The following is a 127,715-nucleotide window of genomic DNA, read 5'->3' on the forward strand; positions in this document are numbered from 1 at the left end:
TCGTGTGATTGTTTTCTTCCAAAACATAGCTCAGTGCTTCTCTCTTATCACCCCCCCCCCAACACTACTCCTAAAAAGAGTCACACAAGAGATTTTAATGACAAGCCTTTTGTCAAAGTGTGGGCAGGAGCCCCGGAGTGGTGCACAGGGTTCAGCACTTGGCTAGTAATGGAACCCCAGCAATGGCAGCTCTCTGGAGTCGCTCTGACTTGGAATCGACTTGATAACTAGTAGACAGGGAAAAGAAACTGACCTAGAGAGGATGCAGCCCTAGAAGCAAGCAATCAACGAGGAACAGTCGGAACACAAGCAGAGCAAGAACTGGGCCAAGGAAGAAAATTGGACAGAGAGGGAGTGATAGATAGTACATTGATCCTTCAGTTGTTGAATGGCTCTGGTTTCAAACTTTGTACTACGTGAACAACAAAATTAAAAATAAAATTCTCCTCAGTGTTGGTAACTTTGCTCGATGGTGGAATGGAAATTTCGATTTGGAAAACCCCCTCCAGGCAGAGAAGGTGTCATGCACACATCACGTCCTGCCTTGGACACACAGGGGGAGCTGCAATCTCAGTGCCGATCATGCTCAGACAACACATAGTGCTTGTGTTCGTGTGTTAAAACATTCGTCATTGTGCATTCTTTTGCACTTTTCTGTTTAAAATATCATAATCATGGCTCCAAAGAAAGTTAGTGATACCAGCAGTAAAGCTAAGAAGAAAATGTGAGGACCAAGATAGAGTTAAAAAAAGAAATCATTGAGACATTTGAATCAGGTCACCACATGTCTCATCTGGTGACTGAATATAACACGGTTAAGCCGACATTACCAACATTTTTGAAGAAAAAAAGTGAGTAAAGCGACTAATATAGTGAAATGTGTGAAATCGTTGGCCACGAAACAAAGAACCCAGATCATCAAAGAAGTTGAAAAGTTATGATTAATTTGAATAAATCAGAAACAATTTGATGGTGATAACATATCTGAGACAGTGATATGCGAGAAGGCTAAACCCCTCTATAATGAATTTATAAGTGTAATTTGTGGAGCTCAGAACAAGTTTGATCTAGCCTTATTTCTTATGAGAAAAATATTTTCAGTTCTAAGACTTTTTGGTCAGTGTTTGAGCATGAATTTGGAACAATTTGAGTTCGACAAGTGAAGTATCACTGTATTTGGCCTCTCCTTCTACGGGCTGAAGAAAAACACAAACTAGCAAGGTCAACCTTCAGGGAAAAAAATAGAAATGTATGAATCGCCATTTTATAGATGATAGTTATAACATGAATTTTGAGCAATAACAATTAGAGGCTGGGTCATAATTTTAAGATAATAATAAATTGCTTGCCCCAAAACTCAAACCAAACACACACAGTGATCCCATAATAATTGTTTTCAGGATCAGAAAAAATGAAAATTATACCACCAGGAAATTAGAAATAAAGATAGATAAGATTCATCTATTATCAAAAAAGTAGATAGTATTCCTTTACCATGAACTGTTACACCTATTATACAAAGAGATGTTATGAGTCAGAACTGATTTGTCAGTAACAACATTCTAAGCACTTTTCATACTTTATCTTATTCTTTACATGAATGGAGGGCGAGAGAGATCCAGCCATAGACATTGAGGGAGAAATTTGCAGAAAATCAAGATGTAGGCTGTGTCAGAAATCAGAGCAGGAGATTGTCCTAGGAAAGAGGATCACGGACTTTTGGATATTGCTGAAAGGCTAAATAAGACACCAAGGGCTCAGTAGAAATTAAGTGTTTAGAAATGAATGAAGGCAACATATGTACAAACATGCCTGATGCAATCAATGTATGGATTGTAACAAGAGTTATAAGATTCCCCAATAATAAAATGATCTTTTAATAATAATAAAAGATAAAGACAGAAGAGTTTTATTTTCTAACAGGGAAGTTGGCTGCCTTGACAAGAACAGTTTCAGCAGAGCACAGCATCTAAAAGACATCTTGCAATGGATTGATGGAAGAGACAATGTAAGTACCGTACATACTCGAATATAAGCCAACCCCAGTATAAGCCGAGGTACCTAATTATTACCTGGGAAACCAGAAAAACTGATTGAGTCGAGTATAAGCCTAGGGTGGAAAATGCAGAAGCTATTGGTGAGTTTCAATAATCAAAACAAATGAAAATAAAATTACTAAAAATTGAGACATCAGTGGGGTAAAGTATTTAAATATTTATTTTAAATAAAAACATAAATAAAAGGACAAGAAGTCATCTAACATTAGTAAACCAGCACAGTAAGTGGAAAATAGGTTCAACAAAAACAATAAGGTATCAACAATGATACCTTAAGAGTACTATTCCCTGAGCTCAATCAGCAGCCAAGCTAAAATGTAAAGAGTTAAAATCCTTCAAAACTGGATTCATCATCATCATCCGTATCCCAATGCAGAGCTTCAGCAGGTGTGAGGTCATCATAGACGCTGTCCTCGCTGAGATCGCCGTCATCACCATCACTGCTGTCATTTTCATACAAAGCACAGTCTTCACTGCCATCCATAGCATTACTAACACTACATTTCCGGAAGGCACATCACACCTTGTCTTCTGGAATGTCTTCCCATGCATCTCAAACCCACTTTACTATTAACTCTATGTCAGACTTCATGAGATTTCCTCCTTTTGTTAGTTGGACTTGACCAGATGACATCCATTCATGCCACTGACCCGTGTATAAGCCGAACCCCAGTTTTTCAGCACATTTTTTTTTTTTGCTGAAAAACTCGGCTTATACACGAGTATATATGGTAGGTGATTCTCTGTAAATGGTGGGCTGTGGACTGGAAAAGGGGGTATTAGATGGAAAGGACTTTAGAGTCAAGGGAGGGATATGCATATTTCTAGTGCTGCAGCCACACTGCCCTCACACGAATCTCCCAGGCTCAGCCTTGTCCATGCTGGTCTTTCCACATACAAAGTCTACCCCAATTCCATCCAACAAGATCTTATTCATCGTTTAAGGCCCATCTCAAGCTTCACTAACAATCAAGGTAAATAAACATGTCCTATACTGTGTCCCTTGGGATCATGCAGCTGCATACTTCTAATCTGGAACGCAACTAGATTGTGATTGTTTTGTTTGTTACTTGTCTCCTCTACTGGACTAAGCCTTCCTCCAGGGAAGAGGCCAGGCCTTACTCATTTGTACTCACTGCCTTGTCAAAACTTCCCCATTGGAAATGGATGATAGTCACACATATTGATTTATGTGTGAAAATTCAACAAGCAGTATACATATACTCGACAAAAAGTTATTTTAAAATATAAAAAATAAAAGATACTTCCCTAAGTCATGATCTTTGGGTTAAATTACATTTACTGAGCTTCTTTATTTCCCACAGTGTGCTAGTTCCTTAGATTATATACCAGCAAGTACCTTGTTCCGCCCTGTGCCTATCTAGCTCTCGTCTTGGCTGACTGGAGTGTAGAAAGGTAATAAACATGTCTCACATAGGTCACATGAACTTTAGTCCTTGTCTGGCTCGGTATTATACTCACAAAGGATTCAAAAATGCTGGATAAATAAATAGATGAATTTGTATATCTTTTGGATTGCATGCTAGACCTTTGTTAATACATTTCTGGAAATAGCAAAATCATTTGCACTAATAGAATCCCTGGTGGCACTGTTTCGTAAACATTGAACTACTAGTCACAAAGTTGGCAGTGCAAACTCACTAGCCACTCCTCGAGAGAAAGATGAGCCTGTGTGATTGTGTAGTCATTAGGCGTTGAGCTGTGATCTCCATCGTCAGCAGTTTGAAAATGCCAGCAGCTCCACGCGAGAAAAGTGGGTTTTCTACTCCCATACACAGCTACAGGCCAGAGCAACCCACAGAGGCTCACTATGAGTCCGCATTGACTGGATGGCAGTGATCTGGGTTTTAGTTTGGTCTGTACCTGTGAAGATTTGCAACCTCGGAAACATTCTACAGTGGTTCTCAACCTGTGGGTCGTGACCCCTTTAGGGGTCGAATGACCCTTTCCCAGGGGTTGCCAGATTCTTAACAGTAGCAACAAAAATAATGTTATGGTTGGGGGTCACCACAACATGAGGAACTGTATTAAAGGGTTGCAGCATTAGGAAGGTTGAGAACCACTGCTATACTGCGTGACTATAAGTCAAAATCAAATTGATTGCAGTGGGCTGGGTGGGATTTTTGTAATGATCTTTTCATATTTCACTTGATGTTTGTGAACTATAAACTGTATACTCCTATTTGGTCTTGTAATGAACCAAGAACCAGTACATTTTGAGAAACCGACCTCTGGACCAATATGATGGGATGTTCTAACTACATTTTAACATAGTTAATGCTTCAATTATTAAATATTTACACTATTATCAATTGTTTGATCTCAATTTAAAGTTTTTCTTTCATTTTGATCAATCCATCTCATCAAGTCATCATTTGAAATAAGAATATTTCCTGAATTGCTTTGCTTCTTTACACTTTCAATGTTGTTCCTTTTCAAATCTACCTACATTGCTTAAGGTTCAAAAAATTTTTTTGTAAGTTTTCCTTTCCCCTCAGCAAATGATTTTTTTCATTTACAGTGTTGGAAAGTATTGCTGCCACTTAATCTGTGTTTTGCAATGTGAAATGACTGGAATTCCTGGACCCCTTTCATATATCCGGACTTCAATTGAGTGAGGAACATACTGCAACAGTAGCAAATGTGTAAGCACAAAACATTTAACCCATGTTCACCTATTAGAATCTGAATGTGGTTTATGCCATGTTTGAGGTTTGAAGACTAGCCCAGGCTAAATGTCCAACATCAGCTAAATTGCTCAACTTCTCGCACTCAATCTTCTGAAATGAACTTTAAGATCAGTAAAGAGAAGGATTATGCAAACAATTGCAGGGCTTTTTGTCAATTACCCATGTGAAGCACTTCATCTGAAGGAATTATGATAATATTGTTCTCTGGTTACAAAATCTCCTTACGTGTTCTTAGATGTTGCTGACTCACAGCGACCCTGTGTCCAACAGAATGAGGCACCTCTCAATCCTGCGCCATCCTCACAATTGTTTGAATGCTTGAGCTCATGGTTGCACCCACTGTGCCAATTCAGCTTGTCAAGGATATTCCTCTTTTTCATTGCCCCTGTATCTCTTTACCAAGTATGAGGTCCTTCTCCAGGGACTGCTCTCTCGTGAAAACATGTCCAAAGTACATGAGAAAGTCACACCATCCTTGCCTCTAAGGAGTACGCTGGCTGTACTTCTTTCAAGATCTGTTGGTCCTTTTAGCAGTCCATGGTACTTTCAATATTCTTGTCCAGCCTCTCAATCCAAAGGCATTGACTCTTCTTCGGTCTTCCAGATTCAATGTCCAACTTTCACATGCATATGAAACAATGGAGAAGACCATGGCTTGGGTCAGGCACACCTCAGTCCTCCAAAGTAACATCCTTGCTTTCAATACTCTAAAGAGGTCTTGGGCAGACGAATGACCCAATGCAGTGTGTTGTTTGATCACTTGACTGCTGCTTTCATGAGCATTGATTGTGGAGACAAGCAAGGCAAAATCCTTGACAGCTTCCATCTTTTCCCCATTTAACATGATGCTCCCTATTGATCCAGTCATGGGGATTTGGGTTTTCTTTGCATTGAGTTGTAATCCATCCCGATGGCTGCAATCTTTGATTTTTATCAGCAACTGTTCCAAGTCGTCCTCATAGTCAACAAGTCAGGTTGTGTCATCTGCATACTGCAGGTTGTTAATAAACTTTCCTGTAATCCTAATGCCTAATTCTTCTTTGCATAATCTAGCTTCTCTGATGATTTGCTCAGCATACAGATTGAATAAGTATGGTGAGAGGATACAACCCTTACACACATGTTTCTTGATTTTAAGCCATATAGGATTCCCTTTTTCTGTTTGCACAACTACCACAGGTTCCACATGAGCACAATGAAGTGTTCTGGCATTTCCATTTTTCTTAAGGTTATGTAGAGTTTGTTGGAATCCACAGAGTCAAATGCCTTTGCACAGTGAAAAAAAACACAAGCAAACATCTTTTTGGTATTCTCTCCTTTAAGCTAAGAGCCATCTGATATCAGCAATGATATGCCTCGTTCCACATTCTCTTCAGGATCTGGCTGGAACCTCTGGCAGCTCATTGTCAATGTTGCAGTAGCTGCAATCGTTGTTGGATAATCTTTAGCATAATTTTACTTGCATGTGATAGTAATGATATTCTATAATTTGAGCATTCTGTGGAATCATCTTTCTTTGGAATGGATACAAATATGGATCTCTTCTAGTCAATTGCCCAGGGAGCTGTCTTCCAAGTTTCCTGGCATAGATGTGTTAGTGCTTTCAGTGCCTCATCAGCTTGTTGAAATATTTCAATTGGTATTCCATCATTTCCTGAAGACTTATTTTTTGCTTTCAGTATATCTTGCATTACCCCCCTTCAGTATCATTGGTTCTTGCTCAGATAGTACCTAGTGAAATAGCTGAGGTCGACTAGTTCTTTTTGGTACATTGACTCTGTGTTGTTTTGGGTCTTCTGATGCCTGATACCTGATCCTTGTAGACAACCCGTGGTCACACAGGCTGGTGTGCTTCTTCCATGTGGGCTTTGTTGCTTCTCAGCTAGATGGCCACTTGTTTATTTTTAAGACCCCAGAAGCTATATCTTTTGATAGCCGGGCAACATCAGCTTTCTTCACCACATTTACTTATGCACCCATTTTGTCTTCAGAGAGCATGTCAAGAAGGTGAGCATCACAGAATGCCAGGTTATTAGAACAAAGTGTTCTTGCATTGAGGGAGTACTTGAGTCGAGGCCCAATGTCTATCTGCTACCTTAATACTTACCATATAAATATATGTACATAGATCTATGTTCCTATCGCAATATATTAATATCTTTACATATGTACCTGTCAGTATTTATACCTCTATAAATGTCTTTTGCCTCCTAGTTCTTTCCTCTATTTCCTTTTACTTTCCTCTTGTCCTACTATCATGTTCAACCTTCATTTGGCTCTCAGTAATGCCTCTCAGCTACATTGCACTTGATCAAACCCTATCAGGCATGCTACACCCTCCTCGCTATTGATTTTAGATCACTCGTTCCCTTGTCCCTGGGTTTGTTAACTACTGACTTCCTTTCCCTCACCTCCCCCTGTCTCATGTCCCCCCAGAACTCTTGGTCCCATTGGTTTCTCCTCGGGATTGTTTATCCTCCCTATCTTATATAGATATATGTGGTGGGCAGCCTATAAATAGTTCCAGGTCTGTCTGTTGACCTTTATGAATGTTTTAGGATCTAATCGGATGAGGTGCCAAGCCCTGCCCCCAAATCTATTTTGGGGATTCCTTGGGGACTTTACTGCTTTGCTCCTGTTGCTGTTCTTTCTGTTGCACTCCCTTCATATTTAATACCGGTGGGGAGGGGGGAATGGGGTCAGACTGGGCACAATTCCCAAACTATGTCTCCAGCGTTGTCCCCATAGCACTATGGGTCAGTGAGGGGACACCATGTCTCGTGGTGGGGCCGCACCTATGATCCTCTATGTGCATTGACTGTTCTGAGTAGAAATATCATCCTTGGGGCTTGGTGGGCCAGGATGCGGTCCACTCTTTCTCACTCCTTTCCTCAGTTCGCTCCCCTGTGTTCTAAGCAGACCCATCCCTCTCCCTGAGCTGTATCTTCAGTGCTGTCCTCTATAGTGCATTCTTCTGAGGAGGGGGTCCACGTAGACCCAACCCAGGGATACACATGGCAGCCAGCTAAAAAGGAGGGGGAAAGCAAAAAAAGGCATAGGTAGGAGGGGGCAACAGGACACTCACCCACCATGGGGAGGGTAATGTTTATGTTTCCACAGGAAAGGGAGAGAGACCAGACCTCAAACTGGTGCACCAAGCCTTGAAGGCAACATACCGGCATGAAGCAGTGAACCAACAGAGAAGTCTGCAGGGCTGGTCCCCAACCCAGCTATGTCGAACCCCTCCACTACAGGATCTTTCAGTTTTGCATTTCAAAGTTTGAATTTTTTCTTGAGTTCTTTCAATTTAAGATATGGTGAGTGTGTTCTTTTTTGCTTTCCTAACTTTCGGTCTTTGCACATTTATAATAATGTTTTACTTTGTCTTCTCAAGCTGCCCTTTGAAACTTTCTGTTCAGCTTTTTGTCTTAATCATTGCTTCCATATGATTAAGAGCAAGTTTCAGAATCTCTTCTGACATCCAGTTTGAACTTGCTTTTTCTTCCTGTGTGTTGAATGACCTTTTGCTTTCTCTAATATGATCTTGATATCATCCCACAGCTGTTCATGTCTTCTGACATTAGTGTTCAGTGCATCAAATCTCTTCTTGATATGTTCTCAGAATCAGTTGGGATATACTCAAGGTCGTATTTTTTTAAATCATTTTATTGGGGGCCCTTACAGCTCTTATAACAATCCATACATCAATTGTTTCTATCACATTTGTGCATATGTTGCCATCATTTTCAACGCATTTTATTCCTCCTTGGCCTGTAGTATCAGCTCCTCTTTTTTCCCACACTCCCAATCCTCATGACCTCTTGATAATTTATTATTATTTTCATATCCTACACCATCTGCTGTCTCCCTTCACCCATGTTTCTGTTGTTCATCCGGGGGCTTATACATCCATCACTTTTCCCCTTTTTCCCCTTTTCCCCCCTACTTCTCCCACTTTCCCCCTACCCTCATGGTATCACTGCTCCCATTACTTTTCCTGAGGGGTTTATCTGTCCTGGATTCCGTGTTTCAAGAGATCTTATCTGTACCAATGTACATGCTCCTGTCTAGCCAGATTTGTAAGGTAGAACTGGGGTCATGCTAGTGGGAGGTTCAGAAACATTAAAGAATAGAGGAATGTGTGTGTTTCGTTGGTGCTATACTGTACTCCGGTTGACTTGTCCCTTCTCAAGGTTGTATTTTGTCCCATGGGGACATATTGGAATTTTCTTCAACTTCAGCTTGAACTTACATATAAGCAACTGTTGGTCTGTCCCATAGTTTGTCCATGGCTTGGCTTAGCTTCTGGTAGTTTGCTTTTCCATTTTCCTTTCCCACAATGTAGTCAATTGATTTCTGTGCATTCCATTTGGAGAAGTCCATGTATATTATAAATATTTGTGTTATTGAAAAGGGGTATTTGCAATGAAAAAGTCGGTATTGAAAAATCTTATCATAAGATCTCTAGCTTCATTTCTATTGCCATGACCTTATTACCCCACTGTTGTTCCTTCCTCTTGTTTCCAACTCTTGCATTCCAATTGCCAATAATTACCAATACATCTTGATTGTATGTCTGATAAATTTCATTTGTAAGATATTGATGGAATTCTTCAATTTCTTCATTACTAGCTATAATACTTGGTGAATAAATTTAAATAATAGTTGTGTTGACTGATTTTCCTTGTATGCAGTTAGATATTATCCTATCACAGACAGCATTGTACATCAAGATAGATCTTGAAATATTCTTTTCGACAATGAATATGCCATTCCTCTTGAAGTTGTCATTCCTAGCATAGTAAATCAAATTATTTTCTGATTCAAAATGGCCAATACCAATCCATTTCAGATCACTAGTGACTAGAGTAACAATCTTTATGCATTCTATTTCATTTTTGACAACCTCTAATTTTCCTAGATAACACTTGAAACATTCTAAGTTTCCATTACTAAATGATGTTTGCATCGGTTTCTTCTCATTTTGAGGCATGCCCTATCAGCAAATAAAGGTCCCCAAAGCTTTACTCCATCCACGTCATTATGGTCAAACTTCCTTGGTCATAGTTTGAGTGCTTTGGGATCTGAAGGGTTCATCTTCTGGTGCTATTGCTGACAATGTTCTAAGGTATGCATGTTTCAATGCTATATCCAAAAAGTTTTCAGTGGTTAACTCCTCAGAAAGGGACAGCCTATTCCTTCTTTGTAGTCCGTTCTTAGTCTGAAACATGTTCGCTTTGGGTGACCCTGCTGGCATTGGAAATATCAGTGACATAGTTTCCAGCATCACAGCAACATACAAGCCACCACAGTATGACACACTGACAGACAAATGGTGAATGTTAGCTCTGTTAGGCATACTCTCTTCAAAGGCTCTAGAGTCTAGGGGAAGAGCCTTCCTTGTTTTTTTTTTTTTTTCAGCTTCTAAAAGCCCCAGGCATTCCTTGGCTTTCCACAGGGTAACTTAAGTCTGCCTAGGTCCTCAAATGAAATGTTTCCTATGTGCCGGCCCTGTGTTTCTACTCCTCTTCTTAGAAAGGACATTCGTTCACTAATCATAAAGGGATTAAGGCCCAAACTAAGAGCTTCATCTGAATTTACTGAATGACATCTGCAAGAGCCTCTTTCCAAATAAAGTCACATATCCAACCACCAGGGTTTATGCCTTCAAGATGTCTTCTTTGGGGGGACACAACTGAACAGTCACCATTTGGCCTCCAAAATCCATGTTATTTCCACATACAAAAGTTTTTCCATCCCAACACCTGCAAAATTCTTAACCAGTTCCAGAATCTAAGGCCAAAATCTCATCATCCAAATATATTTTCAGAAACAAAACAAAGCAATGCTTCCCTGACAATTATAAATTTTTTAACTATAGCCCCTACTCGAGGATAAAGTGTAGATATCTGCTTTTTAAGCCCTTCTGGTCCATTGCAGCGCCCCTCGGGGGAGCAGTATTGCCCAAACAGGGAATACTATTATATGCAAATAATAGGATAAACGAGAGGATGCTACATACCACTTGTGGAACGCCTAACCCTGTGCCAGGCAAGAAGCAGCCACTCAGCAAATGTGGGATTCCATCTCCATCTTTCCATATTGACATTCACATTTACACTTAAGTATGATGTATGTGAAAATCAATAAGAGTGGGTTGAAAATCTAACTCAGGGTTTTTTTCCCCTCTCGTCTATTATTTTAAAACTTTCAGACTTTTTAAAAGGAAAAAAATAATAAGAATACTGTAAAAAACACTTATATTCTCATCACCTAGAATTAACAGCTGTTAACATTTGATCCTTGCTTTAAGTTCTATTTGGGGAAAGTAAAATAATTAAACATTATAGATAAATCCGTAATATTAGCCATGTCTCTATTCCTACCCACTTTTCTCTCTCAAGTTGACTGTTTCACACTAGTTTTGTTTTATTATATCATGTTTAATATACCTTATTTCTGCAACTTATTTTTGCCTGTTTGATTCAATGTTATATTTATTTTTGTCCCTAGTCTCTCCCTATTTATTTCACATTGAATTTATATACCTAGAATCTAAATGTAATTGGTATCTCTATTCTCCTCCCAAACAAGACAATTCCTCCCATTGCTAAATCTGATGTTAATGTTGTCTTCAATGTTATTTCTAGTTTTATTCTTTGTTAATTGAGGTTAGTTCACTTTCCGTTAAATTCACCATTTAAAAATGCATAGTTCAGGGGATTTAGATTATTTCCCAAATTGCGTAGTCATTACCACTTCTAATTCTTCTTTCATAACACTTTTACTGGCATATAATTCATATATCACACAATTCAATAGGTCAATGATATCAGGACGAGCTGTACCATCATCATCACAATCAATTTTAGAACACTGTCTTCTTACTTGTACTCGTTATTATTAGCTCCTCATTTTCCAGAAACCTCCCCTAACACAAGCCCATGAAACCATTAATCCAGTGACAATCTTTATAGATTTGCTTATCCTGGATTTCATACACAGAAAAAATATACTTCAACAAAAACCCAAAAGCTAACAACAGTAACAAAATACAACAGAGATAAACCTCAATCAAAAAGAAAGCAGAACATTTTAAAAACTAGGATAAATTTAGAAGGGGTCAAAAGGGAGATCGGATGATAAGGTGTTAAATTGAAACCTAACTGCATCTGCAATCATCCATTTTCCAATGCACTCTGCCTGCTGGCAGGGCTACTCACAGCCCTGGGCAGCGGTCAGAGGGGATTCATTACAGGTTTAATCCACATGTACTTCCCCTTCACTTTTGACAAAGCCTGAAATGACTTTAAAATGTTTCAAACGGGAGATCAAATGATAACTGATTACATAACCACTTCACTACATCTTTGCTAATCGAATTTACAATGCCCTCCATATGTTAACAAGGCTATTTCATATCTCTAGACAATGGTCAGAAGGGATTCACCGGAGACTTAATTCATGTGTGGACTATGCAAATAGGTTTGGGGTTTCCGCTGTCATCCATAGACTTCTGAAAACCACGTGTTCACAATCTAAGCTCTGATACCATTCCCTCCTTTGGATTTGGGTTTTATTTTATTTTATTTTACATTTTATTAGGGACTCATACAACTCTTATCACAATCCATACATATACATACATCAATTGTATAAAGCACATCCATACATTCCCTGCCCCAATCATTCTCAAAGCATTTGCTCTCCACTTAAGGGATTGGGTTTTATTATTTACAATCCTTAGATCACACAGGTTGGATTTAATTTGAACCAAAGCGTTTGATTGTGTGGATCACAACAAACTATGGATAACTTTGAGAAGAATGAAAACTTCAGAACACATCACTGCTCAGGCACAACTTGTGCATGGATCAATAGGCAATTGTCTGAAGAGAACAAGGGAATACTGCATGATTTCTAAATCAGGAAAGGGGTGAGTCAGAGTTGCCTCTTCTTGCTATACTTATTCAATGAAGAGAAGCTGGATAATATGAAGAAAATTAGGCATCAGGATTGGAGGAAGTCTTATTAACAACCCATGATATGCAGCTGACACAACCCGGCTTGCTGAAAGTGAGGAAGACTTGAAGCACTGCTGACAAAGATCGAGGATTGCAGCCTTCAGAATGGATTACAACTCAATATAAAGACTAAAATCTTCACAGCTCGACCAATAGGTAAAATCATGATCAATGGAGAAAAGATTGAAGTTGTCAAGAATTTTTGTCTTGCTTGGATCCACAATCAATGCTCATGGAAGCAGCAGTTAAGAGACCAAACAACGCATTGAATTGGGTAAACCTTCTGCACAAGATCTCTTTAGAGAGTTGAAAGCAAGGATGTCGCTTTCAGGATTAAGGTGTCCCTGACCCAAGTCATGGCATTCTCCATGGTCTCATATGGATGTGAGAGTTGCACATTCAATAAGGAAGACTGAAGAAGAATTGATTATTTTGAATTACAGTGACAGTGAAGAATATTGAAAATACCGTGGATTGCTCCAAGGGCAAACAGATCTTGGAAGAAGTACAGCCAGCGTGCTCCTGAGAAGCAAGGTTGGCTTCGCTGTATATGCATTGGACATGGTGTTAGGAGAGACCACTCCTGGGAGAGGACATCATCTTTTAAAGTGGCGCGCAGAGAGAGAGAGGCAGGCCCTCAAGGAGACGGATTGACACTGTGACTGCAGCAATGGGCTCAGGCAGAGGAACAATTGTGTGGACAGTGCAGGACTGGACAGCATTTTGTTCTGTTGTGGATCAGGTCCTTGTGGATCGGAACCTACTCAATGGCCTCTGACAACAAACATAGGAATGGAATTGCCGAGTCATGCAGTAATTGGATATTTCACTTTTTGAGGTGCCACCAAACTATTTTTCTAAAGTCGCTGCACCATTTTACATTCTCATCAGCAACACAAGAGGGTTTCCATTCTTCCACATCCTCATCAACATTTATTATTTTTTGGTTGTATTCATAAATTCTTTTTAAAATTTTATTTATTTTTTTAACATTTTATTAGGGGCTCATACAACTCTTATCACAATCCATACATATATCAATTGTGTAAAGCACATCTGTACATTCTTTGCCCTCATCAATTTCAGAACATTTGCTCTCAGCAACATTTATTATTTTCTGTTTCTTTGATAATAGAATGGTTTATCATTGTGGTTTTCATTTGCATTTCCCTGATGACTAATGACATTGATCAAATTTTCATATGCTTGTGGGCCATTGTAGATTTTCTTTGGAGAAATGCCTCCTCAAGGCCACTTTTAAATGGGGCTGTTTGTCTTTTTGTTGCGGAGTTGTAGGAGTTCTTTGTACATTCTTGATATTAAGCCCTAATCCGATATATAGTTATCAAATATTTTCTTGTAGATTGTTTCTTCACTTGATAAAGTCCTTTGATGCACACAGGTTATTAATTTTCATGAGGTCCCACTGATCTATTTTATTCTTTTGCTGATCATATTTTTGGTGTTATGTAATATTGTCTTTTTATTGTAGCCATTCTTGTGGATCTGAAATGGTATGTCATTGTGATTTTTTATTTCCATTTACCTGATGATGTTGAGCATCTTTTCAGGTACTGATTGGCCATTTGTGGCCATTTCTTTGGAGAAATGTATATTCAAACCTTTGTGCATTTTAATTAAGCTTTAGTCTTTTTATTGGTGAGTTTCAAGAGTTATTCATGCATTCTGGATGCAATATTTTCTCAGATATATGATTTACAAATATTTCATACTCTGTGAGCTCTCTTTCCACTTTCTTGATGTTATCCTTTTCAGCATGAAACGTTTTAAATTGATCAGGATTCATGAAAAGTTTACTACCTTTTCTTTCATTGCTTGTACCTTTGGTGTTATATCCAAGAAGGCTTTGCCTAATTGGTGGGAAAGTTTCAGCTCTTTTATTTCGGACTTAAATTCAATTTGTCTTAACTTACACGAATGGTGTGAGGAAGAGGTCCAATTTCATCCATGTGCAAATAGATATCTAATTGCCCCAGTAGCATTTGGTGAAAGGTCTATTCTTTTCCCATAGTCTTAGTACCCTTGTCAAAAATCAATTGGCCATATGATGGGAAATTTGGCATCTGTTATGGATGATGGTCGCACATCATCACTACTGTAACTTATACCACTAAATTGTACACCTTAAACTGGTGAGACCCAAAGTCCATCTGCAGATAATGGGACATTCCCTCTCAGAGGGGTTACAGGGAAGGGCTGAGTCAATCAGGATGCAGTAAAGCACCGATGAAACTCACAATACTCCTCTGGTTCCTTGAAGCTTCCTCACCCTCCCACTATCATGACGCCAGTGCTACCTTTCACTGCGGGCTAGACTAGAGCATGTGCACAGGTACAGATAAGACATACAGTTTGAAACCACCAGCAACTCCGTCATAAAAAATCAGGCTTTCTACTCCTATAAAAAGTTACAATTTCAGAAACTCACAGGGGCAGTTCTACCCTGGCCTCTAAGGTTGCTACGAGTCAGAATCAACGTGGTGGCAATGAAACTGGTTTTGGTTTGACCCATAAACACAAATGTCTTTTCATTTGTTTATGTATGCTTTAATTGCTTAAGAAATGTTTTATAGTTTTCAGAATATAAATTTAGCATTATCTTGTTAGCTTTATTCCTAAGTACCTTGTTTTTTGATGCTATTGTCAATGGAATTTATTTTTCCCATTTTCATTGATAGTGTGTGGACATACACAATCTTTCTGAGCTGTGTATTAATTCTAATAACTGTGTGTGGATCTGCATGTGAACTCGGTAGCATTTCCCAAATACAAGATCATGCCATCTGCAAATAGAGATAGTTTTACCCTTTGCTTCCCAATCTGAATCAGGTTTCTCTCTCCTTCCTTCCTTCCTTCCTTCCTTCCTTCCTTCCTTCCTTCCTTCCTTCCTTCCTTCCTTCCTTCCTTCCTTCCTTCTTTCTGTGCCTGATTACACTGAATAGAACTTCCATTAAATGTTGACAGAAGAAGTGAGGATGGATGTACTTGTTTGATTGCTGATCTTAGTAAGGTGGCTTTCACTTTTTCCGCATCTGACAGGACGTTGAACTGGGGACTTTTCATTAATGCCCTTTATCAGGTTGAGCAAGTTCCCTTCTATTCCAAGTTTGTTGAGTGGTTTTCTCATGAGGCAATTTTGTATTCTGTTCAATGCTTTTTTTTCTGAGTGTATTGAGATGATCCTGTCATTTTTCCTTTTACTTCTACTTATGCAATTATCAATTGATGTTAGACACCATTGTAAGTGTACCCTTTCTCCTTTTAATTAATCAGTAGCCTCAACATGCTTTCACCTGCCAGCTTTAACTTTAAACTTTATTGGCAATTTTTGCCTGAATCAGTTATTATTATGGTGATTATAAAATGGCAATTCCCTACTTCAGCCTTTCCTTCCACATATATTAGTTGGAATTCTTCTATAAAGAAGCGCTTTTTTTCCCCCTCCATTTTTAAACCCATGGATTCCTTATATGTTATTCTTCATTACATGAAATTACATCCCTCCTCTTGTTCATTCTGATGCTACAATCATTCCAAATTTAGCTAACTGGCCCCTGATGCCAGTCAGAAAGTATGGTCTTTAGGTCCTGGTTTCAGAAAGCCTGGTTCCAGTTCTGCAATACATACTGGACCCGTTTGGCTCCACTTCTTCCTGGACCTCACGGTTTGCACTTTCTGATGTCCTTTTCTCTCTTTGCTTTGGTTTGGGATGAGTTTCATTCCACAGTTGATGGGTAGGAGCTTCCAAATCTATTTTCTTAAAGACTTTTGAGGCCATTGCTATGGATTTAAAATCTAATCTTGGAAAATAATGTTGATACTGCTCAATTTCTCAGGTGGGAAATACCTCCATTCTTGGCTTCACACGAGAAAGAAACTTACACTGAAGCCTGGTTTGTGCTCCAAGTGAGTTTTTATAAAGGATAGAAGTTTCAGGTTTTACAGTTAAATGAACACAGGACTGCACCCACACACACATGGCGACCTGAGGCCTGAGACAGAGAGAGAGAGAGAGAGAAAGAGAGAGAGAGAGAGAGAGAGAGAGAGAGAGAGAGAGAGAGAGAGAGCAAGGCATAGCTCAGGGAAGGCAGAGGAGCAGCAGGAAAGAGAGCAGGTGGTCTCTAGGTTCTGGCTTTTAGGGGGCCCTGAAGTCGGTGCATGCCCTTTAGCCTTTATGGGCTTCCAACCTCTTGTAGGGGGCCCTAGGCATGGAGAGGAGCAACACCCTATCTTGCTACCTAATATTATTATGAAACAGGAATAGGCCAGACTGTTTACCATTTGGATGATTGGTCAACTGAAACAGGAAAAATGATGGGTAGAAGCTTTGGAAGGAGTGGGGGGGGGGAGATGTGGGACAGACATAATGAGCTCTTTTGGGAACCTGAGGCATGTTATTGCCACTCCAGAGCCACACACATTCCAGGTGGGAAGGAAGGTTGCCATCTTTGAAGTGGTGCTTGCATCGTATGTAAATTTGCCCTCACTTTGAAGACAATGACCCAACTCCTTAAAAAAAGCAAAAGCAAACAAAAACCCACTGCCCTCCAGTCCCTTGTAACTGCTAGCAATCTCATTGGACAGAGTAGAACTGCCTGGCAGGACTTCGAAGGCTGCACATCTTCCGGAATGCAGCTGCTCCTTCTTCTCTCTGTTTTCTGGCCCTGACCTTGCAATTAGCAACCGAATCCACCGCTACCGGCCACAAATTTATCAACACAGTCCCCTTCACTTGTGGTGCACGCCGCTTTGAAATCCTTGAAAAGCCTAGGAGCCTTTCCCTGCACTCAAATCAGGCTAAATAAGACCCATATATACCTGCTCCAAGTTAGCTGTCCATTCTTGTTAACGACACAATTAGGAACAGTTCTTGTTCAGAACCTGGAGACGCCTGATATACACTCTCCAAAGAAACAACTCTTTCCTGTAGAAAAGAAAATCCCAGCCCCAGTAGAAAGGTTTTCGTTGATTGCCTTAATCCTTCTCTTCAATTGCATTGATGATCCCTCGAGTTTGTAAATGCCAACGGGAGCCCCGTGAAACTGCTTCTAGAAAGAAAGGGGGAAAAAAATCCTTCCACCCATTCAATACTCAGTATTATTCCCTAAAACCTCTTCTCGTGTAGATGGGAGTCCTGGATTTTTAAAATGCTAAATAATGTCTGAGGTCTCTTGGGATGATTAACGCTCTCTGCCTGGCGGCCTCTCACTTGTCCTCAACACCCCCGCCCCCAACAGTTTTCCTCTGATGAATGTGGACCTAGGCCGTTCGTGACATTTTTCCTGATTGTTGTGGCTCCCATCTTTTTAGGCTCCTCTGGACATGCTAAAACAAGATCCATTTTCGCTCTCTGCTTCAGCGCTGAGACGAAAGGCCTCCTCTGCTCTTTGCTATTTAACAGGCTGATGTGCTGACTAATTTTGCAGCAGCTTCCACTATTAATTCAGCTGCTAAATATAGCCACGGACAGGGGTTCTGATAAAAGCAAGTTCATTAAACATTTCTATTCATCCATTAATGTTTCGTTTGCTCACTGTTTAAACACAAACAGTAGTGCTACAGAAAAAGCAATTCAACATAAAAGCACATAGCTTTCTAGAATTTTTCGATGTAACAGTCAACGCCACCCCTTCCCTTAGAACTGAAAGCCACCGATAATTGCACAACTCCTCCCCCTTAAAAACTAAAAAAGGCAGGCACACACATCCTAGGCTAATGTTCCCTTTTAGATTGATGGGGACTGAAGGAGGTCAGCGAGACCAATTGAGGAAGAGCGAAGGCTTTGGATGTTTGTTCTGTTTGACGTCAACTCATGGTAGTGTGATTATTTCCTCCATCCAGAAAGATTACCACATTCAGACTTCTACCATATATGCTCATGGGACAAATATGCTCAGTCCCCTTAGTCTGGGTTTAAGTTGTGCTTGGAGCCAGTGGAATATTAACAGCAATCAAATTCTGGAGAGCTAGATAATCTGTTATTATTTGTCACTTAATGGTTTGGGCAAAATGGAACAAAAATAGAGGCAAATGAATCCTTTTCTTGGTTTCCAGATTGGAGTGATTCAGAATGAGAGTCATCTTTGGTAAAGAGCACTGAAAATTCAGCCTATATTTGGGAATTGAGCAAGAAGTGTTTTTCTCTTGAGCTCCATAGGAAGGCAGCCATGAAGCAAAAGATGGTGATTGAAAGTATAATCACTAAGCCCCCAATAAAAAGATTTGTTCATTAAAAATAAATGAGAGCATTTAAGAAAATATAAAAAAATAAAATCTCATCAGTTTAAGGCGTCACGTTTCCTTTCCCACCCTCCCCTCTCCCCTTAAATTTACTAAATCTCTGTTGTTTACGTGTTGTTGTTGGTAGGTGCCATTGATTCAGTTTCAACTCCTAGCAACAGAACCAAGTGCAATCAGGTCCTGTGCCATCCTCACAATTGTTATGTTTGACATACAACTTTCCTCTAGTTCCTAAATGCTTCCTCCCCTCCCCCTTCCCCCTCCCCCACTGTCATGATCCCACTTCTACCTTACAAGTCTGGCTGGACCAGAGGATATACACTGGTACAGATAGGAACTAGAAACACAGGGAATCCAGGGCAGATGATCCCTTCAGGACCAGTGGTGAGAGTGGCGATACCTGGAGGGTGGACAGAGGGTGGGTTGGAAAGGGGGAACCGATTACAAGGATCTACATGTGACCTCCTTCCTAGGGGGACGGACAACAGAAAAGTGCGTGAAGGGAGATGGCAAGATATGACAAAATAATAAGTTATAAATTATCCAGGATTCATAAGGGAGAGGGGAGCGGGGAGAGACCAGGAAAATGAGGAACTGATGCTAAGGACTTAAGTGTAGAGCAAATGCTTTGAGAATGATGAGGGAAATGAATGCACAAATGTGTTTTAAACAATTTATGTACATATGGATTGTGATAAGAGTTGTATGAGCCCCAATAAAATGATTGATTTTTTAAAAATTTTAATTGCTATGTTTGAATCTAAAGTTGTAGCCACTGCGTCAATCTATTTCCTTGAGGGCCTTCCTCTTTTTCGCTTCCCCTCCACTTTTCCAAGCATGTCCTCCTCCAAGGACTGATCTCTCTTAACCACATGTCCAAAGTACGTGAGGCAAAATCTTGCCATCCTTGCCTCAAAGGACCAGTCTAGCTGAACTTCTTCCAAGACAGATCTGTTTGTTCTTTGGACAGTCCATGGTACTGTCAATATTCTTCACCAACACCATAGTTCAAATGCATCAATTTTCCATTGGTCTCCTTGAACACGATACAAATGTAAACTACCTAAATTGTGGGTGCTTTTTGCTAAGGCTAGACTAAAGAAATACACAACAAAAGTGTGTTGCCCACAACATGTTGGCATTAAAAACAGTTTTATTGAGATATAATTCACATATCATACACTTCCATAGTTCAGTCATATTAAAGAGTTGTGTACTCATCAATACAATAAGTTTGAGAACATTTTCTTCCCTCTTGTACTCATTATTAGCTCCCCATTTCTCTCTAACCTCCTCTCCCATATCCCAAGCAAGCCATTATTCCAATTGCTGTCTCTACAGATTTATCTATCCTGGATTTCATATACTGGAAAATATACCAAGAAAAGATCAACAACAATATCAAAATAAAACAGAGGGGAAAATCTCATTTAAGAAAAAAACAGCAGGAAATATTAAAAATTAGAACAAATTTAAAATGGGGTCAAAAGGGAGATCGAATGATTTGGTACTACATTTTAACCTAATTAAATCTGCCATAAATGAGTTTACAACACTCCTTGTCTGATAGAAAGGTTATTCATAGCCCTCTACTATGGTCAGAGGGGATTTATCAGAGGCTTCATCCATGTGTTGACTATTTGACTATGCAAATGGGTTGGGGGTTCTCATTGTCATCCATAGCCTGCTGCAAATCGAATGTTCACAATTTAAGCTCTGATAGCATTCCCTGCTTTGGATTTGGATTTTATTATTTATCATCTTTGGATGACACAGGGTGTTGTGCTTCTTCCATCTGGACTTAGTTGACGCCTCACTTAGGTGGCAGCTTCTTGGAAAACAAACCGTTAAGACCCCCAGACTCTATTCTTTTGGGTAGCCAGGCACTATCTGCTTTATTCACCACACTTTGCTCTTGCACCCATCTCTTCAATGATCTCTCCAGGAGGGTGAGCATCAAGGAGGGCCATGTGGTAAGAACTAATTGTTCATAGACTGGACAAGAATTAAGTGCAAACCTCAAATCCACTCATCTATAGTAAATCTCTGGCTCACTTTAGAGGCCTCATTATCATTTTATCCTCACATGGTTTTAAGTGCTTTGCATACATAATCCTTATGTAATCCTATGGTAACTCGATAAAGGCAGTAAGGAGCCTAGAGGTGCAAATGGTTATGCAATGGGCTGCAGACCCAGAGGTCAGTGATTGGCACTCACCAGCTACTCCCAGGAGCCTGGACCTGGTGATCTGGTCGCATAAGCATGACAGCGTAGGAAACCCTAAAGGGTAGTTCTCCCCTGTCGTCCGTGGTTGTTATGAGTCAGAATAAGCTCAGTGGCACACAGAGTATAGATGAGGAAACAAAATGCTCAAAGAAGTCAAGCAACGGACCAAAGGTCATACAATTTCTAAATGGAGTAGCTGGTACTCACCTCTAGGTACTCTGCTTCCATTAGGCTGGAATAGACAGATATCTTTTCATATATGTGTCCCTGATCATTGTATGTAAACATTTTTTTGTTTAAGAAACATTGGACCATAATGTACCATTGACTTACACAAATACTTAGGGGATTTTTTCTTAACCAGCCATCAGCAAGAGTTCCTTCTCCCTTCCACTTTTTAATAAGTTATCAAACTGGAAGGTTCATAATTCTAAGAGAGATTACGGTCAGAGAGGGTCCTTCAGTGGATAGAGTTAGCGACCATCAGCTGTGATCTGCTCTGGTTTCTCTAGCCTCTAGTAGTCGGTTTCTGCCTTAGGTGGCAAACGATTTCAAAGATCGGAGCAGCTCTCTGTGGCCCATTTTCTCCCCACCCTTCACTTTCACCACCCGCCATCTTGCAAGGGTTTGTCCAAAGCCAAACACGGCAGCACTGGATGCTTTCTATCTTTTATAACCTGGAGGATAACATCGATGGCATTCCATCACAACTTTTCCTTTCTCAGGGGAGGTACTGATCGGCAGTCTTGCTCTCTTTCCCACACAGTTCCATGGAAGTCTGCAGAATTCTCATGATACCGTGCAAGATGTAGAAACTTTCTTCCATTTCCTTTGGTTCTTTCTGAGGGTGATTCTCTCTTGCAAATGGAATGCTCCTAAGTCCAGCCACACCAGGCCCTCTTAGTAATAGCCTTGTTCCAAGAGTGTTGTCTTGGCTCTCCAAGCCAACAGTTTGGTAAATATGTATTCAGTTATTGTGGTATGTCTTGAGGCTCTGAGTGGTCCGAATGAGTCTCTAAGGCAGTGGTTCTCAAACTTCCTAATGCCGTGACCCTTTCATACCATTCCTCATGTGGTGGTGACCCCCAACCATAAAATTATTTTCATTGCTATTTCATCACTGTCATTTTACTACTGTTATGAATTGGACAACCCCTATGAAAAGGTCATTTGACACCCAAAGGAGTCGCAACCCAAAGATTGAGAACCGCTGCTCTAAGGGAAAGGTTGGCGACCTCAACCAGAGGAACCTCAGAACGGCCTGGTTATCTTCCTAAAGGTCACAGCCATGAAAACCCTGTGAAGTGAGTTCTATTCTACACCAGATAGATGGGATCACCGTAAGGTGGAACCAACTCAAAGGCAATTGATTTATTAGTTTTACTATTTGCCTAAAACAAAGACCAGACCAACCCCTAAATCCCACCTCGTTTCCATCAGGTTGATTCTGACTCATAATGACCCTGTAGGATAAAACCGAACCCATGGGTTTTTGAAAGCAGTGAGCCTTATTTTTTTACCTCATAGCAGCTGGTGGGTTTGAACTGCTGATCCTATGTGTCGACGCTCAAGGTATAAAACCACCACATCACTAGGGTTCCTTCAGCCTAATACTATGAACCTTGGGCCTATTATCAGGAAAGACTCTTCCCTGGAAAAGGACATCATGCTTGGTCAGTGAGAAAGAGACTTTCAACAATATGGTTTGACACAGTGCCTACAATGGGCCCAAACAAAATGATGGTGAAGCCCTGGGCAGTGTTTCATTTTGTTGTGCATTCGATCGCTATGAGTCAGAACTGGCTGCTGTTCAGTGTCATCAAGTCACTTCAAACTCATAGAGACTCTATGTACAATTGACCAGACAGCAAGCACCTGTAACAACGACAGTTCCCTGAGGTCTGCTGTGGAAGACTCCGACCCAAATGCACTGCTATCGACTCGATTCTTACTCAACAGGACCCTATCACAGAGTAGAATTGTCCGTGGGTTAAGCACACTGTACATCTTCACTGGAGTAGAAAACCTTATCTTTCTTCCTCGGAGCAGCAGGTGATTTAGAACTGCTGACCTTGCAGCTAGCAATGCAGCATGTAACCTACTAAGCTACCAGAGCTCAGGAGGAGTATAAACCATGACTAATAGTATAGGTAACCCTCCGGTGGTTTCTAAAGCAGAATAAGATCTCAGACTCTTCTACATTCTGGGTGATCTGGTCCCTGCCTTCCTTTGCCTGTTCAGCACCTACCAGTGCCCCCTTCTTTCCCTGTGCTCTGGCCAGACCGGGTGCCCTTCCTTGAACACATTAAGCTTGCTTACACACCAGTCAAGAAGATGTGTTCATATTTCCTTCTCTCTGGAACAGTCTGATTCCTTGACATCAAGCCTTCTCCACCTCCACGTACTCTATCTAAAAGAGAGTGACATCATCCTGGCCCAGTGACATCATCCAATTTTTATCCTGCCTGTAACCATAAAAAAAATGAGAAGCTGATACCAAGGGCTCAAGTAGAAAAAAAAAGTTTTGAGAATGATGATGGCAACAAATGTACAAATGTGCTGACACAATGGATGGATGGATGGATTGTGATAAGAGTTGGATAAGCCCCCAATAAAATGAAGAGAGAGAGAGAGAGAGAGAGAATGAGAGAGAGAGAGAGAGAGAGAGAGAGAGAGAGAGAGAGAGAGAGAGAGAGAGAGAGAGAGAGAGAGAGAGAGAGGAGCTCTGTGGGGGGCTAGGCGTTTGGCTACAAGGTCAGAGGAGGTTCAAACCCCTCAGCCACTTGGTGGAAGAGGAAGCTGGTAGTTCCCATTAAGATGGGAAATCGTGAGAGCAGTTCTCCTCTGCTCTATAAGGTGTCTATGAGTCCGAACTGACTGCCTGGCAGCAGGTTGCATTTGTAGTTCTCTAACCGTCAGAATTGTTCTTATTTATTGCCTTCTTTCTCTTTCACCCTAGAAGGTAAACTGCAGAAGGCAAGGCATATCTTTTTGATTCCCTGTGCTATCCCAAGTGCCTAGAATAGCATTTGACTTTTAATGGGTGCGCAAGTAAATATTTACTGATGAATGAATGATTAAGCAGTAACTTGCATGTTCACTGGGCATAGAAGCAAGTCATAGGAGTTCAGAGGAAGAGGAGAGAAGGGGAGTCATGTTTTATAAAGGAGGCCAGAACAGAATTAGGGTATAGACAAATAAGAAAAAGGAATTTCAGAAAACTTTTTTTTCTTTCAGAACACATTTTTATGGTTTTTATATGGAATCTTTCTCTAGCGCAGTGGTTTTCAACTTTCCTAACACCGAGTCCCTTTCATACAGTTCCTCATGTTGTGGTGACCCCCAACCATACAATTATTTTCGTTGCTACTTCATCAGTGTCATTTTGCTACTGTGAGGAATCCTCATGTAAATATCTGATAGGCAGCATGTGTTTTCATTGTGACAAATTGAACATCATTAAAGAATAGTGATTAATCACAAAACAATATGTAATTGTATATTGTGAAATATTTCTAATTACAAATAAATGAAATTTTGTCGTGAAGCATGGTATAGCATGGGTCACAGCCTTCACGCCAGGTACTCGTGTGTGGGCGTATCTGCATGTGGGCGGTCCTGCCTGGGGACGGATAGAGCAGCGGTGACTCGGTTCCTAAGACCATCGGAAATATGTTTTCCAATGGTGTTATGCAACCTCTGTGAAAGGGTCGTTCGACCTTCAAAGGGGTCTGGACCCACAGGTTGAGAACTGCTGCTCTAGGAAGCTCCTTGAAACCTTCCAGTAGTTCCTCTATATAAAAAGCCTAATTCACCTATGGGAATGTCATTCAATCAAGATAATCTCATTAAAATAAAACAAGGAACAATTAGCCATTTTCTAAAGTTATCTGGTAAATAATACTCTAGGCCTTTATGATGAAAGAAATGTAGACGTTGATGGTTAATTAGCTGTTGACTTATTTGGGTAGAAATGATTTTGCCAAACCTCAGTCTGAAAACCTTGGGAAGTTATAAAATGAGCTCAAAAGTAACAGACTCGAAGGCCTCCTGGGAGCAGACAGGTCAGGTATCTAAAGGAAGGAACCCAGGGAATGGATGGCGTTGGCAAACCAGGGTGTGCATGCCCCCTATATGGGCCATACAGCAAGGTTGGCCTCACATAGTCAGCTTTACCCAGTTCTTCAAGAAAAGCCAGAAATCCAGATTTTATGTGAAACCGCCTTGTTTTTTTTTTTTCATGTTGGCAACTGATTTAAATATTTTTAAAGTACTGCAGAGGCCAAACAAAACATGTCTACAGGCTGAACTTGGCTCCAAGACCCTTGCCCTGGCTTTCTAAGGTCTCCTCCAACTTCTCAAATGCCCGAGTCCATGAAATTTCTTTTAAAAACTTGACACAGAATCTAGGTAAACATGTCAAAACCCTAATTAGCATAGAAACCCCCTTTTAAGGCCAAAACAAAATATTGTTTGAAGGAAAATAAATGAATACTCCCTGTGTTTTTGAGTTCTGGCCAACATGATAAATGTTTTGAATGACTTGTTCACTATTTAATTAAGCATAGAGAAAGAGAACCAGGAGTCTATGGGAGCAGTTGTCTTGGTTTTAATACCAATATGGTATTCCCTTTAGGTGAGGGAATTGGTGTTTAGTGCCCCAAACAAAATCAATCCAGAACATTCAAAGTAGATTCCTACTCTTGATGTTTAACAAACAATCTAATCTCATTGGATAAAATGCTCACCAGCAGGACATTAATCCCAGCACCCAGGGACTCCGTGTCTTTTTGAAAAATAACTACAATGATAAAAGTACTCATTCAAGAAGCATATAAAATACTTTAATTATTTTCTTAGACACTTCCAGAACAAAGCAAGTAGTTTCATGTTAACTTTGCTCAGATAGGGTGGGGAATTTTTAATGATAATGTTAAGTCCATTAGCAAAGTCAATTGTTTCCACATGACCAAAATATATTAATAGGATAGTGTAGTAGTTACATAATTTCATTCCAAATTGATAAATAAGTGTAAGGGTGAAGTCTAACCTGTCAATCAGGTCACGGCTTGATGATGCCTCCTTGTGGGCTTGGATTTCCAATAAGGATTTTGGGAACTCCCTCTCTTTCTCCCCAGGAGACGGGATGCACTCTCACCCTGCTTCACCTTCCTGTTGACAAGCCACATGGGGCCATGCTGAGGGCAGCCAGAGCCCTAGAGATGTGTCCAACACCACTGGATCCACAAGACTTTGCACCCACTGGCCTGCGATCTTCCTGCATTTTTCCTCATTGCCTGAGACTGTGTGAGTCTGAAGAGAGATTTATGGACTGGTATTGACTTAAGAACTTGATCTGGACTGGGCTGGGATGCTTTCTTAATATACAATTAGTCTTGGATATAAAGTCCTTCCTTATATGAGTGTCACTGGATTTGTTTCTCTTGTCAACCTGGTCTAACACAGCTAGCTTTAAGGTTTAATTATTGTGCAGGTCATTGTAAAATATTGTGACTCCTGAAAAAACCAACTTAAGAATATTTTTTACAACCTTTGATTTTAAACTCAGATTGATCCCAGTCAACTGTTATGTCTTATTAAAAATATCATGGAAGCAATGTGAAAATGAAAATAAGACAACAGTCTTAAAAAGAATAAAATATTTAGAAATATATCTAATAAAATTAATTTAAAAACTTGTTTGACAAATGACAAAAATTATTGAAAGAGAGGGGGAAGAGGAATCAAAACTGATTGTGATGATGTATATCCAACTTTTTTAAAAAGCAATTTAACTATGGGAATGTATGAAATGTGAATATTATATCAAGACAACTACAAAGAAAAAAAAGACACCAAAATTTGACCAATGGTTACAATGAGTGCAGGAGGAAGAGCTTTAGCTGAGGGGCATTGAGTTTCTGTCCATGGTGATGGAACAATGGTTGTACAACACGAAGAGGATAATCAGTGGCACACACAGAAGTTGTTGAAATGGAGAATGTTTTATTATGTATATTTTGCCATAATTAAAAAAAAAGAAGCCCTGGTGGCGCTGTTGGGTAAACATTGGACTGCTGATCTCAAGTTTGGAGGTTTGAACCTCCTGTGGGAGAACAGTGAAGCTGGATGCTCCTTTAAAGATTTAGCCCCTTTTACCTTGCAGGTCTGGATAGGGCAGAGGTTGTACACTGGTGCATATAGGAGCTGGAGGCTCAGGGAATCCAGGGTGGATGATACCTTCAGGACCAGGGGTGTGAGGGGCGATACTGGGAGGGTAGAGGGTGAGTGGGCTGGAAAGAGCAAACCGATTACACGGATCTACATGTGACCTCCTCCCTGGGGGACGGACAACAGAAAAGAGGTTGAAGGGAGACGCCAGACAGGGCAAGATATGACAAAATAATAATTTATAAATTATCAAGGGCTCACGAAGGAAGGGGGGCGGGGAGGGAGGGGAAAAAGAGGACTTGATGCAAAGGGCTTAAGTGGAATGTACAGATGTGCTTTATACAATTGATGTATGTATAGATTGTGATAAGAGTTGTATGAGTCCCTAATAAAATGTTTTTTAAAAAAAGATTTAGCCTTAGAAAACCTACATAGCGTTGCTATGAGTTGGAATCTACTAGATGGCAATGAGTTTGATTTGGGACTTTTATGGGGTAGTTCTACTCTTACCTAGGGTTGCCATGAATCAGAATCAAGGTAAGGGCACACAGCAGCAAGCGTCTCAAAGAGTTTATAGTGAAGTGCATGTGCATCAGTGACCACAATACAAGAGAAGGAGTGAAGATTGCTCCCAAGGAGGAACCAATTGTTATGATGAGGGAGATATGAATTCTTAATGGAAGAGATGCTTTTGGAGCTTGGAAGGGCTATGGGATTTGGAAAGGTATTTTCCATGAGCAAGTCACTCCAGCAATGTGTGGGTGTGAGGGCAGAGATGGGGGTAGAACACACTGAATGACATGGCCATGAACAATGGCTTGGATGTGAAAAGTACTCTTGTGGTTCAGGCCTACCAAGTACTCCAATTGCCTTGGAAGGAGAAATTGTGTCTAAGACAAGACAGGTAGGTGAGAACAAATTCTTGAAGGCATTGAACACCACGCTGAGGAGTTTGAACTTTCCTCTCTAGGCAAGAGAGACCCCTGAAGGTTTTTAATCAGGGGTTACTCCATCAGAGCTATGTTCTTGCCCCTCTACCCTCCCTTCACCCCAATCCCACCCTGTGCCACACTGCCGACTACCCAGTTCCTCCTCAAGTTAGAGGTGCCCAGAGGCTTATGATCTCAAGACAGGTGCCAGGCACACCTAGTGCTGAAATGTCTGAACAACAGAGATTCAGAGATGTCCTGAAAGTTTCCAGAAAGTCACTCCCACATAATGCACAAAGAGGGATCCAGACAATAGCAGGCTCTCAAGCCCAGCAGTTGATACTAGAAGATTACTGATTGAGGCCATAAAAATTACACGAGAGAGAAAATTTCCAGCCAGAATTATCTTCCCAGTTAAAATATGACTTAAATGGGAGGCTAAAGACCTTTTCAGACAGTTTCTCTCTCGTGCAATTTTTTCTTTGACAGCTACTGAAGAATGCGCTCTAACCACCTGAGAAGGTAAAACAAGGTTGGAATTCAGGAAATGGGATCCAATCTGGGAGAGTGGCCCGCAGACAGCTCAGGGTGAGAGTTGTGCAGCAGGTCTGCCGAAGAACGTTGTTGGATCAGGGAGATGACAGGCTCGGGGAAGGAGGCCTATGAGACATGAGGGGAGACGTAATAAAGAATTGAGGAGACAGGAGGATGCTAGATAAGGCATGGGCAAACAAAATAAAACAACTGGTAGTTAGACATTCCAAGAAAAGTACATCGTAGAGAAGGAAAAACAATCATAGTGTATTGCTAGACTCCACAGTAAACAGTGGTTGTTTGTCGTGATAAGATTTTTTTATAAGGAAATCTTGGTTTCTAATAATATTAATGTATTGCTTTTGTTTGTTTGTTGAAAACTAGCTTGTGTGTAACAAAAGAATTTAACTTTGTTTCAATTTTATTTTTCCTCCTTTTATAACCACTCAAACCAGTGTTTAGGTCTGATGGGTAAGGAATCTAGAGGGTTATTTTCAAAGGCTGTGACCTTTCTTAGTTTATCATGCTGATACGTATTTTAATTCCACAATTATAAGAATGAAATCTAATTCTGAGTGTGCTCTGACAGTTGACCTGGAGAGAGTAGAAACAATTAGAAGGATAGTGTGATCGTTATATCAAGAGGCAAGGAGGGTTTGAACTAAGCTGCTTAGGTTTTCTTTGAAACATTGCTAACCAGGATGGTATTTAACTGTTTTATTACTTAACAGATAGACCATAAATTATCGAACGAATATCCAAGCAGATATATTCAATTCATATTTATGGAGGTATCTGTCTGTTAGGAATCTCATCCAAATGCAAACTCCTGAGTAGAAGCCTTATCTATTTTGTTACTGCTATCAATACCCTGGACCTAACATAGCGCCTGGGATCCAGTAGAAGCTTGATAAATATTAATCGAGTGAATGAATTTGTGCAATGCCAAATTGTTTTCTTCCTTACTCCTAAAATGCTTCTTATTTGTAAAATGAGCCCTTCCTTAGATGGCAACAAACCCATAGCTACATCACTCTGGACTCTCCTTTCTTGAAAAAGACAGAATAGAGGGAGACTCATTAAATCTTATGAGAAGCAGGGCAATCTTTCTTCAGGGGTACAGAAAATAGCTGCATTGTTAATGAGCATGTTAGATAAAGGGCTGGGGTGGGTCGGGTGGGCTTGTTTTATTTGGACTTAAGAGTTTTTGGGGTTTCAAGATTCCACTCTCATTATCTTTAGGAAATAAACCCCGATCAAACACATAGTTGAAAATCACCATCTGAATATTTCCCAAACAAGGTGTTTTAACATCACAATTTTGTGCAGTCACCATAGGCTTCGTTGGAACTTGAGAAGGCTCAATTGTTCAAAGGGGTAAGTGCTCTACAGTGCTGTTAAGTTATACATCTGTCTACAGGTAGCGTCAAAGAAGTGCCGCAACAACATAGTAGAAATCGAGAAAGCAGTGTGGGTTACCCACTAGATGAAAACAACCGAGCACATATTTAGTCTGCAATTCCATTTCCAGCATCCTCTTGGAACTCAGAAGACGGATCATTTAAGAGAATGCTTCAGGGATCAAGGACACCAGGCAGCCAGGCTAGGTTCTATGTAACCCCCACCAGTTCAGAAACTGCTATGTGGGTAATAGACAAAATCAATGCCTCTATAGGTAGTCGTTGCATCTCCTAGACATTTAAGTGTATGGTCTGACTACTTTAATAAGGCATGATACTATAGCAAAAAGGAAAAATATCTAAGAACTGCATGAAGACACTTGCTGCATGAAGGCTTACCAACAACCTATGATGTGCACGTAGCACAACCTGGCTTGCTGAAAGTGAGGAGGACTTGAAGCACTTGCTGATGAAAATCAAGGACTGTAGCCTTCCATATGCATTACAGATTAATGTGAGGACCAAAATCCTCACAACTGGACCAATAGGCGACATCATAATAAATGGAGAAAAGATTGACGTTGTCAAGGATTTTCTCTTGCTTGGATCCACAATCAGTGCTCACGGAGGCACCAGTCAAGAGCTCAAAGGGCATAGTGCTGTTGGGCAATCTGCTGCACAGGACCTCTTTAGAATGTTGAAAAGCAGGGAGATTACTTTAGAACTACGTTACGCTTGACCCAACCCATGGTATTTATCCATTGCCTCATATACCTTTGACAGACATTGAATAAAGAAGACCGTAGAGGAACTGATACATTTGAATTGTGATGCTGGAGAAGAATATTGGAGATGCCACGTGCTGCTAAAAGGACAAATCAATCTGTGTTGGAAGAAGTAAGGCCAGAGTGCCCCTTAGAGCCAAGGATGGCTAGACTTCATCTTACAAACTTCGCACACATTGTCAGGAGAAATCAGTTCCTGTAGAAGGACTTTGTGCTTAATAAAGCTGAGGGGCAGCGAGGGAGGGGAAAGCACTCAGCGAGATGGATTGACACAGTGAGTGGCTGCATCAATGGGCACGGCCTAGGAGCAAGAGTGAGGATGGGGCAGGACCAGGTAGTGTTTCTTTCTGTTGTGCACAGGGTCGCGATGGGTTGGGGCTGACTCGCAGGCACCTAACAATAACAACAGCATGAAGACACTTGACCAAGGCAAGAAACCAAACACAGGGGAAGTTGATAAATATTGCATTCCTAATTCCTGGTCTCCACTCACCTGGAGTAAAAGAGAAAGCAACCAAAGACTCCAAGAAGAAACTAGGCCGCTGCACAAATGAACTCACTGCCATCCTGTCAACTGTGACTCCTAGCAATGGCACATCCTGTGGGGTTCTGAGACTGTAACTCTTTACGGGAGTAGAAAGTCTCAAAACCACCGGGTGGCCAGTGGTTTTGAACTACTGATTTGGAGGTTAGCACCATGACACTTAACCTATGACACCACCTGGGCTCCTACTACAGGGCACATAGTACTGCACAAGCCACACCTCATCTTCCCTGAGAGCAGAACTGAATGGTGCCTGACTCCAACAACTGACTGTCCTCATCAGGGCTACAGTAGATGGCCTATGAGAGAATGGGACCGGAATATGGAACAGAAACAAGCAAATACCCAGACTTTCTCGACTGGTTGCGACTGGTGAGCTCCCCTAGCCCCGTGGTTCTCAACCTGTGGGTTGCGACTCCTTTGGGGGTGTCTGATTCATAAAAGTAGTAAAATCACAGTGATGAAGTAGCAACGAAAATAACTCTGGTTTGGGGGTCACCACAACATGAGAGACTGTATGAAAGGGTCACAGCTGAGGAAGGTTGAGAACCACTGCCCTACACTGTTGCCCCAGGACACCCCTCAAGCCTTAAATCCAAACTAATCCCTGAGCCCACTCTGGAGCCAAATAACAAATTGGCTAAAAAAAAAAAAAAAAAGATGACTATCACTTGTCAGTTCTGTGCTCCTTTAAAGAGTCAAGAATGGCTTTAAAACAAAGGAGGCAGGGAAATGAGATGGCTGGAAATGGAATGCCCTGGATGAAAATCATGAGAATCTGCACACACTGTAAATAACGTCACCAATATCACCCAACACCTTGGGTCCAAATTGTCAACTGGACGCCTAAACTGCTATGCAAACCTTCACTGAAGACGCACTACAGTGCTATTTTTAAAAAGAAGAAGCATCACATTAGTGAAAGGGAGTGTAATGTGGACCTGGGACTTGGTCCCTATCTCACCGCATCCCCACATGAGACTTACTTACCTCAATTTCTCAGCATCCCCAGTCAGGCCTGGATCGCCACAACCTTCCGCAGCTGCTCCACCTAAAACAGTAGTGCCTTCAAAATTCAGGACCTTCCCAGTTTGCTCCAATTAGTAGCTATTACCCCTGTTAACTCCTGGAATTTCTAAGCTGGTCAATTTAATTTGTACAAATGTAGTCTTGTTGCTACTTTTATAATATGTAAAAGTTACTTTTTTAAACTAATAATTGGAAGAATACAGACATGGGAGAGGCCATTGGAGTGCTCAACCCAAATAGAAAGAGCAAAATGTTTCTCCACACCGTATCGTCTAAGGAAGACAAATAGTTTTCCAATATTCTCAGTATTTACAGGTGTACTTCTGCATTCCTGTGATACCATGCAAAAGTTGTGCTTACCCCCTCCATGATTTAACTGGCTTCAGTGGATACCGACATAACTTTACATTGATTTTCCTCTGGAGTCTGTAGCCAATGCCATGAAGATTCTAGATTAGGCACTCCAAATTGCAGTGTATACTCACGACGAGATGACCATGGAATCTTGTTCTAATCCTAAAGCTATGTCATTCCTCAGGTGGCTACAGAAATTAACCCAAAAGACTTGTGCCCTGTCCCTCATGGAGCTCGCAATCCAGTAAAGAGAACTAAGTGCTAACCAAGGGGAGAAATAAAGAACATTCCCAGTTGTGATCAGTGCCAGAAAGGATACCAACAGGGTGGTATGGTGAGAAGGACTTGGAAAGACAATAAAGAGCTGGAACATTGCCCATATGAATGAGACACCCTAGCCTTGAAAGTTTTCAATCTACTGAGAAGAGTGACTAAAAACCAGTAGATAAAATATCACCCTAATTGATTGGCCCGAGAAGGTCTCTGTAGGCAGTGCTATGTCAGCAGACACCTCTTGGGTGAGAAAGAACCACCCCAGTCCAGAACTAAGGAAAGAAAATACCAACCAGTGGGAATATCAAATCTGAGATGGGGGAACGCTGGTCATTTCCAGAAAGAAGGCCAGTGTGACCTAGTGAGGAGAAGAGAGTGTGGAAGGACATAAAGAGTGGTGAGACAGAAAAAGGCCTGCCATGCCTTCCAGCCTATATGAGGAGTAGGATTCTCATTCTAAGTGAATTAAGAAAATGAAAAGGTTATGTACAATGGACTTCCTTGGCCTTCTGTTCCAGACCTGCTCTTTCTCTGTAAGCTCTCATAGGGCAGGTGCATACAGACTATCAGTGAGAATTATATCAGAGCATAATACTTTAGCTCATCTTTAACCATTCCAAAGATAGCCACTTGAATGTTTGGATGCAGTGTTTATAGGCAGGCTGATTCATATAGATCATTATGGTTCAGTAACCTCATGAGTCAAATGGATCTTTAGTCCATTCCCCTTCAGTTTCTCTACAATGACTAGTAGCAATGGTCTTTCTAAGATGATGTGGTATTTGCTACATCCACATTGTCTGCCTCTGTTCATTAAATATGTGGTTTCAGCAGTGGTTTGGCCAGTTCTGGTCGCATAAAACCAGGTAATAGAGGAAGATTGAAAACAATCCATAGATTATTTCTTAGAATCATGCCAAGGGAAAATATGGGAAGGAAAAGAAAATGAAACTGGAAGATGATTTAAAACTGTAGGCTGAAATGCTCCCAGGAGATAACAGACCTTGCTCTGGATTTCCTAATAGCCAAAGAGAAGAAGGTCAAGTGCATACCATCCATAAAATGAAACATAGTTTTCATCAGGATTTTTTTTCAAAAGACAAGGGTAGCCAGGGAACAGGGCACTAACTCACCCAAGGGAAAGGTATTGTTTATATCTCCACAGGGAAAGAGAGACCAGACTTCAACCTGATGCTCCCAGACACAAATGCAACATACCAGCATGAAGCAATGAACCAATACAGCTGTCTGAGGGGCCAGCCCCAATCCCAAGTACGTGGACAGCCCCTCCTCCCTGCAGAAAAATTCACTTCAGAGGATAGCACTGAAGCTAAAGTTCAAGGAGAGGGATATGTCTGATCAGAGAACACAGGAGCCAATGAGGGGGGAGGAAGCGAGAATGGAGCACATCCTTGCCCACCAAGTCCTGAGGACAATATTCCCACTCAGAGCAGCCGAAGCACAGAGAGGATCAGAGGGCAGGCCCCACTATGAGACACGACATCCCTCACTGACCCATAGCACTACTGGGGACAACACTGGAGACACAGTGCAGGAATTGCGCCTGATCTGACCCCACCACACTGAGAAAAAACACTAAGAGTGTGCAACAGAACAGCATGGGGAACAGAGCAACAAAGTCCCCAGGGAATACCACAAATAGACTTTGGGGTCAGGGCATGGCACCCCATCAGACTCAACCGGAAGACACTCCTAAAGGTCAACAAACAGACCTTGAACTATTTACAGGCTTCCCCCCCCCCCCCCCCCGGCTTTGTTGTTTTGTTTTGTTGCTTTGTTTTCCTCTGTCTTACTTTTGTGCATATTATTCTCTCTACAGGTCTATCTAGATAAGATAGTCGGGATAAACAAGCTGGAGGAGAAAACAATGGACCAATGGTTCTGGGGGGGTGGGGAACACGGGAGAGAGGGAAGCAGAAAGGGAAGTGGGTGTTAACAAACCCAGGGACAAGTGATCCAAAATCAATGGTGATCAGGGTGTAGGAGGCCTGGTAGGGCTTGATCAAGGGCAATGTAAACGAGAGGAATTACTGAAACCCAAGTGAAGGCTCAACATGATAGTGGGACAGGAGGAAAGTCAAAGGAAACAGAGGAAAGAACTAGGAGGCAAAGGGCATTTATAGAAGCATGTGCACATGCAAATATATTTATATATATGATGATGGGGAAATAGAATGATGCACATATATTTATAGGTTTAGTATTAAGGTAGCTGATGGACATTGGGCAAGTACTCCCTCATGCAAGAAGACTTTGTTCTATTAAACTGGCGTTCCATGATGTTCACCTTCCTGACATGATAGCTGAAGACAAAGTGAGTGCATAAGTAAATGTGGTGAAGAAAACTGATGGTACCCAGCTATCAAAAGATATAGTGTCTGGGGTGTTAAAGCTTGAAGATAAACAAGCCACCATCTAGCTGAGAAGCAACAAAGCCCACGTAGATGAAGCACACCACCCTGTGTAATCACGAGATGTTGATAGGATCAGGTATTAGGCATCAAAGAACAAAAAATCATATCATTGTGAATGATGGGGAGTGCAGAGTGGAGACACAAAACCCTTTTGTAGGCAACTGGACATCCCCTTACAGAAGGGTCGCAGGAAGGAGACGAGCCACTCAGGGTGCAGTATAGCACCGAAGAAATTTTCCCCTAGTTCTTTAATGCTTCCTCCCCACCACTATCATGATCCCAATTCTACCTTACAAATCTGGCTAGACCAGAGGATGTACACTGGTACAGATAAGAGCTGGAAACACAGGGAATCCAGGACAGATAAACTCCTCAGGACCAATAATGTGTGTAGCAATACCAGGAGGGCAAGGGGAAGGTGGGGGAGGAAGGGAGAACTAATCACATTGATCTACATATAACCCCCTCCCTGGGGGACAGACAACAGAAAAGTGGGTGAAGGGAGACATTGGACAGTGTAACACATGAAAAAATAATAACAATTCATAAATTATCAAGGGTGAGTGAGGGTGGGAGAGGGAGGGGGGAAATAAGGAGCTGATACCAAGGACTCAAGTAAAAAGAAAATGTTTTGAGAATGATGATGGCAACAAACGTACAAATGTGCTTGACACAATGGATGGATAGATGGATTGTGATAAGAGTTGTATGAGCCCCCAATAAAATGATTTTTTTTAAAAAGAAGATTTTTTTTCCTGGCATACAAGGCTCAGAAAAATATTTCTCATGGGTTCTTTTAGAATGTGGACATTTTGCTTAAGCTGATACATGTCTTTTTTGAAGGACAGCTCTTTTGAGATTATTTACATATTATCACCTCTTTGGAGTATACAATTTCTCATGCTTTTAAAAAGATTTATATCAAAGAAGAGCTTTCAGTATAGATTGCAGCTCAATGCAAAGAAAACCAAAATCCTCACAACTGTACCAATAGGTAACCTCATGTTAAATGAAGAAAAGATTGGCACATGAAGGATTTCACCTTGCTTGAAACCACAATCAGCGCTCATAAAAGCAGCAGGCAAGAGAACAAACAATGCAGTGCATTGGATAAATGTGCTACAAAGGCCTCTTTCAAAGTGTTGAAAGGCAAAGATGTTACTTCGAAGACTAAGGTGGACCAACCTACGCCATGGTATTTTCAGTCTGTGAAAGTTAGACAGTGAAGAAGGAAAACTGAAGAACTGATGCATTTGAATGGTGGTGCTGGTGAAGAAACTTGAAAGTCCCATGGACCTCCAAAAGAACAAACTAATCTATCATGGAAAAAGTATCATCAGAATAGTCCTTAGACAAAGGGCATTTATAGAGGTCTAGACAAAGACATGTACATGCAAATATATATATATATATGAGGATGGGGAAATAGATCTATGTGTCTATATTTATAGGTTTAGTATTTAGGTGGCAGAAGGACCTTAGGCCTCTACTCAAGCACTCCCTCAATGCATGAATACTTTCTTCTATTAAATTGGCATTCCATGATGCTCACCCTCCCGACACAACTGCTGAAGCCAAAGCGGGTGAACAAGTAAATGTGGTGAAGATAGCTGATGGTGCCCGGCTATCAAAAAAGATAGTGTCTGGGATCTTAAAGGCTTGAAGATAAACAAGCAGTCATCTAGCTCAGAAGCAACAAAGCCCACATGGAAGAACACACCAGCCTGTGTGATCACATGGTTCTGAAGGGATCAGTTATCAGGCATCATCCACACAAAAAAATACCATAGTGAATGAAGTGTGGAGACCCAAAGCCCATTTGTCGGCCACTGGAGATCTCCTCACAGGGGGGTCTAGGGGAGGAGATGAGTCAGTTAGGGTGCGATGTAGCACTGATGAAGAATACAGCTTTCTCCCAGACCTGATGCTTCCTCTCCCCTCAACTACCATGATCTGAATTCTACCTTGCAGGGCTGGATAGGGCAGAGGTTGTACACTGGTGCATCTAGGAGCTGGAGGCTCAGGGAATCCAGGGTGGATGATACCTTCAGGACCAGGGGTGTGAGGGGTGATGCTGGGAGAGTAGAGGGTGAATGGGTTGGAAAGTGGGAACCGATTACAAGGATCTACATGTGACCTCCTTCCTGGGGGACGGACAACAGAGAAGGAGGTGAAGGGAGACACCGGATAGGGCAAGATATGACAAAATAGTAATCTATAAATTATCAAGGGCTCATGAGGGAGGGGGGAGCGGGGAGGGAGGGGGAAAAAAGAGGACCTGATGCAAAGGGCTTAAGTGGAGAGCAAATGCTTTGAGAATGATTGGGGCAGGGAATGTGCGGATGTGCTTTATACAATTGATGTATGTATATATATATGTATGGATTGTGATAAGAGTTGTATGAGCCCCTAATAAAATGTAAAAAAAGAAAAGGAAAAAAAGAAAATGATTAGGGCAAAGAATGTACAGATGTGCTTTATACAAGTGATGTATGTATATGTATGGATTGTGATAAGAGTTGTATGAGCCCCTAATAAAATGCTTTTTTTAAAAAAAGAATAGTCCTTAGAGACAAGGATGGTAAGAGTTGGTCTCATGTACTTCAGACATGTTGTCAGGAGAGACCAGTCCCTGGAGAAGAACGTCATGCTTGGTAAAATAGAGGCACATTGAAAAGGAAGGAAGTCTCCCAAAGAGATGGATTTACACAGTGGCTGCAACAATGGGCACAAACATAAGAATAATTGTGGGGATGGCACAGGACCGGGCAGTGTTTGGGTCTGCTGTACAAGGGGGCACTATGAGGCAGAATTGATTCAACAGCAAACTTTAAGTGAGACAATTAGATTGTGCTTATATTTAAAGCATTAAAGGGCACTAAAGTGGCACACTGAAGACAGGCTGATCATTGCAAGATCATCAGTTCAAGGTTACCATCTTCTCTGGGGGAGGAAGATGAGGCTGTCTGCTCCTATAAATATGTAGGTTCAGAATCCCTATGGAGCAGTTCTACTCGGTCCTGTGAGCACAAATCAACTCAATGGCAGTGAGTTGTTGGTTTTTTGTTTTTCTTCCAGTTTTAGATTAAAAGAAGAAAAACCACTTATTTTTTTACCACAGTTAGAAATGAATTATTTTAGTCTATTTATTTTCTTTCACTTTTTAATCCTGAAAGCATTAGTGAAATTTAACACGTTCCTATGTTTGGAATTGGGGCACCCACTTATCTTTTATCCATTTTGCTTCCTCTGCCTTGCAAAGTGGAGCATTATGTTTTCATGACTATGAGGTTCAAAGCCAAGGAGCTCACGGGTTAGGAGACAGCCAGGGCTGGCGTTGAGTACAGATGAGGGAGGGAAATGTGAGAGATCTGGCAGTGGGTCTTACATTTCGGGGGAGCATCACCAATGTCTTCAGAAGGGAGAAAGGGTGCAGGACACGGAAGGAGCCAAGAAGGGAGTTAAGGAACGGAGGAAGCATGGTGTTTGAGACCAGGCCACTGCCTTCATGAGTAAAATGAAATAATCCGTGACCATTTCAGCCCTTTCTCCGGTGATCATGATGTTGTCTACGAGTCCAGTTGTGAGGATTTCTGTTTTCGTGACAGTGGGTTGCAATCCATACTGAAGGCAGCAGTCTTTGATCTTTATCAGCAAGTGCTTCAAGTGCTCTCCACTTTCAACTGGCAAGGTTGTGTCATTTGCATATCGCTAATCTTGTCATTGAATCGTCTGCCAATCTTGCTGCCAATGCTACTTCTTCTTCATAGAGTCTAGCTTCTAAAATTCGTTGTGCGGCCCAAAGATTGAATAAGGTTAGTGAACGGAAACAATCCTGACACACATCTTTCTTGATTTTGAACCATTTACTAACCCCTTGTTCTGCCTGTATTCTGGACAAAGGAATGGGGAAGACCAGAGAAAATTCAATGCCTTTGAATTATAGTGTTAGTGAAGAATATGGAACGCGCCATGGACGACTTGCCAGAAGAGTACACAAATCTATCTTGATTGAAGTACAGCCAGGATCCTTCTAAGAAGTGAGGATGGCTCGATTTCATCTTACATACTTAGGATATGTTATCAGGAAGGACCTGTTCCTGGATGAAAACATCATGCTTCATGCTTGGAGAAGTAGAGGGGCAACAGAAAAGAAGAAGGCCCGTGACGAGATGGATTGACATGGTGGCTGCAACAATGGGCTCAAACACAAGCATGATGAGGGTGGAACTGGACCAAGCAGTGTTCTGTTCTGTTTGACGTGGGGCTGTTATGAACTGGGACATACTCTATGGCCTCTAATATCATGCCGATAGTCGTCTTGACTAAACAACCACTGCATAGTTCTGTACAACATAGGGAAACCAAACCCAAACCCAAGGCCATCAAGTTGATTCTGACTCACAGTGACCCTACAGGATAGAAGAAAATTGCCCTGGTAGGTTTCTGAGACTAAATCTTTACGGGAAGTAGAAACCTCGTCTTTCTCTTGCAGAGCGGCTGGTGGTTTAACACTGCTGATCTCGCAGTTAGCAGCCCAACACGCTGCTCACTATTTCATCAGCACAGGAGACACCATATTGGATTCTATTTGATCTGTCCTACTGGCCGCCCTCTCCCATCCCTAATATGATTAACATCTGCCTCCCTTGTCTTCCTTAGAGAGGAGAACATTCTTCCTCTGACCGAAGGCCAGTCCTCGACACGGAATTGAATCTCATTGCGCCTTGCCATGACACACTTGTTCTCTTTTTATGCACTTCATGCATCTCCAATCCCTTTCTGTGGATTTTTTTTCTAACTTGTTGGCACACACACTGGAATTCAAGTGCAAGAAGAGCAACTTCATGTGTTCCCAGTTGCCCTGCAAGTTCCACTCCACATCTGGTCCGCTTTCAAATGAAATGTCTCAAAGACAATTGTCTGCCTTACACAATCTCTCCTACCTCAATTCAACCCCGCTCTACCAAACTCACCCACTTCCACACACTGCCTCCATCCTAAGCTAAATCCCCATTAATTCGGTGTAGACAATTGTGGAAACCTTTCTAAATAGTCTCCCTATTTAAATGCTTAATCCTTTTTGCGCCCTTCTTCACACATTAGGCAAGGTAACCTAAAAAAATTATATATGGAATATTACTCAGCAAGAAACAGATTCAAGCATACAGCCAAGAACTCAGAGCGATTTCAAGGGAATGAGGCTGAATGAAAAAAGCCAATGGGAAAAGGTTACACATTCTATGATTCCATTTATATAACAATTTTGAAATGATAAAATTATAGAAATCAAGGACAGATTTAGCGGTTGTCAAAGGCTAAGGACTGGGAAGGGAGCAAGGACGATGATTGTCAGCAACAAAAGGCAATAGGAGGAGTCTGTGTAACGATTTTTGTTTCTTGAATACTGGTAGGTATAGGAACTTACATGTGATAAAACTGCATAGAAGTAAACACACGCACCAATGAATATAAATAAAACTGGCACCATCGGGAGGAAATAGGTGGACTGTAGTAAAGCCAGTATCCTGGTAGTAGCCTTGTACAATAGTTTTGCAATGTGGGAAATTGGGCAAAGGACACATAGGGTCCCTCATTATTTCTTATAAATGAATGTGAATCGAAAGGATTATTATATATATTATATATATAATCAGATCGTGCTGCATCCCTTTGTACACTCAAGGGCTTCCCATGGAGTTTGGAATAAAATGGAACCCCCAGCCTATGGGCAATGATGCAGTCCTGGAGCTGTTTCCTGTCAACCTGTGCACTCTCACCAGCTCTCCTGATGCCAATCACAATTTCCACCCAGGCTTCCCCCCTGCTCTTCACATGGTTGCTTCTCTCATAATTATCTGGGGTCCCTTCAAATAGCCATGTCTTCCGACCAGAGTAATTTGCACCCCTCTTTCTTTGCTGGTGGGGCTTTGGGTTGGGCTTTGAGCTGATAACTAAAAGTTCGCGGTTCAGACCCACCAACCGCTTCTCAGGAGAAAGATGAGGCTGTGTGCTCCTGCAGAGACTTACAGTGTCAACATCCCTTAATAGGGTCGCTATAAATCTGAATCAACTTGATAGCAGTGGGTTCCCTGGCCTGCAAAGGGTCCTTCTGAAATTTACCTCCTTCCTCCCTTATTGTGTTTTCCCCCTAGTTTGCAAGCTCCTAGGGTACAGCGGACAGCGATGGGGTGACATGGCGATTTACCCTCCATACCTGGCGCCATGCTCGGCACCTGGCCAGAGTTGTCCATTGAATGCCAAAGGTATGAGTGAGTTGTCTCATGTCATTTTGCCAATCCGTGCTTTCTGGATAAGGTACACTCGTCTGGATGGTGGCATTAGCTTAAGGCAGGGGTTCCCTTTTCCATCTCTCCAGCTGGTGACTCAAAAGAGGGTCGTTGGCAGCTGAGTAGTTGGGACTGGGGACAGCAGGCATCGGGCCTGAGGCCAGGCCTGGAGTGCGCAGGTGAGTGGCGGCCCCTGCGGAGCTGAGCTGCCACCTCCGGTGGCTCACCTCCCTTTGTTGCTCCCACCTCCGGGCCCTGGCCACCACGGCCTGCAGGGCCTCATGACTCTAGGCCCCTGGAAGGCCTGTGGCTGCTGGAGGCGCGAGGGCGGGGCTCGGCCCGCCCCCACCTGGCGCCCCCACCTGGCGCCCCCACACGCCCCGCGTGGGGCAGCGCTCGTGCCAACCCCCTGCCCCGTACCCCCGCACCCACTCCCTCAAACAGCTACCCCAACTTCCTGGCCCGGCACGTGGCCGCGTGGGGTGCGCAGCGGCCCCGCCCCCGCCCCCGGCCGGCTGGGCCCGCGCCCCGCCCCCGGCCCGCGCCCCGCCCCCGCCGCCCCCGCGCGCGCGCCGCCTCTGCGCCCCTCCCGCGCACACCACCAGCGCGGCCGAGGGGCTCAGTCCGCAGCAGCCGCCGCCGCCACCGCCGCCGCCGCCGCCGCCACCTCGGCTGGAGTGCAGGCAGCGGTCGCCGCCAGCCCGCGGGCGAGCATCACAGGCAGTAAGCCCTCTCACGCGCGCGTGTGCGTGCGGGCCGCCCCTCGCCCCCCACGCCCCACGCCTCCCGCGGGAGCCGGCGACCCAGCTGGCCCTGGCTCCCGCCGCCCGCCTCCAGGCTGGCTACCTGGGGCCTCGGGCCTAGACGGCCTGGCTGGGCGCCAGGGGCGCCCCGTGGCTGCAGGCTGGGGGCTTGTGTGGCCCCCTCCCCCTCGTGCTGCCTCAGCTTCCCTGGGGCTTTCTCCACTGCGGTGGCGGCGCTGGGGATGGGGCGGCCGGGGTGGAGCTAGGGGGTGGGAGGGAAAATAGGGACCCTGTGTGGGAGTGAAAATGGTGGGGGCGTGAGGTGGGGGGGACCAGTAGTTTTCTCCACCCGGATGGCGGGTAGGGATGGGGTGGGGCGAGGTGATGGCGGGGGATTTCTTGCTGGTCTCAGGCAGGATGGTGGAGGTTGGGGAGGGGGAAAGGGGGGGCTCTTTGGGGTTCTCTTCAGGAGGGTACTGGGGATGTGGCGGGAGGGGGCGCAGACAGAATGAGCACCCCCCCCCCCATCCTCCACATGGCTCTTCTAAGGGGGTGGCAAGGCTCTGGCGAGGGGAGGTGGGGAGAGTGGGTGTTTCTGCCCCAGCCTGGACCTAGGGAAGCAAGAAGGATCTCTTAGGAGGGTTGAGGAAATCCCTAGACCGTGGATTTCCAAAACTGCTGGGTGTGACCTTTCCGTCTGAAAAAACCTGTGAAATGCCGAGAGGGTGCCGTCTGTTCTGGGCTCTAGGCAAGAGGTTTCTGCTTTCGAAGTTTCTCTTTCTCGTCCATTTCTTGTCAGCCTCTTCTGAGCCGTCCACGATTCGGGAGAGGTTTGAAAATCGACAGGGCTGAGGGAGAGGCTCTGGGGTGGTTTTGCTCACCGCTATTATTTCCTGCGTTTCAAAGTGTGCCCGTTTCCTCAGGTGTGCTTCCAGTGCCCTTTACCATAAAAACCGAGTGCCAAGGAGACCCCCTTGGGAAAAGAAGCGAACAAGGTTTTATTCAGCGGACTCCAGGGTTGGTTTTTGAATTCCCTGAAGGGCCAGAGACACGTCGTCGCTATGGCCATTTTGCATGGCTTTCGGAAGCTTAGAAATAGTAGAGGAACCTTGTGTCTTGTTGGAAGTCCCCAGGTCCCCTATACGCATTTAAATTTTTCCCTGGGGATGAGCTGAGCCCCCTTTGATTTTGAATTTGGAATAAATCCAGTTTTGCTAATTGGAACCTTCATTTGTAATTGCCTGTAATTCTTCTCTGGGTTATCAAATCGATGGCAAGCTTATAGAACAGCAGAAATCTTTTTTTTTTTACTAGCTTGATCAAGACCGTTTTAATGTAGTGCATTTTATGTTATACCTTGGAAATAAGAATATCTGCAGAATTTCACAAGTGTAAGCCGTGGGTATCTTGAAATTGTGCAAAACCTTTCAACCCCAGCTCATCTTTTACAGACAGGGAATCCGACTGTTCTTTATACTGAGCCTTGCCTTTGGAAACTCATGCGCATATTTGCTTAAGGAGCCTACACACTAAGACGGCATCCGCCTTTAATGTGGTGAAGATAATACATGCCTTCCCATTGTGGTCACATAAGGTTCTAATCTAGTCTTTACCTTCACTCTTTAAAAATGCTTATTTAACATTTTTAAGAGCAAATAAAATCTTTCTGCCACAGGAAATGGGTCAGATTGTTCAGTCATGATTTGTGAAAAACACCTCACCATACATACATCTAAGATAACCATATAGAACCTGCCCCATCATAGATTCCTTTTAAAATTCTAAGTGACCATTTCTTTAGTGATTTTTTTTTGGAAAAGGAACATATGCTTTGTTTGTTTTTCCAACCCAGTCTAGATTTCTGAGCAAAATTCTGAACAGTGTTTGCATGAAGATTTCAATTGGTGAAATTCCTGGGATGCTTTCATTTATATTACACGAAGGGATCACTGAATTACAAGAATAACTTGCTTTCTGGAAATGTTTAAGTGGAAATGGAGGTGTTCACGCTCAGATTGACAAGTGTGTAATTATTTCCACTCTTTTATGTCCCAATCTGAGTGTTAATATGCTACACATTTTGTACATGGGCATTTAAAACACTAAGAAATGTGTGTGTGTGTGTGTGTGTGTGTGTGTGTGTACAAGGCATGGAGGGGGAGAAAAGTGTTATGCGGTGATAGAGGTTGAAGTTTCTCACGAGGAAAAAAAAAGCAGATGGAGGGTCTTTGAGAACCTGCGGTTTGCCTTGGGGGGACTAGAAAGGAAAACAGGATAAAGAAAAGTAAAAAATGATTCAGCGTAAGATAAAATAGTGTTCTAAATATCCAAGATTGCTGGTGGCCATCTGAAGCCATTTGCAAATCCAGCTTTCTCTTAAGAAAGTTTTATTATATATATTTTAAATTCTAATATGCACACAACCACATACAACATTTTGTCACTATGTGGGCCCCTCTATAAAGTTTTGCTATCAAAAACAATTCTTGAAGGATTAGAAAGGACCCCAGTGACGCAGTGTCTTAGTACTTCACTGATAACCGGTAGGTCAGGTGATTCAAACCCACCAACTGCTCTGAGGAAGAAAGATGTGGGAGTCTGCTTCCAGAATCTTCGATAGCCCTGGGAGCTCTGTGGGGCAGTTCTGCTCTGCCCTGTAGGGTCTGTGCAGTGAATCAATTAGATGGCTGTGGGCTTTGAAGGAGGGGAAGCTCATTGTCTGGGACTGAGCTCTGGTTTCCAGCTAGATTCTATCCCTCATTTTAATTCCTCTCCCATGGCAGCCACTTAGGCTTTTATCACCCGGCACAAGTTGAACAAATGCTTGCACTTGTTTGAACCTTAGGTTGTACCTACTTGGCTGGCTGCCTTCCCCAACTTTTGCCTATACAATTTTGGGGTTAATTGAACTGTCTAATTGTATGGATTTGGGATAAAAGAATGTCAGTCACAATTAGTTTCTCAGAAAAGATCTTTTCTTTCAGCTCCTATTAGATAAGACCTTAGAAAAGTGCTTTGTTTGGGTCGGTGGAGTACTTAATTCACCAGAATGTATAACCGTCCATTGACTCAACAAATATGTGCTGCGTTACCTCCTCTGTTGGAGACTGCGAGGTGTGGGCTGCACAAATAAGAAATGCCTTTGGCAATAGATGTATAAGTATGCCTGACACAATGGATGGTTGGATGGATGGATGGATGGATGGATGGATGGATGGATTGTGATAAGAGTTGTATGAGCCCCCAATAAAATGATTTTAAAAAAAGAAAAGAAAACCCAAGGAGCAGTTATACTAAGACACACCCTGAGGGCCCAAGAGTTGGAATTGGCTCAGCAATTGGTTTTTAAGAAAGCTTACCTTTGGGTATGTTTTAATAAGTGATTCTAACTTCTGCCTGTGTAATTAATGTTTTCCAAAAAGCATGTCACATTGTAATAATAAAAAGGGGGGTTGCTGTTAATTTTAAGTGAACATTTAAATAAAATTTTAATGAAAAAATATTTTTAAGTATAAAAAAGAAATGCCTTTGGGATACAACTATTAAAATGAACACTAGGCAGTGCATTTGTTGTGGAAATCAGAAGTTGTTATACCTTTTGGACATTGATATTAGGAGCCCTGATGATGTGGTTATGCATTGGGCTGCAAGCTACAAAGTCTGCAGTTCAAAAACACCAGGCGCTCCATGGGAGGAAGCCGTGACTTTGTATTTCTGTAAAGAGTTACAGCCTCTAAAAACCACAGGCTGTTCTACTCTGTCCTATAGGGTCGTGATGAGTCGGCATCGATTCGATGGCAGTGGGTTGGGTTTGGTTTTTAGTCGCACTGTTCATACCTTAAAGAAGCCCTGGTGACGGAGTGGTTACGCACTCGGCTGCTAAATGAAAGATTGTAAGTGTGCATATATATACCATTGAGAGTAATGAAGCCTCAGAAGGTTGCATTTGATTTTACTGGAGAAAGTAGAGAGGGGTCCAGGAACCACCATTGATTGAACGTCAACTACAGGTCCAGCCATTGTCTAATGTGATCCTCCCAGCACCACTGCAATGCTGTCTTTCTGGGGCATATCGTACAGACAGATAGGATTGAGAGAGGTTGGTTCAGTCACTTGGATTTGAACTTAGGTTCAATGCTAAACCACCGTCCTCCATGCTTACTCTAGAGGCTGAGGGTTGGGGTGGGTGGAAGTGGGTGAGCTGATGCTGGAGAGAAGAAAGATATAGGTTCTGGTGACAAGTCATTTCAGAGATAATGTGTTCTACAAGTCCCAAAGGGAGCAGTGAATTGCAGTATCTTCCTCAACTGGTGAGAGTGGAATTGGTCAGGGGGAGCTACTCAAGTTGAGATGGTGATCGTCAGTTTGGGTAACTCCCTTTGCTCTCATCCTAGTTTTTCCGTGTTTTGATAACCATGGCATTGGAAATTACCCGAATGTGTTTATGTCCTTGTAGCAATTGCCTTTCTACCTGTCTGAGGGCTGCCCGAGAGAACTTAGTAATTCCACTGTTTGGTTTGATCTTCTTCTAATGCAATTTAATCATTTGTGTGTGTCTGAAAGATGTTTTCGTCATGAATGGTATAAAATTCATACTTGCGTTTTCCATATGGGGGTGTGTTTTGTTTTGACAGTGAAATATTTATTTTAACTTTTTGGCGTGTTGTTTTTGAGAACATAAAGAAGGGGAGGGGCACACCAAAACAGCCCATTTACAATCCTGTTTTGTCTGGCGTGCTTTTTTTTTTCTTTGTGGGCAAAAAAGAACGGCCTCGTGTTTCATTTCATGTACTTTAAAGTGGAAAGGAATTTTAACCATGATTCTCAAGGGCCAGGGTTCTGGGGTGGGAGGGGTGCGGGGGGAATGTCCTGTAGACAAAGTGCATGTTTTGATTTCCACAGAGGCCTGTGAGCCACAGATTCTGATGATGATGATAATAATAATAAAGTCTTGATTCTGACGCCAGCAATCAGCGACTCGGCAATCAGCCACTGTGCATATGAGCTGATTGGCTCTCCCTCTCCTTGATTTCAGAGTAGACTTGAGAGATCTGATAAAACTCAAAAGAATGCAATCACCTATTCCCATACCTAACTTTTAAAGAAAAGGGGCCCTTTTCATTTCCATGTTGGAAAATTTACACCATACCAAAACGCTGATGGGGGAAAATCCAAGCCCATTTATAATCCTTCAGCTGGAAATGAGGGAACATATTCGGTTTGGTTCTTTAAAAATGGAGTAGATTTTTAATGGTGGGTTCAAGCCCATTGTAAAATTCTCCAGCTTATAAATATAGTATACCTTCCTTTTTTTTCCCTCTTCTAACTTAACCATGGTCCATCCCCCCCCCCATATTTTGATGAATGATTTGCTGGCATTTTACATAGAAACTTTGGCCAAACAGAGTGAAATGGGAAAGTTGCTGGGGAGTTAGAGACATGCCTTCCAGTTTCCTAATGAGAGCCAATGAGCTCAAGGCGTGCTGCTTAAAGCGTCTCCTCCAACTGCAAGACTAGGATCTCAAGACAAGAAGAAACAATCCGAACCTATGTATCTCCCTTCATTTCATCGATGAGGAAATGGAGGCTCAGAGAGGCTGAGCACGTGGTCCAAAAGTAGACTATGCATTCGTGTTAGAGTTGCAGCTTGTAGGTGTTCTTCCTTCAGAGGTGAGTGGTAAAAATTTCCTGATGAAAACTGTCACAACCAAGAACAACTTTTTGCTGCCCTATACCATAAAAGAACACACTTGTATGGTGGAACTGTATTAACTGGACTCTAAAGCCTACTAAAGAAGGGGCTCTGGTCATGTGTTTAAGCGCTCAGCTGCCATCCGAAATATTGGCAGTCGATCTGAGGGAGAACAATGGGGCAGTCTAGTTTCATAAAGTTTACATCACCTTGGAACACCTATGAGACAAGCTTGTTCTGTCCTCTATGTTTACTGTGGTTCAGAATTGGCTTGATGGCAAGGGGTACGCTAAAAAGCAAAGTATTGGCGAATTTAAAAAAATGCTCAAGACAGGATAACTCTGAAATTTATTCTGTATTATTGGCTTTATTGAAAATGAACATTAGAAGTGGGAGACCTCTTCCTAACGTAGCTAATCCTCAGTGTGATTTCCCATGGCCTATGGGGAAAGCAGAGTACCTAGATGGCTGCTAACGGAAAGGCTGGAGGGTTGTGTCCACCCAGAGGTGCTGCGGAAGAAAGGCCTGACAATCTGTGTCTGAGAACCCAACGATTGAAAAGCCTATCAAGCACAGTTCTACTCTGACAGGCATGTGTCACTAGGGATCAACACAGCAGCAACTGACTGTGGAACATGTACCACAGGTGATATAGCGTGTCTGTCTTAAGCAACAAAAGCGAAAAGGGGCTTGACTAAAGTTATCTTTTGAGATATTAGTCTGTAAGACCACAAGCAGAGGTCTCTTGCTTCATAAGCGGTTTTTCCTCATCATCAAAATTAGATTATATCTGTTGAAATTGTGGGGAAGGGACTTTGAAGATGACCTCTGCTTCTAGACAGAAGTAAAAAATTCAAAGTAAATTCTAGGCAGCACCGTCAACGTGCCTTCATGTAACTACACACAATTCAGTAAGGCTTGCTGATGTAATCTGGTGCTATTAAAAATTGAGCTGAGCACACCAGCCTGTACGGTCATGAGGTATTGGTGGGATCAGGTAACAGGCATCAGAAGACCCAAAACAAACAGACAAAAAAGCATATTATTGAGAACGATGGGCGTTGAAGCAAAGACCCAAAACCCATCTGTAGATAGTAGGACATTCCCTCACTGAAGGGTCACAAGGAAGGGATGAGTGAACCAGAGCACAGTACAGCATGGATGAAACACACAATATTCCTCTGGTTCCTTGAGGCTCTCTCACCCCTACCCCCACTACTATCATGACCCCAAAGGGGAAACCGATCACAATGCTTGATGCGTACCCTGTCCCCACAGGGGGACGAACAACAGAAATGTGGGTGAAGGGAGACAACAGCCGGTGTAAGATATAAAAATAATAATCATTTATAATTTATTAAGGAGTTATGAGGGAGGGAAAAAAAGAGGAGCAGATACCAAGGGCTCAAGTAGAAAGAAAATGCTTAGAAAGAGATGTTGGCAACACATGTACAAATATGTTTGATATAATTGATGTATGGATTGTTATAAGAGCTGTAAGAACCCCCAATAAAATGATCTTTAAAAAATATATTAATGAAATAATATTATGACACAAAAATAAAACTCTTATTTAAGATAATAAAAATTTATCTGGGACACTTTTCTCCCTTTCTTTCTCCATCGCGTTCCTCTTTATTTCTTTTGGTGGCTGTGGGGTTCACTCTGTCTTTGGGTTTCCTTTGAGTGTTTTTCACTAATATGTGAGCTAACCTCAAGGACAGCAGTTCAAAACCGCCCGCTGCTCTTCAGGAGAAAGGTGAGGCTTTCTACTCTCATGAAGAGTTTCAGTCTTGGAAACCCACAGAGGCAATTCTACCTTGTCCTATAGGGTTGATGTGAGTCAGAAACAACTCGATGACCATGAGCATGACACTCATCAGCCACTGGCAGTATTACCTTTAACCCCATCTAGACTGGGCAAGGCTTAGGATGAGTAGGGAAGTTAACGGCTAGAGCAGTGGCTTTTCAACCTTCCTAATGCTGCGACCCTTTAATACCATTCCTCATGTGGTGACCCTCCCAACCATAAGATTATTTTTGTTACTACTTCATAACTGATTTTGCTACTGTTATGAATCGGGCGACCCCTGGGAAAGGGGCATTCGACCCCCAAAGGGATTGAGAACCGCAGCTCTGGAGCAAGTGTGGGATGGAAAATGCAGGTGTTACTCTATACAGAAGTGTCACTGACAAAGTACGATAAAAATATATGCCAAGGGGACAAAGCCTACCTATACTGGTACATGTAAATCTGTGACGCTAAACATGTCCCACTGAATAGTCAGGTGCTGGGGAATGCGAAAACTCTGGGAATTAATGAATGTGAGCATAGATTGCCAAGGGCTTACTAGTAGAACAAATGAGAAAATTGTAGCCTTTGCCTAGGGATGTGTTTTTAAGTCGTTTTATCTTCTGTTCCTCCTGATTGCCTGATAATGAATATATGCACTGTCAGGTAAGCAGGCAGCTCTTCACAGCTCCCTGCAGTTATATTTCTCTGTTAAAAGTACCTTCCTCTCTGTATTTAAATAACTGAGATGTGTGTGCCCCTCGTATTTTAACTACATAGAAAATGATGAGAGAGATGATGCCTGTATATATATTTGTATGCAGTGAAGCCTTAGCCAAAGGAAAGGATTAACGGAGTTTTTATTGTCAGCCTGTGGCTACATTGGAATTGATATTTACTTTATGTGCATTCCACTTTCTCGATGGCCTGCATATTCCAAGACATAGACTGTTGCACAGACATTTGAGTCCCGAGAATACCCACTGCCCACCAGTTTCCAAGGTTCTTTGTGAAGACGGAGAGTCAAGGCTCTTTTGACGAGGGTGGCATAACACTGCATTTTTCAAGTGGCTTAATCAATAACTTTTCTCCCTCCTGTTCCGTTTTAAAGGGCGGCTAAGGCTGCTTTACTCTTGTCAAATTGGAAACGTGTGATTGGTGAGGAAACCATTAAGGATTGGTTTGGTAGCGACTTCCTGCCAGGTCATCATTTACACATCATTCCTGCTTGTCAGCCTCATTCGCCACCACGTGGCAACGAACATAATCAGTCCTGGTGGCCAGGTGAAATGAAGCAACGTGTTTCTCTGAACCGAAAGAGCACACACACACACACAATGGTTCAAACTGGTGATCTTGCAGTTAGCAGCTCAATGCTCCGCCTGTGGTATGAGTTGGAAGTGAAGGGGTAATAGTGGGGTTCTCGCTGTTGTTTTGAAAGCCCCAGGTGCTCTTTAGGAGACAGGAGTAGTGGTCAGCCTCTGTAAAGACCCCAGGTTTTAGAAGTCCGTGAGATGGGGAAGGGGTCCACTTTCCCACACATTTGCTGTGAATCGGAATCAATTCCATGGCAAGAGGGTTTTCAGCTAGAGCAGTAGACTTAAACAGTTCAAAGAAACAAAACCCATTTCCCCCACTAGTTTCAAATTCCTTAAAACCCTCTTACCAATCGCTCCTGGAAGATAAATGGCAGTTTAGGTTCCTTGTCAAAGATTCGACAGTTTCCGGTGCCGGGGTCAACTCAACCATTTCAACCCTAGGCCCATTGCCTGCCAGGCAACACGACGCTCCACCTCTTTTTAAGAAGAGATTGAGTACTCTAGCATTAGAAGCGTAGTTAAGGATAGAACCAAGCAGCTAAACTCAAAGGAGGTGACAGTTCATACTTCTATCTGTAAATAAAGCCAGCTAGCCTTTAGTACAAGCTGCTTTTTTCTTGCCCAGTTTTATTGAGTCTACTTTTGACACCAAGACTTACCTGTTTAAAGTGTACAATTTGACGAGTTTGGGCAGATGTAGCTCCCCACGAAACCACCACCACAATCAGGATGTAGAATATATTTATTACACCCCCCCCAAAAAAAAAACCCATCCTGATACTCCTTTGCCATACAGTCTTCGCCCTGGCTCTGTCTGAGTCAACCACTGATCTGCTTTTGTGAGAGTTGTTTACTACCCTGACATGGGGAAGACCAGATTTATATCTGACTCACAGTTAGTTTCCTTCTGCATTTCTAAGATAAAATGCCCTTGTAGAGAGGGTGAAGGTATTGATTTACTCGATCCTTTTCCTGAATGCCTAAAGAAAGAGAAGTACTTAAGAATTTTGCCTGCAGATAAACTATAGCATTTGTTGGAAATAGTCTCATATGCTAGGATTGGAGGGAAATTACAACTGCAAGAAAAACAAACACTGATAAGATGTAAAAAGCAGTGTTGATTCTTCAGAAGCAGTTACAGTAGGATGTCAAATTCCCCATGGATAAAAAACTAACAATTTGGATTTTGCTTCACAGTTATTCACTAAACATTCATTCTTTCACACACACATACGCACACACATACCCACTTCCAGATGGTGTATATATATGTTCACGCACGCATGCACACACATACACACACACCTACCTGCAGAATATATATATATATATATATTCAATTTTCTTTGGCCAAATTTTAGAACCAGATAACCAGATTATACTTCTCAGTCTGTCTTACCCTGGAATCTCTGTTGAAACTTGTCCCCCAAGGATAAGCCTGCTGGTACAGTAGTTGAAATACCTGTGGCATAACTTCCAGGATCATAGTAACTCATGAGTCACAACAGAACAACAAACTGACCAATAGATGCCATACGCATATAGGATTCTTATATAGTAATAATTTTGTTCTCTGAGCCACTGGGAGATTTGAACCAGGTTTCAGGGAGAATTTTCTGAACCTAGAAGATGTACTATCATTGGTCACTTACCCTACAAAACAAGCTTTCTGCTAAGTACGACTTTCTCATTGCTATATCCAATTGAACAAATAATTATTAGTCAGTTGAAAGTCTATAGTATTGGACTGAAGTTTGTCCCCTACTTGCTGACTCCTCCAAAAATTCACTTCCCTGCTCACTTATGTTTGTAGCTTGGCTCCATTCCACTGCTATCTCTCTGTTCTACAACTAGTGTCCGTCACTCTTTGCTTCTATGGCTTCTGCCTTCTCTGGCTCCCTTCACTGATTGTCTTTCTCCTTGTCTTTGCTGTTCCTTATTGCTGCTTGTTTTGTTTTTAACAGTTTTCTCACGTCAAAGCTGCTTTTTATAAATATCTCCAGACAGAGTAGTCATAGTCTAATTAATTAGTCATTGACTAATTTTACCATGCCCACTATCATCTCAGGGGCTGCATTTCTTTCTTCTTTTTTTTCCAAATCTTTTTTTTCCAGGTTCCTTTCCCGTTTGGAGCTAAACTGGAGGCTTGAGAGTTGCGAAAAGGTTGGTTTTCAGATCAAAGCTGAATATATTTGCTGGGCTGGGTTATGACAATCTTTAAACCCACTGATCATTAAAAATGATGTATGTGCAAGTGTCCATATGACATTTCCTTTTATGATGCTAAGGCAGTTAAAATTATCTTGAGGTAAGGTGCTTTTATTGCTCCTCAGAATGTACTCGAAGAGGTGTGTGTGTGTGTGTGTGTGTGTGTGTGTTTTTAAACACCACATATTTGAGTTTTAGAAATACAAAGAGTATATCAGGCACTCTTTACCAACTTGTAGATTAAAGACCAATGTGTGGTTTTGAATACAAATAAAATAGGGAAAGTGGTGTCTCTGACATGTTGTTCATTGCATTTGGGTGATCCTGCCTCGGGGCCAGCCCAGGGGTGCAGGGTGGAGCTGCTACGTAGGATTTTCAAGGTTGTGGTCTTCCAAAAGCAAATTACCAGGCCCATGTTCCAAGGCGCTTTGAGGTGGGTTTTCAACTGCTAGTCTTTGACCCAGCCGTCAGATCTGTCACTGTCTATGCTACCCACTGATCCTTTAGCTTTTCATAACAACAACAGCAACCCCCCACCCACTGCCATCGAGTCAATCCTGATTTATAGTGACCATACACAGGGTTTCTGAGCCTGTACATTTTTCTGGGAACAGGATAGCCTCCTCTTTCTCTGGAGAAGAAGCTGATATATTAGAATCACTGGCCTGACCTTGCAGTAAGTTGTTCAATGCTTACACGACTGTACCACCATCAAACCCCTGAAAAGTGAAAGCCTGAGCTCTCCAGAGCACTGAATAGTACTGCTAAACCATGTCTGGTGGCAACTTAGTTGTCGAAGGACCGCTCAGAGTGGTTATTGGCTGGGACATCCCACGTTAGGTTATCATGCCAGACTTGAGAAATTTCTTGCCTTACAACCAGCCATTTGTAGTGCCATTAGAACAGTGTGTTCGTGAATCCAAGCCAGCTATCAATGTTTGGTGGCGTTAGGGAAAAGGTCATTTAAATAGACCGAACGCCAAGAGCCTCCATGCAAGTACTCATTGCGGCTGACTCAACAGTCAACTTGTATGAAAAGATTCAATTTTTTTCAAGGTATTGGAAATCGTTTCTATATGTTGGGACCAAGTAACTTTGATGAGCGACTGTAAGTATGTATTACAATCCCGAGTTAGCTGTGTAAACAGAACAGTCGGTAGTGGGAAGCTTGGAGGCAGGGATAAAGTCTGAGAGGAACATCGAAATGAGAAGGGAAACAAACTCATGGTGTGGTGACGGGAGCCTTTAAAGCCACTGGAAAAGAAAAACGGACAAAACCAAACTCGCTGCCGACAAACTCTAATCACTTCAGGTCGTTGTGTCACACACTCTGGTAATTGTCACAATATGTCACGCTTCTTCATGAGGCTGTTGCCCAGTTCATACGCTGCAGTGTAGTGTAAACAACTTTTATATGCGCTCCCCAGAAACCCAAACTCACTGCCACTGAGTCAGTGCCGACTCATAGAGACCCTATAGGACAGACAGAGTAGAACTGGCCCTGTGAGTTCTGCGACTGTAACTCTTCACGGGAGTAGACGGTCTCATGGTCCTCGAAGCGGCTGGTGGTTTCAAACTGGTAACCACCATGCCACTAGAGCTCCTTAAAACCCGGCAAGGCATTGTGAATAAGAACATAAATAAGGGTGATCCCCCTGAGGGGATGGTTATCTGGAGGATGAGGGTGTTCACGGAAGATTTGTCCATTGGGTGCTGATAAGGCCTAGGGTGAAAAGCTTCATAAGAAGCTCTTTGAAAAAAAAAAACCCAAGTTGACCTAATTAGCTTATAATCTCTTTTGTAAATCGGGCATCATTTGTTAAATGTATGGATCTGTTAGGTATAATTACTATTATATTTGCGAATAGACAACCCCCATTGTCAAGCCAATGCGTTGATAGAGAAAAACTGGCTCATATTTTCTGGACTCTACTGCCTCGTCGGATTAACTGGCTCTGCATCCATTGGTAGTTAGCACCTCTGCTAGAAGGAGCAGCTTTTTAATAGGGCAAAGGAGGAAGAGCGAGAGGCCTGCAACCACCGCTTCCTCCGCACACATTCCAAGGTGAACGCTAGGGGTTCCAGTTCAGTTGTCAAGGTAGTGAAGCTTGGGGCCAGTGGTGAACAAAATGGTGACATGGCCACTTCCTGCCTCTTGGTCACCTTCACGATTGATCCCAGGTTCTGCTGACTTGGTGTTCTAGAAAGTTCTCCCGCTGGGCCAGATGAACGGTCTTACGGAATCATAATATATGTGCTTCATGTATAGAGCCAGGCTAAACCAGTCGAGAGGCCAAGCCTAGGAATTCCAAGCTGGAAAAATGCCAGGACAGGGCGATAACTGTAGTGGCGATGGCAAGTTTGTGACAGCACACCAGGTGTGTGACAGCATCTTCTCTTTCCCTGTAGCGCACCCAACTGCTTCTCTGTCTAGAAATTCCCAGAGCAATGCACTTCACAGGTCTCCTAAGGGCCAGATTTTTACTAGTGCAGTGGTTGGCTGGGTAGAAAAGGAGACTTGGGGCACTTAGGAAATGTTTTTTGGCCTATAATTTGAAAGCGGAGTTTTCTCTCCTTAGAAACATAGTATCCCTGCTGACTTTTAAAGCCCCCATAATTTGCCTTTATATCGCCATTATTGTCCCTGTGGCATTGTTGTGTGTATGCCCGTGTGAAATATTTACTTGGTGGCTAATTGATTGGGGCGGAGGAGCTACCCAATTGCCAAAGCACAGGAAAACAGTTCCCAGAGAGCCAAGGCAGCTTATAAAAGGAGAAAAGGAGGGGCCTCGGGGCTCTGAGGCCAGCTCTGACTAGTCCCACTTGGAGTCTGTGGCAGGACCCACTTGTGCGCCTCACCCCCCCCCCCACACACACACACACCCTGGATTTGGACTTGGGTCTGAATGTGGAAGAACTTCTTTTTTCTTTGTTTCTTCTTCTTTTTTTTATTTCTCATGCTTCGGAGGTACCAGACTTTACATGACTTTTGATTTGAGGCGGGGAAAGTAGAAGGCTGAGAACGGTACTTCACCAAAGAAACCCAGCAGTTGTTCAGGGCTTGCTCACTGTATGGCCAAGGCACCTTGACCAGGCTTGCTCAGAGCTAGAAGGGACATTAGAGTAAACAGGGCGACCTTCTCAAACAAGGAGCGTCCATTCTCATCGTGGAACCTGCTAGAGGGGGAAAAGCTGGCTAATTAATAAATGGCAACTTTTTTTCCTGTGAGCGGATTATGACTGCGCTGAGCTTGGAGATCAGGAGTTTTGAGTTCTAGCCTGAGTTCTGCGCCTCCTGGGCCAATCAATCACTTCCCCTCTCAGACTCTTCGTTTATACGCAGGGACTTGAGCTCTATTATCTCTAGGGCATTCTGTGGATCCTTTCGTTAACAAGCATGTAGAAAGCTTGCACAGTTCAAGGCAATCGTAGGTTTCTTAAGATGCCACATGTTCTCTTTCCAAATGAATTGTGCGTGTAAGAAACGCTGTGTGTGTGTGTGTGTGTTATCTATCTTGATGCTGTAGCTACAGTCAATAATATTCATTGCCACTACAGACCAGTGCTTCTCAGCAGCACCCTCACCTAGGAACTTGTGAGACATCCAAATTCCTGGGGCCCAGAAATCAGCATTTTCACAAAGGCCCTCCTGGGAGTTTTGAACTTTGAGAACATGACTGGATCATAGGATCTGTGGCAAGGCTCCTCCCCCTGGACTGCACAGTTCTATCTGGGGGAACTTTTAAATATCTGAAAGCCTATGCTGTCTGCTCCTATAAAGATGTATAGATCCACATGGAAGAAGCACATCAACCTGTGTGATCACTAGCTGTCAACAGGATAAGGTATCAGGGATCAAAGAATAAAAAAATCATATCATAGTGAATGAGGTGAGTGGTGTGAATTGGATACCCAAAGCCCATTTGTAGGCAACTGGACATCCCCTTACAGAAGGGTCGCAGGGAGGGGACGAACCACTCAGGGTGCAGTATAGCACCGATGAAACATACAACTTTCCTCTAGTTTTTTAATGCTTCCTTGCCGCCACGGCCCCGCCCCTCTATCATAATCCCAATTCTACTTTACAAGTCTGGCTAGACCAGAGGATATACACTGGTACAGATAGGAACAGGAAACACAGGGAATCCCGGACAGATGATCCCGTCAGGACCAGTGGTGAGAGTGGCAATACCAGGAGGCTAAGAGGAAGGCGGAGGAGAAAGGGGGAACTGATCACAATGATCTACATATAACCCCCTCCCTGGGGGATGGACAACAGAAAAGTGGGTGAAGGGAGACATCAGATAGTATAAGACATGAAAAAATAATTTGTAAATTTTCAAGGGTTCAGGAGGGGGGAGGGAATGAGCTGATACTAAGGGCTCAAGTAGAAAAATGTTTTGAGAATGATGATGGCAACAAATGTATATATGTGCTTGACACAATGGATGTATGTATAGATTGTGATAGGGGTTGTATGAACCCTCAATAAGATAATAAAAAAAAGATTTATAGATCCAGGAACCCTATATAGAGATGCTGTGGGTTTGAATTGACTCGATGGCAGTGGGTCTGGGTTGATTTTGGCTTAGAACAGCAGTTCTCAACCTGTGGGTTGCGACCCCTTTGGGGGTCGAACGACCCTTTCACAGGGGTCGCTTAAGACCATTGGAAAACACATATTTCACAATATATATTACATATTGTTTGTGATTAATCACTATGCTTTAATTATGTTTAATTATGTTCACTTTGTAACAATCAAAATACATCCTGCATATCAGATATTTACATTATAATTCATAACAGTAGCAAAAGGACAGTAATGAAGTAGCAACAAAAATAGTTTTATGGTTGGGGGTCACAACCACATGAGGATCTGTATTAAAGGGTCACAGCATTAGGAAGGTTGAGAACCACTAGCTTAGAATTTCCTCCCGTCCTCTAAACCAATAGTTCTCAAGGTTGGCAGCACTTGGGGAAGGCCAGCACCTAGTGATGCTTGGGAGCCACACCCATCCATACACAACAACGAGCGATTCTGGTGGGATTGTTTATGAGACCAGACCTAGACTTCCAGAGGTTTAAAAGTTCCTCCAGGTGAATCTGCTGCATAGTTAGCTCCGGCCTTGGCTGACTCCCTGAGAATAGTTGGTGCGTTGGAAACCCTGACCTTGAGGTAAGCACACTGCTCATCCCACAGCACAAACAATAGCACCAGTCATTCTTCAGTGGGGGTGAACCTCGGACAGGGAGTCAGCCTAGGCCAGAGTTGGGGGGAGGTGAGAAGTGAGTTAGATTTTCATTGTATGGCCTTGAATTTCATGCCAGGACATACATTTGACATTTTAGATTGCATATATATATATATATATATATATATATATATATATATATATATATATATATATATATATATATATATTACATCTTTGGGGGAATTTTTTATTAAATACTTTTATTGGGGACTCTTATAGCTCTTATCATAATCCATACATTCAGCCATTGTGTCAAGCACATTTGTACATATGTTGCCATCATCGTTTTCAAAGCATTTTCTTTCTCGAGTCCTTGATATCAGCTCCTCATTTTTCCCACCTTCCCCCCTCCCTCCCTCATGAACCCTTGATAGTTTAGAAAGTGTTATTTTCATATCTTACATCGTCTGCTGTCTCCCTTCACCCACTTTTCTGTTGTTCATCCTCCTTATATATTACACCTTATTGTTAGTTATATGTATTACGTACATTATCGTAGCTAGTTCTTTTCCGATGTTATTCTCACGTCCACCCACAAAGACAAAGATCAGAATTATAAAACTACTGGTAGAAAAAGGCCTAAACTAATGCAAACTCAAAGAAAGTGAGACATTTGACATATGTCAGAACTGCTGTACAACAGAGACACCAGAAAGGAGCCCCGTTGTAATTTGGGGACTACTTACAATGGAAGATGGTTTGGGGGAAAGGGTGTAATATATGTGAGGCCCAAAGATTATCTTGGCAGATGTTTGAGGAAGGGAGCTGGCCCATAGCTACCAAGTCTGATGAAGGAATGAGGGTGTGCAATAAAAGGATTGGGGCTGTAGAAATGTGACAACAAGGAAGAAAAAGCACCTTCTTCTGGTAGCCTCAGAGCCCCATCTCTCTATTGGTGACCAATTGGCAAAAAGATCAAGCACAGGAAAATCCAGCCTTCCTCCCCACCCCACCTCCACTCCCAGCCCTGCTTGTCCTTTCCCTGGATCCCCTCACGCCCAACCAGGGCCAGGCTGAACCCTGGGACATGGGAGAAATAGCAACCAAACCAACGGTGTGGGGCGGTAGGTGGGTCAGAATGGCCAGGCTTGGCTGGCTGACTGTGTGTATGATGACAGTGTGAAAATGTCCTTTTGGTTGTGTGTTCATGTTTTATTGACATGCTACTCATCTCTTGACCCTCATTGCTTAGGGTTTGGAGTTAATCTGTACGTACTCCCTGCCATTAAGTAGAATTTGGACACACAGCGACTCTATAGGACAGGGTAGAATACTGCTGTGGGTTTCTGACACTAACCTTTTATGGGAATAGAAAGCCTCATCTGTATCCTGTGAACTGGCCGGTGGATTTGTACTACTGCCTGTGTGGTTAGCAGCTCCGTGTGTAGCTCACTACGCCACCAGGGCGCCTGTTATTTCAAGAGTTGTAGAAAAATATAGAAATGTAGTCACTTAGAAAGCTACCCAGAGTCGGCATGGCAGAAGGAAAATTCTATTTTTCTTACCAACAACAAAATGATTGGAGTTATGGGAAACTCGTAAACTTGGCAATGACAAATTCAAGCCTCTCAGTCAGTTAAGTGCCTTTTTATTTTATCATTTGTTTTATTTGGGAGCTGCTGCAAATCGTCACTGAGAAGACATCAGTCTCCATTTTTAAAAAAAAAAACAAACAGAAAATACCATTGAACATTAGGGCAAAGGACAAGAATTTCAAGATTTTACCTTTTGACTTTATCAAATAATTGCCACTCCAATTTGGAGGCTAGAGTCCACCATTTGACCTGAGTTTTTGTTTTGTGCTTGGTCCCCTTTCCTTCTTAATGCCTGTTCATTTTCACTTCCCCGGATCCATTTTTGATGCCTATTCATTCATAAGCGTTTCTTAACATTTCAATAATCCAGGCAAAATACACAAGGTATTTTTTTTAGCTTTTTATATGACCCATTTTGAAAATTTACATCCAGAAAAGGCATATTATCAAAGGAGCTCCTTGGCATTTCCTAGGGGCCTGGTAGGGAGGCTGACTACTAATTCTTCCCCCTTGTGTTAGTTTACAGGTTGTAAAAGAGGGAGTCCTGGTGGTGTGGTGTAGTGGGTTACATGTTGGGGTGCTAACCACAAGGTCAGCAGTTCAAACTCACCATCTGCTCCATGGAAGAAAAATGAGGCTTTTTGCTCTCATAATCATTTGCAGTCTCAGAGACCCACAGAGGCAATTTTTCCTCTGTCCTTGCAGCACTGAAAATTGATGACAATGAAATGTATTTCTTTCAAATAAATAAATCTCACTTATTATATCACATAAAACCCAGCGATGGATTAGGCTATGTCTAGAAGGGAAAATACCTTTTATTTAACTTGTTTTATAGGTTTGAAAAACTATAGATTCAATATTTTTAAAGGGTTACACATATTCAAATTAGAAGTTTAAAGTAGCATGATACTCAACTTTGGTCAAAAAAAAGCAGCAGACTATCAAAATCTGTACGTTTATGCTTAGTATTCTGAAGGAGCTGTAACAAGTTGGGGGAGATCTAGACTACTTGCAACTTTAAATCTGTAGTGAATCCAGTCTTTCCCCAAATTGGGCAACAATAAAGCCTGTCTCCGTCCATATTGGGAAGAACATGATTATATCACATAAAACCAGCCGAGGCAGTGAATTATTTATGATGGCTCTTCTAGCCAATGTCTCTAGCTGCCACCAAAGGACCGTCCCCTGCATGGGTCTGGTTAAGAAGGTAGAGGAAGATCCTGATAGGATTCACCTGTGATTCAAAACCGTCTTCCTGAGAGCTCCATCCTTGCTATGTCCTCTGAGAAGCAGGAGGAGGGACTTCATCATCACCAAGAGTCAGGAGGGGAGTGTGCCCTCTGAGCCCTGTGCAATGAGCTTCCTGGATCCGGAAGACAGCTAGGCCATCAGAGGAGCAGCAGCAGAACCAGGCATCAAGAGTATGGAGCAGAGTGCAGGAGGCTGGCTTGTGGAGTGCGGTCCCTCTGCACTTAATTGGGGAAGCTGGGCTTGCTGGCCTATGAAATTGGGACTGAGTGTATTCAAGCTGATGTTTAGGGTACCACTGGAGTTGGGCACTTAATTCAGGGAGCTGGATTTACTAACCCATAGAGCTTGCGCTTCATGCCTTTGGGGTAAGGCATACAGTGGAATGGTAGCCCCTTTGGGCATATATTAGTACACCTGAAGGAATTTGCAACATGTCCTGATAAACACATATCCTGAACATGTCTTGTTGGCATTACAACTTGTTAATTTCCTTAATAATCACTTTAATTATGATTTTTTGTGAGTTCTGTGTAGCCATTTTGTCTGTGTAGCCATTGAAATGGCTATTAGAACCTAGAGATAGAATGGAGAACACTAGGACAACACAATTCTCCCACCTCAGCCACCCCAAGGGAGAAAGGCGAGGCTTTCTGCTCTGTCCCATGAAGATTTACAGCCCCGTAAACCCCAGGAGCAGCTCTACTTTGCCCTTTGAGGTTAGTATGAATTGGAATCAACTCGATGGCAGTGGGTTTGGGGGCAGGGGTGCATGGAAGATACTGTCTTCCTGACCTACCTTCAGTAGATACACTTGCAGTCCCTGCATTACAAATGAGATTCATTCTTAAATGTGTGTCTATAAGTGGAATTTTTCGGGGGGATCTAACAAGTATATACATTTTTTATTTAGCGTGACTTCCTTGCTAAACAGCTTCCGAAAAAGTGCCAGGCCTTTTCAGCTATCTAAAGGCCACATGTGCAACAAGTGCAGGTGAGTGCGATGAAGAATTTGTTGCAAGTCAAGGTCGGTTCAGCAGCCCTGGGAGCATAGTGGTTACCAGCTGGGCCGCTAACTACAAGGTCAGCTGTTTAAAATCAGCAGCTGCTCTTTGGGAGAAAAATAGGGCTTTCTACTTCCATAAAGAGTTAGTCTTAGAAATCCACAGGGGCAGTTCTGCCCTATCCTATTATCTTAGTGGTTCTCAACTTGTGGGTTGCGACCCCTTTGGGGATCGAAAGACCCTTTCATAGGGGTCGCCTGTTTCATCACAGCAAAATGAGTGATGAAGTATCAATGAAAATCATTTGATGGTTGGGGGGTCACCACCACATGAGAAACTGTATGAAAGGGTCACGGCATTAGGAAGCTGGCATCAAGTTGATAGCAGTGAGTTTGGCTTGGTTTTGGAGGGGTTGGTTCAATCATTTCAGAGTGGGGAAAGTTTATAAAGGACAAGTAGGCATTGTCTGTACTTTGCTCCCTTTTTACCCAATGTGTCGGGCTGCTATTTTTTCTCTAGTCTTTGATTTGTGCAATATTGTCAACACAACTTCTATTATGAATGCTTAGCCACAGCTATACACTGCAAATTTAAAATAGTATTTTAATTTAATATGTGTCCCTCAACTTCACCGTCACAACTCTAGCTAACGTTTATTGTCAGATGAACTAGTAAAGTGATACAGTGAAACAGATGCCAAAGCAGTTAAAATCCTCATGGTTAAATGGAGTAGGTTTTCTGTGGAGTATTTTTGACAGTGAAACCATGGACTACGGAATAGATGGCTACTCTGGCGGTAACCTCTGTGGAAGCCAAATATGAAAGCTTTGTCTGTTCAGCCTTTGGGCTTTTCTCACTTCTGCCCTCTAGAGGTGTAGGGGAACTTGAAATGGAAGACCTTTGAATAGGATGAGCCAGAGTCTTGGTCCTGGGACAAGTCCTCTGCCCCATCTCTCTTTGTCGTCCCTCCAAACCTGAACTTGCAGAGAGGGAGAGAAAGTGGGCAAGGTATTGGCAGTATAGGGGTTTCACAAAGGAAACTCTTGTGGTTCTTCCCATGGAGGCCAGTACATATATCCATTTCCAGGAAACCGAATTTCAGACAAGTGACTGAAATGAAACAGCATGTTAAGGCTAGATTCAGGGTATAGGTTAAGTTGGTACCAGGCATTTGACACTGCATATGAGGGGGTTTCCAAAAATTTGGGGGAGGACTGGAAGTGAGAGAATGGAATTTGCCACCAATGTTTTCAAGCCCCCTCATATCAAGTCATAATTCTAAGTTTAAATACATGCTGTAATAGTGATCATTACATATTTAACCAACAGCGAATTACTTCAACGGGCTAACAAACTTTTGAGACAGAAGAGCTAATCCTGTCCCTCACCAGCATTTAAAAATTACTCAAGAGCCTTAAATACTTTTTACAAAATAGTGAAATCACCATGCTCTGAATAATATCCTTTAAATGTTTTCAGTTTTACTTCAGAATCCCATGTGCAAAGCTAAAGAGCCCAAGATGGCTCAGGAATTGCATTTTTCCTGGCCCTGGCAAGACATAGCTCATTGCTTCCCATACTGTTTGCCTGCTTGATACATTGCCACGGCAACTCGATGAGGTCACACCATTATGATGTTCACAGAGGGCTATGTAGCTGATAAAAGCTGCAGCCAACATTTGAACCCAGGCAGTGGCCTCTGGCAGCCAAGCTGTTGACAACGGTGGTATACATCCACCTTACCACAGGTGCCTGTAGGAGTGACACCATCTAGAAACAGTGAGTGCCTTGTAAATGAGGTGTGGGCGGTGGGAGAGGGGACTCATGAAGCCCTTCTGTATGGACACACCAGGCTGAAAGGCTGACAGATAGAATTTAAGAGACTTTGTCTCCGCCACTAAGAGACAACCTCCTTTGGACAAACACATGCACACACACACAAACTGTATATGTTCCTAGAATGTGAAAATCCTTGCCACTTCAGTATGGGCACAGAGGGGGCTAGGAGGTGTGTCTTTGAATGTAATCCCTTTCAGCTACTGAAATTTTCCGTCCTCTGAGCCTGGCTGGCAAGAGCTCTGCTCCTATAGGCAACAGATTTGTCTATTTTGAGTGGGAGATGTTCTCAATGATTAAGACCTTTAGGCCAGGGTACAGTAAATCACTGATGAAATACACAATATTCCTCTGGTTCCTTGAGGCTTCCTAACACACACACACCCCACTAACATGACCCCAGTCCTACCTTTTACAGGGGGCTAGACCCGAGCATGTGCATGAGATAAGAACTTGGGACACACTGAATCCAGGAATAGGAATGGTAGTAGTGAAGCCAGAAGGGTAAGGGGAAGGTGGGGAGTGAAGGGTAGGAAGGGGCAACCTATGGCAATGAGCGACACATAACCACACTCCCCCTCCAGGAGGATGAGCAACAGACACTGTGGGGGAAGGGAGACATTGGTCGTTATAATATATGAAAATAATTTATAATTTATCAGGGAGTCAGGAGGTAGGGGCAACTGATTGTAAGGGTTCCATAGAAAGTAAATGTCTAGAAAATGATGGCAAAATATGTACAAATATGCCTGATACAATTGATGTATGGATTGTTATACGAGTTGCAAAAGCCCCCAATAAAATGATCTTTTAATTAAAAAAGAAAGAGAAAAAAAGACCTGTAAGCCATGAAAACTATTAGAGAGCTACTCATTTCCAGGATTCTTTTGATCTCAAACCACCAGTTGTGTGATGATTGGTCTGAGAGCAATTGTCCCCAGTGGGGTACAACTTGGTCACATCCCAAGTGGTTTGTGCCCCGATAACCCATGGTTATTTCCTTAGAGCCTCATGGGTGTCAGGACCCATTCTGGGTGTGGGGCCGGAGCAGCTACTATCAGCAAAGGGGCCTGTTCTTAGGGAGTTTTCTTTTCCTCAGAGTTCATTGGCTTGTGCCTAAGTGCCTAGATGTAAACTCTGTAGGGTATCACATGTACGAGGTCACACCACTATGATGTTCACAGAGACCTATGTAGCTGATAAAAGTTGCAGCCAACATTTGAACCCAGGCAGTGGCCTCGGCAGCCAAACTGTTGACAACGGTGGTATACATCCACCTTACCACAGGTGCCTGTAGGAGTGACACCATCTAGAAACAGTGAGTGCCTTGTAAATGAGGTGTGGGCGGTGGGAGAGGGGACTCATGAAACCCTTCTGTATGGACACACCAGGCTGAAAGGCTGGCAGATAGAATTTAAGAGACTTTGTCTCCGCCACTAAGAGACAACCTCCTTTGGACAAACACATGCACACACACACAAACTGTATATGTTCCTAGAATGTGAAAATCCTTGCCACTTCAGTATGGGCACAGAGGGGGCTAGGAGGTGTGTCTTTGAATGTAATCCCTTTCAGCTACTGAAATTTTCCGTCCTCTGAGCCTGGCTGGCAAGAGCTCTGCTCCTATAGGCAACAGATTTGTCTAATTTGAGTGGGAGAAGATTTTCTTCAATGACTAAGACTTGTAAGCAGGGTACAGTAAATCACTGATGAAATACACAATATTCCTCTGGTTCCTTGAGGCTTCCTCACCACCAGCAGCACCCACTGTCTTGACTCCAGTCCTGCCTTTCACAGGGGGCTAGACCCGAGCATGTGCACAGGAACAGATAAGAGCGAATAGCTATGCTCGCCATTCCTCTCTCCTGAACTCCAGCTCGTTCTTTTGCAGTAACTGGGGTGGGAGTGTTGCCGTGGTGGTCGGGCTATGGGGAGGCCACGTGAGGGAAGCATAGCATGTGACAGTCTGATTTGTGTGCGTGATGGGAAAACACAGAGCGCACCTGTTTCCTAGTGATGCTGAACCATCTGCACTGGGTGAGGTCTCGCTAGCCTGCATCCTAATCCTGTTGGTGATTGGAGATAACTTCAGTGGTCAGCAGGCACCTTGTCTCCATGGCAACCCCTCCAAATATGCCTACGGTGACTTGCATTCTACATTCTGTCTGGATCTGAGCCCTCCTGTGGCAAAATATTCTAAAGATGTTAAAACAGGAAAGAAAGCGGAGGGAGGGGGGGGGCGAGAAACTCAACTAATAAATCTATTCTAAAAGACTGAGTCATTTGTTTTGATTACCCGGGCGATTGCCAAATGTTAATTTGAAACCGAAATAGGCCATGAGCTCAGTCCTCTAACAATGCTGAGTGTTTGAGCTAATCCTGCCTGATAATGAGGGAGCCAGCTCCACTGCTGGTGCTCATGTTATATGATAAACACACATGTGGAGAAATAGGCAGCCCATCTTGGCAGTTTCCCTTCCCTTGAAGGGGGTGTCAATACAAGGGTGAATGTGTTACGTGAGCCCTTTCAAAGACAGGTTATCTTTTTCTTGGGGGATCTCCAACTTTTCTTCGGAAAAGGTAACTTTGCCTCTTGATTCTCATTTTCTCTTAACTTAGACACATTGGAACTAATTCTCAACAACAACTGCATCCAGCCCTCGCTGATTCCACCCCATTTTCCACTCATCTCGTGTGCGGTAAGTTTGACGAATTGCCCCAGATTCCTCAGCTGTTCTCCAGCCTTCCAGTGGGAGAGGACCTTGTAGGAAGAGCTGAAGTCGTCCATCAGCTTTCAGAGGATGCATTTTTCATGGACTCAACTGTTACTGTGGCTTACCCTACGTGTTAGCTTTCTGGGGAGTGCCTTGTGCAGAGAGTACCTCACAGGTTTTCAACTTGGGGGCATGCAAAGTGATGATGTCCAAACTCATAGGGCCACTTTAAACACAGATTGGTTTATGCCCCAGTGTGGACAGTAGGGTGCAGGAAAGCTGCATGGAGCACATGCTGGACAGAGAGGCAGGCAAGACCTGCTGACAACTGGGAGGAGATTGAGTTGTGTCCTTTTTTGGGAATCTTTATGTCATGGGGTTCAAGGAGCTGAAGGGAGGGACCCCCACAGCAAAATCTAGTCGCAGGAATGCCAAAGAATTGTGTTTCAGTGTCATGGGCCTGCAAATTTTTTCAAATGTGTACTGAGGTTTAGAGCAGTACCACTACACTGGTGTGCGCAGCCAGCTTAACCAAACCTTTCTGTGCACGTCCATGGGCTAGGCATCCTCTCTGTCCTCTTCCTTCACCTGTGGTGCCACAGATGATCTGGGGCCTCTGTGCGAGAGCTGGGACATTCACCTTTGAAAAGAATGAAACAAGGACAGGTTTGTTTAAGACTGTTAGGAATGGCTCCTACTTTTAATAATCCCTATGTGTTTACAAGGGAACTCTAGTTGCCAGCTCTCACCTGTTGCCTTCTTGTTGATTCTAACTCCTAGGAGCCCTGAGGGTGTTATGGGTTAGGCATAGAGGCTGTGAGCCTCAAAGTCAACAGTTCTAACCCATCAGCAACATGAAGGAGAACAATGCAGCTGTCTGCTCCCATAAAGGTCTACAGTCAGAAGAAACCAAAGGATACCGTTCTGTTCTGTCCTGTAGGGTTTCTATGAATTAAAATGGACTCGGTGGCAGGCAATTTGTTTGTGTGACCCTGTAGGATAGGTTTGAACAGCTCCCGGAGACTTTCCAAAGCTGGAATCTGTACAGAAGCAGCCTTTCCTATCTTTTTTTTTTCTCAAAGCAGCTGGTGGATTTCAACCACTGACATTTCAATCAGATTCTCAATGTTTAACCACGGCACCACCAGGCTCCTTGTCAGCATAATACCAGTCAAGATTTCCAGCTTTGTCCATCAAAAGGTGTCTTTTATTTTGCTTTTATTTTCACTCTGCACCACACCCCCGCCAATCACATTCAGACAGGTTATTTGCTGTTCAGTTTGCTTTGCCTCCTGGCAACCCCACATATACAACAAAGGAAAACACAGGCCAGGCTTCTGCCATCTTCCCAGTCGTTTGGGTGTTTGCATCCATTGTTGCAGCCACTGTGTATTTGGAGTGCCTTCCAAACTCTAGAGGACCTCGCATGCAGTCGATTGGACGAGTTTGCATTCAGTCTACCCACAGCACAGCCATCGAGTGGATTCTGACTCATAGCCACCCTAGAGGACAGAATCGAATTGCCCTGTAGAGTTTCCAAGCCTGTGACCTTTATGGGAGCAGACTGCCTCATCTTTCTCCCAAGGAACAACTGGGGAGTTCATGCTGCCGACTTTTTGGATTAGCAGCTGAGCGCCACCAGGATACCTGCTTTCAGTTTAGGTCGTGGTTCCCAAAGTAGGCAATACCGCCCCTGGGGGACACGAACAATCCAGGGAGGATACAAAAGCAGATGCCTACACTTTATCTTGGATTATGGGTATGGTACCAGAACTTCTCATTGCCATGGAGGGGTGTGGCAGGGTGCTGAGTCTTTTTTTTTTCTTCCTGAAAAGGGGGTGGTAGACCAAATCGATTTGGAAACCTGTGGCTTAAGTATTTCCATTTCCATTAGAGTTCCTGGTCGCTGAGTGCATTGTTGCCTTTGTAACATATACTTTTGTAGCCTTTGCCACTGATCCTAAAACATATATGAGTATATTCAAAGAGCTACATATTTTAAGCCTTAAAGAGTAAAAAGAACAGGATACATTTTTTAGGATTATTTTGTCTGAATGGTATCAGTTTCATCAATTATAGAGGTAGAAGCTCTTTCCAAGGTCTAGAGGGGGATGGGTGTTAAACTAGTCTGGCAGGAAAAGCTTTAGCTGCCAGAGATGAGCTCATCCTTTTTGGATCTAGACCCCGTCATAGTGATCATTCACAGCCTTTAACAAAAACTTCAGACTGTTTTAACGCTTGAAACTTACCTTGACATGAAAACTTTGGTCCGACCCTGATAAACAGAACCGAAGCAGAACTGTTGATGCTCAATTGGGAGGCTGTGACTGTGTAGTTGCCCTCCTCTGAGGAGCCCCAAGGCAGTTTGAAAGCACAGCCAGGTGTAGTCTCCAGGGGAAGAATGTCCCAACTTAGAGACCACTCTTACTTGCCCCTGCATGCTATGGAAATTGACCCACACTGTAAAACTATTGAACCAGCACGTACCTAACCTACCTACCAACCAACCCTCACTACCTTCAAGTCGATTCCCACTCATAGCAACCCTGGAGAGCAGATAGAGCTTCCCCATAGCATTGCCAAGGTTGTCAATCTTTGTCAAAGTGGACTGCCTCATCTGTCTTCACAGAGCAGCTGGCAGGTTTGAACTACCAAAACACCTCACCTTTTGGTTAGAAGTCCTGTGCTTAGTACACTGTGCCACCAGGGCTCCTTGAACCAACTCCTAGGCTCAACAACTTCATCACGATTGTCTACCTTTTCTAGCATTAAAATAAGGCTAAATAAGAGCCATATGCACCTGTTCTGACTTAACTGAATCTTTTTTGTTGTATCTTTTTTTCTTTTTTAACTGTTTATTGTGAATTGTGGAGGGGGTTTACTTATGAGATCATCATCATTGCATTCAACAACCAAAACAACAACTTTCCCTATGGCTTGTCCTATTTCTGCCCCTTCTTTTTCTCCATCTCTCTTTTTTTAGAATATTGTCTTTCCTCTTCCAACCATTTTTTAAAACCACTTCTTAAGAGGTGCAGGAATGGATCACATTTATCACTGAAGGGCCTCCTTTATCACCTAGAAACCTCCTTAATGTATCGGAATTTTCTATTTCACTCTGCCCTTTCAGAGATAGTCTTGTGATTTTTCCAGTCACAGATTAAAAGGAGATAAAAAGAAGGGTGAAACATCCTTCCATCCATGTAGCTGGAAATACAGGCAGTTTATTGTTTGCCCTTTGTAATTCCACAGCAACCTGCAACTTTAACAAACTTCATCTGAAGAAAGTTCATTAGAAACTGTGAGTACAAGGCTCTGTGCTTAAAATGGGATATTTAAGTGGAAATTTTCCAAACACAAAGTGGTTTTATGGTATCAATGATACCTCAATAACATCTTTCTTTTTCTTTTTTTACATCTTTCATTTGACCAACACGTAGTGACTTCCGGATTTTCTCTTAGAACAAATGAGTTCCTCAGGTGAGTAAATCGAAACAGAATCTGATGGAGTTATAGAAACTGCCTCAACAGTAAATAGGTAGTTGTACCTTGCGATCTATTACTTATTCTTTTAGCCCTACGAGGTATCAGGTTGGGAACAGGGTAGTAAGCAAGACAGAAGGAATGATGTGCTCATCTCCATCCCTTTTGCGCAGGAAGAAACTGAAATTGATTTTACTTTTTTTTTTAAAGTCACTTGCCCAGAATCGAGTAGACCAGTAAACAGGTAAACAGTCCAAAGTCCCCAGTTAATCAATTTGGATCTGATTTATTCCCCCTCCGGGTAAGCATTACCCCTCCATGATTAAACTGTTGAATTATTATATGCCAATAAAACTGTTAAAATAAAACAGGCAGTTTCTGGGGAGACAGCGGTGTACCTGAAACCCAAGTGTCCCCGAGATGAAATATTTATTTTACTTTCCTTTTAAAATATGATTGGAATAATCGAACAGTTTAGTAAAATAAAATTTCAGATTCCACCTGAGGATGTTTTAGGTTATTGAATGCTATTGTGTCTCGATTTAAGTTTAATACAGCATTGATTGTAGCTCAACGTCATCATTAGAGTGCTGGAACTTATTCCATCAGATAGCCTTTGAGTTACAGAATAAAAACTAACACATGTAATTCTTAACACCTACATGAACTGGGCTGAATATGAGTACTCTGTGTTTGTAACAGCAGATTCAATTTTGTTCATTAATTGGGCATGTATTTCACATCTCAGAAATATTTGTACCCCTGACATATGGTCATTTTCATTGATTTGGCAGTCTTTTAATATTCACAAGGCTCGGAATTCTTGAATACAATAGTCATAGCGATTTGATTGGGACCAATGTTGTTGATGTGACCTCTCTTCTCAGTGCGCAGATGGGCTACAAACAGGCCTAAAAAGTTTGGAAACTGTCACTCTAGAGCCAAGGTCTCCAACTGGCCTGCATCTGGCCCTCAGAGGTGTTCTTTATAAACTGTAAGTGAATTGCCAGCATTTCCAAACGGAGAGAGTGCACATTTTAAAGGTGCAGATTTTTCCGTTGCTTTTAAAATACGGGAAGATCTGGCAACATTGAGCCTGCATTCCTGTTTGACAACACTATACTGGAGCCAAATAGCTGCTGCATCTTTGGGTGCAGTTTGCCACGCTTTCCACTCCTCTTGCTCTCTCCTTGACACTTAAGGCCGCTCATTACAAAACCCGTTTGACTCTGGGAGGCACGTGAATCACCAACCCCAAGTCTAGAGGCAATGGAGGCCACACTCTCTCTCTGAAGAGCAGCTTGCTGATGTTCAGGTGCCTGGTTTTTGGTGACATTCCTTTAGTGGAGGGTGAGCATTTGAAGAGAGGGACTCTTTCTGGCGGAACCTGAGTAGGCAGAGCATAGGTGTCATGTCTTCACCTGAAGGGATCCTGTGGTCTACTTCAGTTGTGAGCAGCTCTAGGGTAGAGTCTGAGATGCTCTTTCTTACTAGCATCCAGTTGACACTGCTGCTGGTCCAGGGACCTCCCGCTCTGAGGTGGTCACGCAGCGGTGCTCCTAGAGACCTTTTTCTTTGGCTCGAGAAACAGGAGGCCTTAGCCAGGCGATTTTGTGTTGACTCTCCAGAGATAACCCTGGGTGCACATCTACTTGCAGCAGCAGAGAGTACCACAGCGTAGTCTACGTGAAGCATAAACCGAACTTTGGTTGTACAAACTTTAAGTCAAGTGTTTCTAGGAACCAAAGTAGGCATAGTTAAAGCTCATGCATGAGAAAGATTCTTGAACTTTCCATTTGATAGTTGCAGGAGGATATACTTTGAACTTGCAAACAAAACTTTCAAAGAGGCGCATTAGCCCAATTTCAGCATATCTGAGACTTGTAAACTGTGAAATGTTGGGGGTGGGGTCCAAAAGGAAGACATCAACAGAGTCAGATCTGTAGACCTCTGTAATGGAAAATGCCACTTCAAAGGAAAACGCACTAGGCAAAATTTTGCAACATGTGTGACCAGATAATTTCATCTAGAAAGGCAGGCACAAGACCTGGTCCATGGGGAAGACCCTATAACTGTTGAACACATGAATTCTCAAGTAGAGAGCTGGGTAAATGACATGTACATTATTTCACACACAAAAAATGGGTCAGCTTCACTGACACCGAAAGGTAAACATGTTTGAACAGCAACAAGGTACATTTTCCCCAATTAAATCTGAAAAAAACAAACAAAAAAAGAAAATGCAGTGCTTAATGTAGTTGCTCTGAAACTGAGAGACACTTTATCACTGGTAACTTTTCAGTTTGGAACCGAGCCTTTTGGAAAGTGATTTGGCAAGGCATAGCAAAAGTCACAAAGATTGGTACCCTTTGGTCCAGTAATGCTGCTTTGGGAAATGTGTTCTAAGAGCCACATTTCTGAGAAACAAATTAGTTGAAGAAAAGATGGGGGAAAGTTCTGGGTGGCAAGGTTTTCTCACAGTCTGATAAGAATAACAATAACATTGAAATGCCCAACATTAGCGAAAGGGCCATTTTAGTCACTCAACAAACAGTCATTAGGCCAATTCTAGTATATCTGTGCAGTATAAAAGCAGCCCTGGTGACGCAAAGGTTCAGTGCTCCACTGTTAACTGAAAGATCAGTGTTTGATCTCACCAGTCACCCTGTGAGAGAAGAGGCCTGGCGACCTACTCCTGTACTAATTCCAACCTTGGAAGCCTATTGGGCGAATCCACTCTGTCGGATAAGGTGTCGGATAAGGTGGAATCCACGTGACAGTACAGCACACGAAAAATGCATGGTAATTCCATGAATCTGTTTAAAATGGATACATTTATTTGTTTGACTAGCAATGTGAAAGATCGTACTAGATAATCTTAGTTAGATTGCATATATGCTGTAATAAACATGTAAAGGGATATGTGCATCTGGACAAGCACTGGAAGGCACACGGAAGAATGTAAGTAACATAATATTTGTAGTTTTGTTCATGCTGTTGTAATGCTGTTTGCACATTGTCCAACACATGTATATTCTCTTAGAAGTTGACAACCCTCACCTTTTACTAAAATAAGTGGAGTCAAGACAGGAAGCAATGGAATTCCCATTTATGCACAAACCCATGCATGGCGGAGGCTTCTGGCCAGATTCCAAACATGGAGTTCCAATGACCTCGTTCCTTCTGGCTGGTTTGGTTCTTTCATCCCAAGCCCCCATTTCCCTTCCTCCTTCTATCTTCTGTGGTTGGTAGACAGACATCCTGGTGCCCCAAATTAAAAAGTATAAATATTTGTTTTGGAGCTTGTAATTAATGTGTATCATTGCCAGGGAATGAACCGTCATGTCTAAAGGTCCAGTGATTTAAGTCTAATTCTGAAATGCAGCTGTTCTTCAAGGGCAATGCTCATGTCCAGTTTGCTTCTTTGATTTAGGCAAGAAGCAAAAACTCACTCTCACAGTGTGAACCTTCTTATGGTATCTCCTCCCCACCCCCATTGTGTGCTTTGTTCCAAAGCTACTTGTTTCCCTGCTGTAAGTATACTTTTCTCTCTTAATTAGGTCAGTTACTTCATGTCTGTTTTTCTTTTTTGACATGGTTTCCTCTGGCTTTAGCGCCACATATTTTCCCCACATGTCATTGCCTCATGTTGCAATCGGTTTTCAAGGGGGAGCAGAGAGCACATTACTAAAGGGGGGTAGTTCTCGGGACTTTTGCCTGCTCTTTGCCTAAATGAGCTTTCATATTTCTTTTGGGCCTAGTTCTGTTTGGTTTTGTAGACTTCATAGTCAGTTATGTTTGGACTAAAAGATCCTTAAGTAAAAATAATGGTAAGCCAAGAGATATGCCTGGCAACAGTGCAGCACATTTGTTGAAGTTGCTGGTTTATTTATCTCCCCTGTCTCTATGGTGACTAAATCCAGGGCTAAGATTTAATGGGACTTAATTTTGACCTTTTGTACATCTCCTGACTTTTCCCAGCCTCTGATAGAGAAGGAATTCATTTTTACTTCAGAAGAGAGGGCTGTCTCCCTGAGGACAAGGGTCCTTCCTAACTGGCCTCTTGAAAAATGGAATCTCTGACTCGGAGCTAGAATCCTGAACCTAGTATCTGGGGTTTCTTAGGCAATTTTCAGTCACCGTGCACAGAGCAGCTGGATAAAACGCCAAGGCCATCTTGTTAGATCAGATGCACACCACCTTATTAATATCCTAAGGAAATTGTTTTCTTTTCAAAGAAATTAAGTATTATGCAGTCAGTGGAGATGAACTGTGCCCGAGGACGTTTTACAGAGAACCTTCTGTGAGCATATCGAATAAATGGGACCATTGACTGGACTTTGATTTTGTTTTGTTTTCATGAAGTAGCCCCTTTATCCATTGTAGGTTGATACATTTGCCTACATATTGATGCATGTTTCCGTTTAAGTGTGGTACCTTATTGTCAGGGCAATAAGGTTTCTTTCTGATTAGGATTCCCATGGAGAAAGTCAGAGTGTGGACATTGGGCTTCAAGTCTAGTGTTCCATCTATAGCCAATTGACGTGAAGGAATGCACAGGTATCTGCTCTCTAAGGCAGCTCAAGTCAAACTCTCTTGGACTTCAGTTCCAATCACTGTTTTGAACTTTTGTATCCTCTCTATAACGGCAGTAACGGAATTAGCAGTTTCCTAGGGACATGGCAGGAGAGGTTTGGGGACAACGGGGAGTTAACAGTGAGTACATGAAAAAAAAGAAATGTCCTAAAATTGATGGTGGTGATGGTTGTGCAACTTTTAAAACTGTGATTGAACTAGTGAAATGCTTGATATATGAATTATGTCCAGACAACTATTAAAACAAAAATAATATTGTGCTTCAAGGTTTTTGCAGATATAGCAGTTTGGGTATATGTGATAACTTATACACAAGCGAATCAGTGTTTTACCTTCTTTAAGGCTGGTTTTCTATTTTGTCTGAGAATGAACTCACATAGGTAGAGTCTATTTCAGACCAAAGCATCCAAAAACCAAACTCAGCACTCTCAAGTGGGTTCTGACTTATGGCAACCCCTATTGGACAGAGTTGGACTGCATATGGCTTTCCCAGACTAACTCCTTACGGGAATAGAATGCTTTATTTTTCTCCGTGGAACAGCTGGTGGTTTTGAACTGTTGACCTTGTAGTTAACCCAGTATCACTGGGGGCTCCAGATCATTAGTCAGTAAATGATTAAGGCAAGGAAGTAACTTATGTGCTTTTATATCCTTACTACCTGAGTATAAAATATTATTTCACTCACTGCCATGGAATTAATTCTGACTCCTAGCAACCCTATAGGACAGGGTAGAACTGCCGCTGTGGGTTTCTGAGCCTAGAACTCTTTACGGGAGTAGAAGTCCTCTTTCTCCTGCGATAAAATATTGATAGATATTGGAAAACATGAGCTTATTTAATAGTTGTGGTCTCAGAAAAGATTACATGTAGTTGGACCATTTTTATATATTCATCAGGACTCTCAATTAATAATTGACCTGAGTATTGTACATTTCTTTCCAAAAGCCAGTATGAGCTAAGGAAAACAAATCCCCAGTAAGATACAAAGTTAAACAGAACTCAGAACTGGAGCAAATAGACGTCATAATAAATCGAAAAAAGACTGAAGTTGTCAACGATTTCATCTCAAGAGGTTGTGTTTGTAGTGGTCAGCATACATGGGATTGGAAGATTTTTAAAATGCTGAATAATTGAGAAGCCTGAGTTCCACCCTTTGCATTGGGCTCAGATGGCAGGTTGGAATCTGGAACCAATATTATCCACTATTTTCGGTCTATCCCTTTTATTTCCACCTATGCTGAAAAAATTATCAGTCCTGATACACATTTAGCCCTTCACTTTTCTAAGCATGTCTGTCTCGAAGGACTGAACCCTCCTGATAACATGCCCAAAGTACATGAGATGAAATCTCTCCATCCTTGCCTGTAAGAAACATTCTGGCGGTACCTCTTTCAAGAAAGATCTGTGAGTTCTTTTGGCAGTCCGTGTATTTTCATAGCACCACAATTCAAATGCTTCAATTCTCCTGTTTTCCTCATTCATTACCCATGAGGCAATTGTAAAGACCAGGGTTTGGGTCAGATGCACCTTAGTCATCAGAGTGACGTCTGTGCTCGTCGATACTTTAAAGAGGCCTTGTGAAGCGGATTTATTTAATGCAATGTGTCGTTTGATTTCTTGTGACTGCTGCCTCCATGAGCATTGATCGCAGATCCAAGCAAGATGAAATCCTAGATCATTCACTTCATTCCTTTCTCTTTACTAGGACGTCTATCAGTGCAGTTATGAGGATCTTTTTTCTTTACATTGAGTTATAATCCATACTGAAAGCAGTGATCCTTGATCATCCGCAAGTAGTTTAAATCTTCTTGACTTTTAGCAAAGCGTTTTGTGTCATTTGCATATTGTAGGCTGTTAATAAATTTTCCAATCCTGATGCTTCCTCTTTTTTCCTACAGTCCAGCTATTCAGATTGCTTGCTAAGCATAAAGATGGAATAAACATGGTGAAAGATTACAACCCTGACACACACATTTCCTATTTGAAATCCTTGTTCTGTTCAAATAATCACCTCTTTATATATAGGTTCTGGAGGCTCACAGGAAAACGTTCTGGCAATTGCATTCTTCACAGCGCTAGCCATAGTTTAGTTTCTTACAGTCTGCACAGTTCCATACCTGTTGATGGCCTGCTGCAACTGTATTTGAATTATCTTCAGCAAAATTTCCCTTGTGATCTTTATCATTTTAAGGTCATTTGCACACTCTGTTGGGTCAAATGGGCAGATATGGATATCTTTCTGTTGGTTGGCCAGACAGTTGCCTTCCAAATGTCTTTGCATGGATACATGAGCGCTTGCAGTGTTGCATCTGGTTATTGAAACATCTCGGTTGGTATTAACATCAACTCCCAGAGCCTTTCTTTTCAGCAGTGCTCTCAGTGCTGCTTGCAGTACTTCTTTCAGTACCTGCAGTACTTCCCCCTCACATATACTTGTATGCTACTTCCTGAAAGGCTTGTGCATTGCGCCTTGCTTTAGTACAAGGACTCTGTTTCCCTTCGGTTTCCTTTTAAGATTTCCTGCCTGGTTCAATATTTTACCCATATGCCATATATACTCGTGTATAAGCTGAGTTTTTCAGCACATTTTTAATGCAGTTTCTGTGGTAAAACTAGGTGCCTCTGCTGATATTCGGGCCGGCTTATACCTGAGCATATACGGTAATCCTTCGGTATTTCAACTGGAGACTTGAATTTTTTTCTTGAGTTCTTCCAGCTTGAGAAATGTTGAGTGGGTTCTTCCCTTTTAGATTCCTATGCCACACACATTTCTGTATAATAAATATTTTACATTTCTCAAGTTGTCCTTTGGGATCTTCTGTGGAGGTTTATTACTCCAACATGTATTCCATTTACGTTTAGCTACTCTCCATTCAGGAGCAAGTCTGAGTCTCTTCTGACATCCAAGGTTTAGTGGGCTGTTTATATTACCTCAAGGCCATAGATTTAATAAACACTAGTACTCCGCATTGAGATTCCCTCTAGTGGTTTCATATGATATCCACTTACTTTTATATTCAATTTTTAAAAGTGCATTAGATTCTTTTAAGAGTAACCATAAACATCAGACATATCAACTATACTTTGTAGTCAATTCTAACGTACTGGACAATATTTCTTGATTGGCTTTTCTTTTCTTTTTCAAAAGAAACGGTTAGGAATGTCAGTTGCAAGAGCATTGACCTGCCATCTCTCAAAGCCCGGTAACATTTCTGTTGTGGGAATAAAAACAAAAGGTCTACAGTGAGGCCATTACACTAAAGCCTGGGGTGTTAAGACATTGGCCTGCGAAAGCTGAAGTTACATTTGGGTCTCCAGTTACTTTGAGTGCTTATCCATCTGTTATATTTAGATTTTTTTTTCTAGTACCTTTAGGAATCTGGAAACAGATGAGTATATGCTTTAAACTTGAAGCGGCCATAAAAGGGGAGAGATGATTAAAAGACTGGAGGCTGGCACCCGTGAGAGCAAGGCTACAATGTCATCTGTCATGGGCCTGTGTCCATGCTTTAGTGGAACCTTCAGAAAGGTCTCTTTTCTGGCCCTCAGCCTGCACGGCTCGACACAAGTTTGAAGATGTCTGTGTGCAGTGACAGGAATTAATTTTGCGACTGCTGTGACTTCTTTGAGTATGCCTGAAAACAACTGTAAATTGGGTGTGACAGGCTTCTTTATTTTGCAGATGACTTCTTTCAGGATTATACCACAGTCTGTACTTGTAGCCTGAAGTGCTTTTTTGAAGCCTGTGTCAGTTTGTGTTTAGTGGAAGTTGGTTTTTTAAATTTTACTTATCTACACTCTATTGTATTTTACCACTAACAAACACATTTATTTTAAAAAATTCACAGGTGAAACCGTTTTGAAGGGAATGACTTTATAACCTTCAGCTAGAGTTCACCATTTTACTCTAGAGACCCCTGGGGTCATAGTGGGTTATGTATTGAGTTGTTTAACCACAAGCTCAGCAGTTTGAAGCCGCCAGCTGCTCCTTGGGGGAAAGCAGAGGTTTTCTACTCCTGGAAAGATAGAATATCTCAGAAACAGTTATAGTCTACCCTATAGGGGTTAGTTTGAGTTTTGATTTTGTTCTGTCGCAGATTGGTGCAAACAGTTGGCCACTAACTGAAAGGTTGGAGGTATAAATCCACCAAGAGGTGCTTTGGAAGAAAGGCCTGGTGACCTCCTGCCAAAAATAAGGCGTTGAGAACTATGGAACACAGGTCTACTCTGCTATACATGGATTTGACTCAACGGTCAAGTTTTAAAAAATCCAAATCTTGGTCCATCCACCAGTCTACCATATTTCTTGATGTATTTCAAAGTGGTTTTAGTAGGGTTCACCAGTAGATTTCATATATTGCATACATTTGAAATTTGGGTTGTTAAACATTAAGCCTTCAGGGCCAGTGGTGAGGGTGGCGATACCAGAGGGTGGAGGGAAGGTGGGATAGAAAGGGGGGGGGACTGATTACAAGGATCTACATATAACCTCCTCCTTGGGGGATGGACAACAGAAAAGTGGATGAAGGGAGACATTGGACAGTGTAAGCTATGACAAAATAATAATAATTTATAAATTATCAAGGGTTCATGAGGGAGGGGATGGAAAGGGGGGGGATGAGCTGATACCAAGGGGTCAAGTAGGAAGCAAATGTTTTGAGATTAATGAGGGCAACAAATGTACAAAGGTGCATGACACCATGGATCTATGTATGGATTGCGATGAGTTGTATGAGCTCCCAATAAAATGCTTTAAAAAACAAACATTAATCCATGCGCCAAATTGGCTTAGAGCGCTGTGAAAGAAGATATAAAACAAATGCTCTGATTTTACTGGGGGAGGGGGTGTTAGTAGCCTTATTTTCAAAGGGACACTCTTTTTGGTATTTTGGCAAGGAGTTGGGGAATACAAATGACTGGCTTCATTTTAAATTTGGAACTTTTTGATTCAAACATTGCAGACTCCTTATAAAGAGGAGGTGGTACACTGGTGAATTTTATTTTCATCCTCAAGGCAGGGTTCAAATAACTTCCCGTTCTCATAGACAGGCTCAGCTTTCAAAGTGGTATAAACATTGTGTGACTCCGTCCTACAGTCTATTACATTTGGAAGGCAGAGGTGCCATTGGCTGAGGACTAAAATGAGCCTGTGCTGGATTCCATCCTTCACCCTGGTGTCAAGGTGTTAAGCACAAATGATTAAAAATACTCTTGTTACTCTTCAAAGAGTGAGAGGGAGGGAGATGAAAGATTTTACTGGATGGCTTTTGCCCTTATTTATGTGGAAAGCACTCTCTACATCCTTACAAAGCTGCCATGTTGCTCTCTTTATTCACAGTTTCCTAAAGTATGTGCAAACACACACGCTCCTGGCCTAGGCGGTTGACTGGGTGGATTTCCTTCTGGGAGTCTTCACTAGCACTCTTGAGTTAGTTGGCAGGAGATGCCTTAAAAGCATTTTTATGCAGTTTTGCTCCTGATGGGGGCTATGTCTGTAGCGTTTCCACTTCAGTTCCAGCTGCTGTTGGTTGGGTAGAAACAGATCTCTGCTCTGTACCCAATCCGGAAGTTCGAAGAAATAGTTAATGTATAAGAATAGAAAGTTATGCCTGAAAATCTTCAAGGTGGGGGCTTGATATGGGGTAAATGGGTGGGAATCTTGGTGACTCTAATTTAACTGTGTCAGTAGAACATGATTTTAAAAGCAAACATATAGGGACATTGTAAATTCTTTAGTGATACCTCAGTCTGATGCATGACTCCCTTTAAAGACCATACATAGAATAACATGGAGTCTGGTCTTGGAGGAGACAAGGGTGCAGAGTTTTGGATTTCCTGACCACTACCTGGCTCTTACAGGGTTACCATTAGTCAGAATTACCTCAATGGCAGGAAGTTCGGTGTTTTGATTTGCCTTGTTCTCTGATCTCAGAAAGTGACTGACTTGTTCTGGTGACAGTTTGGTAATCAGAGATAATAAAGTATATTTACTGGATATACTGTGATAGATGCATTTAAAAGATAATTTGGTCGACCTCAGGCTCCTTTATGACTTGCTTTCTTAACGTCTTAATGTTAAGCTTTCAAAGCTGATGGTTCTTTGAGGAAGGGGAATGACTTTGGGCATGAATTATTTATATTGTGTGGGTTTGTTTGTCCAGAAATACACTTGGTCATATATCCACACATCGGTTTTGAAGCTCTGTTTTCTTCCTGTAAAACATGCGTTTAAATTCTTTACAGATTGATTAGATTACGTACCGGTTGCTAGTAGGGATGGTTTCTAGATTTATGGTTAGGACAGGTGATAGCACTTGAACTTCTATTCTTAGGTTGATCTCACCCCTGCTTTTTGAAGGCAAGACGCTTAATCTTATTTTAATGTTTCAGTTGATTCATCAATAACGCCTACATTTTTATTTCATGGAAAACAGTACCTGGTTTAACGTTTGATGGAGTTTGAGGCTGGATCTGAAAGGTGGAGTTGGAGGTTCACATTACTGCGTAGACATTACTGTATGTTGAATGATAATCTTGACAAATTACTAATGACTACATTTAGAAAGTTACAACTCTGGAGGGAATTGATATCTGATATTGTTGTCCTGCGTGTTCTAAGTTACCATCATAACAGTAGGAAAATAGACCCTGTCTTGGCTGTGCTACAAAGGGATTAACTCACTTCTTCAAGTTGTTACTTAATCTCCTCCAGCCCTTGAAACAACAGAAATAAAAAAGCATTTCTTATTCTATTTTATTTTTCCAGAAAAATTTTCTAACTAAACTAGCTCTAATTTTTCCTTTTGTGGAAGCCTTTCCAAGTTATTGTCTTCGTAGAGACCGAATCATGTCAGTTCCTTAAAAAAACGAAAAGTACCCTCTACAAAATAGTCAAGGGAATATGCTTTTGATTTTTAGATCAAAGAGAAGAACCAAGATTAACTGGAGGTTGCTTATTAGACATTTGTTCCCAGATACTTGTGGTTTGCAAAGACTTAAATATTAACTACATAGCAAGAAAACAGTCATATTACTATCTTCTGATTTCTATATTGTTGATCTTGGGGACTGAAATGACAATGGGGCTACCATGCATCGTTTTCACTAGAACTGCTTGTCTTTGCCCAATTGTCTTCCATTAGATTTAATGGCCTGCGTGTACTTAATGGTCCAAGGGTCATGTGCAAAATGAAGTCATGTGCAAAATTTGGAGAATGTACCTGCTTAGTTTTTTTTTTTTCTGACAGAAATATATTTTGTATGATTAGCTTTTTAAATTTATATGGTACTTCGACATACATTATTTAATTTTATTCCTAAAGCAGTATTTCAGGGAAAGCAGGCCAGGTATTATTCCTCCCATTTTACAGATGATGAAAAACCAAATTAGCATGGCTGGTGAAGTTTTTTTTTTTTTTTGTGGCTGAGTCTCGTTTTTTGTTGGGTATACTTTTTCAATTCCAAGTCTAGTGGTCATTTCTGGCGTAACAAAGCAATGAAGTCGATGGGTTTTCACTATCAAAGCCTAGCAATCATGGAGCTTTTATACTGTTACCTCAAAATTTAGCTTTAACGAAGTTACCTTTCCATTGGCTGTGAATCCTGCTCCAACCGCTTGCAAACGAAACGTCCCATTTCCCATCTGCTGAACCCGGCTCATCTCTGGATACTTCCTGGGCGGCCAGCAGGATAAGCTGTGTAGGCGCCAGCATTTCTTCATGAACCATGGAGGTGAATCTAAATGAACTCGGTTTTGCACTCTGTGCGACCCTCCCTCCGCTTGATCCCCACTGAATTGCCACAATACCCAGTGCCTGGGAATCCCTAGCTTAGTATGATTTGCATATGTTGTCCTTTGATTTCTGTGATAACATGAGTTATAAACACATTTTTCATAGTACATGTTGAATGTGAGACTGGAAGGGGAGCTAGCGAACACATATTTCTCTTGTGTATGGATAGAACCTGGGACGTTCAATTGGAGTTAGGAACTAGTGATAAAGAGCCCTGGAACATGGGTCGTCTGGCTTTGGTTAGTTATGTGACCATTAAAGAAAACAGACGCAAACCAAAAATCAAGTGCCTATAGCAGACAAGGCTGGCCTGTGAGGTAACTGACATTATGCTGTCTCTCTGCTTGAAAGAAAGCCTATTGCAAGTTTCATTGCACACTCTGATAGCAATATCTTTGAAAAATCCCTGACAAGACTGTATGTCGAAGGAGCCCAGTGTCTGGTTTTCCCAGCATGTGGTGTGAAGGTCAGATCTATGACTCAGAAGTGTGCACTTTCGTGATGGTAGGCCCCAGGGACCTGGGACCAGTCTGATTGCCCAGAAAGACTTGTGCCCAGCTCAGTTTGCTCCATTACAATCCTCTGCTGGGAAGCCATCTTTTATGATTTTGTCTAACTAAAGGCAGCATGTACATTTGGGAGTCACGCATCATATACTTTTGCGCCTAAAGATTTGATGCACTTGAAGGTGCCACCTTGATTTTTGAGAGGTGGGCCCTTTCATTTACCACAGAGCACGAAGTGTCACTGCATGAGGGCATGTCACCACTTTCAGCCTTCCTGTGTTATGCAGTGTGTTGGGAGCTGTTGGCCCCATGGCCAACAGCGCAAAACACTCCCTGCTCATGTGCCCTCCCCTGGCTTGGTTGTAGAACTATGCTGGCTTACTTGGTTTTCTTTTCCCATTGGCTGCTGGTTTTTTGGAAGTAGACTGCTAGGTCATCTTTCTAGTGTCAGTCTCAAAGTTCAGCTGAAACTTGATGAGTGCCATAGCAACAGAGGGACAGACAGATGGTGGCTTCCTATCAGGTACATTGGTCAGGAGTTGAACAGAGGTCTTCTGCATTGAAGGCGAGAATTATACCAAAGAACCACCAATGTCCCCTTTATTATGTTTATTGTTTTTTGAACGCATTAGTGAGGCTTCACGGTTTGGGGCAAAAAGCACTAGACTTGGAATCAAAAGCCACTTCCTCTCTGAGCAAATTTATCAGCTGAAAGTAACCTTAGCACTGTTGGCACGGGATTTCCAGATGGCATCTTCTCTGCCTGCACAAAAATAATCTGCCATTTCAGTAAGCTTTGGTGGGTGCAGCCTGATCTACTTGAGATCCTTTCTCCCTTCTCTCTTTCTCTCTCTCCTCTCCCCTCCCCTCCCCTCCCCTCCCCTCCCCTCCTCTCCTCTCCTCTCCTCTCCTCTCCTCTCCTCTCCCTCATCTCTCTCCATTTCCTGGTAAATCCAAACTTCTGTTCTTGAAGTCCAGCTGACTTCTGTCAGATATTCGGAAAAGGCAATCTGATAACAATGTATTAATTTTCTTTGGATGAATCTTTCCATCTTTTATAAATTTGCCTATTTTTTGCCAACATTGTTTTTAATTAAAAAAAAACACCAAGTTAAAGTCTTGGAAAAAGACATGGGAACATTAAAAATTGTTTTGAACATATGTCGCAGTGGACACATTTCTGACATATCCACCTAAGAACTATTTCCATTTTGAAATATTCTGCATATTATCCCTGGTAACACCAGAGGACTCCAGGTCTTTGAGCCATTTTCACAAACATTCCCTGAGAATATTGTTAAATCAAATTAAGCTCTGAATGACAGAATTTGAGGCAAAGTGACTAAGTATTTTCAGTTGGGTGGGATTGAGATCTATGTGCAGCAGGCTTTCCCTAAACTTGGCCATGAGCAGAGAAACCCATTACTTAAGGGCCTTTTCAAAGGAGCCTCAGACGGTTCTGGACAAGTGTGCACTTTCTCACCTGATAACTGATCCCAGAACTCTCCCTGCTCCTGTCTGCACTGCCCCTCTTCCCTGATTTGTCCTCTTCTGGATAGAGCAGTTCTAAGGAGTCTTCCTCATGGGAAGATATTATATATATTTTTTGGTTCTTGGTTGAGCTCAGTGGGCCTGACAGTATAGGGACGTGTCCTCTAAGCACTAACTATATGTGGTAGGTAGTTGTGGATTATTATTTTTTAAGAGGAGAATTATCATTGTATGTGGCCTGTCCATGGGTTGGTTATGTAATAGACTTATTCCATTCTTTTCAACTTCAGATGCTTTAACCTGAATTTATCTTAAGATGGGTGACAGGATTGACCCCAATGTATCTTAGGTAACAAGAGTCTAGGGTCCCCAAAATAGCAAATTCAGATGCAAAATTGATGCCAACTCCTAATGACAGGACAGGGTAGAACAACCCTGTAATTTTCCAAGTCTTTAGCTCTTTGTTTTTTAAGTCTTTAACTGTTTAGGAGTAGAAAGCCTCATCTTTCTCCTGTAGCGAAGCTGATAGTTTCAAACTGCTGGCCTTTGTGGTTAGCCGCTCAAAGTGCAACCACTACGCCATCGGAGCTCCTAAGAGTGGGAGAGATGAGTGCATATTCTAGTTGTGCCACCCCTGAGACCTTCTTAGCCCTCTGCCATCAAATTTATTCCAGTTCCTAGTGACAATGTAGGACAGAGTAAAAATGCTCCAGTAGGTATCTAAGACTGTAACTCGATACTGGAGTAGAAAGCATTGCCACACTCACCCAAGTTAAGTCTCAACACTGCCTCTTCTCTGCTAAGTGGCTGAGTCCCTCCTTTAATGGTCCAACAAGACACGGTCTTGCAGGTTCGTGTTCTGGGCATTCTTTCAGAATAAACACGTGGTGTAAACTAATCTGTACTCTTGCTGGAGCTATAGTTTCTGATGGTAGGTAGCCTTGATTTACTTGTTGGCCTTCATAAGTCAACGTAAGCTCAATGACAAACGATGTTAGAAAAAGATAGTCCCTATCCCATCCTGCCACTAAACAGGTGACCTAGACTTATTTGGACTTATTTTCATGAAGCTAGAAGATCAAGAGGGCACTCTGTTTTCTCTAGATCCCCATCATCTGTCTATTTTGTTGCCATTGAATCACTTCTGACTGACAGAGTAGAACTGCCCTATGCAATTTTGAAGACTTATCTTTATAGAAACCAACTGCCACATAGTTCTCTTGTGGAGTGGCTGGTGGATTTGAACCCCCAATCTTTTAGCTAGCAGCTGAGTGCTTAACTACTGCACCACCAGTGCTCCCTTCTTAAACCCTCCTGATCCATACTGAATAGAGAATTTGTTCCACTGGGCTGGTCTGCTGCCAGACGCTGATCCCCCTAGTCCCAAGGACTTATAAACTTGCTGTCTGGTGCTCTACTCATTCTCGGACCATGGTTCTTCTCTTATAGCTGTGCTCTTGACTAAGACCGCCAGTTTTTATTTAGTTTGCGCATGATTTTCTATTCCTAGAAGAAGTGATAAACTTAATAAGATGATCTTTTATGTGAATCTGCGCTTGGGGCATCCATGTTTTTACAGTGTAGTTATCAAAATAGATGATGTTGTCAGGTGCTGCCAACTCATAGCGGCCCTCTGTACAACAGAGCGAAACACTGCCCAGTCCTGGACTGACTTCACAGTTATTCTTCTGTTTGAGTCCATTATTGCAGCCACTGTGGCAATCCAGCTAGTGGAAGGGGGTCCTCTTTGCTCGCTTCCCCTCTGCTTGACCAAACATGATGTCCTTCTCCAGGGACTGGTTTCTCCTGACAATATGTCCAAAGTATGTGAGACATCTGACCCTTGCTCCTAAGAAACATTCTGGCCATACTTCTTCTAAGACAGATTACCATATATATTCGTGTATCAGCCAAGTTCTTCAGCACATTTTTAATGCAGTTCTTGTGGTAAAAATAGGTGCCTCGGCTAATATTCAGGCTGGCTTATACTCTAGTATATATGGTAGTTTGTCTTCTGGTAGTCCGTGGTGTGTGTGTGTGTACCAATATCATAATTCAGATGTTTACTTATGTTAAACTTGGGGCAGATTTCATATTATTTCTCTTAGAGATAACAAGGTTCATTGTTCCACCAATCTTATGTAAAATTAAGCCATGGATTTCTTCCATGGAAATGTTCAGAAATAGCTGTCTGAATGTCTTAGCTGTAATAGAATAGTAGACAGCACTCTATTTCATTTTCCAGACCTTAACACAATCCAGTCTTGTGGTGACTCCAAAACCAAACCCACGCTCATCAAATCATTGCTGACTCTTCGTGACACTAGAGAACAGAGTAGAGCTGCCCCTCTGGGTTTCTGAGGCTGTAAATCTTTAAACAAAGCCTCATCTTTCTCCTGGGGAGCTGCTGATGCATTCTAACTGCTGCTCTTGTTGTTAGCCCAGGACTCCTTGTGTACACTACCTATTTATTTCATGTATTTGTTCTTTTTCATTATCATACTGCTTGAAAATGAACCAAAAGGGTTAGGAGTTGAAGTAAATGTGATACACTCCTCCAAAGTGAGCAACCTTTGGTGGCAGCTGCTGCTTTAGCTGCAGGCTCTCCTCACAATCTGTTTATGGAACTTCATGTTTCTGTCATTCCATTTCATGCACTTTCTGGCATATGGAACATACTGCTTGACTTCAAAAGCTTTGACATAACCCTTGTTCCTTGAGTGTCAGCTGTCCCTGTGGTCCTCCATTCAACCTAGTGTCTCTTTCTTAGCTCCTTATTCATCTACCACTTCTTCGTTATCTTAGTTCAAGTTTATGGTCCATTTGACTAAACTGATAGAGAATCTACAAAATATTTCTTCTCCACACCACACAATTTTTCATTAACCTGAATAGATTGGGTCTGTGACCCAAACCTAGACTCTTCTGAGGACTATTCAACAATAACAGTAGCAAGGGCATTGAACCTAAGGACGTCTGAAGATTATTTTTTAAAAAAACCCAAAGGGCCTAAAGCACGTTGCCAAGTTTTGAAAATCTAACCACCCGATTTTTAGATCTGGGGCTGCTATTACTTCAGTGAAGTAAGTTTCACAACTCTGGGCCTCATTTTTCACATCTGTAAAATGGGTAGTTGCAGTGGATGTTATCAAAGATCATTTCCAACTTTTTACTCCTGTGAACGGAGTCCTGGTGGTATAATTAATGCTTAAATGCTTGACTGTTAACCAAAAGCTGGGTAGTTCCGTCCCATCCAGCAGCTCCGTAGGAGAAAGCCCTGATGGTCTGCCCCCATAAAGATAATAGCCAAGAAAACCCTATGGGCAGAACTTGGGGTATGGATGCGGGGAGCAGTGGCCTTTCAGAAATCCATATTGCCCTGTTATCAAAATAATCTACCTCCTGGGCGAACAAAATAGGGAGTTTTCAAGTGATGACCAGAAAGATCACTGCTTTGTCTCTTTCCTTGTACCAGGTTCACACTCCCACCATCATGCAACTACTGTACTAACCAAATCCTGTCGAGCCACCCATGATTAGTTTAGCCTTTCCCCTGAATTCTGGAGTTGTCTGCTAATGTTGGGGGTTGAATATGCCAATGCTTAATAAGATAATGAATTAATTACAGTCCTTTGGTAAATGAGGGCAGATTGTGCTACTAGTCTTGCTGTTTCTCACCACAAAGAGGGACTCCTGAAGTATTTATTGTAAGAACTCTTTTGGCTAAGTCGGTCAACCTTAGTTACGGGGCATTGCAAATAAAGGTATAGATGGAAGTTCACTTGTTCCTGCCTGTTACGGAGACTCATCAGCCAGGTCAGTTATAGAAGAGGGTCATGGAATGTTTAGCTCTCAAACATCTATCAGAGGTTTGAAGTCTCCATAACAGGTGGGTTTAGCAGATGCCAGGACTGGCATGATTGAGTCCTGGCACATGGCCCCATGGAAATCAAACAGATAGATCACAAGTGGGAGGTAGAAATAGACTGGAAGAGAATTTTAACACCTGAACTATGGCAAAGATTTTGCTCTACTAGCTTCTCGGTTTCATGAAACATCTCCCCTTGATCTGAGATTTTATCTTTGATTATAGATTTCTTTCTAAAACTCATCTGGTTTCCCTTTTTACTATGACATTTTCCTTCTCCCCCCCCCCTTTTAAATACCACTTCCACTGTAATTTTTTTTCAGTCATCGATCATCGAAGTGACTAAAAGTACTTTTTCTGTGTTTTCTTGATAGTGATATCTGATTAAACCAAACAACAAAAAGCCACATGCAGTGCCCTCGAGTGGATTTCCACTCCTCGGGACCCTCTAGGACAGGCTAGAACTACCCCTACAGGTTTCCGAGACAGTCACTCTGCACATGAGTAGAAAGGCCCTGCCCTTCTCCCATGCAGTAACTGGTGGTTTTGAACTACTGGCCTTGCAGTTAGCAGTCCAACTCATCACCACTATGCCACCAGGGCTCCCTAAAATACCTTTCGGAAGTGGTTGGGCTATTTTCTACATCTTCTTAAGAGTCTGATAGTAGCACCGGAAGAGTCAGACATTGAGGAGGGGAGAGGATTTTAAACTGGTCATGATCATGGAATGACATTTGCAAAAAGTAAATGACAGAGGTCATGACATGATTAAGTCCCTCATGTCTTCATGGTCATTTGTGAAATGGGCAGACTTTCCATGGAGCTAGCTGCTTTGCTGTTTACAGGGTCTTTAACTTCATGTGCTTTACCTCCTTTGTAACCAGTCTCCCCGTTTTCATAGTGGTCATTGCCTTTGCTCTGACATTCAGAGACACTTTCAACCAAACTAAGCCCATTGCCATTGAGTTGATTCCGCTCACAGAGACCCTCTAAGGAGAGAGTCAGACTGGCCCATAAGGTTTCCAAGGCTGGCAGTCCTATGAAGGCAGACTACCCCATCTTTGTCCCATGGCTGGGTTCCAACTCCTGGCCTTTTGCTTTGCCACTGTGACACCAGAGCTCCTAGAGCTCCTTTAAGTTTGTTTGTTTGAATGTTGATTTCATTCGAATTTTGTGTCATGAAATCACCCCTCGTGTGGCTTTGGGGTTGCTCCTTTGCTCTGCTCTATGACAGGTAATGCGTGGATTGTGACATTTAAGCAGTGACTTGGCAAAATGTGACTTGTCGGTAAAAAAAGTACTCTTCCCACCCTAAAGATTGACAGGAACAAGAGATGGCAGAAGCTGTCCCCAGCTTTTGCTGGCAAGAGCACATAGGACAAAAAATACTCCGGAGAGCTCAACACTGAATCACATCATATCATAGGGCATGACTAGATCCCTTAATCTCGCAGCTGGAGTCACTCAGTAGAAATTCTGTTGGCCGAGGGATGGACTGGTAGCCTGACAAAATTAAATTGAAAACAAACTTGGAGTACATTAATTTAGGAAGAGGATGAGAAGAAAGTAAAATTTAAAAATTATGATGGAACCACTGATAGATCCACAAAGACTCCAGATTGTCCCCTTCTTGCCCTCTGGCCATGACTAATGGCCATTAATTGTTGACATAAATTTCATCCATTTGAACATGTCTTCAGTAAAGGAAAATGAAGGGAGAAGGGTGACCCCAAGCCAAGCTATGAAGCAGGAGCTCCTGAGATGGGGGCCAAGTGGGTCACTGAAATTGCCGTTTGACTCTTAGGTTGCAGCACATTGAACTTTGCAGTTTGATCCTCCCAGTGGTGTTTCTGAGGCAGAGCATCTAGGATTAGATTGCACTGTAAGAATCCCCACAAACGTGATTCCACGGTAACCTTACCATTAGGCCCGTCTGTCTCTCTCTAGAGGTCTCTATCTATGAATCAATCTATCTTGACAACTTGAGTTCCATAAAGATGTGAGACACCAGCCTTAGTTCTTGATGGATCAGAGGAGCCTCAATATGGAGCCCCAAATAAAGTTATGCTCTTCTCCACACCAACTCTTCCTCCCCAATACCCCATTAATTTCTTTGTCATCCAGAAGCAAAATCCTTGAGGGCTCATCAGCCCCTCCTTCTGGACATCTCATCAATTCTTTCACTCTTGTTCTTTGTACCTGTTTTTCCACCCTCCAACAATCCTGTTCCTCTCATTCCTTAGGGCTAGTTTGGATGGATGCAGTACCCTTTTGAGCTACGTCCCTCCCTCCAGACTCTTCCTCTGTGATGCTCTGTATCACTGTGCCTTGCTCTGACCTCCACCTTCCCCCACACCCTTGCAGAACGGCCTGCTATCGCTCTGGCTGGCCTGTCTTGCCAAACTTTTATGTCTCACGACTTCCTTATCCTATGATTCTATCCCCCTCTGGACAGTGTGCTGCTTCTAGAGTGGACCCTATGTTCTTCTCCACCCCTTTGCTTATTCTGGTCCTTTGCTTAGATGGTCCATTCTTGATGGTCTGTATATTAAAAGTCTTAACTATTCTTCAGGGACCACGTCAGATGCCAAGACATCCATAATCGTCTCCCACCCCCCCTTCCCCACCCCACCCCCCACACAAAAGCTAATCTTAATAACTCATTCTGTGCTACTTGCTGCATTCTGTGTTACAGGCTGTGATTTTTACATTTATCTTGGTGAACTTGAAAATAAGGGCTGTATATTTGTGACCCCCCAAATATCTTGGACATCGGGTGGCATAATCTATAGGTGAGCCACAAAGATAGTCAAGGATATATAGGTACCTTCTGAAGTAGATGGTTCTCAAAGGATCCTTCGGAAGAGGGAGCTTAGGATTTTTGATGCCATGTTGATGATGTCAACTGCTATAGAGTCAGCCCCGGACTCATGGAGACCCCATGCTAAGTGGATCTTGTCATCATCCAGGGAATCTTTGCTAACTGGCTTTCAAAAGTAGAACTCTGGGCCTTTCTTCCTAGTCTACCCTAGTGTGGAAGCTCCTATGAATCTAGTTCAGCACAGTAACACACAAGAAGCTTCCACTTACAGATGAGTGGTGGCTGCATCTACAGGGCATTCGCTGGAACTGGAGCCTGAATCTTCTGCATGAAAGGTGAAAACTACCACTGGGTCTTCCCTGCCCCCTCTGTTGCTGCCTCCTCCTATTGTGAAGTACTGTTGAGTTGGATCCTACTCAGAGCAACCCTTCGTACTACAGAGCAAAACAGTGCCCGGGCGTGCACTAACCTTTTAGTTCGTATCATATTTGAGCCCATTGTTGTAGCCACTGTGTCAATCCATCTTGAGAGCCTTCTCTTTTCACATCCACATTACCAAGCAGGATGTCCTTCCCTAGGGACTGTCCCTTTTGATTCCTAGCCCTCACTCAACTTTCTGATGTATGCTAGAACATGGCAGGCTAAAAGGCCCCAAAGGTGGCCTTCCAACACTAAAGAGAATTGTTCATCAAACCAGCCAGTTCGACCAACAGTATTGAAAAGGCTTTGCAAACAGTGCCATGGTTATTAAGGATAATATTAAACATCCTTCGGTTAATGTGTAACAAAGTTGGCTCCGATGCTAATAAAAATCAGTGCTTGCTCAGGTCTTACAGTATCTACTGAAACAACTGCCAAGTTTCTGAACCACTGATCCAAGACAGGACAAAGTTATCAGCAATTGAGAAATTGCTTTTGTTTTCTTGGTTCCCTGCCGCCCTGGTCTTGTGAGAAGGTTGGTTTGGGGACTCGAGGGCCTGGGCAGTGGGGCCAAGTGTTAGAACCAGAAGCCATGCTCCCAACTCACACTGTCATGCCCTCTCGCAGCAGTCCTTCAGGCAAAAGAGATTTAGGGGTACTTGCTAACTTAATAAGGCTGCCCAAATTCTTGGTCACTTCTCAAAATGATCCGGTACCTGAAGGAGCTCCTGTCCTTGTGCAAAGACTACCAACCCCATGGCATGGCTGGTAGGTAGAATTGACAACCTCAAGGAAAGGCCTTGGCTCACGAAGCAGGTGGTTCTGGTCCTACAGAAGAAGCATTTAAAAGTGCGTGGGCTCCACTTGAAACATGCCTCACTCAAGTCCCGAACATGGGCCCCATCAAGGTTAGTCGTCTAATAAAATAAGAGCATTTCCCCAAGGTGAAAGATTACAATTATGGTAGGGGTGTGATCCTGCCAAAGCTGGCCAAGTGCCTGGCCATAATTTAATCAACCAGGATAAGAAAGATGCCAGGAAAGCATCGGGTGCTTGGGAGGGGCGGGTGGAAAGCACAGCGTCACTTCCCTTTTCTCAGGTTTTTTTTTAACCTTGTAATAAATTTGCCTGTAACATCCTGGTTTTTGTTTCGTCAGGAGGTCCTGGCAGTGTCGGCTATCTTTAAGAATAATTTCCAATTACACAATTGAAAAGAAAAGCATAAGAATTATGAAACTCATGGTTTTTTCATGAAGCATGTGTGCTTCCCCACTATATACCATGAATGATGAAGACAAATGGGTTCAGCCCCAGCCCCCTTCCTGGCAGGGGAGCTGTGTGAACAGGGCATCAATGGCAGATACCATTCAACTTGACAGTATCTACACAAGGGTTGAGCCGGTGCCTGTCCCAGAGCGAAGGTCAGCTGCTTTCCTTGAATTCAATGACCGAAACAACTTTCAAGTGGAGCCCTGGGGGCCATGGCTTGGTTCTAAGTGAGTCTTGGTTTGTTGGGGGTTTTTTTGTTTGTTTTGTTTTGTTTTTGCTGACTTTGAACAAATAATTATTGAGAGCCTCCTGGAAACGGAGTGTGTTCTAGGTGTTTGGGGCGGGGCACCAAATACCTGCCTTCATGGAGTAGAGGGGAGAACCAGACAACAAGAAAGTTAATTAGGCACTATGGGTTAAGCATTGGGCTGCTAACCAAAAGGTTGATGGTTCAAACCTATTGGTAACATCATGGGAGAAAGATAAGACTGCCTGCTCCTGTACAGATTTATAGTGTCAGAAACCTTAAGGTGCCATTTGACTCTGCCCTATAGGCGCATTAGGCATGGGAATCAACTCTGTAGCAGTGGGTGCACCGATTAAGTGGTGGTGAGTTAATCTTATTTCAGCTATCTAGTTGTTAGGTGCTGATGAGTTGATTTCATTTTAGTTATCTACTGTTGTTATAAACAGAAATACCACTAGTGGGTGGCTTTTAACAAACAGATCTATATTTTCATACCGGTTTAGGAGGCTACCCATGTGAATTCAGGGTGCCAGCTTTAGAAGAAGGCCTGCTTTCTGTGTCAGCTCTGGAGAAAGGTTCTTGCTTGCTTTCACGTGGCACAGAAAGCTCAGCTTTCCTTGAAGATATCCATGTGTCTTAGCATCGAGCTTCTTAGCACAGGAAACCTCAGTCCAAAGAATGAGTTCAACTCTTGGCTCTTCTTTCTTGGTTTTAATGAGGCCCAGAAGGCTCATCTTGGCTGTGAACTTAATGGAAGCAGATCACCTGTGGAGCCACTGGGTCTGTATAAACCGCTAGCTTTGGGGTTAGTAGCCAACCATTTAACCACTTTGCCACTAGGGCTCATGACATAGCAGGTTAGAAGGCTCTAAAGACTGTAAAGAGGAACATATTAGGGAAGAAAGATAGAAAGACCATGTTAGGGAGAGCTTGGTTACGATCTTAAGTAGGGTGATCAAAAAAGACTCCACTGAGAAGGTGGCTTGGTACAACGACTTGCTGGAGGGCATCAGAGTTGGAACCTTGAGGTGAGGGCACATCCAGAGGGTGCGAGGGGGTGGGGTCTCCAAGGTGACCAGCGAGATTGGAGGAAAGGGGAACCAAGGACAAGGCCAGAGCAGTGACAAATGGTAGAGTAGGTCATGAGGGACTTACAGGTCATCCCAAGGGATTAGACTTTTCCTGAAATGGTTTCCTGGAAACCAGTCTCCAGACACCTGGTGGCTTTTAGAATGGTATCTTCATGTACATTCATGTGTTTGCTTTCGTTGTCCCCAACCTTGGAATAGTTTCATTTGTGGGTTAAAGTCTGTTAGTTGGACATACAGTGAGTATAGACACGTGGCTCCATTCTCTTGTATTTTTTTGACACTAAGGCGACATGATGGTATAATAGGTTACCCGTTTGGGCTGCTAATCATAAGGTCAGCAGTTCAAACCCACCAATTTCTCCATGGGAGAAAGATAAGGCTTTCTTCTCCCTTAAAAGATTTACAGCCTCAGAAACTCAAAGGGGGAGTTCGACTCTGTCTGTGAGTCAGACTCTACTTGGTCCTATAGTGTTGCTAAGAGTCAGACTCCACTCAAAGGCAGTGAGTGGTTTTGCGTTTGTAAAGGAGATGTGATTGCTTATGGTTAGAATTGGTCCCCTATTCTGCTTGCTGCCAAATATCAAGGAGGACATAGATTTAAGCAACTATAATGCCTTTAATCTCTCTATATTCAGAGTGCCTAATTAGACTCATAACGTAAGTATACATTAGAGTTACTTTTATCATTAACAGCACAAAAAAGAATTATTTATAGGGCCCAGTACAAGCTCTTTAGGCACAGAAAGTGGATTAATAAGGTTGGCTCAGCATTAAGCTATGCCAGAGCCGAGTCCAAAATTTATTCCGGTACAGGGATGACTTTCTGTGTGGCCTCTCTGGCTCTGGAACTAATTTGGATGCTGAGTAGCCCCGCAGGTATTTATATGTAGTGTTTGGTATTTTTACTGGATCCTATTCTTCTCCCTTGGATCACCTAAAATGGTTAAGAATTTTCTAGTGGGATTAAGGTTGTGATCTCTGGCGAGGGGTGGGACATCTGCTCTCGGTTATTTTTGTGTGAGCCGCTTCTCCTTAAATGTATGTTCACAAATGGGCCACAGTGTTATCAACGGAGGTTGAAGGAAGACGGGTCTAGTTGCTACTCCTCAACTTGGCTTCAGAGCAATGGCTTCGCATAGGCACTCAGGTAAAACATTAACTATTATTGATCCTAAGTTGAGCACAGTTGTATTAAGCTTGTGAATTCACTCTTGGACTAAAAGGTGATTTTTGATATATGAATTTGGTGGTATCTAAATAATAAGTGTTGTAAGTTTATCTCTATTTTGTTCTTGCCTTCTAGTATGATTTCTAAGACAAAAGTGTTTCTATGCAATTAAAATGAGCAGTTGTAGAGGGGTATAACTTTTTTAGGATTATATGAAATAGTCATGTATATTTCACATTTTCCAGGACTTCTAACTAGACAATAAGAGAGACAGTGTAAGTAAAGAGGGTTTGTTTGGGCACTTTTGAGGCTCTCTCTATATAATCCTTTTTCTTGACATTGTTTTAAATCTAAGGGATTAAAAAGAGGTGAATTGAATGAAATGTTTATAAGAAAGCACCTAAAGATGTACTTACCCTGTCTTCCCCGTTACTGAACAAGATTTTTATTCTTCCCGAAGAAACAGTTACCATCCTTTTCATATACCAAGTCTACTATCAATTATTCTTATCAGAAAAAGAGACCAAGATTCAGATATTCAAGATGTTTGGGTGTTCATTGTTACCATGAGACTCTTGTTTTATAACCTGGCAATAAGAAAACCCTTTGGCCATAGACTAGAAACCTATGGGTGAGGGGGCTGACCAGAAAACCCAGCTCTCTGAAGGCAGCCTGCTGCTGCCCATCTCTCCCCTGAAGCCACAAATGGCACTGCTGCTCTGCCTGAGTGACAGACACTTGAGCTGAGACCAAGAACTTGGTCCCTAACTACCAGCTTTCCGTGAAAGGGACAGAGTAAGCATTGGTGACAGGCTTTTGGGAGACTTGATGTCTGGAACTTCATAATTGCCCATCCATTTTCAAACAATGGAAACCGGTTTGGATGTTTCTCTCTCAGTGTTTGGAAGCAAATGTGCTGCAATAGAATTCCCTACATGAAAATCTGTGATCCCGAGTGTGCAAAAGCTGTCAGTGCCCACCGCGCTAGGAACCACTTTACAAAGGCCATGCCACAAGCTTGAAGTGGTGCTCATCAGCCAACACAAACACTCTGGGTGTAGGTAAACGATTCGGTACCAGTTGTTCTACTGCACCTCGATTGTTACCCGATAAGAGTAACACCCCATTTTATTTACCAACTGAGTGACAGAATAAGGAAATATATTTGAAAGGTGAAATACTTCTAGCATATTCAAACTTGCATTTTAAATTTCACCAAATCCTTAAGTCATTTTTGTTTATCTAAGTCTGGAGGTGATTTTCACCGTGGTGGAAATTAGTGATACCTTTTAGATGAGTTTTCAAAGTCGGGAAATATCATTTTGTATTGCATTAGGGTCATAGGTCCATCAAAGCTTCACAGGAAAAAAAATCAGTCTTGACCTGAAATGGATTTTGGATAGACAGAATACAGACTCAGATAAGTGCATCAAAATCCGCTTCAGTGTCCTTTTCAATAGAGAAAATTCCTTTTTTGGTTGTTGTTATTAAACGCGTTCACTTTGCAGATTTATTTAGATCCCATTCCTTCACCTTTTGGCCTTTCAAGGTGAGGAATGAGGTGGGGCTGAGGGAGGAAGGGAAGATCGTTTGCCACATTCATCCAGCTGTTGATTCCCCTTCCCAGTCTGTGCCCCGGGGGCTGCACCTGCCTGTCAATCTGCTCTCAGGGCAAGATTCGAAAATGGGAAAGTGGAGTGAGAGAGGAGGGGTCCAACTGGATGTGCGTCTCATGGTCAGAAGATTTGGTCGGAGGTGAAACTGGACATTTTGTCCTTTTAGTGACCCCCTACTAATTCACCCCAACCAGGGACACTGGAAGCACATGTTTAATTCCGGCTGGGTAGGAAGCGCTTTCTTTTATAGGAAGCACAGAATGATGTGTTGCGCCCCATCTGTGCACCACGAAGAAAAGCTTTCTAAAAAAGGATACAATAGAACTAGCTGAGAATGTGGCCCATTAGAATTGCATTGGCACTTAATTTTCAGTTTAATAATCTATACCCAACCTTTCTGATGCTGGATAGAACCTAAGATTTGTCTTTCAGTCACCCCAAAAAGAGGAACTGGATTTGTTGTTGTTTTGTTTTTCTAAGAGCCAACTACAAGTTGGTTTGCTTAGAGCATGGCCTCTTTCTGTAGACACAGTGTTTTTCAGGAGGAAAACCACTTTCCGGTGTTAGGAGTGACTATTTCTCAGCTGTGACTCAAGAGCTCTGACTCTTCGCAGCTGTTTAGGTATTGATTCCCAAACGTCTGACGACACCTCCAGGTGCATTATTATCTCTTTTACATGAGTGTCCTATTCATTTGCTAAGGCTTCGTTCCATTTGTTGAAAATTCTCAGGAGAGCCCTATATCCTTTCTTTAGAAGCCAATACTCACATATGGAATGTCTAATGTATGGGCAAGTTGAACTTTGAAATTAGCAGACGAGCAATAACCTTTATTGGTTGTTTGTCCCCATTTGGATTGCTGTCTTTGGTTTGCACTGTACGTTATACCACTCAGGGAAAAGCACATAGTTCGAAAAATGCTACTTGTCAGAAAATCTATTTTTCATCAGATACTCTTCTTTTGAACCCCTGGGATACCAGGTAGAAAATGAACATCAGTAAGAAACACATGAGAAAACTATATATAAAAATAAGCAAGACGCAAATGCAAATAAAATAACCAATGTGACACTATTACATAACTCGTATATGTACACCATTAACCTGGAAGCCAAAACTTTTTATTGAGCTACGGAGATTTATTTAGGTAACTCTTAGGATGCTGGATGTAGTTCAGGAATGTTCCGCAAGTGGAAGTTGGCTAATTAAGTAAAGATGGAACTTGAATTTATGTTATAAAATACTTCTAATAAAAAAGTTTTTTTTTTTAAAGACGCTTAATGGTGGCAACTTTTCCCTGTTTGTCAATTGGCAGGCATGTGTCGTGGGACTCCAGTAGACCCAGTACTAAGGTGCCCTGGGCGCCTAAAGTGTATTTGCAGAATTTCCTGTGATAAAGAAAAAAAAACACTATTGTGTACAGATGAAGGCATTACAATAGCCAAAGAGCTGCCTTAGGGCAGATATCATACCCTTGACCTCTCCACACACTCCCCACCCCGAAAAATAGCCAGGAAGAAAAGTAGCATTAGTACTACAATGATCAGATACCAATCAAATGTTTGGTGGGCTGATTGATGGCATGCCTTTTTCCAGATAAAAGCAAACCTATCTGGAAGCCTTAGAAGGTTCCAAGGCTTCATATATCAAGAACTTAGATAGTGCCGTTGGGGGGATAAAAAATGACTACCTAAAAGATGAAATGCTGAAGTGTATGTAATGCAGTATGTTTACTGGGAATGCAAGAGAAGACATCAAAGGCCATCATCAGCTTTCTCTCTGCATTTAATTATTTCTAACCAAGTGAAAGAAAGTGCAGAACTTTGCTCGCCCCCTAGAATCAAGTCCTGAGGTCTATACTCCAGCAAACACGACCTACAAATCCAGATATTTTCTAACTTAAGAAGACAACTCACTGCCATCAAGTTGATGCAGACTAATGGTGACCCCACAGGATAGAGTAGAACTGCCTCTTGGGGGTTGTAAGACTGTAAATCTTCATGGGCGTGGCCAGCCTCATCTTTTTCCCACAGAGCTCCTGGTGGGTTTGAACCGCTTTCTTTGCAGTTAATAGCTCACTGTGCCATCAGGGCTCCTGAAAGAAAGTGGTTTTAAAGTGAGAAGGGCTTACTAAAGATCTCTTAAATGCTGGGAACCATAGTATAGTTTATCTTATTTTCAGATTTTCCAAACACCTTTACATAGCATTCACTGTTTGCTAGTGTTTTAATTTTTATATTATACTTATATCTATATTTTTACCAGAAGGCTAGGATCAAAAATTCCCAAGAAGCGGGACTCTTTCTGTGGGTATCTATGTGTTATTTTAATATAAAACTACTTGGAATCCTTCCCCCCCCCTTTTCGGGACCTCTTAACTTTTGCCTGTCACATTCTTAATATTTTAAGCCACTTTCTTAGACTCAGTAACCTTTTTGACATGGGAACTGTCTCTTCAGTAGGAATGTATTATTCTAACATCATAAACATGCCATGTAAAGGCTTGAGATCGTTTTATACTAAATCATTTTACCATTAGGGAAATCAGTGACAGAAAAACATGCAGCAAGCTATTTCAGGTTGCCCAAAGTTCCACTTCATTAGATTTATTGCAACAAAAAAAGAATACTAAAGTTCATAACTTTGACATAGACATTGTTAACATACTTTAAGTATTTCCAGCATGTTTACTTATTAGGCAATAAAGCCAACATTCCTAGAAGTGCCTATTTTATCTTGACAAATAAATGTTTACACACACACACCAGGCTTAGGTCAACTGTCAAAATCAAATTCCAAAAGAAGACGACCTTGTGAAATTTGTTTTTCCATCTGGATGCAGAGTCTTTGCGTTTAGGTATACGGTGAGGGGTGGGGGTGGGGGTGGTGGACACACAAGATACCCCTGGATTTTTTTACACTACCAGAAAAATAAAACTGTTGCCAAAAGATAAAACTCTAAAATACCAAGAGGTATAACACTTCTCTTAGTGGTTCTGTTGATTTGGGGTTGATTGTTTTAATCATGCCTTTCCTTGGTGTAGACCCTTTACTCTAGGGCATTGACTTTCCCATACACTTTGGTACATCCATATTCGTTAGGCCATGGATGGTTACATCATCTGGATGCCTACAAGTGATGAGTGACTTGTGTTCTAGAGCTATGAAGGGTAACCAGCAAAGACCTTGGCATTGGTAATGTAATTTTGAAGCTGTGTCGTTTTAAAATGGGGAAGGCACATTGGGTACGCTCTCTTGGTGCTAGAAACTATAGGATGGTTTCTCTTTTCAGAACTTGCCAATGTTTGCTAGTGTTTGAAATTTTAAGTTCTACTAATAGCTCTAATATCTGAAAATGACCAGAAAACTAGGGTGGAAAATTCCCCAAGAGGTGGAGCTCATTCTGTGGGCCTCCATGTCAAAGCACTTGGAGTCCATGTCTTCTCTGAAAGACATCACAAGCGAGTGATGTTAAAGGAGTCGGCTCAGCGTGTTAGCCTCAACAGAGACCTTGGTAAGGGATTTGTCAAATAGGGTCCCAGAAGATAGTCTCTGAAGTGCGAAGCCAGCTCTGTTTACTAGTCTTCCAAAGTCTGTCTTCCTGCCAAGTGGCATTTAGGAACCACTGATAAATTCATTTCCTTGGCATTTACTGTTAGGGGAGATGTATTTAGTTTTTCCACTCAGCTGTTGACAAGAAAATAAATCTTTGTTTCGTCTATCGTTTCACTAAGCAACGTGACGGGGCAGAACCCCAGGAATGGATGCAGGAGTGCAATGTTGAACGTGTTCTCTCTGTGCTGGTATATCACACAGGCACACAGAGGCTAAAGGCTGAGGAAAAGCTGACTTAGTCAGTGCTATACCGTTCAAGGACAGTCACCCGAGTGTCGTGTCCTTGGGTCCCTACCTTGGGTGTCTAACCTGTGTCTCAGTTTCCTTCTTAGTAAAGCTCTTGACTGTGCAAGCAATTGTCCTGGAACAAGCGTGCCGCTAGTTTGGTTTTTTTTTTGTATGTTCTCTCTCTGGAGAAGGCGGGGGGGGGGGGCCGGGGGAGACCGTCTGTGTGTCCCGAGGAGGCTGGTCTAGACGTGGGACTCTGTCGGCAGCCTGAGTGGCTTTGTTTAGAGTCTGACTTCAGAGTCTGCTTGGTTGGGAGTGAGAGTTCAAGGCGGGTTCTGAGACACAGGGTGTGGTTTCCTTAGCTCACTCTCTATTTGGTTGCCTGTAGCAACAGGAACCAAACAACGTGGCCATGTGTTCGTATAAAACAAACTGGGGAAGGGATCCAGAGTGGGAGCTTGGGGCTGTTGCAGGCGTGCAAGAGCTGCGGTGAGTAGCGGGCAGCAGCTTGCTGCTTTTCTGCCCTCCTCCTCCTCCTCCTCCTTCTCATCTGTAAATTAATCCTCTGGATGTGTGTTAGTTAGCTCAGTAGCCACGCTTGTGGGTAGTTGGAGAGAATTGCCTCATTTCTCCTGTTTCTTGTGCAAATTAAATAATTGCTATCAATTTACCCAGATAGCTTTTGGGGGGTTTTTGCCCTCCGGTTTTGGTGGGGACGGGCAGTAATAGAGAAATGAATTAGTGTAGGGTTAAAGTCATTGGAGGCTATTTAATAGACACTCTCATTGGGTGCCTTTAGGGTGGCCGGATTCCAGTGGGAACCTGATTCGGCAGAGTGTGGTCGGGTTTCCATAGGAGGGCAGGTGGTGGTTGGGGCTCGGCAGGGGGAGGGGAGGGGGGGCCACGCAGAGGGCAAAGGGGCTCCGGGAATCCTTAGCAACCAAAGCCTCTGCAAGAACACTTTATCTTGACATTTGGCCAGTCTGTCGTTTCTGTCAGTCAGCTAACTGGGAATAGAGGATTGCCGTGTCTTTTGCTGCCGGCTTTCCAGTAGATGGAAACTATGTTGACAGTTAACGGTTTGTCAAAAGAACTAGGTTTTGCAGCTCTGAGGACAGTGGGGCTTCAGAGGCAGCAGGAGGGAAAGTGGGCAGGAAAGCTAGCTCCCCAAATAGAGGGAGGCAGCTGGCAGCTCTGCTCAAAACACACTTTCCAGAAGCCCCATTCAGTCCTCTGGTCCCGTCCCCTTCACCCCCATTCTTCATGCCTTTGGTGAGTTGGCAAGCAGGGGCTTCTCTCACCCCAAGGCTCATGATCTTCTGACCGGTGGTGGGAAACCAGACTCGGGGCGAGGGGACAGAGTATCATCTCCTCAGGAGTGGGAGCGATAATGTCTGTCAACTTGGTACCTGGGGGCCAGCCAGGCTCAGAAGGGAAGCTCCGGCATGCTGGCTGCAGACTGCTTTCCTTGGACACACACAGAGCCGCCCTCCCCTGGGTGTTGGTTGCCTTTGGTCATTGGTTCTGCTGACTTGCCTTCCCAGGTCCCTCCAGCTACAAAGTCGGCACCATGGCTGAGAAGATGGATTGTCACTACTGCCGGGACTCCCTGCAGGGCAAGAAGTATATACAGAAGGATGGGCACCACTGCTGCCTGAAGTGCTTTGACAAGTTCTGCGCCAACACCTGTGTGGAATGCCGCAAGCCCATAAGCGCGGATGCCAAGGTAACGGCCTCTCCCATGTCGCAAGAAGATAGGCACGAGGCATTTAAGTGTAGCGTTCCGGTACCCTCCTCACAGCATCCTGTTTCTATTGCTTCTCCGCATCACTGTAAGCCCCCTGAGTGGAAGGTAGGACATGTAGTGACAGGCAGATGGGGGTGTGGGGTACGTGTGTGTGTGTGTGGGTGGGTGGGCAGGTGGGTGATGTGTGTGTAGGCTCAGCAATGTGGTAACAAACCTTGGCCCAGGAACAGGTCCCAGATGTGTCACCGACTGGCTGGCCTCACAGGGGCCCTGTCCTGCACCTAGGCACAGCCTCGAGGCCTGTCAGCAGTTGGGATGGAATTCCAAGTTCTCCGTCCTCACTCAAGTACCCCTGGACTCCCTCCCAAGAACAGTCCCCTTGGGGCCATGGGCAAGTGTCAGGGATTCTGCAGCCTCAAGAGCCAGCACTGGGGCCCTCTACCTGGCAGGAAAGGGTGCTGCCGCTGGCCCACAGTGACCTGAGGGAGGGACTCATGGTGGCTTGTGCGATTTTGCTTGGTTCTTAGGAACTGCATTACAAGAACCGCTACTGGCATGAAACTTGTTTCCGCTGCGCTAAGTGCCTTCACCCTTTGGCCAACGAGACCTTTGTGGCCAAGGACAACAAGATTCTGTGCAACAAGTGCACCACTCGGGAGGACTCTCCCAAGTGCAAAGGGTGCTACAAGCAGATTGTGGCAGGTACTGCACACATGCCCCATCCCCCACCCCCGCTAGGTCACAGGCCCCTGGAGGCCACTCCTCTCCTAACCCCGCCCCAACCCCTGCTGGTCTACAGGGAGGAGGCTCCAAGGGCAGAGATGGTGTGGGTGTGCGTGCGGTGGTGGGGCTAATGTTGCCGTTAGCTGCTTTTAGACCTTAGCATATATATGTACACATATATATATACATGTATATATACGTACACATATATGCTCGCACACACGCACACACGCGGAAACTAAAGAACACTGGAGAGAAGTGTCTGTGACAAGAGCATGAAGTGAAAAGTAGGTAGCACTTTCTCCTTTGGGTATAGTAAGTGACGGGAATGCTTCTTCCGCAGGGTGCCTTCTGCTAAAGGTTCTAGCGTTGTTTCCCCTATTGGAACAGAAAGGCCAACACAGGTTGGGGGGAGGGGGAGGGGGGGAGGGGAGTGGGGAATTCAAGCATCAAATCCTGATAACATGAAGCAGGGGTCTCTGGGGTGGTGCCAGCCAGGAGGCCGACATTAGAGACAGGGCCCCCTGGGCAGGTGAAGTGGAAGCTTCGAGGCCCAGAAGTGCAGGGAACTACCTGCATTCCCTCACCTGGGGGTGGGGGGAGCCGGCCTGGGTCCTGGCTGGGGAGCTGAGCCATGCAGCCCCCTGCAGAGCTCTGTCAGTGGGGCTATCCAATTGCTTCCCCTGCAGGAGATCAAAACGTGGAGTACAAGGGGACCGTCTGGCACAAAGACTGCTTCACCTGTAGCCACTGCAACCAAGTCATCGGGACTGGAAGCTTCTTCCCTAAAGGGGAGGACTTCTACTGCGTGACTTGCCATGAGGCCAAATTCGCCAAGCATTGCGTGAAATGCAATAAGGTACGTTGCCCCGGCAGTGCTGCCCTCTGCTCCAGTGTTGGACGGTTTGCAGAGCATTGCACACACACTATCCCATTCCATCCTCACGACAGCCCTGTGATGTAGGGATTATTATTCCCACTTGTCAGATGAGGAAACTGGTAGAGAATGCAGTGCTGTGGCCGCGCCCAGCTGTTGTGTGGGCACCCGCTTTGGGGGGCCCGTGTAGCGGCTGTGGCGGGGGGCGCTCGCACTGCCCTCGGGGTTATGCTGCCCTGGCTTGAGAGGCCTGCCTCCACCACTCAGGGTTGCTCCGTAACCTCGGAGAGGGGCTCTGGCCTCCTCTGAGCCTCAGGATCTTCATCTGTAAATTGGGGATAATAACTGCGCCTGCCTCCCATGGTTGCCGTGGCGATTCAATGAGATACTGTCTACCCAAGCACCCAGCACAGTGCCTGGCACGTAGTAGGCATTCAGCAAAAGGGTGGTTGAATCTGAATCCGGTGCTACACTCCCTGGTCTAGGCCATCACATCTGGAGGAATCACTTACCAGGATCAGCCCTGGCATGCCGATTGCTTTGTGTGTGTTACCTGCTCTAAGAAGCTGGCTGGGCAGCGTTTCACCGCTGTGGAGGACCAGTATTACTGCGTGGATTGCTACAAGAACTTTGTGGCCAAGAAGTGTGCTGGATGCAAGAACCCCATCACTGGTAGGCTAAAGAGTCCTTGCTAAGTCTGCCAGGCTAGGTTTTTGCGCATGGTAACCATCTCTCATTTTCCTGTCGTCGGTATCATCCACAAAGGCCCCAAAGAATGCCCTTCGTCCCTTGCCACTGTGGTCCGAAAGGCCTCCCAATAGTTTGGATTCTCTCCCAGGCCAGGCTAGCCTTTGCAATACAGAACACTTCCTGACCACTGCTGACCAATGCTGCCGGAGTTCACATGCCTGGGACCTGCTGGGCCACAGGCAGGCGCTGCTAGGGGCTGCGGGTGGGGGAGGAGGCGGGGAGTGGGGGTGGGGGGACGGTGGGGGTGGAGGAGGTGGCGGGGGAGAAAGCGGTGGGGCTGGGGAGGCTTGAGCAAGTGAGTGCGCCTGGGATGCTAATGCCCTGTAGATGAAGGGTAGGGTTCAGAGTTGCCTGTTAGCAGCAGTGTGCAATCCAGAGTGCAGCTACTCACGTCATTCCTCATCCTGCGGCCGCGGTCCAAGTGCCCTGGGCCCCTCCCCTGCTTCCACTGTTCCCATCTCCCCTGGGGAGCCTTGAAATGTACATTTGAGAAGACTTTTGCCATCCTCAGGGAAAAGGACTGTGTCAAGAGTGAGCCACCCAGTCTCTAAAGCTAGGAAGCCCCCAGTGTGCCACGGGAAACGCTTGCCTCTCACCCTGTTTCCCAGCGCCAACATCCGGGGCAGGCATCCGGGTGGAGAGAGAACTTGTCCCTCGTGGGTGGTGGTTCTTTATAGAAAAAATCGAAGCTTAGCAGCTCCTCGAGGCCCGGTAAGTGCACACCCCACAAACAGCCCAAGTTTGCCTCCTGGTGGCCACTTTGATGCCATGGCCCTGGTTATGCTGGGAGGTTGGTGCGCGGCACAGCACGTTAGCAGTGATGTGGGAATGTGGGGGCTTAACTCAGGGGAGCCCTTGGCTAGCTCCGGCACCTGGACAGTGAGGGACAGTACTGGATGGACATTGAGCGCCAGAGGAGGGGAGCAGTGGCGTGGGGTAGCGTGCTCGGCGAGGGTGGAAGGAGGGGTGGCCGGGAGCCTGGTGGCACTGGCTCGGTGTGTTTGTGGGCTCTGGGAAGGGGCAAGTCATCATTGTATCTCTCTGGAATCGCAGCTGCCTCACCTGTGTTCACTGGGCGGTCTTTTCTCTTCTCTTTTTTTTGTTTTCAAACAGGGTTTGGTAAAGGCTCCAGTGTGGTGGCCTATGAAGGACAATCCTGGCACGACTACTGCTTCCACTGCAAAAAATGCTCCGTGAATCTGGCCAACAAGCGCTTTGTGTTCCATGAGGAGCAAGTGTATTGCCCCGACTGTGCCAAAAAGCTGTAAATGCCACAGGGGCCCCCCTGTCCTGTAAAATGGAAATTGAACCGCATCCTCGGTGCCCTCCCCTTCCCCTGTGCCATCAGTAGGGAAAGAGTGGTGTTTCACCTCCTCCACGTTGTCGCGCTGTTTATTTTTCCCTCCCATTTTACAGTGTTACTCACCAAAAGGGCACACTGATCATACTAGGATTGAGCAAAAAGCAACTCTGCAGCGAACTTCACTTCTCTCTAGCTGCAATGACAACCGGCAACCTTAGATAGACGGACTCTTCCGCATGTTTACCATAGAGCAGAAAAGTACTCACCCTTTAGCCACTTAGTGATGTAAGCAAGAAGCGTAAGCGCTAACCCTTCCCCGCTGAGGTGGCTGTCGTGGCTCCGCTGGGCCCCACCGTGCAGTCACACAACATGTGAGAGTTGCAGCGGCTGCTTCAACTCGGGCTGCTCACGCCAGCTCCGTGAGCAGAGAATTTCCCACCATGCATGGTCGAACTCCCTCGCCCCACCTGCGGCCTGCCTCCTCTTCTTTGTGCTTTCAAACAACTAACACGGATTTCCAGGAAAAATGAACATTTGAGCATCATAGCTGTAATTCTGTGTAAACTGACCTGCCTCTGTGCTAACCATTGATCTCCCTGTGCAGTCTGTTTTCTGAGTGTTCCTCTCTTCGAACCTGGCCCAGGCGGGTGACTTGAAAAGTGTAGGCAGAGCCAAGCAAGCGAGCCTGTGAGAAAGGAAGAGGGGCACAGCAGCAACTTGGGGAAGCTTAACCAAACTAACCCCACTGTCCGTCTTAGTTTCTTTAGTGTTTAATTAATGCTCTTTGTTGTTTTCAGAAATAATGACCTAGTTTTGAGTTTTGAAACTTGCATGAAGATACTTTAGCCCCCTTCCGACCATCCTGCAGTTTTGAAATTCATCTCCCAGCAGTAACACTCTAGAGGGATCACTGAGCAGGCGCCAAAGTACCCTCTTCAACGCAGACAGGGCAGTTCAAAGGGACGGCGTGTTGAAACTTGTAACATCGTGGTTGTCTGCTCTTTGTCCCCATGTTAGGGATGGCTACCAAGGCCCTTGTGCCTCCTAGGACTTTTCCTCAAGAGCTCAACTGGATATCTGGGGTTGTGGGAGGCTATCATTCTCATGGGCAGAACCGGATTTCCACCTGCTGCTTACAAGAAATGCAGGATCACCTCCTTACTGTATTCTACATGATTGCATAGTATGAGACACTACCAGATGTCAACATGTAATGACAATACATATTAACCTTCTTGTAGGAGTGGTTCTAGAAGCTGCTGCCTCATTTCTACATTTTGTCATTAGCTATTCTCTAATGTTTCAGTGTATCTTGGCCGAATTAAAAGCAGCATATCAATAACTTTGCCTCCTGTCTTTTATTTCATACCGCCCTGGGGAAGTGCTCTTAAGGCGAAGCTACTGATTGAGAAACATGAATGGCATCCTTCAGTACTTCCAGGGCAAACTCAATTCAGTGAAATTGCGTGGCCCCAAAGGGGAACTAGAAGCCAATGAAAACAAACAATGCTACTGCAAGCCAGTCAAACCCAACCCCAAATCCCCAATAACTGATCCTATTTCCTAAAGTTTCACATCCCTTCAAAATAATGGCTTGACTTGTGTCTAGCCCAACCGAGGGTGGGGTGGGGCGGGGCGGGAATCCTAGATGAGGCATGTCATTTGAAAATGACAGTCCCTCTTTTGTTCATGGCTTCTTTGTTGCCCAGGAACCCCTTTTACCCGTGCCTCCCAGCTCTGCCACCCACCGCTATGTCCTCAACTACCGTGCCTTGCCCTGTTTGCTCATAAGAGCCCATCTCTGGCTGTGGTAGTGGTGTGGTTGTGAGTTGAGCTGTGATCCAAAAGGTCACCAGTTTGAAATCACCAGCCACACCATGGGAGAAAGGGCTTGGTATTCTCATAAAGAGGTACAGTCTAGGAAACTGACAGGGCCAGTTCTAGGAGTCAGCATTGACTCAAGTGCATTGTGTTTGGCCTTTGGGGTTGCCTATTTGGGCCCACATACTTTAGGTGGGGGTGGGGTGGATGTGGGGAGAGGGAAGTGGACCCTCATCCCTGCTCGCCATGTGCTTGTAGGGCACATCGGTGATTCACCCCTGCTGCGGCTCACGCTTTGGGCCATCTCCCCACACAGCATTTCAAGGTTGCAAAAAAAGACCCAGTGCAGTGCCGCAATTACACACTCATTGTGAGCCATAAGATACCGCAGGATCAAAACAATGGGCCATCCTTAACATTTGCCATCTTTGAGATGTCTTAAAAGACCACAAACTGGGTGGCATGTAAAAGCAGAAATTTCCCTTGGGTCTGGAGGCTGACAGTCTGAAAATAGGCGTCATCCTGCCTCCTGAAAAGGCGAGCTTATCCCTTGCCTCCAGCTGGGCATAAGGTGGCCCCCTGAGGAACCCGGTTGGCTGTGGCCCCGCCTCCTGAAAATGAGGGGTCGTCTCACCCCTTGAAGGAGGCAATATCAGATAAACCCAGCTGATGGTGGCCCCGCCCCCTTAAGGTACCACCTTATCCTTTTACAGGAGGAGAGGGTGGCTTTACTTCCTGGAATTAGCTGACTGGCCGCATCCCTTGAAACCTTGAGTGATCTTGAACCCAGGAGATGGCGATCCTGGCCGGAGAATCATGTCGGTGCTGGCCTCGCTCCTTGAGGCTAGGTGTACCCCATCCACTGAACCTAAGGACTAGCCGTATTAGGTTGCTAACTGCAAGATCACTGGTACGAAACCACTGCCTGTCCAAGAGAAAATGAGACTGTCTACTTCCGTCAAGATTTGCACTTAGAAATCCACAGAGGCAGTTCTACTTTGTCTGATCTATGAATCGTAATCCACTCGATAGCAGTGAGTTTGAAGTTTGAGGTTCAGCTGAGGAGATGGTGGTCTGCCCAGTGGAACCTAGCTGGCTATATCCATACTCCAAGAAGCCTAGGTATAGCCTCGTCTCTGGAACCTAGGAGACAGACAGCAGCTCCTGTTGAGTGGACTATCCTGAGAGGAGTCCTGGGGGAGGGGAGGTAGTGGTTACATGTTTGTCCCTGTGGGACACAGATGAGGCCTTCAGCTCCTGAAAAGAATGACAGTCTTTTATGGCACTGAGTTTGTTTTGGGTTTTTTGTTGTCTATACACTGAAATTGAGGCTTAATGTCACCCCTAGAATTGAGGAGATAAGTGGTTACATCCTCCGGATGTGACTATGGCCTCACCAAAAGGAAATGCCCAGCCCTGAATGAAAGAGATGGGCAGTCCCACCCACTCAAACCCTGGTGGAGGTGATGTCTCCTATTGAATTTTGCGGCCTACTGCTCTCATTGAGGAGCCCTGGTGGGTGGTAAAGCGTTGGGCTGTGATCTACCAGGTCAGTAGTTCAAAACCACTAGCGGGAGAAAAACATTTTTTGTTTTGTTTTGTTTTTTAACTCCAGTAAACAGTCTCACAAACTCACAGGGGCGGTTCCACCCAGTCTGATAAGGTCACTATGAATTGGCCTCCACTCGATGGCAGGGAGTTTTTTCAACTAGGCATCTGTGACCTTACCTCCTGAAATAGAGGGAATAACAATGGAGTTGGTGGTCCCACCTCCTGAAACCCTGATGGCCTTGTCCCATGCCTTGAACCTAGAAGACTGCTTTTCCCATTGGGGTGACCAGGATGCCAGCGTCCTTGACACTTGAATGGAAAGAACAGTAGCTCTGTCCTCTGGAAACAAGGTGGCAGTGGCACAACCTCCTGACACCCTGGAACAGCACTGCCCTCTGAACTAGAAGATGGTGGCCCATGCTCCCAAACCCCTGATAGTTGTGGCCCTGCCCCTTGAACCTAGAAGACTGTGGTTGTCTTTGTGTGAAGTAGGTGTTTCTATGCTCTGAGGCTGAGTGCTCCCATCCCACTTTTGAAGAACAGTGGCTATGTGCCTTGGAACTGCGAAGAACAGCAAAGGCCCTTAAAGGGAGGCCGGAGCAAGACGTGGCTTTTTTAAAACCATGACAATCTCAGAAACTCACAGAGGCAATTCTGCCCCGTCTTTTAGGGTCGCTAGGAGCCGGTATTGACTCCATGGCAGTGCGTTTGAGGTTTTGAATTTTCAGGTGGATAGTGCCTCTGCCTTTGAGGTCTGAACTGAGGTGGTGAACTGTCCCTGAATGGAGACAGCAGCTCCACCCCAGAGAAGCAAGGGGGAGAGCTCCCTGCCCACTGAGCCTAAGAGACTGCCATTCCCTTCGAGTGGATGTGTGCCCCCTCCCTCCCCTTCCAGCCGCTCCCCTTGACCTGAGGAGATCTTGTCCATGCCCTCTGGAGCCTACTGCTTGGAGTCTGGAGCCCATAAAACTGAGGAGTAATTCAGGCTCTTGAGCTGAGCTGGTGGTGGCCCCATCCCTGCAGTCCCGAGGACTGATAATGTTCTTTTTGCGTGCGGAAATCACTCTACCCCTGCAACTGAGTGAAGTGATGTCCTGCTCCCTGAAACAGTGGTGGCAGTGGCGTCGCGGACCTCTCATCTAAGAAAATGTAGTTCCCTTGGAGTGGATTAGGCCTCCCATGTCCCCAGAAACTGAGGAATGAGCCCCCTGTTGGAAGGACACAGTCATGTCCCTGGAAGCCAGCTGGCTGTGGCGCTGCCTCCTGAAACCGAGGCTATGATGGTCCTGCCCCGTAGACCATTAATGGCGACGCCCGTGGACAGCATCCTCGGAGTCTGCTGCTCCCTTCGAGTGGAGTCGGTGCCCACGTGCCCATGGAAACAGGAATAGCCTCCTGTCTTCAGTATTTCCAGCCCGAGGGAACCTAGGGGGCAATGGCTCTGCCTCTAGAATCTGAAAGTCCCAACCCCTGGCCTGCGAAATGGTGGCCCTGGAGAAAGACGGAGCTTTCTACTCCAGTAAAAGGTTACAGTCTCTGAAACCCACAGGGACCATTCCACCGCATTTTATAGGGTCGCTATGAGCTGGCATGAACCCCATGGCAGTGAGTGAGCCTTACCTTACTGAAGCAGCTCTAGCTCCACCTCTTACAATCAAGAAAAAGCCCCACACCTGAGCTGAGGAGGCTACTAACCTCAAGGTCAGCACTTCAAAACCACCAGCTGCTCCTTGAGAGAAAGACAAGGCTTTCTACTCCAGTAAAGACTTTCATTCTCGCAACTCACTGGGACATTTCTACCCTGATCTACGGGGTAGGAAAGCCACCACTTTGGTAAGTTCAAGGTAAAGTCCAAGCACATTATCCTACTTTAAATAGCATTCCCACAAATGCTCCCCTAACAGCTATGCTGCCTTAAAGTGAGCACATGGTTGATTTTCTCTATATATAGAAGCAGACATCCTGTTGCTATGTCTTCTGCTGTGTCACCCAGCCCCCCTCATAACTTCCCCCGATGCAGGTCTTAGGTTTCCTCACCTGTGAGCTCAAGGACCTTACCGTAGATTCCACCCACTCTGTGACGTATATAACCACTGAATATGCATGTCTTATGGCTACCTATAAATATCACAAAACATGGCATGGGTTTGGATTTATGGCAGGTCCGATCCCATGGGCCTCTCATAGTGTCCCATGCCAAAGCAAACTGCAACCCCGAACCATTGCCTGGCTTTACCCCATGGGCTTCAGGCACTGAAGCGGGTTGCACAGTGAAGAAAAGAAAAAAAAATAAAATAAAATAAAAAATAAATATCACAAAACAGAAAAGATTGCCTCTCTTCTCTCACCTCTATATGGACCATCAGGAGGGACTGAGGTGAGCGTGCTACCGTAAAATGTGTCTGACTCCTGTACTTTATTCCCACCCCTATCTTTCCTATTCTCTATGACTTCACTATGATCTTTACATAGTGCAGCCATACAATTGCACTGCTGACCCTTCGGTTGTTAGAGGCCGACTTCGTCTGATACTGATCCCTTTGAGTGGAGTAAGCATTCTTTAGTCTCCACAAAGAGGAATCTCCCACCCGTCAATCGAAGAAAGGAGCCCTGGTCACGCACTGGGCTTCAACCCAGAAGATTGGCAGTTCGAAACCACCTGCCACTTCCCTGGGGACAAACGGGGCTTTCTACTGCCATAAAGAGTTACAGTTTCAGAAGCTCACAGGGGCAGTTCTACTCGATCCTGGAGGGTCTCTATGAGTCAGTATTGACTCCGGGGTAGTGAGCCAGTCATCGAGACAGTAGCTCTTCCTTCTAGAACCAAGCTTGTTGTAGCTCTGCTCCTTGAAACCGAGCACCTGGCCTCCTTCAACCATTGGGGAGGTAGTGGCTCCCCGCAACCCCACCCTCAAACCTATGAGTCTGTGGCCAGGAGTCTCTGGAACCACCCACTGAAAAAGAGGGACTAGATCTGCCTTGAACTGAGTTGGTTCTACCACCTAGAACCAGGATGAAATCAGCCAGCGCCTTGAACCTCGGATGCGGCTTTCCCCTTCTCCCTTAGATTGGACTAGATGTCCACTGACCACGAGGACTAGCCATGCACCTTCAGCGGAGGAGACAGCGGCTCCAACCCTGGTAACACTGGTTGCTGTGACCCTACACCTGAAGCCACCCTTGAATCCTTGGAGTGGATTGTATGTCTGGTGATGTGTTGGACTGTTCACTGCAGAATTTACAGTTTGAGCCCACAAACTGCTTAGTGGGAGAGAGATGAAGCTGTCTGTTCCCGTAAAATGGGAGCCCTGGTAGCATTGGGCTTATGTATTGGACTGCAATCTGCAAGGTCAGCAGTTCGAAACAGTCTTGGAAACCCACAGCGGTATTTCTACCCTGTCTGGATCAACTCAGTGGCAGTGAGGGTGTGTGTGTGTGTGTGTGTGTGTGTGTGTGTGTGTGTGTGTGTGTGTGTTCATTCTGCAAAACTTTACAGCCTTGGTGGTGGTGGATTGAGTGGGTTAGGCCACTCTGTCTCCTGGAATAGTAAAAGTCCCATTACATCAGATGAGGACAGCGCTCTTGGGGCTCTGGCCCCTGGAAAGAAACTAGCGGAGGCCTCTTCTCATGAGACCCGAGGAGATAGTGGATCTTGTCCCCGAAATGACGGTGACAAAGTCGAACACCAAGAAGCTAAAAGACTTATTAGTCTGTTGAGTAAAGTACACATTCCTTGCACCCGAAATTCAGGAACTGAATTTGAGAAGCTTGTAGACGTGCTCCTTAAGGGTGGCCCTAGCCTTCACTAGGAGACGGCTGTTCCCCTTAAGTGGAGTTTTAAGGTTCCCTGAAACCAAGAATCAGGCCTGTCCTACAACAGAGAAGATGGTGGCCTTCTATGGAACCAAACTGGCTGTGGCCCCAAACCATGAACCTCAGGAAGAGCCTCACTCCGTGAACTGAGGAGATGGTGGTCCTTCCGGATGGAAGCATGATGCTCGTGGCCCCAGCCTTTGACCCTAGGAGACTTCAGTTCCTTTTACATAAGGATCCCTTTCCTCGGAAACTGAAAAATAGCCCTGAGCCTTAAACTGAAGACACAGCGCCTCTCCCCTTGGCATCAAAGTGTCTGTGTCACTGTACCAAGGAACCTGAGGGACCAACCTGGTGGTTGCTCTCTTCCGATGAAGTAAGAATGTCTCTGTCCCTGAACGATATGGTCGCCCTGCCCAATAGAGCCCATGGTGGCAGAGCTCCCGCCCCCTACATGTGAGAGACGGCTCCTCCCTTGGAGTGGAATCATGGGAGCCTATTTCCAGAGTAGGCCTCCCTCTTTGTACTGAAACAAAGGACTGCTCTCATGCTTTCAACGGAGCAGATAGTCGCTCCACCTCATGGAACGGAGGTAGCTGTGCCAGCTCACCCAGAAATGGAGGGATACCCACCCCTGGGAATGATGAGACCGTGGGAGCCACTTGGCAAACGGTAGCTGTGCTCCCACCACCAGAAAACAAGCAACCGCACTGGCCCTGGCCTGAACTGAGGCGAGTGTGCTGCTGCATATGGAGCCGCGTCGACGGAGCTTACTTGCCAAGAATCGTCGAGGCACCCTGTTCCTTTGGGTAGAGTGTGCTCCTTGTGTCCCTTGCCAAAAAAACAATCCCCTGTTTTGGACTGAGGGAAGGGTAGTCCTGCTTCCTAACAGTATGATCATGGTGGACCCATGTCTCTTAACGAAGGCCTGGGCGTGAACTTGGTCATCAATTTCAGTCCCCCGCAACTGAGAAATGCAGCCACACGTTCAGTTGGAGAGACTGCGCAGACAGTGGATCCACCCTACTGAACAAAGGCTCTGCCATCAGAAAATGAAGCAATGGAGGTTCTGTCCCCTAGCATTCTGGGAACAACGACCATGACCCAAGAGCCTAAGAGACTTGTGTGCCTTTGAAAGAAGGATGCTTTTCCTGGCCTTGTAGAGGAAGGAAGGACACCATGGTTGACCTGGTGAGATTGTAGTCCTGCCACCCAAATTTATCATCAAGGTGCCCCTGCTGCCCTTCCTTCGGTGGCTCTTGTTTCCTTTGAGTGAGGTCTTCTGAAATGGAACAGTGGAGCCACATGTTCAGAGGGGAAGACTGAGGGGATGGAGAACCCACCATGTGGAGCCCTGCAAATGAGGAAGAACCCCATACCTTGAACTGAGACGATGGTCACATCTGGCTTGCAAGACCCATGCTGAAGGTGGTCCCACTGCAACCTAAGCAACTTGCTGCCCTCTTGGGCAGAGGGGTACAAGCTGGCCATGCAATACGAGGACAGTGACGCCATCAAAACCGAGGAGGTTGTGATCCTGCCACAGAGAATCTGGGGCCAGTGGCCCCACCCCTCTGACCGCAGAGACTTCTGTGCCTATTGACTGGGGCAAGCTTCACACTGTTCCCAGGAAGAGAGGAATGACTCTAACCTTCGAGGTGAGGAGACAGTACTACCATCTCCTAGAACTCAACTGACCATGCCCCTGCCCCCTCCAACTGAGAATAACTTACCCCTTACTTGGAAACTCAAGAGATGTTGGCCCCATCAGTAGACACAGGATGAGAGTGGCCTCCTGGAACTTTGGAGATTTTTTCCCCCTGTGGTGCCAGCATTACCTGTCCCAGCCATGTTTCTTGGGGTGAGCAGGTGGTGGTCCTCCATCCTAAAACCATGATAAAAGCTGACTGTGTCTCTCTTACATAGCGCACTCTTCTGTTATAGTTTTGTCTGGGTTTCAGTGCAGTATGTGTCCCTCTGTGACCTAAAGCCAAGGATTCAGATTGCCCCACAACCGATAAATCTTGGCCTGGCCACCCAGATCCACACCACACTACATATCAAACCAGGAAGGGTCTCTGATTTTGAGCAGAGGAGATGGGGGCCCTCCCTCCTGCAACCGTGATGGCGGTGACCTTGCCATTTGAGCCATTTGAGCCTCGAAGACTACAGATTTTTAGTAGACCGGGAGAATAGCCTTCTACCTTGAACCCTGGAGATGGTAGGCCTCTTCCTTTAGACTCAGAATGATGTTGACCTCTCAGATTGTTGGAGAATGCTCTTAAATTTTTGGGAGAAGTGAGGTCCCCTTCTTCCCCTTATGCACCCTTCTGCCTCCTGAAGGGGCCTGAGGAATGGACGGATACCTCTGCTGAGGATACAGTGGCTCTGGCTCCTGGATTGGGAAGAAGACTCAACTTCTGGAGAAGATGTGGAGATCAGTGGATGACCCTCTGGAACCAGGTGGCTGGGGCTCTTTCCCTGTAACAAATAATGCTTCACTGGAGCAAAGGAGACGTTGGACTTGAGCCCTAGGCCCCTGGATTTCACGGCCACATTTCCAGAGCCCAAGAGATGAACTGTTCCTGTGGGTATAATGTGCATCACCCAGCCCTGAAATTGAGCACTTGTACCGAGAGGAGTGTGGTCCTGAACCCTAAAACTCTAAGAATGGTGGCCCAGCCACACCTACCTAAGATTTGGTGGATTTTTATTTTCAGTGAGGTAGTCCTCATTCTTTTTTTTTTTTTTAGTCCTCATTCTTTTATGCCTGCAATTGAATAAGGACACTACATCTTCCAAGAGGGATATTGAGGAGGGGGGGAATTCCCTGTGGAATAAAGGTCGCTAGGGCTGTGCCCCCTAAAATGAATAATAACAGTCCCTGACCCTGAACTGAGAAGATGCTGGTGCTGCCTGCTAGAACCACAAAGACAGTGGGCACACCTCAAGCACCAAAGGGACTAGCTATTATTTCTGTGAGTAGAGAGCATCTCTCTTGGACACTGAAGCCACAGAACAGACCCTGCATTTGAGTCGCCGAGCTGGTATCCTCCTTAAAACCCTAAGATGGATGGCCATGCCCCCTCTTAAGGAGGAATCTGTTGTTCCCTTTGAGTAGAGTACATTGCCCTCTATCTCTGGAATCCTAGAATGAAGCCTTGCCCTCTGGAACCACAGTTTCTGTGGCCCCACCACCTGCTGGAAACTGCCGTGAGAAACTGAGGAATGGCCCTGGCCCTTCATCAGAGGAGACAGCTCCTCTGTCCTAGGAAGTGAAGTGTCTGTTGCACTGCACGAATGAAACTGAAGAATAACCCTAATCCTCAAAAGACAAGATGTCTGAAAACATCTCCCTGGAAACTAGAAACACCTGGGCCCATGAAAGAAAATGTGACTCTGTCTAGAATAGCCTGGTAGACTAGAGAAACACATCCAGAATCACTCATATGTGTGTATGAGAGAGCTTTATATAAAAGACTAATTGTATATTAAGAAAACATCCAAGCCCAGTCCAGAATAAGTCTGTAAGTCTGATATTATACCATAGGTTCGATACCAGTCTATAAAGTACTCTTTAGACTCACGCAACACATGCAATGATGTTGAATGCAGGAAAATGACAGGCCTGTGGGTGGAAAGTCTTGTGGATCCAGTGGCGGTGGAAACATCTCAGTGCTGGCATGGATCTCTACATGGCTCTTCCAGCTCCAAAGCTCTGGCTGGGATCACCATCACTCCATGTGGCTTGTCAGCAGGAAAACTAAGCAAAGAGTATGTGTGTCCTGCCTCCAGGGAGGAAGACAGGAGTTCCCAGAATCCTCAGGAGAAAGCCATGCCCCCACAGAAACCTCATTGGCTATGAGCTGATTGACAGGCTAGACTCCACCCCTTCACTCAAGTTGACAGAAAACTGTCCAATAGAATCGTGGTGACCGAGACCTCACCCCGGAAATCTCAGAGCCTATGCTTCCCTTTGAGGGGAGTAGTGGTGCCCTGGCACTAGATTAGGCATCTCTCTGTCCTTTGAAGTAAAGAAGTGGTCTTGGACCTTCAACTGAGGAGACAGCGACTCTGACTTCTAGAATCTAGGTATCTGCGACTCTGGACTTAGAACTGGAAGAACATGCTTCCATTGAAATGAGGTGACCTGTTGGTGCATCCCTAGAACAAGGTGGCCCTGCCCCCGGACCAAACAACTCAGCCTTCCTGAACTGAGGCAATGGTGGTCTGTAGACTCCAGATGAGGGTGACCTTCTTCTTGGACTCTGAGGACGGCTGTTCCCTGTGGAGTCGGCATTCCCTGGTCCCTCATTCTGAAGAACAGCCACATTTGCAGATAAGAAACCCGAGGAGATGGTGACGCCTGCCCTCTCCAATGTGGAACAAAGGTGTCCCTGCAAAGGAGGACTACTCCCATGCCCTACAGTGAGACATTTGTCATATCTTGCTGGTCAGAACCATGTGGTCACGCTTCCAAGAATGCAAACCCTTTGTTCCTTAAGCGAAATGTTCGGAAGCTGGACAGTGAAAGTAAGGAACGCCCATCGTGACCCTGCCCACCTCACCTAGGGAAAAGCTGTTTACTTGAACGGATGTAATCTGCCATCTTTCTGTCTACTGAAGCTGGTGAGTGGGCCACCTCTCTAGATGGGAATACTGAGGAGATGGACACCCTCCTTTCTGGATGAGGTGTCGAAGGCGCTGACCCCATACCTTGCACAAGGAACGCAGCCATCCTGGCGGCGAGAACCGCATTCCCCAAACCTAAGACTCTTGTGATTCATTCTCCCCGCCCCCAGTTTATGCATGCATGGATTTATTCCAAACCATTATCTTTGAACATATATCCATGATCAGGGGATGGCACCAGGCATGTTCTTTCACACGTCCCAATCTTACTATAATGTCTTAAAATTAAATATGTATATATAATCTCCATAGAAAATAACAATGTGAAGCTCAGGGCTAATTTTTGTTGCTAGGATTCTTTTAAGAAGAGTGTGCCTGCCCTGGAGATCAAAAATGAGCAACAGTAATTAATGCCGAGTAACGTTTTCCCGTGCATTAGGTGGGCTTTGCATATGTTCTCACGATCTCTGTACACAGCAACTTACACAACATCGGAAACCCCTCGATAGCTTTCCCCTCACCTTTTTCCCTCCTGCAGAATGTATCTTCCCCTTCCCCATGTCCAACACCTGTCTACTCGCTAGCACGGGAGGAGCCAATCCTGTCCCGCACCACAATTTAAAAATTATCTGAGAGCCATGAATTTAATTCGACAAACAAGCGGAATCATCATTGTCTGCATAATGTCCTTTAACATCGTGCCATTTTCTTCAGCGCCTCGGGTACGTACCGGAAGAGCCCCACGTGGTGGCTCAAGAGCCACAGTTTTCCAAGCCCAGCCCGTAGCTCTGACTTCCCCTTCTGGCCCTCGCCCTCGCATCCCCGGAGCCATCGACGTCTGTTTGTGATCCTGTGCCCTTCGCCCCAAACCTCAGAAACTTGCGGTTCTTTTAAGCTGCGTGTGCATACCCTGGACACTGAAAAGGAGGGGAAGCCCCCTTATGTGACCTCACAATAGTGTTGTCCCACACCCTAAAACAACACGGTAAGGGTGGCTTGCCCTTCTGTCTTAGGAAAACGGTGGTTCCCTTTCAGCGAGGTCGTTGTCCGTCCTGGGTGACCGACACGGAGGAAGGGCCTCTCACCTGCAACCGGAGCAGGTAGTCGGGAAACTTTTCAGAACGACGAGCCAATCCTGCCTCCCACAATTAATTTAAATAAATGAAATCTCCATCACCTAAATGACATCCTGTGAAAGTTTTTTTCGCTTTGACTTTTAGAGCCACCTGTACTTAGCGAAAGACCTGCTATGGCTCGAGGGCCCCGCTTCTCTGACTCCGGATGGGCCAAGAGCGAGGAGCTGGTGGACCCACCCGCGGGAAGGCAGGCCACCGGCCCTGATCCCTGATGGAAAGGAATGGGCGCGAACCTTAAACCGCGGGACGGTTGCCTTACTCCCTAGAAGCAAGCTTATGGTAGCTAACGCCGCAAAAACCTGAGACACTTGGGATTTTTTATGAGGAGAGTGTATTGAAAATAAAGAATAAGCCCGTATGTGACCTGAGGGGCTTGTGGGGGCCTGCCCCCTAAAACCGGTTTGTGGCGGCCCAACCACTCACTTAGAAGACGTTGGTCCTCCGGTGGAGGAACATTAGGAGAGGCTTTGCCCAGAAACAGGATCCCCACCCATGGGATCAGGAGACCTTGCCACTCTCTCTGGGACCCAGCTGGTTGTAGTCCCATCCCCTAAAACTGAGGAGAAAAACAACCCTTGCCTTGAATTGCGGAAACAGCGAGCCTAGTTGCCAGACTCGGGATGACGGTGGCCTTTGCGCCTGAACGTGGAGACTGCAGTGTCCTTTAAGGAGGTTCGGCATCCTGCGCCCTGATCCTGAGGCCATCTCTCCCCCCACCTGGCCCCGAGGAGATGGAGGTGCTGCCCCCTGGTGACCATGGCCAACGCTGTGACGCTACTCTTTGGAGCAGAGTATGCATTCCCTGGCCCCTGAAACGCAAGACCAGCCCAGTTGTTTTGAATCCAGGAGACAATGGTGAAGCTCTCTAAAGCCAAGAGCAGGGAGGCCCCGCCCCTCTCACCTCGAAGTCGGAGTTTCTGTTCTGCTGTCTTTTAGGGTCCCTGCCCTGAGAACCTAAAGACGGCAGTTCCTTTGGAGGAGAGTGAGCACCCTGCTGTCCTTGGAGACTGGCCTGTCAACTGAGGAGACACTGGCTCTGCCCTTGGAACCTCGGTGTCACGGCCCCAGGGGACTGGCGCTGCAACCTTCAGATGAGAAGCTGTTTGCTCCACCACTGGAAACAAGCTGATTGTTTCCTGCCTCTGCCCCCCCCCCCCCCACCAAATAGGACTATCTCTGTAATCATGGTCTCCTCTAATGGAATCATGTTGCCAGTGGCCCCACCACTTGAATCTCAGAGACTGCAGTTCCCTTGGAATGAAGGGTAGGTGCCCATCTGTAGAGTAATTGTCCCCCTGTCCACTGAAAGTAAGGAAAGCCTTACACTCTCAGCAGAGGAGACAGACACATCAGCTCCTGGAACTGATATGGCGGTGCTGTTGACCTTGGAAATGGAGGAATACCCATCCCTTGAAGATGAGACCATGGATGTCACTGGAATTAGGTGGCTATAACCAGACCTTACCTCCCCCCACCCCATCAAATCAAGCTGCACCCAAACTCAGGCGATGGTGGTCTTGCCCTCTAGAACCTGCCGAACGTGGCCACGGCCCAACAACCTAATAAGATTATCTGTTCCTTTCAGGAAATGATGCATCTTTTGGCCCATGAAATTGAGGAACCGCCTGATTCCTTTTTCTTCTTTAAATCATTTTATTGAGGACTCTTACATCTCTTATCGCAATACACCCATACATCCATTGGATCAAGCACATGTGTACATTTGTTGCCATCATTATTTCAAAACATTTTCTTTCTCCTTGAGCACTTGGTATCAGTTCCTCATTTTTCCCCCCCTCCCTCCCTCCCTCATGAACCACTGATAATTTATAAATTGTTATTATTTTTTTCATGTCTTTCACTGACCTATGTCTCCTTTTACCCACATTTCTGTTGTTCATCCTCCTGGGAGAGGGTTATATGTAGATCATTATGATCTATTCCCCTTTTCTTCCCCCACCTTCCCCTTCCCCTCCTGGTATTGCTATTCTCATTATTGGTCATGAGGGGTTTATCTGTCCCAAATTCCCTATTTCCATCTCTTATCTGTACCGTTGTATATCCTCTGGTCTAGCCTGATTTTTAAGGGAGAATTGGGGTCATGATAGTGGAGGGGTGTGTGTGAAGCATTAAAGAACAAGAGGAAAGTTGTATGTTTCATCGGTGCTATAACACACCCTGACTGGCTTGTCTCTTCCTTGCGACCCTTCTGTAAGGGGATGTCCAATTGTCTACAGATGGGCCCTGGGTGTCCACTCCCCCTCCCCCCTCATTCACATTGATATGATTTTTTGTTCTGGGTCGTCTTCAATGTGGGCTTTGTTGCTTCTCAGCTAGATGGCCACTTCTTTGTCTCAAGCCTTTAAGATCCCAGATGCTATATCTTTTTGATAGCCTGGCACCATCAGCTTTTTCACCACATTTGCTTATGCACCCATTTTGTCTTTAGTGATCGTGTTGGGAAGATGAGCATCATAGAATGCCAGTTTAATAGAACAAAGTGTTCTTGTATTGAGGGAGTACTTGAGTAGAGGCCCAATGTCCATCTGCTACCTTAATACTTACCATATAAATATATATACATATATTTCCCTACTGTTATATATAAATATATTTACATATGTACATGCCTGTATTTCGACCTGTATAAATGCCCTTTGCCTCCTAGTTCTTTCCTCTATTTCCCTCTACTTTCCTCTTGTCCCACTGTCATGTCTGGCCTTCATTCAGGTTTCAATAATTCCCCTCAGTTACATTGTCCTTGATCATGCTGTACCAGGAATCCTATGGCCTCTCACCATTGATTTTAGATCGCTTGTTGTTCCCTTGTCCCTGGGTTTATTAATACTCATTTCCTTTCCTCCACCTCCCCCTCTCCTGTGTCCCCCCCAGAACTGTTGGTCCCGTTGTTTTCTCCTCTGGATTGTTTATCCCGCCTATCTTATCTAGATAGACACACTGAAACAATAATAAGCACAAAAACAAGGCAGAGTAAAACAAAACAACAACAAAGACAGAAAAAGAAAAGCTTCTAAATAGTTCCAGGTCTGTTTGCAGTCTGATGGGGTGTCACGGCCTGGTTCAAAAAGTCTCTTTTGGGGATTCCCTGGGAACTTCATTGCTTTGATCCCCTTGCTGCTTCCATTGTACACCCTCAGTGTTTCACCCCAGTGTGATACAGCCCAACTCCTTGAATTGAGGAGGTAGTGACCCTACTCCCTAAAATTGCCCCTCCTTCCTAGGAAACTTTGGTTCCCTTCCTGGGAAGGGATCCTCCATCCCTGTGCTCCCTGACATTTAGTAATGGAGCCATACATACCTACAGATGGGAAGAGTGAGGAGATGGTGGACACATACCATCTGGAACAGAGGTGGCTATAGCTCTGGCCCCTGAAACTGAGGAACAAACCCTTACCCTGAGCTGAGGAGATGGTGGTCCTGCTCAATAGAACCAGGGTGACAGTTGTCACATTCTAAGAACCAAAAGGACTTGCTGCTCTTCTTCTGAGTAAAGTATGCATCTCCTCTGGCCCCTGAAACTTAAGAATAGCCGTTATTTTGAACTTAATAGACTGTGGTTTTCTCCCCTAAAATCTGTTGGCCTTGGCCCCACCACTTTAACCTAGGATACTTCTGTTCCCCTTCAGTGGATTGAGATCACCCTGTATCTAGAAATAGAAGAATGGCCCTGCCACTTGAGAGGAGGAGACACTACCTTCATTCTCTGGAAACCAGCCGGCTGTCACTCCATCCCCTAAAATTGAGGAAGAGCCCCTTACCCTGACCCTTAAACCGAGGAGTGGGTGTCTCACCACCAAGGTGCTGTGGAAGCCAAGGAACTGTCCAGCTGCTGAACTAAGATGATGGTACTGCTTCCTACAACTCTGGGGGTGGTGACCCCTGTCTAATGGACTGCTGTCCCCTTGGGTTCTGAAACCGAGGAATTGTCCCTCTCCTTGACCTGAGGTGACTGTGGTCCTTCGCTCTAAAGCCATGGCAGCAGTGACCCCCAGATCTATTAGGAGATTGTCATTTCGTATAAGTGAAGTAGGTATTCCCCCTTTGCCTTGAAACTGAGAAATGGCACTGACTTGTCAACTGAGGACAGAGTGACCCTGCAGCACAGTGGCCTGGCACTGTCCCCTGACACCAAGGAAGAGACCCGCCTCTAGTCATGATGGCCCTGGCCTCACTCCTTGAACCTTGCAAAGCACTGTTCCCTTTGAGTGAAGAAAGTGTGACCCTTTCTCCTGGAACCAAGGGATAGGAATGCATCTCAAACAAGATGGTGGCCATCTTCTGGAACCAGACTAGCTGTGTCCTTGCCTCTTAAACCTACTTATCAGCCCCTCACTTGGAACTGATGACAAGGTGGACCTTCCCCCTCGAATCATGTTGGCGGTGGCCCTGCCCCTTGAACGGAGACTTTTGCAGTTCCTTTTGAGTGGAGTAAACCTTCCCCTGCCTCCTGAAACTGAGTAATGGCCCGAATCTAAGGAGAGTGGCTCGGGCCCTGGAAGTAAAGTCTGTGTAGCTCCATGCCCCTAGCCCCCTGAAGCCCACACATAGCCCCACCTCTCAATTTAGGAGATGATACATGCCCTCGGATACCGAGGTGGCTATATGGCCCCTCGCACTGACAAATTAGTCTCACTCCTTAAACTGAGCAGCTGGGGGTCTTGCTCCCAAGAACCTCAACAGCAGTGTCTTCGCCCCTTCCACCTGGAAGACTTTCTGTGCCTTGGAATACACTTGCATGACCCCGACACTGAGGCACATCAACTGTTTCCTTAGCTGAGGAAATGTTGATCCTGTCCTCTAAAGCCGTAACAGTGGTGTCGGGACCTCGTAACAGGCTTGTTTCCTCTGAAAGAGCCACCCTGCTGTCCCTTGAACCGAAGAATGATCCTACACAATTCTATGAGGTAAGGACTATTATTAACCCATTTTCCAGCTGAAGGAAGAGGGAGAGAGAGGGTATTAGCTAGCTTGCGAGTTTAGGGTAGACCTGGAAAAAAAGAATGATTCTATACGTTCCAATGGGAAAGTGGTTTTGGCTCCTGAAACAGGCATGGCCTACCCTTTCAATTCTGGAGAGAATGGTACTGCTCACTGGCACTGGAGATGTGCTGCCTTCTGTCCCCCCTCCCCCAAGACCAAGGCAGAGTCCCTTAGTTTGAACTGAGATTAGTGGTCCTCACTACAACCACGATGGTGGTGGCCTTCTAGAACCAGAGACGCTGCTTCCTCTGACTGAAGCCGTTACTCTTCTTACCCCAAAAATGAGCCACGACTGGTGTGTTGGTCTGGTTTGACTAAAGAAACAAATCCAGAGACACTCATATGGGTGTAAGAGGGATTTTTATTACCAAAAGTAATTTTACATTAAGAAAACATCCCGGCCCAGTCCAGATCAAGTCCATGAGTTCAATATTAGCCCATAAGTCCGATATTAGCCCATATGTCCATGTGGTGGTGACATAATCTGGTGTCAATTTGGGATTTGAGAGGATTAAGAGTGAAAGTGTGGACTCTAGTTTGTCAATCAGATCATAGCCAATGAGGGCTCTCTGTGAGTGTGGCCTTCTCCTGAGAGTTCTGGGAAACCTATGTTTTTTCCTTCCTGGAGGCGAGAGACACTTTCTGCTAACTCCTTTGGGGATGCTCTACTGACAAGACACATGGCACTACACTGATCGACCCGGTGCCCTGAGCTGAAGGAGCCACGTGGAGACCCCTGCCAGCGCTCAGATGCTTACAACGCCAGTGGCTCCAAAGACTTTCTACCCCAGTGGCCTGTGATCGTCCTGAATTCCGTATCAATGCATGTGTTTCATAAGTCTGAAGAGGAGTGTATAAATTGGTATCAGACATAGGGGCTAACATCAGACTGATGGGCTTGGACTGGACTGGCTTGGGATGCTCTCTTAATGTACAATTACCCTTTATATAAAACTCTCTCTTATACACTTGAGTACCCATGGATTTGTTTCTCTAGTCTACCCAGACTGACACAGTCCATAAATCCTTCTATGGAGTCGTGCAACACATGGAATGATGCTGAAAGCAGGCCAGTGTGTGAAGTGTTATGGAACCATCTCAGCGCTGACGTGGCTCTCCACGTGGCACCTCCAGCTCCAGGGCTCTGGATGCCGACAGCATAGCTTCATGTGGCTTGTCAACAGAATATGAAGCAGAGAGTGTGTGTTCCGTCTCCAAGGAGGAAGACCACTTTCCAGAATCCTCAGAAGGCCATGGTCACACAGAGGCCTCATTGGCTATGACCGGATTGACAGGCTAGCCTCCATCCCTTCGCTCAAGTTGACAGATCATGTAACTGCCACAACTGGCCTCTTCAGATGAGGAGACAGTGTGCTTCTGCCCCCACCCCCACCCCGAAGGCCAGGAATAGCCCTGTTACCTTGAACTGAGGAGATGGGGATGCCCCCAATCCTTGAACCTAGGAGCTCTGGCCCACACCAGCATCTAAGTCATGGTGTCCCGACACCTTGAACCTAGCCAATTGTTGTGTCAGTTGTGAAGAAGTGGGGAGCCCTGGCAGTGTAGTGCTTACACATTGGGCTGCTTACCAAAAGGTCTCACTGCCATTGAGTCAGTGTTGACTCCTGGTGAGCCCCTGTGGGTTCCCCAAACAGTAACTGTTAACAGTAGAAAGCTGTCTTTCTCCCTTGGAGCTGCTGGTGATTTCGAACTGCCAGCTATGCAGATTGTAGCCCAAATGTGTAACCACTATACCACAAGGTCAATAGGTTGAAACCATAAACTCATAAACAGGCAGCTCTAACCTGTGAGTTTAGAGTTAATTCCTGAAACTGAGGCGTAGCCTTACTCCGCTATTTCCACAACCAAAGTAGCGTGGCCCATTGGGAATCAGACCCACTTGGGTTTGAATCGTAGTGTGTGGCCTCCTTTGAGGGGCATATCCTTGAACAAGTCCTTGTCAGTATCCTCCAAGGTCAAAACGAACACCCGGCCTTTCTAATATTCCTGTGAAGCAGCTCGCTTGTCAGGGTAACTAGTAATCACACTAGAGTTGGGAGAATTATACTCAGAAAAGTTGTCATTGGATCCATGGGAAGGGAGTCCAAAGGCAAGGTCTTTGGGAGGTCGGCTTCACCCCAGCAGGCCGGCAGGGGCGGGTTCCCTGAAAGTGACACAGGGAGTTCATTGACTTCGACAGGGCCAAACCAAACAAGGAGGACATTTGGGCCCTAACTGCTCTGCCCTATTGTGTCATCATGGTTAGTGGTGGGGTGATCAGGCTCTTAGAGATGCCCTGCCTCCATCCCACTTGAAAGGTAAGGAGCAGGGCTCAAGGAGGGCAGTAAGATTTTCAATGTCACTGGGCATGTCGGTGGCAGTCATGCCTAAGTTGCAGGTCTTTAGGGTCCTGCCTTGCCTGCTTCACAGTAGTCGAGATTGCAGTTGTGTGCCTTTTAATAAAGGCTGCGAACAGGTGCTGCTTCACACACTGGGGCCCAGGAACAAGGTACAGGAAGCATGGTGCTTTGGGGATTCCATTCTGAGCCCTAGAGTGGGTGAGGGATACACCAGGGATCTGTCCTTCAGGGGACAGGATACCAAAAGGCTATCCAGAGGCAGCAAAAACAAAACTGGAGGGGCTCAGGGTGTTCCCATAACAGGCTGAAGGGAAGAGGGGAAGGCTAGGCCAGCGACTCTCGCCTTGGGGTTGTAAAAGGGGGTGTGTTGACCTGGTTTCAGGTTGTATGCCCAAGGAAGAAGGAAGAATCG

At 44.1% G+C, this 127,715-nt stretch overlaps 1 protein-coding gene and 2 non-coding genes across 10 annotated transcripts; 2 read left to right on the forward strand and 1 right to left on the reverse strand.

Annotated features, from left to right (window-relative positions):
• Window positions 1-29,282: 29,282 nt before the first annotated feature.
• Window positions 29,283-29,403, reverse strand: LOC142435429 (small nucleolar RNA SNORA61). The gene has a single exon (XR_012781487.1). It is a non-coding gene; the product is annotated as a small nucleolar RNA SNORA61 (small nucleolar RNA).
• A 13,203-nt stretch (window positions 29,404-42,606) lies between these two features.
• On the forward strand, window positions 42,607-108,331 carry FHL1 (four and a half LIM domains 1). 8 transcript variants are annotated; one of them, XM_075539249.1, is made up of 8 exons: window positions 67,294-67,361; window positions 70,629-70,677; window positions 70,817-70,856; window positions 103,134-103,315; window positions 103,864-104,038; window positions 104,749-104,918; window positions 105,422-105,608; window positions 106,800-108,331. In XM_075539249.1, exons 3-8 carry the CDS (start codon window positions 70,844-70,846, stop codon window positions 106,952-106,954), a joined length of 882 nt encoding a protein of 293 aa, XP_075395364.1. In that variant the 5' UTR covers window positions 67,294-67,361; window positions 70,629-70,677; window positions 70,817-70,843; the 3' UTR covers window positions 106,955-108,331. The 8 variants fall into 8 exon arrangements, with proteins under 8 accessions (XP_075395369.1, XP_075395367.1, XP_075395364.1 ...); XM_075539254.1 differs by lacking the exons at window positions 70,629-70,677; window positions 70,817-70,856 and adding an exon at window positions 42,607-42,747 and having other exon boundaries at window positions 67,282-67,361; XM_075539250.1 differs by lacking the exon at window positions 70,629-70,677 and having other exon boundaries at window positions 67,297-67,361.
• A 4,169-nt stretch (window positions 108,332-112,500) lies between these two features.
• Window positions 112,501-112,634, forward strand: LOC142435388 (small nucleolar RNA SNORA42/SNORA80 family). Its single transcript, XR_012781451.1, has one exon. It is a non-coding gene; the product is annotated as a small nucleolar RNA SNORA42/SNORA80 family (small nucleolar RNA).
• Window positions 112,635-127,715: the final 15,081 nt, after the last annotated feature.

This window comes from Tenrec ecaudatus, chromosome X, assembly GCF_050624435.1.
Source record: "Tenrec ecaudatus isolate mTenEca1 chromosome X, mTenEca1.hap1, whole genome shotgun sequence".
Taxonomy (NCBI): domain Eukaryota; kingdom Metazoa; phylum Chordata; class Mammalia; order Afrosoricida; family Tenrecidae; genus Tenrec; species Tenrec ecaudatus.

Excerpts from the sequence above, each read along its gene's own strand:
- FHL1 (XM_075539255.1), top strand. The coding sequence starts at position 96,088 with ATGGCTTCGCATAGGCACTCAG. Across the intron at positions 104,039-104,748 it reads CTACAAGCAGATTGTGGCAG|GAGATCAAAACGTGGAGTAC; the intron begins GTACTGCACACA and ends CTTCCCCTGCAG. Across the intron at positions 104,919-105,421 it reads ATTGCGTGAAATGCAATAAG|GCCATCACATCTGGAGGAAT; the intron begins GTACGTTGCCCC and ends TCCCTGGTCTAG.